Consider the following 144,179-nt stretch of genomic DNA (forward strand, 5'->3'; position numbering starts at 1 on the left):
TCTCCCTCCACTGTCTTTCTCCATTGTCTCCCTCCATTGTCTTGCCACTCTGTCTCTCTGCTCTCTCTCTCTCTCCAGTCTCTCTCCACTGTCTATCTCCACTCTTTCTCCACTCTCTCTCCACTCTCTCTCCACTCTCTCTCTCTCCACTTCTCTCCACTCTCTCTCTCTCTACTTTCTCTCTCTCTTTCCACTCTCTCTCCACTCTCTCTCCACTCGCTCTCTCTCTCCACTCTCTCTCTCCACTCTCTCTCCACTCTCACTCTCTCCACTCTCTCCACTCTCTCTCTCTCTCTACTTTCTCTCTCTCTCTCTCTCTCTCTCCACTCTCTCTCCACTCGCTCTCTCTCCCTCCACTCTCTCTCTCCACTCTCTCTCCACTCTCACTCTCTCCACTCTCTCTCTCTCCACTTCTCTCCACTCTCTCTCTCTCTACTTTCTCTCTCTCTCTCTCTCTCCACTCTCTCTCCACTCGCTCTCTCTCTCTCCACTCTCTCTCTCCACTCTCTCTCCACTCTCTCTCTCTTGTCTCTCTCTCTCTCTTTCTCTCTCTCTACTCTCTTCTCTCTCTCTCTACTCTCTTCTCTCTCTCTCTACTCTCTCTCCACTCTCTCTCCACCATCTCTCTCTTCACTCTCTCTCTTCACTCTCTCTCTTCACTCTCTCTCCACTGTCTATCTCCACTCTCTCTCACTCTCTCCACTGTCTGTCCACACTCTCTCCGTTGTCTCTCTCTCCACTGTCTCTCCACTCTCTCTCTACTCTCTCTCCACTCTTTCTCTCTACTCTCTCTCCACTCTCTCTCCACTCTCTCCCTCCACTCTCGCCCTCTACTCTCTCTCCACTCTCTCTCCACTCTCTCTCTACTCTCTTCTCTCTCTCTCTCTACTCTGTCTCCACTCTCTCTCCAATCTGTCCACTCTCTCTTCCCTCTCTCTCTCCATTCTCTCTCTCCACTCTCTCTCTCTACTCTCTCTCTACTCTCTCTCTCTCCACTGTCTCTCTCCACTCTCTCTACTCTCTCTCTGCACTGTCTTTCTCCGCTCTCTCTCTCTCCACTGTCTATCTCCACTCTGTCTCACTCTCTCCACTGTCTGTCCACACTCTCTCCGTTGTCTCTCTCTCCACTGTCTCTCCACTCTCTCTCTACTCTCTCTCCACTCTTTCTCTCTACTCTCTCTCCACTCTCTCTCCACTCTCTCCCTCCACTCTCGCCCTCTACTCTCTCTCCACTCTCTCTCCACTCTCTCTCTACTCTCTTCTATCTCTCTCTCTACTCTGTCTCCACTCTCTCTCCAATCTGTCCACTCTCTCTTCCCTCTCTCTCTCCATTCTCTCTCTCCACTCTCTCTCTCTACTCTCTCTCTACTCTCTCTCTCTCCACTGTCTCTCTCCACTCTCTCTACTCTCTCTCTGCACTGTCTTTCTCCGCTCTCTCTCTCTCCACTGTCTATCTCCACTCTCTCTCCACTCCCTCTCTCTCCACTGTCTCTCCCCACTCTCTCTCACTCTCTCTCACTCTCTCTCCACTCTCTCTCACTCTCTCTCCACTCTCTCTCTACTCTCTCTATCCGCTCTCTCTCCACTCTCTCTACTCTCTCTCTACTCTCTCTCTCTCCACTCTCTCTCTCTCCACTCTCTCTCCACTCTCTCTCGCTCACTCTCTCCACTCTCTCTCCACTCTCTCTCCACTCTCTCTCTACTCTCTTCTCTCTCTCTAAACTGTCTCCACTCTCTCTCCAATCTCTCCACTCTTTCTCTCCACTCTCTCTGAGGTTCCGTGACAATTGTAAGTGGTGTTTTCGATTCGCACGAATATGGTCGAGTCTGGTATCTATGAACCGCAAATGACGAGTTTAGTGGGTGTACGCAGTTTCGCTGTGTTAACCTAAACCGTTCGTCTGTTACGTGGGTTTTTTATCTGTACCCACGGGTTCCATCTTAGATATGGCATCCATTTTGTCTCTTGCCCTCAAGTAGCCAGCGAACGGACGTTGTCCGCTTCGCGACCCTGGGATTCCCAAGATATCTGCGGAAGACACATGTCCTTTGAAAATGTCTTTATGACGAGGGGGATGATACTGTAAGGCAGATGGCCCCGCTCGAGGCTCATCTCGCCGTGCCGGTTTATTGTCTCAGCCGTGCATCTCATTAGGCACGTCCCTTTGATGTCTGTAGCTCGTGTTTCCCGATACCTCCCCTTTTACACCCTTTTCTAATCTCCCCACTGTTTCCATCTTCCTCTGCACCTGTCCTTGTTCCTTCTTCGATCCGTTTTACTACTGATTGGAATGTACTAATGGTGGGAAGATGGGTTTTTACAGTTGGGAACCGCCAAATGTTTCCGCACTTATGTTCCGGACCTTGAATGTATCAAAGCGACCCCTCTTGGGGATAATTATGGGAACCGAGTTGTAAACCTTTGTGTACCATGTAAACCTATGGGAGAATTGTGTATAAAAGGAGCGATCCACAGAACCAATTTGAAGCAGTCTCCCCGAACTACACTTGTTGTACTTCCTGTGACTTCTGTGTTTCCCTGCAGTAAATAAACCTTGAATCTTTGACGCCGAAGGAAGTGTCCTGTGTCTCTGTGATTCGTACGCCGGAGCAGGTTACCCACGAAGGTTTCAGGTGTTGTCCCCTGGCACCGCTGGGTCTTAAATAACCCAGTCCTTCAGTTGGCGCCCAACGTGGGGCTGCATCAGTGGTACTGGTCCAAGCCCGACGATCGTGAGGAACTTCGTGTGAAATCTCCGAGGGAAGGTGCACTCCGCTTCATCGATCCTGTTGTCGAAACAAGTGGCCCGAAGACTTTTCCCGCGAAGATTCCCGCCTCCTGACGGCTGCGACGGACCGCTGCCCTGACTGTAGACCTGTTTTGGCGCCTGGCGTAGACCTTGGTATAGCGAGACGATTGACGGGCCTTCCTGGTGACGCCATCGATCTTTGAGTTAAGTATTTGTGGGTCGCTCCCAGAGTTCTTGGTTGTGGTTGCTTAGTTGTTGCATGGTTCCATTGCATTTGTGGTTCTTAGTACTTTGTTGTGATATTTGACGACTGCAGCCGCCAAAAACCGAGGGTTTTTGCTCTTTGCAGGGACTTGGTAAATCCCGTAACCCTTGACGTTTGTGAAACTCGGCTAGTGTGCAAGATGCCTGGTCGCAGTACTTTGTTTAGTTGTTTCAGACGTTGTGGTACGGATTCCCGACTGGAGGACTCGTGTCCGATACCTCCGGTTGGAACTCCAACTTATGAGCTGTACAGCAAACACGGGCTAGGCCCGATTACTTTTAATGACTATTGGATTCGCTACACTAAAAAGGACGGTGTCCTTAGCTGGCCACCTCATGGTAGCTTTGAGACCCCGATCTTAGATAATTTAGAGGCTAAATTGTTTGAGAAAAAGTCAAGGCCGGCCATGTTTGATGCCTTTCGGTTGTGGCGTAAAGAAGCCCGACAGAAAGAGATCAGACAGACTAAACGTAATCAGAGAGATGGTGTTGCTGCCATTGTAAAGAAAGCAGAGCAGTTTCAGCGTGATAAGGAGGTTAAGGAAAAGGAAGTGTTTGATAGGCTACAGCGTATGTCCATAGATAAATGCTATCCTGTTTTGCCAACGGAGTCGGATAAGAAGGAAGAATCAGTTGAGGATCCTCTAATGTCCTATCTTATGAAGTCGCCACCTCCGTATGTACAGGGTACCGCAGCTCCTGTGGTTCCCCCTGTACCTGCTCCTCCACCTATTCCTCAGCCTGTTCCTCAACCTGCACCCGTTCTTCCGACTGTTCCTGCTCCTTTGCCTACTGCTATTCCTACTGCTCCTCCACTTCCACATACTCCTGCTCCCGCTACTGCTCCTGCTCTGTTAACTCCTGTTGTTGCTTCTGTCTCTACTCCTTCTCTTGTTAGTCCCTTGTGCTATACTTCTCCATCTACTCGCAGTCGTACTTCTCCTGTTGCGGCTAGCTTCTTTCATTCTCTTGGACCTGTTTTTGGGTCTGCTGGTTCAGATGGTCCTCAGAGACGTAGTCAGCTTCCCGGTAACAGGGAGCGTGCTTCGCTATATAACATGGCGATGGGTTGGATGACGCATCCTCTTAGAAACCCTCCACGTGCTGTACTTGAGACGTTTTGTCAATTCAATGTACCGACACAAAGATACGTGTTCGAAGAAATGTGTAAGGTTCTGCGCGATCAGATATCGGCCGATGCACCTGACGAGGTGTTGACCACTTTGTCTGACCTACAGCTTCAGTTCTCGAATGGACTGATAGTGGATACCAACGTTCGACGTGCTGTTGAGCGGTTGTTATCTTTCCGTCCCACTCCTATACCTCAAGCCTTGTTTGTTGAGGATGTTGAGAGGCAGTTAGATGCGTCTGGTCAATTTCCTATGCGTGAAGTACCTCTAGTATGGATGCCAGCTATTCCTGGGGCTCAACCTCCGGTAGTGGCACACTTCCAGAGAGTATGGATACATCTCCCATGGAAACGATCAGAAGTGTTACAGGTGAAACAATCTTTGCCTGACCCTCGCAAAAATCCTGCAGGGTATTATAAGGAATTGTCGCAGCTCGTAGACGCTACGATAATGAATCTTGCTGATATCGATATGCTGTTTGGTAATGTCGTACCGCAACCAGTATGGGCTAAGATTCGTCAGGAAAATCATCCAAATGAATTGGGTGGTGATTGGGCTGCCCTTATAGCAGCGGATGGGTTGCAAACTGGTGGTGCTAAACCAGAGCAGTTGATCGCTGATCTCCCTCAAAGAATAATTACACTAATGAAAACTCTTATGCCAGCTATGAGGGTGAATTGGGACAAATTGTCAGCTTGTAGACAGAAGAAGGACGAGAGTGTCTCCGACTTCTTTACGAGATTTGAGGAGGCATTCATCGACCATAGTGGTCAGGATATGGGCACTGAGGGTGGTCAACGGTTGTTCGTGGACAAATTTGTCTCTAACTTATTGCCCGATTTGAGCAATAAATTGAAAAATTCTGAAAGTGCGTGGGCCGTTTCTACCTCGGCTCAAATATTGGCCACAGCACAGTATTATGAGAACAGAGAGAAAGAGGAGAATGACCGCGCTGATAAAAAGACGAAAGAACTTAAAACTAAAGTGTTGTTACAGCAAGCGTATCCCCCGCGTTCAAATCAGATTGCTTCGCAACCAAATAGATCACAGTCGCAATCTAATCAATCACAATCTCGAAATGACTCCTCTTCCCAAAGATCTTCGTTAGGGTACAATCAATGTGCCTATTGTAGACAGGAGGGTCATTTAAAATTCAATTGTCCTGTTCTAAACAATCGTAATAGTGGTAACTCATCTAGAGGGGGTCGTGGTGGTTCTCAGCAGACATCACGCGGTAGGGGTCGTGGTGCTCAAAATGACCGTTCAGATAACTCATCAAATTCCAATAATTGTTTTGATCAACGTGGATCATCGCAAGGACGATCTGCGCAATACAATGTAGACGATTATTACGTCGATCAGGGAACTGACGACAGTAATTACTAGGACAGCCATAGACAAGGAGAGGGAGTGGTATCAGTTCCGGTTGATCAGAGAGGGCCTTACGTCGCAGTTGCTACATCGTGCGTCGTTGAGCCTTTTCTGTTGGACACTGGTGCAGCGAAAAGTTCCATAATGCATTCGAAACTCCCTGGCGCACCTTTGTCTGGCTTAACAAATGTTTCCGTTGGATTCTCTGGCGCCCCCGTTAGCAATCCAGTTTCGCGCCCTTTGCCCCTTACAATTGGGCCTCGTGAGCTTCAAGCTCCGTTGATTTTGACTACTGGTTGTGGTGAAAATCTTTTGGGCCTGGATTTGCTTAAACGTTTGTATGCAACTTTGTATTGTTCTTCTGCGGGTGTAAAGCTTACGTTGGGAGAAAGGGTTGTCTCTCCTATGTACTTGTCTCTCGATAAGCTTCCACCGGAATTGAGTTCTCTTCCTGCATCTTTGTGGGCAACAGGTCCCAACGACGTGGGCCTGCTTGACATCTCCCCTTATGTTGTTCAGCTGAAATCTAATGTGCGATTGCCACGTATTCCCCAGTATCGTATTTCTCTTGATGGTGAACGAGCACTGTTAGCGATCATCTATGATCTGATCGAGAAAGACGTTATTGAAGAGACTCGGGGAAACGTGTGCAACAGCCCTGTACTGCCCATTCTAAAACGTACTGATCCTTCGAAACCACCTGTTTATCGTTTTGTTATCGATTTACGGGAAGTAAATAAAATTGTGATTCCTCAGTTTCCCGTTGTGCCTGACATCACGGTGCTACTGACTCCGATTCCAGCTTCTGCATCTTGGTTTTCGGTGATCGATTTGAAGAATGCGTTCTTCAGCATCCCGATCGCAGAAGAGAGTAGAGACCTTTTCGGTTTCTCTCTTGGTGGACGCAGCTTCCGGTTTAAACGCGCTCCTCAGGGCTACTGTGAGAGTCCATCGATTTACAGTCAGGCCTTGAAGGGTCAACTGGATGCGTTTACGTTGCCGGCTGGTGCGGCCTTAATCCAATATGTCGATGACTTATTGGTGGCTGCGGATACTCAGGATATTTGCAAAATTGCTACGGTGTCGTTGCTGCAACATCTCTGTGACTTACATCACAAGGTGTCACCTTCTAAACTCCAATATTGTTGTCAAGAAGTAACCTATCTAGGTCACTTATTGTCAAAGGAGGGAAGGCGGTTGACCCCGGAGAGAATTGCAGCAATTGCGCGAATGACTGTGCCAACAACCCAGAGAGATGTGCGTGCCTTTCTAGGTATCACGTCGTACTGCAGGCAATGGATTCCAAATTTTTCATTGCTAGCAAAACCATTGGTGGCTCTTACGTGCAAGGATGTTTCAACTCCTTTACCATGTACGGAAGAATGTCAGAAAAGTTTTTCTGAATTGCGTGATTCATTGTGTTCGGCCCCTGTGTTAGGTACTCCTGACTACAGTAAGCCGTTTACATTATATGTTCACGAGAGGGAAGGTTGTGCGTTGAGTGTCTTAACGCAACCTTTTGGTGGTAAGCAACGTCCATGTGCATATTTTTCCTCGACCTTGGACCCGGTAGCTAGAGCATTGCCGAGTTGTTTGAGAGCAACAGCGGCAGCCGCGGTGTTCATCCGACAATCAGCAGGATTGGTCATGGATAATATGCTTACGGTGATGGTTCCACATGCAGTCGACACTCTTTTAAACCGTACGAAAACTCAGCACTTGACGAGTGCGAGATTGTCTGGGTACAAGTTGAGGCTGCTGGCAAGTCATATTCAGATAAAACGTTGCAATGTTCTGAACCCGGCGACTTTGTTACCAATTAGCACAGAGTCAGATGAAATAGCAGAACACGACTGTTATTTGAGGACCGAAGAGGAAACAAAAGGTCGAGTGGACCTTAAAAACACTCCTTTGGAAGATCCAGATGGAACGTTGTATGTGGATGGTTCATGTTTTAAATTGCCGAATGGTGATGTGACTACTGCGTATGCTGTTGTAACGTTGAATACTGTTGTTGAAGCTGCAAGATTAAATCAGAATTCTGCCCAGGCTGCAGAACTGATCGCTCTCACTAGAGCGTGTGTGTTAGCGAAAGGGAAACGTGTGAATGTGTTTACCGACAGCCAATATGCATTTGGCGTCGCCCATAGTTTTGGACGGTTGTGGAGAGAGAGAGGTTTTATGACATCGCATGGTACGAAGATTCAGCATGGTCAGCTTGTGAATGATCTTTTGGATGCACTAACGTTGCCTAAGCAGGTAGCGATTGTTAAATGTAGTGCGCATCGTAAGGTGACGGATGATGTTGGACGTGGTAATGCGTTTGTGGATGAGACTGCTAAAGAGACTGCCTGGAACCTTAGCACTCGAATGTATGTGACGAGTTCGGTTAGGTGGCCTACAGAGTCGAGTATGTGTGAAGACACTATCGAGAGTGTGAAAGCAATTCAGAATGAGGCCACCGAGACTGAAAAGACGAAGTGGAAGGAAAGTACGGGAAAGTTGGATGCGAATGGTTGTTGGATTGATTTGTCGGAACATAAGAGATGGATGTTGCCGGATGCGTATGTGCTGGCTGTTGTGACAATGGCACATGGGTTAGCACATATTAGCGTGAAAGGTATTTGTAAGTTGTTGTCTCCTGTGTGGAAGAATGATGGTATCACGAAATGTGCTGAACGATTGGTTAAGAATTGTATGGTATGTATGTTGTACAATCCTGGTAAGGGGACCCCAACTCCTCCTGGTAGTTTTGCTCCCCCTTCATGTCCCTTTGAGGTGATTCAATTAGACTTCATCCATATGGAGCGATGCAATAACCTGAAATACGTTTTAGTTGTGGTTTGCGCGTTCTCCCGATGGATTGAAGCCTATCCTCTCAAAGACAACACTGTTTTGTCAACTGCGAAAATCCTACTGAAGGAATACTTTCCTCGGTACGGAATGCCTCGGATTGTATGGTCGGATAACGGAAGTGAGTTTGTGGGGAGTGTGATGAAGAGTGTGTGTAAGGGCCTTGGAATTAATCAAAAATTCCATAGCGCCAATCATCCCCAGTCAGCTGGTTTGGTTGAAGGGTATAATGGCACCCTTAAACTGAAGCTAGCGAAGATTCAGGCTACGACTGGTCTTTCGTGGCCTGACACTTTACCCTTAGCTTTACTGTCAACAAGGGCAACCGTACACTCCCGAGTAGGGTTTAGTCCCTATGAAATAGTGTTCGGTCGTCCTGCGAATGTTTGGGGGGTCCCTAGACCGGGTGTGTTCTGTAATCTTGAGTATCCAATGTTGATTGATTATCTTCATGATCTGACTGCTAAACTGAGGTTAATTCACCAACAGGTTTACGAAGCATTGCCGACGCAGACGGAGGGTCCAGGCCACCAGCTCCAGCCCGGAGACTGGGTGGTGACGCGTAACTTTGCGCGTAAGAAGAATTTGGAGCCAAGGTTCACTGGACCCTACCAGGTCCTCCTTGTCACGAGAACTGCTGTTCGTCTAGAGGGCCAGAAAAATTGGGTGCATGCCACCCATACGAAGAAAGTTCCTATACCGTTACCGGCAGACTCGTGGGTGAGGAGAGGCATTGCTTCAACTGAATCCGAAGGATTGCCGGCGTTTGTACCTTTTAGCGACGCACAACCTGTCGGAGAATCCTCAGTGCAGCAGAAAGACACCGTTGAACAACTGTCATCAAAAGACTCAAGACCAGAACATTCGACTGATCAACAGAACTCTGTTTCTTCAACGGATCCTTAGTTTGACGAACAGACACGTCCTGGGAAAACCCGATACTTTTTGCGATCCAGCACTAAGGACTAATAAAAGATTTCGTTCTGTCCCTTGACAACTGCATTATCCCGTTTTCCACGATCAGTCTGAACACCCGTATCATTGTAATTATTTTGTATATATATATATATATTGAGTTTCGTTCCACATGCGTTTTTGCTTCCACAGCTGAAAGACATTTTGCATATATAATTGTAAATAACGGCCGTAGGGCCGCGCGTGTACTTCCTTCTGGTTAGTAGGTCTTGACACTAGGTTAATGACCGTCGGTTCCTGGGAACTCCTAGGGATTGACTACTGCTACACAGAACGAAGTGCGTCAAGAAACGTTGCGGACGGTCATAGGGGATGGCGTTTTCAAAGCTGATGGACTTGGAAGAAGCTCAGGCACAAAGGTTCAAGTTACAACAACTTAGTCGTACCAAATGTTTTATGTTTCAAATATTCGTATTGCTTTTGACTGTTTCTGCACTATTGGCGGGTGAGGTGTATTACACGATGTCTTACTTCTCACCTTCTGCCATACCTACTCCTACTTCTGACCCTAAACTTACCTCCACTGCATCTCCCCATTCTTTCCATATCTTACCCGAACACGAGCAGGCTAGACGTGCAGAATTCCGCAATAATTCCTTTATTCAGCTCCTTCACCAGCACCAGTTAGTGGTTAACACTACTAATTGTTGGATGTGTGGGTTGATGCCACATACCACGGATAAGGGAATTCCATATCTGGTGTTACCGTATAGTTCCCAGGGGTCCGCTCGAGCATTTCAAACAATGTTTCGAAGCGCACTAGATTCTTACCCCAGTCGAGAGCCACGTTCTCCCTACTTTGGCCCTGGCTCGTATCACAAGCCTTTGTCTATAGAGATAGAAGACTTAGATAGAGATATCTATGAGCCGTCGCTCATCCCGGAGGAAGAGGTACAAGCCTATAGGGTCCTGAGTAAGGTCGAGTATAGTGCGCTCACGAGTGATAAACAGCTTAAAAGCTCGCCTCCGATATGGGTCGTACCCCACATTGGTAATTTTTGTCTAATGGGTTGTGGTCGAAGATCGAAAGCCCGACTTGGAGAGAGTGCTTGCACTGAAAATTACATTCTGCCGATGGTCTCGTCCCCTGTGTTTCTGGCTGCCAAGGGTACATACTTTGTCTGTCATGATCGTGCGTATGCATGGTTGCCCTCCGACTTTGTGGGCTCATGTTTTATCGCAAATTTGTTGCCTCCGACGTTCACTGTAGACGCAGACTATCACAAGACTAGAGTTGTGAGAGGCGTAATTAGCGAAGAGGACACTGCCGGTCAAGAGGCAGGAGACTTTTTCAAGGGTTTCCTCCCGTTTTGGGGGCCTATGGTTAATAGTAGGAACCTGAGACAGTTGACTCGAGTGGTGGAATCGACAGCTAATATTACTGCCAGTGCCCTTGGTAATATCACCACAGAACTTCAGGCGGATAGACTTATGACGTTACAAAACCGTATGGTTTTAGACGTGATTTTAGCAGATCGAGGTGGGGTATGTAAGGTGATCCATTCGAGCTGCTGTATTTTCATTCCAGATAACGCTCCGACTGTCTATCAAGCCATCTCAAAGTTGCATAAAATCTCTGAATCCATACACGTGGATGTAGGGGATTGGACGCTACTTGGGTGGTTTTGGGGCCTGATGTCGACTTGGGGTTGGAAGATTCTGATGATTATCGGAGTTGTTGTGGCGTTCCTGTTCACGTGTTGCCTTTGTGTGCAGTGTGGTCCTGCCTTATGTGGCCTCTGTGCTACAACGTGTATAAGACAGCCGCCTGTTACCAAAGGAGCTCGGTTGGACAGAGCTATGTTACAGCAACATCTAGATGGTCTGATGAATATCGAGTATGATTCCGACTAGTGCTTGCCTACATGAGGGCAGAAGGAGCGTCTGAGGTTCCGTGACAATTGTAAGTGGTGTTTTCGATTCGCACGAATATGGTCAAGTCTGGTATCTATGAACCGCAAATGACGAGTTTAGTGGGTGTACGCAGTTTCGCTGTGTTAACCTAAACCGTTCGTCTGTTACGTGGGTTTTTTATCTGTACCCACGGGTTCCATCTTAGATATGGCATCCATTTTGTCTCTTGCCCTCAAGTAGCCAGCGAACGGACGTTGTCCGCTTCGCGACCCTGGGATTCCCAAGATATCTGCGGAAGACACATGTCCTTTGAAAATGTCTTTATGACGAGGGGGATGATACTGTAAGGCAGATGGCCCCGCTCGAGGCTCATCTCGCCGTGCCGGTTTATTGTCTCAGCCGTGCATCTCATTAGGCACGTCCCTTTGATGTCTGTAGCTCGTGTTTCCCGATACCTCCCCTTTTACACCCTTTTCTAATCTCCCCACTGTTTCCATCTTCCTCTGCACCTGTCCTTGTTCCTTCTTCGATCCGTTTAACTACTGATTGGAATGTACTAATGGTGGGAAGATGGGTTTTTACAGTTGGGAACCGCCAAATGTTTCCGCACTTATGTTCCGGACCTTGAATGTATCAAAGCGACCCCTCTTGGGGATAATTATGGGAACCGAGTTGTAAACCTTTGTGTACCATGTAAACCTATGGGAGAATTGTGTATAAAAGGAGCGATCCACAGAACCAATTTGAAGCAGTCTCCCCGAACTACACTCGTTGTACTTCCTGTGACTTCTGTGTTTCCCTGCAGTAAATAAACCTTTAATCTTTGACGCCGAAGGAAGTGTCCCGTGTCTCTGTGATTCGTACGCCGGAGCAGGTTACCCACGAAGGTTTCAGGTGTTGTCCCCTGGCACCGCTGGGTCTTAAACAACCCAGTCCTTCATCTCTACACTCTCTCTCCACTCTCCCTCCAATCTCACTCCACTGTCTCTCTTCACTCTCTCTCTCTCCACTCACTCTCCACTCTCTCCACCTCCATTCTCTCTCCACTCTCTCTCCTCTCTCTCTCCACTCTCTCTCCACTCTCTCTCTCCACTCTCATTCCACTCTCTCTCTCTCCACTCTCTCTCTCTCCACTCTCTCTCTCTCTCTCCACTCTCTCTCTCCACTCTCTCTCTACTCTCTCTCCTTGTCGGAGTCCTGAGCAGTGCTCTGTGCTGCCTCCTGCTCTCTCTCTGGGGCCCCCACCCCGTCCATGTCAGGGTCCTGAGCAGTGCTCTGTGCTACCTCCTGCTCTCTCTCTGGGGCCCCCACCCCTGTCCTTGCCAGTGTCCTGAGCAGTGCTCTGGGCTGCCTCTCTCTCTTTGGGCCCCCAGGCCCCCCTGTCCTTGTCAGGGTCCTGAGCAGTGCTCTGTGCTGCCTCCTCTCTCTCTGGGGCCCCCAGCCCTCATCAGGGTTCTGAGCAGTGCTCTGTGCTGCCTCCTGCTCTCTCTCTGGGACCCCCCTCCTTGTCAGGGTCTGTCATTCAGTCTCTCTTGGTCAGTCAGTCTCTCTCAGTCAGTCAGTCTGTCAGTCAGTCTCTCTCTCTGTCAGTCTGTCAGTCAGTCGGCCTCTCTCTCTCTCTGTCAGTCTCTCTCTCTCTTTCTGTCACTCTGTCAGTCTCTCTCTCTCAGTCAGTTTCTCAGCCAGTCAGTCTCTTGGTCAGTCAGTATTCAGTCTCTGAGTCAGTCAGTCTCTACTCTCTCTCCACTCTCTCTCTACTCTCTCCCCACTCTCTCTCTCCTCTCTCTCCACTATCTCCCTACACTGTCTTTCTCCATTCTCTCCCTCCACTGTCTCTCCACTCTCTCTCTGCTCTCTCTCTCTCCACTCTCTCTCCACTGTCTATCTCCACTCTTTCCCCACTCTCTCTCGACTCTCTCTCTCTCCCTCTCTCTCTACTTTCTCTCTCTTTCCAATCTCTCTCCGCTCTCTCTCTCTCCACTTTCTCTCTCTACGTTCTCTCTCTACTCTCTCTCTCCACTCTATCTCTCCACTCTCTCTCTCCACTCTCTCTCTCTCTCCACTCTCTCTCCACTCTCTCTTTCTCTCCACTCTCTCTCCACTCTCGCTCTCTCTCCACTCTCTCTCCACTCTCTCTCTCTCTCTCTCTCCACTCTCTCTCTCTCCACTCTCTCTCTCTCCACTCTCTCTCTCCACTCTCTCTCGCCACTCTCTCTCCACTCTCTCTCTTCTCTCTCTCTCTACTCTCTTCTCTCTCTCTCTCTCCACTATCTTCTCTCTCTCTCTACTCGCTCTCAACTCTCTCTCTACAATCCCTCTCTCCATTCTCTCTCTCCATTCTCTCTTCCACTCTCTCTCCACTGTCTCGCTCCACTTTTTCTCTCACTCTCTCCACTGTCTCTCCACGCTCTCTCCGTGTCTCTCTCTCCACTGTCTCTCTCCACTGTCTCTCCACTCTCTCTCTACTCTCTCTCCACTCTTTCTCCACTCTCTCTCCACTCTCTCTCCACTCTCTCTCTCCACTCTCTCTCTACTCTCTTCTCTCTCTCTCTCTACTCTGTCTCCATTCTCTCCCTCTACTCTGTCTCCACTCTCTCCAATCTCTCCACTCTCTCCACTCTCTCTCCACTCTCGCCACTCTCTCTCTCCACTTTCTCTCTCTCCACTCTCTCTCACTCACTCTCTCCACTGTCTCCCCACTCTCTCTCCGCTCTCTCTCTCTCCACTGTCTATCTCCACTGTCTCTCTCCACTATCTCTCACTCTCTCTCACTCTCTCTCCACTCTCTCTCACTCTCTCTCCACTCTCTCTCACTCTCTCTCCACTCTCTCTCAACTCTCTCTATCCACTCTCTCTCCACTCTCTCTCTCTCTCTCTCTCTCTCTCTCCGCTCTCTCTCTCCACTCTCTCTCTCTCCACTCTCTCCTCCACTCTCACTCTCTCCACTCTCTCTCCACTCTCTCTCTACTCTCACTCTCTCCACTCTCTCCACGCTCTCCCTCTTCTCTCTCTCTACTCTCTTCTCTCTCTACTCTCTTCTCTACTCTCTCTCCACTCTCTCTTTCTCCAATCTCTCTACTCTCTCCACTCTCGCCACTCTCTCTCTCCACTCACTCTCCACTCTCTCTCTCTCTCCACTGTCTCTCTCCACTCTCTCTCGCTCACTCTCTCCACTGTCTATCCATGCTCTCTCCGCTCTCTCTCTCTCCACTGTTTCTCTCCACTCTCTCTCAACTCGCTCTCCACTATCTCTCTCCACTCTCTTTCCACTGTCTCTCTCCATTCTCTCTCACTCTCTCTCCACTCTCTCTCCACTCTCTCTCCACCTCCACTCTCTCTCTACTCTCTCTCCACTCTCTCTCTACTCTCTCGCTCTCCACTCTCTCTCTCCACTCTCTCTCCAGTCTCCACTCTCCACTCTCTCTATCTCCACTCTCTCCACTCTCTCTCTCTCCACTCTCTCTCCACTCTCACTCTCTCCACTTTCTCTCTCTTCTCTCTCTCTCTACTCTCTCCTCTCTTTCTCTACTCTCTTCTTTCTACTCTCTTCTCTCTACTCTCTCTCCACTCTCTCTTTCTACACTCTCTCTCTCCACTCTCTCCACTCTCTCTCTCCACTCTCTCTCTCTCCACTCTCTCTCTCCACTCTCTCTCCACTCTCTCTCCACTCTCACTCATTCCACTCTCTCTCTCATCTCTCTCTCTCTCTACTTTCTTCTCTCTCTTTCTACTCTCTTCTCTCTCTCTCTACTCTCTCTTCTCTCTCTCTCTACTCTCTCTCCACTCTCTCTCTCCACTCTCTCTCCACTCTCTTTCTCCACTCTCTCTCCAATGTCTCTCTCCACTCTCTCTTTCTCCACTGTCTGTCCACGCTCTCTCCGTTGTGTCTCTCTCCACTCTCTCTCTCCACTGTCTCTCCACTCTCTCTTTACTCTCTCTCCACTCTTTCTCTCTACTCTCCACTCTCTCTCCACTCTCTCCCTCCACTCTCGCCCTCCACTCTCTCTCCACTCTCTCTTCACTCTCTCTACTCTCTTCTTTCTCTCTCTCTACTTTGTCTCTACTCTCTCTCCAATCTCTCCACTCTCTCCACTGTCTCTCCACTCTCTCCACTCTCTCTCTCTCCACTCTCTCTCTCCACTGTCTCTCTCCACTCTCTCTCTCCACTCTCTCTCGCTCACTCTCTCCACTGTCTCTCCACTGTCTCTCCACTCTCTCTCTCCACTGTCTCTCCCTACTATCTCTCACTCTCTCCACTCTCTCTCCAATCTCTCTCTACTCTCACTCTCTCCACTCTCTCCACGCTCTCCCTCTTCTCTCTCTCTACTCTCTTCTCTCTCTACTCTCTTCTCTACTCTCTCTCCACTCTCTCTTTCTCCAATCTCTCCACTCTCTCCACTCTCGCCACTCTCTCTCTCCACTCACTCTCCACTCTCTCTCTCTCTCCACTGTCTCTCTCCACTCTCTCTCGCTCACTCTCTCCACTGTCTATCCATGCTCTCTCCGCTCTCTCTCTCTCCACTGTTTCTCTCCACTCTCTCTCAACTCTCTCTCCACTATCTCTCTCCACTCTCTTTCCACTGTCTCTCTCCATTCTCTCTCACTCTCTCTCCACTCTCTCTCCACTCTCTCTCCACCTCCACTCTCTCTCTACTCTCTCTCCACTCTCTCTCTACTCTCTCGCTCTCCACTCTCTCTCTCCACTCCCTCTCTCTCTCCACTCTCTCTCCAGTCTCCACTCTCCACTCTCTCTATCTCCACTCTCTCCACTCTCTCTCTCTCCACTCTCTCTCCACTCTCACTCTCTCCACTTTCTCTCTCTTCTCTCTCTCTCTACTCTCTCCTCTCTTTCTCTACTCTCTTCTTTCTACTCTCTTCTCTCTACTCTCTCTCCACTCTCTCTTTCTACACTCTCTCTCTCCACTCTCTCCACTCTCTCTCTCCACTCTCTCTCTTTCCACTCTCTCTCTCCACTCTCTCGCCACTCTCTCTCCACTCTCACTCATTCCACTCTCTCTCTCTTCTCTCTCTCTCTCTACTTTCTTCTCTCTCTTTCTACTCTCTTCTCTCTCTCTCTACTCTCTCTCCACTCTCTCTCTCCACTCTCTCTCCACTCTCTTTCTCCACTCTCTCTCCAATGTCTCTCTCCACTCTCTCTCTCTCGCTCTCTCCACTGTCTGTCCACGCTCTCTCCGTTGTCTCTCTCTCCACTCTCTCTCTCCACTGTCTCTCCACTCTCTCTTTACTCTCTCTCCACTCTTTCTCTCTACTCTCCACTCTCTCTCCACTCTCTCCCTCCACTCTCGCCCTCCACTCTCTCTCCACTCTCTCTTCACTCTCTCTACTCTCTTCTTTCTCTCTCTCTACTTTGTCTCTACTCTCTCTCCAATCTCTCCACTCTCTCCACTGTCTCTCCACTCTCGCCACTCTCTCTCTCCACTCTCTCTCTCTCCACTCTCTCTCTCCACTGTCTCTCTCCACTCTCTCTCTCCACTCTCTCTCGCTCACTCTCTCCACTGTCTCTCCACTGTCTCTCCACTCTCTCTCTCCACTGTCTCTCCCTACTATCTCTCACTCTGTCCACTCTCTCTCCACTCTCTATCCACCTCCACTCTCTCTCCACTCTCTCTATCCACTCTCTCTCCACTCTCTCTCTCTCCACTCTGTCTCCACTCTCTTCTTTCTCTCTCTCTACTCTGTCTCCACTCTCTCTCCAATCTCTCCACTGTCTCCACTCTCTCCACTCTCGCTCTCCACTCTCTCTCTCTCCACTCTCTCTCCATTCTCTCTCTACTCTCTCTCTCTCCACTGTCTCTCTCCACTCTCTCTCTCTCTCCACTCTCTCTCGCTCACTCTCTCCACTGTCTCTCCACTCTCGTTCCCCTCTCTCTGTCTTCACTGTCTTATCTCCACTCTCTCTCACTCTTTCCACTCTCTCTCCACTCTCTTTCCACCTCCATTCTCTCTCCACTCTCTTTCCAATCTCTCTCCACTCTCTCTCCACTTTCTCTATCCACTCTCTCCACTCTCTCTCTCTCTCTCTCTCTCAACTCTCTCTCTCTCTTCACTCTCTCTCTCCACTCTCTCTCTCTACACTCTCTCTCCTCTCTCTCTCCACTCTCACTCTCTCCACTCTCTCCATTCTCTCCCTCTTCTATCTCTACTCTCTTCTCTCTCTACTTTCTTCTCTACTCTCTCTCCACTCTCTTCTCTACTCTCTCCCCACTCTCTCTCTCTAAAATCTCTCCACTCTCTCCACTCTCGCCACTCTCTCTCTCCACTCACTCTCCAATCTCCCTCTCGCCACTGTCTCTCTCCCCTCTCTCTCGCTCACTCTCTCCACTGTCTATCCACGCTCTCTCTGCTCTCTCTCTCTCTCCACTGTCAATCTCCTTTCTCTCTCTACTCTCTCTCCACTGTCTCTCTCACTCTCTCTCCACTCTCTCTCCACCTCCACTCTCTGTCAACTCTCTCTCCACTATCTCTCTCTCTCTCCACTCTCTCTCTCTCTCTCTCTCCACTCTCTCTCTCCACTCCATCTCTCTCTCTCCACTGTCTCTTCACTCTCTACTCTCTCTATCTCCACTCTCTCCACTCTCTCTCTCTCTCCAGTCTCTCTCCACTCTCACTCTCTCCACTCTCTCTTCTCTCTCTCTCTCTCTTCTCTCTCTCTCTACTCTCTTCTTTCTACTCTCCTCTCTGTACTCTCTCTCCACTCTCTCTCTCTCCACTCTCTCTTCTCTCTCCACTCTCTCCCCACTCTCCACTCTCTCTCTCTACTCTCTTCTCTCTGTCTCTCTCTTCTCTCTCTCTCCACTCTCTCTCTACAATCTCTCCACTCTCTCCACTCTCTTTCCACTCTCGCCACTCTATCTCTCCTCTCTCCACTCTCTCTCCACTCCCTCTATCCACTCTCTCTCCACTCTCTCTCTCTCTCTCTCTCCACTCTCTCTCTCTCCACTCTCTCTCCCTCTTCACTCTCTCTCTCCACTCTCTCTCCACTCTCTCTCCACTCTCTCTCCACTCTCACTCTCTCCACTCTCTCCATTCTCTCCCTCTTCTATCTATATCTCTACTCTCTTCTCTCTCTACTCTCTTATCTACTCTCTCTCCACTCTCTCTCCCTAAAATCTCTACACTCTCTCCACTCTCGCCACTCTCTCTCTCCACTCTCTCGCTCTCGCTCACTCTCTCCACTGTCTATCCACGCTCTCTCCGCTCTCTCTCTCTCTCCACTGTCTATCTCATTCTCTCTCCACTCTCTCTCCACTGTCTCTCTCCACTCTTGCTCACTCTCTCTCCACTCTCTCTCCATTCTCTCTCCACTCTCTCTCTCTCTCTCCACTCTCTCTCCACTCTCTCTCCCCACTCCATCTCTCTCTCTCCACTGTCTCCTCACTCTCTACTCTCTTTATCTCCACTCTCTCCACTCTCTCTCTCTCTCCAGCCTCTCCCCACTCTCACTCTCTCCACTCTCTCTTCTCTCTCTCTCTCTCTCTTCTCTCTCTCTCTACTCTCTTCTTTCTACTCTCTTCTCTCTACTCTCTCCACTCTCTCTCTCTCCACTCTCTCTCCACTCTCCACTCTCTCTCTCTCTACTCTCTTCTCTCTGTCTCTCTCTTCTATCTCTCCACTCTCTCCACTCTCTCTCTACAATCTCCCCACTCTCTCCACTCTCACCACTCTATCTCTCCTCTCTCCACTCTCTCTCCACTCTCTCTATCCACTCTCTCTCCACTCTCTCTCTCGCTCTCTCTACTCTCTCTCGCTCCACTCTCTCTCTCTTCACTCTCTCTCTCCACACTCTCTCTCCACTCTCTCTCCACTCTCTCTCCACTCTCACTCTCTCCACTCTCTCCATTCTCTCCCTCTTCTATCTATATCTCTACTCTCTTCTCTCTCTACTCTCTTCTCTACTCTCTCTCCACTCTCTTCTCTGTACTCTCTCTCCACTCTCTCTCTCTCTCTCCACTCTCTCTCTCTCTCCACTCTCTCCCCACTCTCCACTCTCTCTCTCTACTCTCTTCTCTCTGTCTCTCTCTCTTCTCTCTCTCTCCACTCTCTCTCTCTACAATCTCTCCACTCTCTCCACTCTCTTTCCACTCTCGCCACTCTATCTCTCCTCTCTCCACTCTCTCTCCACTCCCTCTATCCACTCTCTCTCCACTCTCTCTCTCTCTCTCTCTCCACTCTCTCTCTCCACTCTCTCTCCCTCTTCACTCTCTCTCTCCACTCTCTCTCTCTCCACTCTCTCTCCACTCTCACTTTCTCCACTCTCTCCATTCTCTCCCTCTTCTATCTATATCTCTACTCTCTTCTCTCTCTACTCTCTTCTCTACTCTCTCTCCACTCTCTCTCCCTAAAATCTCTACACTCTCTCCACTCTCGCCACTCTCTCTCTCCACTCTCTCTCGCTCACTCTCTCCACTGTCTATCCATGCTCTCTCCGCTCTCTCTCTCTCTCCACTGTCTATCTCATTCTCTCTCCACTCTCTCTCCTCTGTCTCTCTCCACTCTTGCTCACTCTCTCTCCACCTCCACTCTCTCTCCATTCTCTCTCCACTCTCTCTCTCTCTCCACTCTCTCTCCCCACTCCATCTCTCTCTCTCCACTGTCTCTTCACTCTCTACTCTCTTTATCTCCACTCTCTCCACTCTCTCTCTCTCTCCAGTCTCTCCCCACTCTCACTCTCTCCACTCTCTCTTCTCTCTCTCCCTCTCTCTTCTCTCTCTCTCTACTCTCTTCTTTCTACTCTCTTCTCTCTACTCTCTCTCCACTCTCTCTCTCTCCACTCTCTCTCTCTCCACTCTCTCTCCACTCTCCACTCTCTCTCTCTCTACTCTCTTCTCTCTGTCTCTCTCTTCTATCTCTCCACTCTCTCTCTCCACTCTCTCTATCCACTCTCGCTCCACTCTCTCTCTCTCTTCACTCTCTCTCTCCACTCTCTCTCTCTCCACTCTCTCTCCACTCTCTCTCCACTCTCACTCTCTCCACTCTCTCCATTCTCTCCCTCTTCTATCTATATCTCTACTCTCTTCTCTCTCTACTCTCTTCTCTACTCTCTCTCCACTCTCTTCTCTACTCTCTCTCCACTCTCTCTCTCTCTAAAATCTCTCTACTCACCCTCTCTCCACTGTCTCTCTCCCCTCTCTCTCGCTCACTCTCTCCACTGTCTATCCACGCTCTCTCCGCTCTCTCTCTCTCTCCACTGTCTATCTCATTCTCTCTCCACTCTCCCTCCACTGTCTCTCTCCACTCTTGCTCACTCTCTCTCCACCTCCACTCTCTCTCCACTCTCTCTCCACTCTCTCTCTCTCTCCACTCTCTCTCTCTCCACTCTCTCTCTCCACTCCCTCTCTCTCTCCACTGTCTCTTCACTCTCTACTCTCTCTATCTCCACTCTCTCCACTCTCTCTCTCTCTCCAGTCTCTCTCCACTCTCACTATCTCCACTCTCTCTTCTCTCTCTCTCTCTCTTCTCTCTCTCTCTACTCTCTCTCTCTACTCTCTTCTTTCTACTCTCTTCTCTCTACTCTCTCTCCACTCTCTCTCTCTCCACTCTCTCTCTCCACTCTCTCTCCACTCTCCACTCTCTCTCTCTCTACTCTCTTGTCTCTGTCTCTCTCTTCTCTCTCTCTCCACTCTCTCTCTACAATCTCTCTACTCTCTCCACTCTCTCTCCACTCTCGCCACTCTATCTCTCCTCTCTCCACTCTCTCTCCACTCTCTCTATCCACTCTCTCTCCACTCTCTCTCTCTCTCTCTCTCTCTCCACTCTCTCTCTCCACTCTCTCTCTCTCTTCACTCTCTCTCTCCACTCTCTCGCTCCACTCTCTCTCCACTCTCTCTCCACTCTCACTCTCTCCACTCTCTCCATTCTCTCCCTCTTCTATCTATATCTCTACTCTCTTCTCTCTCTACTCTCTTCTCTACTCTCTCTCTACTCTCTTCTCTACTCTCTCTCCACTCTCTCTCTCTAAAATCTCTCCACTCACCCTCTCTCCACTGTCTCTCTCCCCTCTCTCTCGCTCACTCTCTCCACTGTCTATCCACGCTCTCTCCGCTCTCTCTCTCTCTCTCCACTGTCTATCTCATTCTCTCTCCACTCTCTCTCCACTGTCTCTCTCCACTCTTGCTCACTCTCTCTCCACCTCCACTCTCTCTCCACTCTCCTCCACTCTCTCTCTCTCCACTCTCTCTCTCTCTCCACTCTCTCTCTCCACTCCCTCTCTCTCTCCACTGTCTCTTCACTCTCCACTCTCTCTATCTCCACTCTCTCCACACTCTCTCTCTCTCCAGTCTCTCTCCACTCTCACTCTCCCCACTCTCTCTTCTCTCTCTCTCTCTCTTTCTCTCTCTCTCTACTCACTTCTTTCTACTCTCTTCTCTCTACTCTCTCTCCACTCTCTCTCTCCACTCTCTCTCTCTCCACTCTCTCTCTCTCTCCACTCTCTCTCCACTCTCCACTCTCTCTCTCTCTACTCTCTTCTCTCTGTCTCTCTCTTCTCTCTCTCTCCACTCTCTCTCTACAATCTCTCCACTCTCTCCACTCTCTCTCCACTCTCGCCACTCTATCTCTCCTCTCTCCACTCTCTCTCCACTCTCTCTATCCACTCTCTCTCCACTCTCTCTCTCTCTCTCTCTCCACTCTCTCTCTCTCCACTCTCTCTCTCTCTTCACTCTCTCTCTCCACTCTCTCTCTCTCTCCACTCTCTCCACTCTCTCTCCACTCTCACTCTCTCCACTCTCTCCATTCTCTCCCTCTTCTATCTATATCTCTACTCCTTCTCTCTCTACTCTCTTCTCTACTCTCTCTCCACTCTCTTCTCTACTCTCTCTCCACTCTCTCTCTCTAAAATCTCTCCACTCTCTCCACTCTCCCCACTCTCTCTCTCCACTCTCTCTCGCTCACTCTCTCCACTGTCTATCCACGCTCTCTCCGCTCTCTCTCTCTCTCCACTGTCTATCTCATTCTCTCTCCACTCTCTCTCCACTGTCTCTCTCCACTCTCGCTCACTCTCTCTCCACCTCCACTCTCTCTCCACTCTCTCTCCACTCTCTCTCCACTCTCTCTCTCTCTCTCTCTCTCTCTCTCTCCACTCTCTCTCTCCACTCCATCTCTCTCTCTCCACTCTCTCTCCACTCTCTTCTCTACTCTCTCTCCACTCTCTCTCTCTAAAATCTCTCCACTCTCTCCACTCTCCCCACTCTCTCTCTCCACTCTCTCTCGCTCACTCTCTCCACTGTCTATCCACGCTCTCTCCGCTCTCTCTCTCTCTCCACTGTCTATCTCATTCTCTCTCCACTCTCTCTCCACTGTCTCTCTCCACTCTCGCTCACTCTCTCTCCACCTCCACTCTCTCTCCACTCTCTCTCCACTCTCTCTCCACTCTCTCTCCACTCTCTCTCTCTCTCCACTCTCTCTCCACTCTCTCTCTCCACTCCATCTCTCTCTCTCCACTGTCTCTTCACTCTCTACTCTCTCTATCTCCACTCTCTCCACTCTCTCTCTCTCCACTCTCTCTCTCTCTCTCCACTCTCTTTCCACTCTCCACTCTCTCTCTCTACTCTCTTCTCTCTGTCTCTCTCTTCTCTCTCTCTCCACTCTCTCTCTACAATCTCTCCACTCTCTCCACTCTCTCTCCACTCTTGCCACTCTATCTCTCCTCTCGCCACTCTATCTCCACTCTCTCTATCCACTCTCTCTCCACTCTCTCTCCACTCTCGCCACTCTATCTCTCCTCTCTCCACTCTCTCTCCACTCTCTCTATCCACTCTCTCTCCACTCTCTCTCTCTACTCTCTCTCTCTCCACTCTCTCTCTCTTCACTCTCTCTCTCCACTCTCTCTCTCTCCACTCTCTCCACTCTCTCTCCACTCTCACTCTCTCCACTCTCTCCATTCTCTCCCTCTTCTATCTATATCTCTACTCTCTTCTCTCTCTACTCTCTTCTCTACTCTCTCTCCACTCTCTTCTCTACTCTCTCTCAACTCTCTCTCTCTAAAATCTCTACACTCTCTCCACTCTCCCCGCTCTCTCTCTCCACTCTCTCTCGCTCACTCTCTCCACTGTCTATCCACGCTCTCTCCGCTCTCTCTCTCTCTTCACTGTGTATCTCATTCTCTCTCCACTCTCTCTCCACTGTCTCTCTCCACTCTCGCTCACTCTCTCTCCACCTCCACTCTCTCTCCACTCTCTCTCTCTCTTTCCACTCTCTCTCCACTCTCTCTCTCCACTCCATCTCTCTCTCTCTCCACTGTCTCTTCACTCTCTACTCTCTCTATCTCCACTCTCTCCACTCTCTCTCTCTCCAGTCTCTCTCCACTCTCACTCTCTCTCTCTCTCTTCTCTCTCTCTCTCTCTCTCTCCACTCTCTCTCCACTCTCTCTCCACTGTCCACTCTCGCTCTCTCCACTCTCTCTCTCCACTCTCTCTCCACTCTCCACTCTCTCTCTCTCTCTACTCTCTTCTCTCTGCCTCTCTCTTCTCTCTCTCTCTCCACTCTCTCTCTACAATCTCTCCACTCTCTCCACTCTCTCTCCACTCTTGCCACTCTATCGCTCCTCTCTCCACTCTCTCTCCACTCTCTCTATCCACTCTCTCTCCACTCTCTCTCTCTCTCTCTCTCCACTCTCTCTCCACTCTCTCTCTCTCCACTCTCTCTCCACTCTCACTCTCTCCACTCTCTCCATTCTCTCCCTCTTCTATCTATATCTCTACTCTCTTCTCTCTCTACTCTCTTCTCTACTCTCTCTCCACTCTCTTCTCTACTCTCTCTCCACTCTCTCTCTGTAAAATCTCTCCACTCACCCTCTCTCCACTGTCTCTCTCCCCTCTCTCTCGCTCACTCTCTCCACTGTCTATCCACGCTCTCTCCGCTCTCTCTCTCTCCACTGTCTATCTCATTCTCTCTCCACTCTCTCTCCACTGTCTCTCTCCACTCTTGCTCACTCTCTCTCCACCTCCACTCTCTCTCCACTCTCTCTCCACTCTCTCTCTCTCTCCACTCTCTCTCTCTCTCTCCACTCTCTCTCTCCACTCCCTCTCTCTCTCCACTGTCTCTCCACTCTCTACTCTCTCTATCTCCACTCTCTCCACTCTCTCTCTCTCTCCAGTCTCTCTCCACTCTCACTCTCTCTTCTCTCTCTCTTCTCTCTCTCTCTCTCTACTCTCTTCTCTCTACTCTCTTCTCTCTACTCTCTCTCCACTCTCTCTCTCTCCACTCTCTCTCTCTCTCTACACTCTCCACTCTCTCTCTCTCTACTCTCTTCTCTCTGTCTCTCTCTTCTCTCTCTCTCCACTCTCTCTCTACAATCTCTCCACTCTCGCCACTCTATCTCTCCTCTCTCTCTCCACTCTCTCTCCACTGTCTCTCTCCACTCTCTCTCTCTCTCTCCACTCTCTCTCGCTCACTCTCTCCACTGTCTCTCCACGCTCTCTCCGCTCTCTCTCTTACTACTGTCTCTTTCCATAGTCTCTACTCTCTCTCTACTCTCTCGCCACTCTCTATCCTTTCTCTCTCTCTACTCTCTCTACTCTCTCTCCACTCTCTCTCCACTCTCTCTCCACTCTCTCCCCACTCTCTCCCTCCACTCTCTCCCTGCACTCTCTCTGCACTCTCTCTCTCCAATCTCTCTTAACTGTCTCCCTCCACTCTCTCTCTACTCTCTCTCCACTTTCTCTCTCTCCACTCTCTCCACCCTCTCTCTCTCCACCTTCTCTCTCCACTCTTTCTCTCTACTATCTCTCTCCACTGTCTCTCTCTACTGTCTCTCTCCACGCTCTCTCTTTCCACTCTCTCTCTCTCCACTCTCTCTCTCTCCACTCTCTCTCTCCCCACTCTCCCTCCACTCTCTCCCACAAAGTAGTGTGCGTTGTCATGGGCGTCCGCAGAAATGTTTCCGGGGGGCAAATGTTTTACTTCATTGCCATCCCCCTTGCACCTTTCTCCCCTCTGCCTTGCACCCTTCTCACCCTCTCCCTTGCACCCTTCTCCCCCTCCGCCTTGTACCCTTTTCTACCTTGCACCATTCTCCTCTCTGCCTTGCACCATTCTCCCCTCTGCCTTGCACCATTCTCCCCTCTGCCTTGCACCATTCTCCCCTCTGCCTTGCACCTTTCTCCCCTCTGCCTTGCACTCTTCTCCTGACGTAAATAATTAATTTACTCTCTTAATTTCTATGCAGGTAAGTACTTAATCAATAATCACTCAATCGGAATGAAAAAAGACAGAGTCCGTGGTGTTAGAGTTTCTTAGGGGTTTTATTCCTTAAAAAGGAATGGTCGTGACCAGGATATCATGTTCTGACCACCACAGGGGTGTCAGAAGGGATAGAGCAAACTTTATTGATATTACATAGCTTATATACTTAATTCACATCATAAGTAATAGTGCAAGAGGCGTAACAGCTGAGAGAAGACAAGATAACAGTATACACGTGGTACTAGTACGTAATTAAGAGGCGTGAACTAGGCGTGAACCAGAGGTGTGTGCTAGAAACGTCACTGATAGGTGACGCAAGTGGGTGGCGCCAAGGGGTGGTGCTAACAGAATTGTTGCAATGTCAGCAGAAATCGGAAGCTTGGATGCGCACGCAGCTGCATGACGTGTGATTGGAGGGGTGCAGGGGACTTGACATTTACACTGACGGAAAGAGACAGAAGTCTGGCATGTCAGATCAACTTGTACTTCTATCATATCTGATATCTGATGTTTAGGAACCATACTATCTGGGCAGAAAGGTCTCTAGGGCAGAAGCTATTCTATGCTAACTGTGGATGCGTGTATAAGCGCCTAAGTGTCTGCATGTGAAGCGTGGGGGCACGAGGCCTTCCATGGAAGCATGGTAACAGAGGCTATGAATTACTTGCATTGAGACAGGTCGGCCCTTTGGCTCTGCAGCTGGGGAGGATGTTTACTGGAGCTAGTAGGCAGGAATGCATTCTCGAGGAGCGGAACAGATAACTCGAAGGTTATAGTCAGTCTTGGCAGAAAGCAGGCTGAGCTGAGCGCGAGGGGCCGCGCTGAAAGTAAGTCAGAGTTCACGGGTACAGAGGTAGCCTGGGCAGAGGCTGTCAGAGTCAGGAGCCAAAAAAGAGGTTCGATGGCAGAAATTCAGGGCCTACTCGGCCAGGGCAGAAAAACATGTAAAGTGTACTACAAAAAGACGGTGGCATAGCATACTTAGGAACGGACTATATAATCCATTCATGGTGGATCTGAAAGAGGACAAGTTAACGTTGGACGCAAATGTATTTGCGTCTTTATAGCTGGCACAGGAGGGAAGTTACATGCACTTTAAGCTGGTACATGGAGTCGGTGGGGTACGCGCTAGGGAACATAACATGACCAAAAATGTATATTTCCTCATTCCCTCCTTGTTCCCTACGGACCCTTCATGATATATCGATCCTCATGAATCGATCAGTTTGTTCTTGTAACATCATTTGTTCTTCTTTCTTTCGTTTACGTTTTGAGAGAAAACTGGAATGTTCAATACATGACGTGGCACACAGTCCACAAATCGCTGGCCCACACTGCAGGCACAGGCAGCAACTGAATACTAGGACCAGGCCAATGCCTAGGAAGGATAGGATCTTCCATCCCCAAGCTGTTAACGTTGTCCAGAACCAACCGGACCAAGTCCAGGTGCCTGGATTCTGATGTATCTGATTTGCAATTTTATGGAGACGGGTGATAGCTTGATATACAGATGGTGCGTTTTGTGGTATGAAAACACAGCAACTTGACCCGATGACCTTACAGGCTCCACCTCTATCTGCCAAGATGACGTCAATAACAAGACGATTCTGAAGGACAACAACCCGCATGGCGGACTGCTCTTCTGTTAAGTTACCTAAGGCGGAGGCAGTTTCATTCACTACTGCTTCAAGTGTTCTAGTTAATCTGCGTATTAATTTACTATTCTGGACAGGTCCTAGGAAGAAAAAGAATCCTTTATTAAAGTCGGTGTACTGTTCCCATGCCGTTTCTGTGTAGTCGACAAGTGGGATATCTCTTCTGGGTCTATTCTTTACTAGATTGGTGTTTCTATGGTAGTCAGGTGGAGCTAGGAAAACAGGTGGCAGAAGGAATGCAATGTAACAGGTACCATCCCAATCTGGAGGTAGACGTATGTATGCGGTATGGCCACAAACAAAGTAAGAATGACTAATAGCCTTAAAGGACGATTTTCCATGATCGCTAAATTCGACCACAGTAGTGCATTTACTATGACCTAAGTGTACTGAACCTTTCTTCTTGATACATAATTCACCAGTGACTGGCAATACTGACATAATGGGTAGAACTGGTGCAGCTTCGGATTCAACAGTGAGAATCATGAGGCTAATTGTATAATTACCTAATCCATACACTTCATTTTCTAGATCAGTTCCTATTCTAGTGGGGAGTCCCTCCTTATCTGGGTAACAGACGTCTAGCAGGACTAAGTTCAGATTTCCCCAAACCCAGCCCCCATCGAAAACAGCAATATCAGGATCTAAGGAGTTAATTATTTTAAACCATGCTCCGCAGGAGCCATTGTGAGTGAATGGGTACGGAAAGAGGGGCAGAGCTCCCTTGTAATTCTGGTAGGGAGGGAGTCGGCCACATATCCAGCAATTTGTAGCATTGTTAGTTTGATGAGAGTGATGTAACATACTAATGAATGTATTGTTGCGCAGCGCAAGTCTGTAGGAAAGCTCGTGTGGAGGTAACTCACTAAAAGTGTGTTCAGCAGATACATTGTAAGCAGATTGTTCACGCTTGAAAATAGGGTAATAGATAGGCAAAACGATGCTGACAACAATAATTAAAATACTAAGAATAAACATGATTAATAGTGTCACTATACAGTGACTACGAAGTGATTTACAATATGTACGTTTCTTTGCTTCTCTCTCTCTCTCTCTATCTCGATCTAGGGGATACATGTCAGAAACTATTTAACCGATTCACCTAGGGGAGGACTTAAACAATTAAACTGTCTGACTTGCTAGATCGTAATTTCATGCGATAATTTTCTTGAGGAGTCTTTTCTCGTTCAGATTCTGTAAAGTCTTTTTGTTCGACACAGTCTTTGGTGGGGGTGGACGAGTCTCGATCAGGTTTCAGTCCAGAGAATTTCTTCACATGACTCGAGTGAACCCACCCCTTTCTCCCTTCTATTTTCACGGCCGTCCTTGTTGTGAGAAGAACGGTCTTCGGGGACTTCCAGCGGGGCTCCAGCGGACTCTTTCTGTCGAAGTTGCGGACGAGCACAATATCGCCAGGACGGACGTCGTGCGGCTTTACATCAGTGTTGTCAGGGAAGGCTGCGGCAACCTGTGAACGACATGATTGGAGTGCAGACATCAAGGAGGCAAGGTAATCTGTCAACATATTACAATCAACATCAGTAATCTTTTTCGGAATGGGCGTCCCCCACATATTCGGTGGTCTGCCAAAGACCACCTCGTATGGGGATAGCCCTGATCTCGAATGGGCAACCATTCTCATGTAGAATAGTGCCACTGGCAGGGCGACTATCCAGTCGACCCCTTTCTCCTGACATATTTTGGCAAGGCGGATCTTTAGTGTCTGGTTATGCCTCTCTACAAGGCCTGCGGCTTCTGGATGTCGGACACAATGGAACTTCCACTGGTATCCCAGTAATAAAGAAACTTCTTTCATTAATGCAGATGAGAATGGCTGACCGTTATCTGAGTACACGACACGAGGCAAGCCGTATCGTGGGAAGAATTCACGAACCAGCTGTTTGGCAGTAGTCGGAGCAGTGTAATCTGGGACTGGGTATGCTTCGGTCCAGCGGGACAGAGCACAGACAACTACGAGAACATATTTAAATCCTCGACAACGGTCCATCTGGATATAATCCATCTGGAGGACTTCAAAAGGGTGATCGGGAGGATGAAATCCACCTTGCTCTACAGGGACACTTTTTCCTGGATTGAACTGACAACAGATCATGCAAGTACGCACTTTCTGTTTTGCGGCTGCTCGTAAGTGTTTATTGTTCCAGAGATTTTGTAAACTGTCTAACATCGCTTTCTCTCCTAGATGTGCAGGGCTATGTGCTGTATTTATCATGACTTGAACCATAGAGTCAGGGAGAAACCATGTAGATTTTCCCTTCGTCACCCAACCTTGATCTGTCTGGATCCCTCCTTGTTCAATCCATTTCTTTATTTCTTCTGGGGTAGCATGTGTCTGAATGTCGATAACATCTAATGTGGGATCCCTGACTGTCATACAGTTTGTCGGATCTGTTGTCTTTGTCGTATCAGTTGTCTGAGTGTGAGTCAGTGCTGTATGTTTTGCTGTCTGATCTGCCAGGTCGTTACCCTGGGAAACAGAATCTGTGACTTTAGTGTGTGCTTTACACTTCATGACGGATATGGCTGAAGGCAGATGTATTGCTTCTAACAGTGCTTGAATGAGGGGACCGTGTTGTATCTTGGCACCATGAGAGGTCAGAAAACCTCGTTCTTGCCATAGCATGCCGAAGTCGTGTACAACTTCGAACGCATAACGGGAATCAGTGTATATGTTGACATTTCTGTTCTTAGCTAGAATACAGGCTCGGGTCAGAGCGATGAGCTCTGCCGCTTGAGCAGACAGTGTATCAATACGGTGTGTTTCTTTAACTTCAGTTTCAGTGGTCACGGCATACGCGGCCACTAATTCTCCTGTACTTGTTCTCATACATGAACCGTCCACATAAAGTGTCAGGTCTGGATTTGTCAATGGAACATCTGTTAAATCTCGTCGGGGCTTTGTTACTGCATTAATGATCTCTATGCAATCATGCGGAACTGGATCTGTCATAACTGTAGGTAACAGTGTTGCTGGGTTCAAGATACTGCAACGTCTGATTTCTATGTGTGGCTGGAATAGCGTTAATTCGTAACCTGTCAGTCGTGCTATAGTCAAGTGTTGAGTCTGGGTTCTGTTTAAAAGAACCTCTACGGAATGTGGAACTTGTACGGTTAACTGATGACCTAAAACAATTGAATCACTTTGTCTGATTGCTAGCGCTGTTGCTGCTACTGACTTTAAGCACGCAGGGAGTGCTTGTGCTACTGAATCCAATGTACTTGAAAAATAAGCGCAAGGCTTATGTGAACCTGCTTGATCTTGAGTGAGGACAGACAATGCTGTACCGTCACGTTCTGTAACAAAAGTGTAAACGGTTTGTTGTAACATGGTGTCGCTAAAACTGGTGCTTGGCATAATGCTTTCTTTAATTCCTCAAAGGCTTGTGTATGTTCCTGAGTCCAAGGGAGGGCAATCAACGTTGCTGCCTCCTGTGTCGTTAACTGGATGAGTGGTTTAGCTAGAAATGCATATTGAGGAATCCATTGTCTGCAGTACGAGGTGAGGCCTATGAAGGCCCGCACTTCCTTTTGTGTCTGTGGTCGTGGCATATTTACAATTAACTGAATGCGATCGGGAGTGAGCTGTCTCCCCACTTTGGACAGCAAGTGACCCAAGTACACAACTTGCTGAACACAGAATTGTAGCTTCGAAGGAGACACCTTGTGTCCCTTGTCGGCCAGGAAATGTAAAACTGTCAATGATGCTTGTTCACATTCGGGCTCACTTCGTGCGGTGATCAGCAGATCATCGACGTATTGCAGTAAAGCGGTGTTAACTGGCATTTGAATACAATCTAGTTGTCTTTTCAGTGCTTGGCTATAGATGCTGGGGCTTTCTGTGAATCCTTGAGGTGCGCGGGAAAATTTGAAACTTCGTCCATTTAAACTGAATCCGAAGAGATATTGGCTCTCCGGATCAATAGGCACACTGAAGAAAGCGTTCTTGAGATCAATTACAGTAAAGAACGTTGCTTCTGAATCAATAGCAGTCAATAGGGTGGAGATATCGGGAACCACAGGGTACTGTGGTACAATGCATTTATTCAGTTCTCGAAGATCAATCACCAGCCGATATACTGGCGGTGCATTGGGGTCTGTACGTTTAAGAATTGGAATGATAGGTGAATTACAGATATTGGAGTCGGTCTCTACGACCACTCCCTGGGCAATAAGCTCTTCAATGATTTTCAGTAAAGCCACTACAGCATCGGGTGGTAACTTGTATTGTCTGATTCTGGGTAGGACAACTCCTGTCTTGAGTGTAACACGATATGGAGTGATATGCATACAACCTACATCAGCTGGGCCTTTTGCCCATAGGTGATCTGGTACATTTTTCAATCTGACATCAAATTCTCGCAAAACATAATGACCCTTGAAATCCCGCAGAAAGAGTCTAACTCCCTCCGGGGAACAGCATATTATAGCTCCTAGAGCCTTCAGTGTTTTAATTCCTAACAGATTTTCTGGGCATGATTTCGTAAGTAACAAATCTGTAACTCGGGATAATGGACCCACAGCTAATGGTACTGGTTCCGATACTTCGTTTACAATAGGCTGTCCTGAAAAACCAAGGGAAACATTCTGTGAGCCTGAGAGGGGTGCCCCTGGGACTTCATTATGACTGATTGTAGTGCGACTTGCCCCTGTGTCAATTAAAAACTTTCTGTCTTTTCCCAATACGTGACTGTGTACATAAGGACCTTCTTGATCTACAGGAATTTCAATAAGAGGCAAACCACCTTCCCTCTCTAGGCTGTTTCATGTATATCGGGGGTAATCTGGATATGCAGATTGGGCATACTGGTACATCTGTTGTGAAACTTGCTGAGTCGCGGCAATGGGCTGTGGCTGCGGTACTGCTACTGTCTGTGCTGTGTGGGATGGAGCATGCATAGGCGGATTATTCTGCATTGGCTGTACATTTTGTGAGGTTTGTTGCTGGACCTGATCGTGTCTAGGCGGATGCGGTCTTTCTTTAGTTTTTCCTGTTGATATGTTATGTTTCAGGACTGGGCATTCATGTACATAGTGACCTGGCTGTTTACAGTAATTACATGTCCCTTTAACGGGAGCTGTAGAGTGATTTGTCTGGGCCCCACCCTTTTTCTGACCGTCGGCTGGGACCGTCTGAGCTACTAACATTTTCATCTTTGTGTCTTTCATACGTTTCTGTTCCTGATCTTGTTCTTCCCTAATTCTGTTCTGATGATACTGTAACATTTGTAACATCTGGGATGGCGTATTTGCCTGCCAAGTACTTTCAACTTTGTACACTCTATTTTTAACTAATGGTAGGGAATTCTCGACTAATTTTGATACAAAAAGGTGTGGATATGATTCGCTGCTAGGTTGTAGGCCACTATTTATAATGAAACATTTCTCGAATCTGGAATAGAAGTCACTAGTATCTTCATCTTGTTTCTGTTTACAGGACGAGATTGCGTCCCAATCTTCCTTTCTAGTTGTCAATAATCTTGGCAAAACCTGTACTATTAATCCGGGTAATGCTTTAGTCCTATCCCCAAGGCCTACCCCTGGGATCCGTTTGTTTTCTTCGTCTTCTATTTCTGCCCATGCTATCTTTGCCTCCCCCACTTCCCAATCTTTTTCCTTTAATTTCTCGTAAATGCCCGTAGGCAACAGTACCTTTAACATTTTCATAATATCATCATACGTGTAATCCCCCATGAGTAACATGTCTTTGAGTTCTCTGTGAAAACCTGCAGGGTCTTTATCGTGACACGGGACCAATTTCTTCATTTCTAACAGTTCTAACTTAGTCAGTGGTGTGTGAACATACACACGCTTCAGGACTTGATCCGTACCCATAACTGGGTGAACTTCTCGTAAGGGGTTCTGACTTTCAATGCCACTACCGCATTGCATATGGTACATTTTTCTTTCTGGAGGCGGGGGGGGAACATATTCAGAGCTTATGAAGGTGTTATATTTATGTCGTTGTTCTAGAATTATTTGTATTAACTTGGTACTGAAACCTCTCCATCTATCCCTGAGTAGTGCTTCTAATGTTTCGTGTAAGGGACCTGGGTCGGAATGGTGTTTCTGTACTTGATGAGGAGGTGTTGAATCATGTATACACCTGCTATTTTCTGCTCGTCTGGGGAAAGGTTCAAGAATGTCTGTGCTAACGTATCATCATGATATATGTCTGGGTTTTCGGCCCATAACACGGCTGACCGGGCTAGTTCCTGTTCATCCATAGAATTGAGTACGTGGTACCCCACTCGGTCTCGAAGCCTTTTATCAGTTTCCTGGAACTGATGTTCAGAAGAATTCGGGTTTGTTAAAGCAGAGAGAAAAACTCTCTTGTTTTCCGGACGGATGCCTTTCCTAAGGTAGTTTCCCTTACCTACATATGCTATAGTATCTGTAGTCCTTCCTTGTTCTGTAAGTTCTTCTTCCTCCTCGGAGGAAGCTTTGTCATTCCCTTTCTGGTGTGCCGTTATCACTGCCCTTCTAATTTTCTGGTACATACTGGCTATGCAAGCCCCCCTGTCATGTTTTCCTTCGGCTATATTTTGACCCCACTTGGTTAGTGCATCTAATTCACTTTGATCTGTCTCAGGCCTGTCTCGTTCTCTTATTAGACAATTTATGAAAAATCGTAATATCTGTGCTTGAATGTCAACTTTCTGTTTATCCATGGCATCCTTGACACTGTCAGGGTCTTTCCCTGTCTGAACAAACTCATATATTCTATCTAGCCGTTCCTTCATTCCTACATAGCATAGCAAGATATCAGTGGCAGATCTTAATCGTAGTGATGCCAATATCATTAGATCGTTTTTTCCGGGTACTGGATCATATCTACAAACTGACATGTTTTCCTTTAATGCGTCAAGGCGGGGGGACTGGAACGTGAAAGGATTCTGCGTGTCCCTTAAATTGAATCTGTGTGTTAATGGCGGGGTCCGAGGACCTGCAGTCGCACCTCCTGAGGCGGATGCTTGGGCATTATCTCTCTGCGGAGTCTGAATCTGAACTTGAATTTGTCGTTTAGTAGGATCAGGTAGGACTTGTTTCGGTAGTTCAATCTTGGGTGCGGGAAGTGGCGGAGCTGGCGGAACATGAGAGGTCTGTCGCGGTACTGGCGGAACATGATCTGGGGGCGTAGTGCCACCCCCATCCCTGTCAGTAGGCAGGGCACGAACAGGCAGATTGGTGTAAGCTGGTGCTACATCCTCTAGATAGGAATTTAAGAATATGTCTTTAGTAGTCTTATGCATTACTTTAGTTGGAACTAATGGTGGCGGTAAGTTTTTCGGTATTTCTGATAGGCCTTCAGATGTGCCCTCGGCCGCGAGATACATTCCGTTTACAAGATTGTTTCGGGCACGGTCTATTTGTTCTGTTTTTACTCGGATCCCTTCAATAACTAATTCATTTTCTTGGGCCTTTTCTGATTCTTTAAGTCTGTCCTCTCTACGGAGTGCTTTCTCAGCGCGCTTATGTGATTCCTTACGCCAGAATTCTATGGCGTCTTTCTGGGATTGTCTAGCTTTCTTTTTCCATAATGCTTCTTCTACCTTCATGATGCACTCGGCATCCCATGTTCCAGTAACAGGCCATCTGTGTCTTTCGTCTAGGTGCTTGGTGTAATCGGCCCATAAATCTAGATATAATATGGCATCTATGCCATGTTTGTGGTACATAAAGTTACCTGGAGTGTCCCTAGGGGGAATAGGAATTTCTTCCTCCAGTATCCCTTTCCTAGTTCCTATCTGCTTTAACTTGTTGAAAAACGGCATTTTGCTTACTTATTACTGAATGCTCAATCCTTATTCCTTAATACTCTTGACAGCTAGTTTATACGAGAAATACAATAATACACATTTAAACAGTCACATTCATACCACGACATTAATCACATAAAAACATTTAAAACATAGATGACTACCCCCCTATACTGGATGTACTGCTCAACAGTACAGATACACTGGTGTAACAGTGCAAAAATTCGGAATACTAGATATACTGCTAAACAGTACAGATACACTGCCTAAAAACAGTGCAGACCGGACTTGCGTACCCAAACCCGTCTAGATACGACCCAGCAATGGTACTCACCGGGAAGCACGGAAACAGAAGGCCTCGGAAAACTCGACTGGACCCGACTCGGTACTTCGGAAAACTTCGGAGAACTTCGGAAAACCTCGGAAAACTTCGGAAAACTTCGGAAAACCTGGTGGGCCTCTTGACACCTCGGACCTTGCTTCTTTCGGCTAGGCTCTGGTCGGGATCCTCCGCACTCCTCACCGCCTCGTCTGGGCACTGATCGCAGTCTTCGTCACCTCCTTGGGTCAGAGGGAGATGCAGGAAATCCTGCCGGTACGCGTAGGTTCCGTCTAACTGACGGCAGGGGACAGAGCTTGCAATGCGCCAACCGGCGCGTGAGGTGGGGGAGGGGTCCCTGTTCGGGCGCCAAAATGACGTAAATAATTAATTTACTCTCTTAATTTCTATGCAGGTAAGTACTTAATCAATAATCACTCAATCGGAATGAAAAAAGACAGAGTCCGTGGTGTTAGAGTTTCTTAGGGGTTTTATTCCTTAAAAAGGAATGGTCGTGACCAGGATATCATGTTCTGACCACCACAGGGGTGTCAGAAGGGATAGAGCAAACTTTATTGATATTACATAGCTTATATACTTAATTCACATCATAAGTAATAGTGCAAGAGGCGTAACAGCTGAGAGAAGACAAGATAACAGTATACACGTGGTACTAGTACGTAATTAAGAGGCGTGAACTAGGCGTGAACCAGAGGTGTGTGCTAGAAACGTCACTGATAGGTGACGCAAGTGGGTGGCGCCAAGGGGTGGTGCTAACAGAATTGTTGCAATGTCAGCAGAAATCGGAAGCTTGGATGCGCGCGCAGCTGCATGACGTGTGATTGGAGGGGTGCAGGGGACTTGACATTTACACTGACGGAAAGAGACAGAAGTCTGGCATGTCAGATCAACTTGTACTTCTATCATATCTGATATCTGATGTTTAGGAACCATACTATCTGGGCAGAAAGGTCTCTAAGGCAGAAGCTATTCTATGCTAACTGTGGATGCGTGTATAAGCGCCTAAGTGTCTGCATGTGAAGCGTGGGGGCACGAGGCCTTCCATGGAAGCATGGTAACAGAGGCTATGAATTACTTGCATTGAGACAGGTCGGCCCTTTGGCTCTGCAGCTGGGGAGGATGTTTACTGGAGCTAGTAGGCAGGAATGCATTCTCGAGGAGCGGAACAGATAACTCGAAGGTTATAGTCAGTCTTGGCAGAAAGCAGGCTGAGCTGAGCGCGAGGGGCCGCGCTGAAAGTAAGTCAGAGTTCACGGGTACAGAGGTAGCCTGGGCAGAGGCTGTCAGAGTCAGGAGCCAAAAAAGAGGTTCGATGGCAGAAATTCAGGGCCTACTCGGCCAGGGCAGAAAAACATGTAAAGTGTACTACAAAAAGACGGTGGCATAGCATACTTAGGAACGGACTATATAATCCATTCATGGTGGATCTGAAAGAGGACAAGTTAACGTTGGACGCAAATGTATTTGCGTCGTTATAGCTGGCACAGGAGGGAAGTTACATGCACTTTAAGCTGGTACATGGAGTCGGTGGGGTACGCGCTAGGGAACATAACATGACCAAAAATTTATATTTCCTCACTCCTCTGCCTTGTACCCTTCTCCTCTCTGCCTTGCACCCTTCTACTCTCTACCTTGCACGCTTTCCCTCTCTTTCTTGCACCCTTTTCCCTTCTGCCTTGTACCCTTCTCGGCCCCCCTTGCCCCTCCTGCGGATGCCCACATGGTGCTTCTAACTAGAGTGCTTACCTGAAGGCACCAGTTTTCTGCCTCATCCCTTCTCATATGAGCTTTGCCCTGGAGAATGCTCTCTCTGGGGGCCCCCACTCCCACCCTTGTCAGGGTCCCGAACAGTGCTCTGTGCTGCCTTTTGCTCTCTCTCTGGGCCCCAGCCCCCCTCCTTGTCAGGGTCCTGAGCAGTGCTCTGTGCTGCCTCCTGCTCTCTCTCTCTGTGGCCCCACCCCCGTCCTTGTCAGGGTCCTAAACAGTGCTCTGTGCTGCCTCCTGCTCTCTGGGGCCCCCACCCCCCTATCCTTGTCAGGGTCCTGAGCAGTGCTCTGTGCTGCCACCTGCTCTCTCTCTGGGGCTCCCACCCCGTCCTTGCCAGGGTCCTGAGCAGTGCTCTGTGCTGCCTCCTGCTCTCTAGGGCCCCCACCCGCCCTGTCCTTGTCAGGGTCCTGAGCAGTGCTCTCTGCTGTCTCCTTTCTCTCTGGGGCCCCCAGCCCCATCCTTGTCAGGGTCCCAAGCAATGCTCTGTGCTGCATCCTCTCTCTCTGGGGCCCCCAGCCCCCGCCAGGGTCCTGAGCAGTGCTCTGTGCTGCCTCCTGCTCTCTCTCTGCCCCCCTCCTTGTCAGGGTCCTGAGCAGTGCTCTGTGATGCCTCCTGCTCTCTGGGCCCCCTCCCGTCCTTGTCAGGGTCCTGAGCAGTGCTCTGTGCTGCCTCCTGCTCTCTCTGGGGCCCCCACCCCCGTCCTTGTCAGGGTCCCGAGCAGTGCTCTGTGCTGCCTCCTCTCTCTCTGGGGCCCCCAGCCCCGCCTCTCCATCCTTGTCAGGGTCCTGAGCAGTGCTCTGTGCTTTCTCCTCTCTGTCTGGGGCCCCCACCATGTCTTGTCAGGGTCCCGAGCAGTGTTCTGTGCTGCCTACTTTCTCTCTGGGGCCCCCAGCCCCTCCTCCGTCCTTGTCAGGGTCCTGAGCAGTGCTCTGTGCTGCCTCCTTTCTCTCTGGGGTCCCCAGCCTCAGTCCTTATCAGGGTCCCGAGCAGTGCTCTGTACTGCCTCTTCTCTCTCTGGGGCCCCCACCCCATCCTTGTCAGGGTCCTGAGCAGTGCTCTGTGCTGCCTCCTGCTCTCTCTCTGCCCCCTCCTTGTCAGGGTCCCAAACAGGTATCTGTGTTGCCTCCTGCTCTCTCTCTGCCCCCCTTCTTTCAGGGTCCTGAGCAGTGCTCTGTGCTGTCTCCTGCTCTCTCTCTGGGGCCCCCACCCCATCCTTGTCAGGGTCCTGAGCAGTGTTCTGTGCTGCCTCCTCTCTCTCTGGGGCCCCCAGTCCCCCTCCGTCCTTATCATGATCCTGAGCAGGGCTCTGTGCCACCTCCTCTCTCTCTGGGGCCCCCAGCCTCCGTCCTTGTCAGGGTCCCGAGCAGTGTTCTGTGCTGCCTTCTCTCTCTCTGGGGCCCCAGCCCCCCTCCGTCCTTGTCAGGATCCTGAGCAGGGCTCTGTGCCGCCTCCTCTCTCTCTGGGGACCCCAGTCCCCTTCCGTCCTTGTCAGGGTCCTGAGCAGTGCTCTGTGCTGCCTCCTCTCTCTCTGGGGACACCAACCCTCTTCCATCCTTGTCAGGGTCCTGAGCAGTGCTCTGTGCTGCCTCCTCTCTCTCTGGGGCCCCCACCCCCGTCCTTGTCAGGGTCCCGAGCAGTGCTCTGTGCTGCCACCTGCTCTCTGCGGCCCCCACCCCCGTCCTTGTCAGGGTCCCAAGCAGTGTTCTGTGCTGCCTCCTCTCTCTCTGGAGCCCCCAGCCCCCCTCCGTCCTTGTCAGGATCCTGAGCAGGGCTCTGTGCCGCCTCCTCTCTCTCTGGGGCCCCCAGCCTCCGTCCTTGTCAGGGTCCCGAGCAGTGCTTTTTGCTGCCTCCTCTCTCTCTGGGGCCCCCAGCCCCCGTCTTTGTCAGGGTCCCGAGCAGTGCTCTGTGCTGCTTCCTGCTCTTTCTCTGGGACCCCCTCCTTGTCAGAGTCCAGAGCAGTGCTCTGTGCTGCTTCCTGCTCGCTCTCTAGGGCCCCCACCCCCGTCCTTGTAAGGGTCCTGAGCAGTGCTCTGTGCTGCGTCCTGCTCTCTCACTGCCCCCCCCACCTCCTTGTCAGGGTCCTGAGCAGTGCTCTGTGCTGCCTCCTGCTCTCTGGGCCCACCCCCATCCTTGTCCCTGGCTCTTCTCAGAGGAACAGAGCCCTGTGGGGAATGCGGTCTCTGGGCCCAACCCCCATCCTCTTTCTGGGCCTGGCACGGAGCCAAGCAGCCATTTACAACACCTGCCGTAACAGTGTGGTCCGAACCACAAATGCATTCTTTTACCACCCAAGTCATTAAAATGACTTGCCTTAGAGAAAGCACTGGACATTGGAATAGGATCATTTACTATTACAACTCCAGTCTGCGCATCAGTAGGGAAAATGTTGGACTTAAAGTCCAAGATCAGTAATACAAAGCGTACCTTAAGGCAAGCCATTGTAACGGCTTGTGTGGTAAATGAATGCATTGTAAAGAAACATTTGGGTCAGTAAATAGCTTTTTGTGCCTTTTTCCCTTTCTGTGCCCTTGCCGCTGCTCGTCTCCCATGGCCCAATCCCTTCCATTGCCGTTTTCCCACTTTCCAGCTGTCCAGCCCTAACCAAACACTACTTAATGGCGGCTGCTGCACAGTGAAGGAGCAATCTTACTGACCTTGTCAGTAAATTGCTTCTCTTGCTGCACAGCTCCGCCTGGTAGTTGTTTCCCCCTGACCATTTGAGGTCCTAAGTTTGAGGCCCTCCTCCACCCACAGGCACCCACCTGTGCCTCATCCCTGGTGGTCTAGTAGGGAGCATCTCTGCTCTCTGCCCTCTGATTTTCTCGTTTCTTCCTTTGTGCTCCTCTGCTCTTTTTTACCTTCATTTTTATCTATTATTGCTTCTTTTCACTCTCTCTAATTTCTCCTCTTGTTTTCAACATTTTCCCCTTTCGATGCCCTCGAAGCTGCAAGTCCCCTGCGGCCCATGCCCTCCTCCAGCACAGGTTTTGCACTTTGTGCCTCCCAGCTGCCCAACACTCCCCTGACACTACTTAATGGCGGCTGCTGCATGGCTGTGTAGCAAGTGTACCAAAGACTACTTCGTCTTTGCCTGGACAGCACCCAGCGACATAGACCATGGTTCTCGGACCATCCACCACTACGACTCCAGCACCCTCCATGCACTTAACCCCAATTGTCCACCTCTTGCCACCTTGTATCACTGAAGAACACCCAAGGTTGGTTCACCTGCTGCAACAGCATCTTCTCCTCCCTCCTCCCTCTGCCCTCCGTGCACCAGATCCACTGACTGCACAGCCTTCAAGAACCGGATCCGACCACCTCAGATGCATCCTATTCAACACCCGCTCCCTCATGAGACACAGCATGGAGATCTGGGACCTGCTCGACTCTATCTCCCCTGATGTTGCCTTCTTTATGTAAACCTGGATGAACCCCACCTCAGCCTCGGACATCACAACCTTCATCCCAACAGCTACAAAATCATCCACAAAGACCCCATCAACAGACAGGGAGGAGGCATCACCATCATACACAAAAACACCCTCTGCTTCACAACCAGCTATGATGACTGCATGGAGCCCCTCCACTTCCAGATCAAGACCAACCGAACGCCACCCTCTGCTGCACCCCCATCTACAGACCTCCCAGACCCCGTCACCCTTCAGCAAAGCCAAAGCCGACTTCATCTCACAACACGCTCTCCCCTCTACGGGCCACATCTTCCTCCAAGACCTCAATTTCCACCTGGACAACCTCGAAAACCACAACATCTCATTCTTACTGGAGAGCCTCGCCATCATCGGACTCAAACAACTGGTCCCAACTCCAACCCACTCAGCAAGACACATGCTCAACCCCATCTTCTTCGCAAGCAACAACATCTCTATCAGCCACACCTCCAAGGTCACACTGGACTGACTACCACTGCATCCACTTCTCCCTCACCAAACCCACTATAGGCCACCATACCCACCCCAATTCTCACAGAAGATGGAACACGGTTACTGAAGATCAGCTCACCACCTCCCTCAGCAAAACCCCACCACCAACATCCAAGGGCGTCAACACCTCAGCCCTCAACCTCCACTGCCTGTTTGCCGACTGTGGCAATATACAGACTCCCTTCAGGAAACCCTCCAGCAAGAAGCCCTCCAAAAAAGCCAGCTAGTTCTCCCCACCCTTCAAGAGTCCAGGCACACCTGCAGACAGCTCTTGAAAAGATGGAGGAGCAGCAAGGTTATGGAAGACCACGCAGCCCTCAAACCCACCATCACTGCACACCACCACCTCATCAGAACAACAAAGAAAGCAGCCATACAGGAACACATCAATGCCAACACACACAACAGCAAAGAACTCTTCGCCATGGTCAAAGAATTCGCCAAACCCAGCAAGAAGACTGCAGACATTCCCCCTCTCAAGACCTGTGCGACAATCTCGCCACCTTCTTCCACCGCACGATCAAGGAGCTTGCACCCAAGACCCACCCAACACACCCGCAACCACGCACCCAACAGCTCCAGACCCCAGCAGACCTTGCCAACATGGACCACCCTCACCTCTGACGACACCCTCAGGATCATGAAGAGCATCCACTCCGGAGACCCCTCTGATTCCTGCCCTTACCACATCTTCAACAGAGCTGGTACCTCCATCGCACCCAAACTCTGCTGCACCATTAACTGCTCCATTGAGTCTGCCACCTTCCCGGAAGACTGGAGGCACGCAGAGATCAATCCCTGCTGAAGAAACCCTCTGCCTACCCAACAGACCTCAAGACCTTCAGACCCATCTCTCTGCTCCCCTACTCAGCCAAAGTTATCAAGAAACAGGTCAATGCTTGTTCATTAAAACAAACCACATCCTGGACCTTTCCCAATCGGCTTCAGAAACAACCACAGCACTGAGACCACTCTCCTCGACCCTACAGATGACCTATTTACCCTCCTTGACTGAGGCAAAACTACTGTCCTCATTCTCCTGAACCTCTCAGCTGCCTTCAACACCATCTCCCACCTCACCCTATGCGCAACACTCCACAATGCTGGCATCCACGACAAAGCCCTAAAATGGATCCGCTCTTTCCTCACCAGCCGAACACAGCGAGTCAGACTTCCACCATTCAACTCATAACCCATATAGATCAGCTGCGGAGTGCCTCAGGGACTTTCCCTGAGCCCCACCCTTTTCAACATCTACATGGTCCACTTGCAGACATGGTCAGAAGCCACAGACTCAATATCGTCTCCTATGCTGATGACACACAGCTGATTCTCTCCCTCACAGACGAACCCACAGCAGCGAAGAGCAACTTCCACAACGGGATGAAGGCAATCACCACTTGGAAGAAGGACAGCTGCCTCTAGCTTTACTCAGACAAGACCGATTTTAAGAGCTGCACAATGAGTTTTTAAACTTTTTGTATTTAGTGTGCATAGGTGAACTATCAGAATTCCATGTTTTGTTAGCATTGAAGTAATTCCACCCCTTTATTGTGACAGAGTACATTTAGAGGCTGATTCCGAATGAGTGGGCTAATTCTAACCTATGTGTAAACTCTTCTTTATGCATGGGTCAGAATTATGAGTTTGAAGGTATTTAATACAGCCAAGATTACTGGGTGTATTAAATAACTCGACCTTCTTTAAATGTTGGTAGGTCAAACCTACACAATCGTAACTGGGGAAAAGCATGCAGTATTTACTGTATCATGTGGATCTGGGTGCGTTAAACACCAAAATCTGCATGTTATTCCCCACAAACTCGTAACAGGTGTTATTTATCGCACATGCTGCCCCAACTGAAGCTCTGTACCAACATTATTTCCTTCTCTTTCTCCTTTTGGGATTTTTTTTACTAAGACTGGCTTCCCATCTGTGATCCTTTAACTTTCTTTGTGTTTAGGATTTTTCCGTAGAGCTGGAGACACCACAGGCTCATAAAAAAGTATAGGTGTCAACACCACCCCTTCTTAAGCTGTGAAAGTGGGGGCTTCACAATGCCAGTGGCCCCTCTGACTGGATGCAAGCCTCCTGCCTTGGTTGACAGACCCTGTTCAATGGAGCTGGTCGCACATTGACAGGTCTCACACACTGAAGCTTATTCTTACACACTAAGAGTGATTTTCACTTCATGGCGCACCATGACACATTAGGTCTTGGAGCACACTATTACTCATTAGGTGTGAGTCTGTTGCTTACCTGCTCAGTTTCTCTCATTTAATGATCCACACTTCATGGAGAACATTCTCATTTTTCGGTCGAGCATTCAAGACCTCTTGTATATACTTTAGTATATACTTATATGTGTATGTACTTTGTAGGCTCTGGAGATCAGCCCTAGGACTTGTCTGCTTCCACTTAGGGACTTTTTTTTCTGTTCAACTGCCTCTATATAACTGTCTTGATAGAAAAAGACCAGAAGAGGTCAGTAAAATACCAAAATTGCTTTCAGCTGAGGGACTTTCTTTAACCCCTTCGAAGCTAATGACGAGCTGGGCTCGTCATGGCGCTTACCTGCGTGCGCGGATAACAAGGCCAGCTCGTCATGAAATAAAGTAAAACAACAATTCCCAGCACAGGAGGGGAAAACGCCTAGCAGCCATGTGGTTAAAAAAATTTCTAGCAACTGCCTCTATTTAACTTTCTTGATAGAAAACGACCAGCAGAGGTCAGTAAAATACCAGAATCACTTTAGCATTCTCTAGATTCCAGTCCATAGAAATTGTTTTCCACAAGCACCCATAGACAATAATATTTGTTTTAAAATGTTGTATTTTCACAGATATAACTACCGAAGACCCTGATTTTATATTAAAAATAGAGATTTGGACTATACCATTTACCGCTGAAAGACAATATTTCTCTCCATGTGTTTCCATACCTGGCCTGTCACACACTTTGGTGCTTACTTTCCCTCCATGTTAAAGCACAGAAGATGTGTCAGCACCCAGGCTAATGTGCTGCATAGCTAAAAACACATAGGTTCCCAAAGGCGAGACCGATTGCATTTAAATGCTTGTTTACCATTCTCACTGTTACCATTGACTTTAATGAGGCCTGCACCAGAGATTTTATTCCAACCCAGGACCCTCAATTCTCACTTTTGACCTCGATCTATCCACGGAGGCAATGCCTAGAGGGCACAGGTGGTGTTTAGCGGTGGAACAGAATGAGTTCAAGCTACTAAAGAACCAGGGCAAGAATGGAAAAGACACCTGCTTGAAACAATCTGTAAATAGTACAAAAGGTTTCAAATACCCTGTTGAGAATGTGTTCATAACCGTGCTTTCTGTTAGTGCTTGATGGGTGTGAACCATAATAGGAGAGAGAGACAGACAGACAGACAGAAAGAGGAAGACTAAGAAGAAGAAACAGAGCAGGAACATTGGAAGCAGAGTGGAAAGAGTCAAGAAGGAACAGAGGAGGAATGAAAAATGAAAACGACAGTGAGAGGACAGAATTCAGTTGAAAAGTAAAGTTTATTTGGACTAAGTGGTCCTTAAACATTTAAAATCTTCACGAATACCACTCATAAAATCACCATTATTTAAAAAAACGAGTATCATCATAAAAATCATATAAATAAAATCATTCATCTTTCCCTCAATCCGTGGCGTGCACCGTATCATATGGTAAATCAGATATTTCTGTTCCATTCACATTTAAGCGTTTCTTTAACTTTTTGCATGAACGTCCCCATTGCGCACGCTAGATCTAAATTTCTCACTTCAACTAAAAGATCTACGGCTTGTATCCTATTGTTAATACCATACTTTTTAAAAATAGGTCATAAGATCTCTTTCCAAGTTTCTAAAAACTTCTGCCAATCCAATAAAATATGTAAAACATCACATGTTGTTCCCATGGTACAAACACAGTTCCCCTTGCTATCAATCATTGCCCTTTTTACCCCTTTGTTAGCGTATCAAGGGTTAACACCTAATCTCAGCCTTAGCACTTCTCTTCTTAGCCAGCGACAGGGTAATCTATCTATATATGGGAAGTATTGTTAATTTTGCCACGCGGTAGCCATACAGTGTACAGATATTTTCCCCAGGAGGTAATCTTGGTCCTGGGCTTGAGAGATTTCTTTCCCCAAGGAACAAGAGACAGACAGACAGACAGAAAGAGGAAGACTAAGAAGAAGAAACAGAGCAGGAACATTGGAAGGAGAGTGAAAAGAGTCGAGAAGGAACAAAGGAGGAATGAAAAAATGAAAAAGACAGCGAGAGGGCAGAGAATTGACGATGTAGCCAATACACCTTCAGTATGCATGTCACAAAACTGCCTGAGGCAAAGGTAGCAGGGCTGCTACAGAGTAAGTGGTTGGTATTGGGTGTAGCGTCATCTTGCGCTTTGCAAGGGAAACTTACACAGGCTTCTAGTACTCAGTTTTCACTAAGATCTATCTATAACTATCTCTACTTGGAAGTACGTGCCCACAGCTGTGTTTAATTGACTATATGTATTCTCAGACTGTTCAAACCAAAATATATGCTTATAAAATCTTACATGGAACTAGTTCTAACTATATAATGATTGGTGTAGTATTGATGGTGGCTGCTTCCTGTTTACTGGATCCAGGAAAATGGACCTCAGCACTCCCAGACTCAATGATCTGTACTGGTTTCCTCTCACAGCCACAATTCAATTCAAGGCTCTGTGCACTTGTTACGGTAAAGAGAGGGTGATGATCTCCAGAAAATCCCTAGCAATTTGAAGGCAAATATTTGAAAATAAAAAGTGTCAGAGTAAACACCAGGACTAAAGCCTGATCTCCCTCTGACTCGCATCTTGGCTAATCAGTGCCAAGCATCTTCCCCTTCTTCTGGATTTGTCCTCCTGTCCTCTCCTGGGAAGTTGTGGTAGCCAGGCGCTACAGTCGAGATGGGTTGAATTCTTGAATTAATCTCAGCCAAAATAAATTACCTTAGGTCCCATTGCAATCCATCATTTTGTTTGCCTACTATGTCACTCTAGGCAGAGATCAGCCATAATCTAATCAGCCTTGGTACTGCTCCAATAAGAACAGTCCAGTCTGAATTGACGGCTAGGTCCCCACCAGCTAAGAACAAAAGCAACTTCAGACTGGGCTTGGCCAACGTAGGCCTCATCAGTGAGGTGTGGCTTGATTCCTATGGCACAGTGAGAAGTGTCCCCTTGACTGGTTAATCCTTACTCCCTCCTCACATGCTCATCCTAGCCTAAAAAGGACAGTGTTGACACACCAAGCCAGACTTGTAAGAACATCATTTTATACCCATTGGTTGTATAGACCACTACTGTTTTCAAATTGTTCTCCCTGTGAACCATTTTTTACTTCCTAAATTAAGATCCACAATAAATTAAAGCCCAGAAATATTCAGTACTGATTTGCAAAGTACTATGAGAAAGATTGTAATGCAAAGACATGATGACACAATTAAAGGCATGTCTAGAAAGAGACCAGAACATATATGTTAATGTTTAATCATTTTATTTATTTATTTTATTTTAAAAGTTTTATAAAGCGCAAACATGACCTAAAACGGGTATCAGAGCGCTGTACAAAGGAAGGTAAATGGCAAGAGGTAAAACATGAGTACAGAACAAAATAGAATACAAGAAGTACCTAAGAAAAGCGGTAGCAAGCAATACATTACAAAGGACCTGTGAAGAGAAATATAACAAATTTTGAGTAAAAGGCATAAAAGACTTTCAAGCGGGCGATGGAAGGAGATTGCAATGGCATCAGGGCTATGTTGTTTCCAAGGGTTCTAAGCATAGAGAATTAAATAGGAGGAAACCCAGCTAGGGAGCATTCCCAGGGAACTATCAGGGATTGGGTTTTTAGGGTTTCAGCCAGAATCTGCTCCAGCATGATGAGCAGCATTTCATCTTTATTCCTTTGTTATTGAACTCCTATCAAAAGTTCCAATGTGCTTGTTATTTGAAATTCAGCCTATAGAGGATGTGAAAGGATAACATGTCTTTCAAGCGTGCCACTGCAAAACACACCTCTCCATCTAGCACTGTAACAAGGACTCCTGTATTTTTTACATATGTCAGTGGCATGAGTCCAGGACCTCCCAACGCGGGAGAATTGCCGATTAGTCCCTGGTCCGATTAAAACTGGTTTCTGCCACTTCAGAGGAAGGAACTCACCTGCCTGTATGTCTCCAATTTAGGGTCCTCTCCCAGTTCCCAGCTAGACATATGAAATCCTGGTGCATGAATGAAAAGCTTAGCCTGGGAAATCCATATATAGCCGAAACGCATCAGTATGTAGGTTATATTAACACATTCCTCAGCACACCTGCATTCTTGCATTGAACATGACCTGAACATTGTAATGTTTTCTCTCATTGAAATCATTAGCTTCTTAAACAACAAACTTCGAAAACAAAATTGATGCTAAATGAATTCCTGGTGGTGCCATTCGTGCAAGCTCAAAGATAGGTTGGGACTGATTCCTGCTGCACTCCTGATGCAGACTGCCTTATCGTGGTGCCTTGCTCCATTGCTCATCTATGGTTAAGCTAAAAAAAAAACACAGATATGGGGTATGGTTAAGACCCTGAAGTTATTTTTAAATACAGCACCCCATGAGGGTCAGGAAAAGGTGCAGCTGCACTGATCGCCCCGCCCTAAAGCCATCCCTTTGAGGACATTTCAGTGGCGTAACGCAAAATAATGGCGCCCCCTGCAGAATGTGATGAGGAGCCCCTGAGTCTCTCCTATCTCACAAATATTCATTGACCTTTGGCTGAATGGGGCCCACCTGAATGTTGGAGACCCCCTGAAGATCAGACCCACCTCGCGAAGGGACCTGCAGGGGCTTCTGTTATGCCCATGGGACATTTAGGGCGCCACCGTTCAGTTACTACCGTAAGCCAATGTGGAGCAGAAACTCATTAAAAATGTTTGGAAGACAATAATTAAATAGACCAGAATAAAAAGTCGATTGTAGTATATGGTAAATACCATTTTAGTGGACCTCTTGTTTAAATTATAGACCTAATTACAAGCAAAGGTGCTGTTTATGACACCTGGTAATTAACGATATCCTGGAGTTCGTTATTTTTCAGGCGCAATAAATAGCACCTATTATGAGTTATTGGGGAATAACATGCGGATTTTGGTGTTTAGAAAACTAAATCTGCACGGTCTGTAAATAGTGTACATATTTCAGCTGTTAAATCTCGGCAGGCTTGACCTGCTGAAATGTAATGAATGTTGGGTTTTTTTATGCATTCGACAATTATCGGAAGCGTTACATAAAACTGAACTAGTAATTCCGTCCCCTGCGTAAACAGGGGTTTACATACGGGATGGAATTAACCACCCAACTTGTATTGAGGGCCTTAGTATTGTGCTGTTAGATATCCTGGATATGCAAAACACAATTTGCCTAAACCACACTTACTTTAAACAGAAAAAATTTCTTTGGGGTTAGAAAAATATTTATTACATCTCGCCCCGGCAACCTTATTCAATGCCAATTATTTTATAATTTTTAGATTTTTCTTTCACATACATTAGCAGAAAAAAAGACAAACTGTACATTCAATTATTTACACTATTATACATAGTTCTAGCACACATGAAAACAAACAATGATACATCAAACATCCTACAAAGAAATCAATACATTACAAAGGAACAATATCACATACATAAAAAATCAATAAATGAGAAGAATCAAAGAAATGGGGAATATAGTCAAATGGATGACTCAATGAATGATGATGTCCTGACTAGCCAGTCCTAGTTTCTTATAAATAATACTCTATTTCACCAAAAACTGCCGACGCGTTTCGAGGCCAGGACTAGTGTCCCTGGTCTCTCATCAGGGCTTTTATTCTTTGTGTCTGAAAGATGCAAAGAAACAACGTTTTACTATCAGATGCATAGATAACCTCTACATTACAGTTGTGGTTTACAAAGGAGTAATAACTACATATCAGGCTCTTTTGGAGGGGAGGAGAAGGGGTGTGGATCTTGTTGTATAAATCCGGGGCACCAAGGGGATCATTCGGTGTTATGGCTAGGCAGTCAAGTCTGAAAAATCAGGGTTTAACCCCTTCCATGCTGGTGACGAACCCCAGCCGCCACGCTCTGCGGCGCTCGTGTGCTGATGACGGCTGGGGTTCGTCACGGCCCCGCCCTGTTCTTTTGTTTACCACACAGCGGCGGAAACGGCCCAGCATGGAAGGGGTTAAATTGATTAAACTTGTAGGATGTTTAAATACCTATCTAGTGAGAAAACGCCATCGTTATGATCAACATACCTCGCTGACCTTTCGTGTGCCGTCTACCGGCGTGATTAATCGTGAGGTGTAACCATCAATGGTGTTCCTGTAAGGAGCATGAAAGGCACGTTTAAATGAAGGAAACCGATCCCAATGCTCATTCTACAGTCGGAATGCTTTGGAAAACAGGGAAGCTGGTGCATACCTTGCCAGTGACTTCGTGTTTCTTAGATACAGTGTTTCTCCGACATTTGCGGTCCTATCGGATAAAGAAACGCTTTTGTAAAGTCTGGCAGGTAGAATACCAAAACAGGTGGTACATGTCTTAGCTGAAGCGTTACCTTCTCTTAACGCGCTCCAACAGCAACTGGGATCGTCGCGGTCTTAATCAAGATGGCCGACTTGCGTCCAAGCTTGTTATATTTAATCCAGACCCCAGTGCATTATGGACCTTGAAGTTATAAGCTGGTCACCAGACACTAATTGGTTGAAAAACGAGTTTCGAATTTAACCTATGTTAAGCGTACTTGTAGAAGCTGATATAGAAAAGGGTTTATTGCGCGCACAATTTTTCTTGGGGCATGTTGATGAAGTGCGGTGGCGCGTGTTGTATTTGTGGATTTGATACAGTTGGTGGCAAGCCCAGGCAGCCCTTGGTGATTTTATCAAAATTATTATTTGCAAAGACAAGAGGAACACGGCCTACTGCCCCAACCTGGCACGTCAGGCCTGACAGTCAAGTCACTCTAGAAACTGATCATGCTATCACAGTCGCGCTATTTCTGAGAGGTTGTTAAGCCCATTTTGCGTGCTGTTGAATTTCAGGATTAAATATGCCTCCTTTTGAAGCAAAATACGCTCGACATCATGGCATCTAATTGTGGAATTAACTGTACATAAGACAGACCACTTGAAGTCATGCTCGTCATGTCCCTTTTCACAAAAATGCTCGACCATGGGACCTGTCATCACTTTCTTTTTGATTCGGGAACTGTGCTGGCTGATTCTATGATTGATCTGCTGGCAGGTCTTACCGATATAAATCTTCCTATATGGGCACAGTATCGCGTAGACCACATTTTTGGTCCTACAATTAGAGAACTCTGTGTGTGACCATTTCACTCCTTGATGGGTGAATTCATTGCCTTCGATGGTATTTGGACAAGCAACACAGCTGCCGCACTTGTGGTGACCCTCAATAGGCCGTGTTCCTCTTGTCTTTGCAAATATTAATTTTGATAAAATCACCGAGGGCTGCCTGGGCTTGCCGGCAACTGTATCAAATCCACAAATACAACACGCGCCACCGCACTTCATCAACATGCCCCAAGCAACATCATGCGCGCAATAAACCCTTTTCTATATCAGCTTCTACAAGTACGCTTAACATAGGTTAAATTCGAAACTCGTTTTTCAACCAATTAGTGTCTGGTGACCAGCTTATAACTTCAAGGTCCATAATGCACTGGGGTCTGGATTAAATATAACAAGCTTGGACGCAAGTCGGACATCTTGATTGACATTGCGACGATCCCAGTTGCTGTTGGAGCGCGTTGAGAGAAGGTAACGCTTCAGCTAAGACGTGTACCACCTGTTTTGGTATTCTACCTGCCAGACTTTACAAAAGCATTTCTTTATCCGATAACACCGCGAATGTCAGAGAAACACTGTATCTAAGAAATACGAAGTCACTGGCAAGGTATGCACAAGCTTCCCTTTTTTCCAAAGGATTCCGACTGTAGAACGAGCATTGGGATCGGTTTCCTTCATTTAAACGTGCCTTTCATGCTCCTTACAGGAACACCATTGATGGTTACACCTCACGATTAATCATGCCGGTAGACGGCACACGAAAGATCCGCGAGGTATGTTGATCATAACGATGGCGTTTTCTCACTAGATAGGTATTTAAACATCCTACAAGTTTAATCAATTTAAACCCTGATTTTTCAGACTTGCTTGCCTAGCCATAACACCGAATGGTCCCCTTGGTGCCTCGGATTTATACAACAAGATCCACACCCCTTCTCCTCCCCTCCAAAAGATCCTGGTATGTAGTTATTACCCCTGTGTAAACAACAACGGTAGTGTAGAGGCTATCTATGCGTCTGATAGTAAAACGTTGTTTCTTTGCATCTTTCAGACACAAAGAATAAAAGCCCTGATGAGAGACCAGGGACACTAGTCCTGGCCTCGAAACGCGTCGGCAGTTTTTGGTGGAATAGAGTATTATTTATATGAAACTAGGACTGGCTAGTCCAGACATCATCATTCATTGAGTCATACATTTGACTATATTCCCCATTTCTTTGATTCTTCTCATTTATTGATTTTTTATGTATGTGATATTGTTTCTTTGTAATGTATTGATTTCTTTGTAGGATGTTTGATGTATCATTGTTTGTTTTTATATGTGCTAGAACTATGTACAATAGTGTAAATATTTGAATGTACAGTTTGTCTTTTTTTCTGCTAATGTATGTGAAAGAAAAATGTAAAAATTATAAAATAATTGGCATTGAATAAGGTTGCCGGGGCAAGATGTAATGAATACTTTTCTATCCCCCAAAGAAATGTTTTCTGTTGAAAGTAAGTGTGGTTTAGGCAAATTGTGTTTTGCATATTCAAAAAAGGTCTAGCCTTAATCACGTTCTTATGGACCTATCCCCTTAGGGTTTCAACGTTAGATATCTTGGGGCATATTGCCAAGGGGGGCGATAGGCAATTATCGCTGATTTAGCGGGCGTTTTCGGCCGCTAACCGGCGATAATTCTATCGCCCTATTAGCAAGCTGTCGCTAACTGATGTTAGCGACAGCTTTCAGGCGATAGCGAGCGGTTTGAGGCCCGCTTTGCATGACAGCGATGTTTATCGCTAATGACATGCAAAGTGGGTGTACCCAACCAGTTAGCGACTGAAAGCAGTCGCTAACGTCGCTATTGCGTATTAGCAAGGCAGGCGTAGCGTTGGAAATATTTGCGCTAAGCGCGAATATCTCCAAATACTAACAACTGCCCAGACCAGTTCTTAGCCATGTTATCCAATGGGAGGTGGATAACATGGCTAAGAGCATTTCATCGCTAATGCGTGAATATCGCTGTATTCTCAGCGATATTCACGCATTTCGCCGCTATCGCTGGATATTTTAGCACAATGGAGAAAAACGTTGCTAATAGCATGTTTTCTCCGCTAACATATCCAGCGATAGGCAGCGATTTAAAAAATCGACGCTCAACCTATTTAGCTGTAAATATCGCTACTTGTTAGTAATATGCCCCCTTGTGATTTCTCCCTCTGCCTAAAATGATCTAATCTTGAGATTTCAGTGTCTTGTGGCATGTACAAATCACCTAGCCTTTCGCCATGTGGTTATGATTTCCCTAGAACCCCTTGATGGCAAAAGTGTACCATATTGCACAGCTTCCCAGTATGAGTGGGACCTCATAGATCATTTTCCTCCACCCTTACAATGACACAAAATTGCATTACAATACTTTGGCAGATTTTGTTCCATTCAAAAAATACTCTCATTCATCTCCATATCTATACAGCCGCTATCTGAGGACTTTCTCGCCATTAAGTTGTAGAATAAAAGCATTTACTGGGGCGGGGGGGGGGGGCAGATAATTCCCAATATGTCAACGTATCAAGGCTGTTTTCTTGCATTTTATGGTAAACTGTATTTATCTACATGAGAACTTCTCGCCTTGTTGAAGTTACTATGTACAGCAAATGGTAATTTTGCAGAGGACCTTACACAGGAAACAGGGGTAGTTTAGGAGATGTTGGACACTATTGCTTGGTGGTGAGTTCTTCCTTATGAGATCCAAGCAGGCTTCTGATGGCTATGCAAGTGCATCCACGGACCCAGTTACTTAGGCCTGTGCTTTCAGGCCTAGTACTTACCCTTGAGAATATGAAACTGGTCCGCTGACTCGCAGAAACCTGGAGGCAAAATAAAAGGTGACATAGTTAATCCTAGAATTTAATTGAGATTCCAATCTTCAGCAAGAGGGATTTCAACATTGCTATAGCATTTCACCTTTAGGACAGGATATCTCAGGGAGCGGCACAAGCAGATTTCATTTCGCTATTGGCCAAGAGTGGATCAGAGGTCTGGCACCGCGACGCAGAACCCCCCAGTTTAATGGCAAGATATCCCAGAGGTTTGGCACTGACGAGTAACATTTTTTCATCTCAAGGACTCAACATCTAAGGGGATTTGTACAGCTCTACAGGGCCTGTCAGGTGCTGGTTGGAATGCCTCAGCACATGGTCATAGGGATACCAATGTGTAAGCACTCATGCATGGAAGGATGTGGGATTTGTACCAGGATGCAAAGCTTTTCAGAGACAGTGCTAGGTAATTGATGACGCCGGGAAATTGACACTACACCTTCGTCCTCTCTGGTTAACACATTCCTTTCTCCTCCAGGGTTATCACATAGATATCAACTATGTCAGGTATTGGTTTGGATGTAATGGAGGTGGTATAGTAAAATAGAGCTTTCCTAAGCAGCAGGGGGCCAGATAATGGCACATGGTTTAAAAACCTTTAATATCGACTGTCTAAGAGGAATGCCATGGGGCACATAGATCCAGCTGTTTTTATGTGGCCCAGTGTCCTTGCACCTGAAATTACCGGATGTAGGAACACGGAGCCCAGTTTTACTCTGTGTGAATCTGCAGCCAGGAAAACCATCTGCGGGTGTGTCTTAGTCATAGACCACAGGCACAGTCTGACTTCATTACAGCCTACTATAACGCTCCACCCTAGCAACCCACTAGCCTGCCCTGTCCCAGACTCACCCCCCCCTCCCCCCCTCCCCAGGTAACTCAAGTACCCCTGCAACTTGGAATGTGTAATAGCCTCATTCGTTATGGATACCTTTGAGGATTGTCACATGGATAAAAAAAGGTTCATATTCTTCGCATCGGGGATTTTGCAAAAGGACAAAGGGCATTGTTCCACGCTCGACCGTGAGAAACGTGAGTCACGCCGGTGATACATAGAAAGACCATTATTTATGGTTCTGATTGGCTCATAGGCTGAATTCATGTAAACCTTCCAGACTGTAACTCTGCCATGGTAACTTCTGGGTCAAAGTGCACTCTTCAAAATGTTTGTAACGTAGCATGCCATTACATAACCTACAACTCACGTATCTGATATATTCTCCTAACAGGGGTGTGCTCATATGTGCTTTGCTAGTTATATACATCAATAAACGGAATCAGGCTCCGGTATTCGATGGAAACCCCCAAAGTGCTTGGAAAGGCATCCCATGACTAATGAAAATGATGTAATGCCTTATCACTGGCGGATTGTGCAATGTATAAATGCCATTTAACCATAAAAACTTTAAACATATATATGGACTAAAGTACCCCCTGCCGTATAATATAAGGATATTGAAAGTCACAGAGGAGTTCCATAACCATATAAAGGAATGAGGCCGAAGGCTGAGTTCATTTATAAAGATACGGAACCTCAAAATGAACTGTAATATCGCTATCCTGTACAGCAGGGGGCATTTTATCCCATATAATACATGGTCACACCATTACCTTTCCCCCAAACCACTTAAAACGTTGGGGGTAGATTTACAATAACTGGCGCATCCCCAGGGATGCGCCAGTTATTGTGCGCCGCAGCTCCGCCACCCATGGTGCGTTGCATTTACAATGCGGCGCACCATGGGGCAAAAATGGCACTGATGCGTGACGCATCTGTGCCGTAAAAGTGGTGCATTGCTGGAGTTGTGTCGCAAGCGCGACACAGCTCCGGCAAGGCTCGGGGGTGCCCTATCTGTCCAATGCTGCGTCAAGCCTTACGCCTGCTTCAAGCAGGCGCAGGGTTTTGACGCAGCATTGGCCTAAAAGTGACTGAGTGAAATCTTGTAGATTTCACTCAGCCATTTTTGCGAGGCGCACCTGCCCCGGAACGCCCCCCCTGCGCCAGAACGCCCACATGTGGCGCAGGGCTTTACAACGTGACGCATCTGCCTAAATGCGTCACGTTGTAAATGGGTCGCAGGGATGCGCCACGTTTATGCCGCTCTTGCGTGACGCAAACATGGCGCAAGTCCAAAATAAATCTGCCCCATGGTGCATATCTCTTTCATACGAAAGAGAGAGAGAAACTCTTTGCACACATGAGTAAAAATAGAACCTTTAGCGCAAAATTAAACACATCGAAATCCTGTTCGATATTTGTTGTAAAAAGATATTAGAAATAGTTCAATACCAGTAAGTTTTTAAATATAAAAATAAGCTGCAGTAGCTTGGAACATGTAGAAACATGCAGAAAGATTCTAACTTTAATACAACTATCTACGTGGTGCAAAACACATTTCGTTTTTTTTTTTTACTGTAAGCTATAAAAATAGAGCATCAGAAAGAAAAGCAACATTTTGTGTTTGTTACTTTAAACAGCTGCTTCAATTATGCTCTCTGACCTCACCTGCCTTTCATCTCGGCTGCTGGCTCTGGCAGCAGGGCATTGTGATGTTAGAGCTCAACTGTAATAACGTATTACAGTCAAGTTCTGACGTCTTTTCATTATCATTAGCTACTGAGTGCGTCCCAAGTCGCCGATTATAAAGAAATTAGAGAGGTGAGTTTATACAGGGATTGCAGAATTTCTTGTATTATAAAATAGCTCTGCAGCTATTGCTAACGACTGCTTCAGTGGACATAGGGTTGCTCATTTTCTACTGTACTGCCTTTTAAACTTATTAAGCAAAAACTCTTATAGTTGGAGCACAAATGTGCCCTTCTTCCATTCCCTACGATCCTTCTACCAGACACCTCTGTTTTGCTCCACAGAACCTCACAAAGCAACTACATTCCTCATTTTAAATTATTAATTCTTACTTGTTAAAGTGTAACCAATGGAAAACTACTGGAGTCTATCATTCAATAAATGTGTTGCTCGACAGAAGCTAATGGATCAATCACAAATATGTATACTGCCAAATGAGAGCTTCCATTACATGCATGTACAGTGAAACAGTCTTTCAGTGTAGTGTTAGCACATGGTTTCATTATAACTCTTTATGCAGATGAGTTGCCACCTTCTTGTAAATGCATATACTCCTTAGGCCTAAACCATAAACGTCTCATTTCTGTAGTCATTTCTTCCACTGGTTTGAGTAACACCGTGCAGGTAAGGATGGGCTAACTGGCACTGCATCTACCCTCCTTCGCTAACAGGGCCGGTTCTACGATTTGCGAGGCCCTGGGCCAAAAGGAAATGTGCGAGGCCCCTCTAATTTACACAAATGACCCCTTGCAAGAAGACCATTCAGACACTGTGGGGGGCCCATTGGCCAGCATTTTAGCGCCCTCACAGTATTAATTTTCAGCCCACGAGCAATTCTCACACCTTCAGCCCGATAGATGTGAGAATCGCTTGTGGGCTAAAAGTTTAAACTGTGGGGGCGATAAAATGCTGGACAATGGGTCTCCCGCAGTGTCTCCCCCTAGGCCTCCAGACACCATCCCTGAGTGGCAAGGGAAGGGGACCCCCTCCCATGGACCCTAATTGTAAGGAGACACCTTTCTTTTGGTGTTTCGGCAGGGAAACAACGGGACACGCATCGGTGCGTGGCCCCATGCTGGTGGGCTGAGTGCGAGGCTCGTCACACGCCAGTGGGCTTTCGCAGCTCCCCTCAAATCTAAGCCAGCTGTTTTATTGACTATTGACAAGTACCAGGCATGTTTTCACTGCCGCACAACGTGTGGACCTCGCCATATGCATGGCAAACCAGCTTAGAAGTGCTCCATCGAGACATCACATTAGCTTTGCAGCCCTCCCTTGCAGACAACAAGTTAGTTTTGCCCCATCTCCAAGGCAGTAATAACGCTTTGCTTCTTCAGCCCCTGCAACATGACTTTGCCCCACTTTCCAAAGGCCGGGTGGGGATGTCGCCTGACCTCTCGACGGCAAAGTAGTTGTGCCCAGACATGCTTCACCCCATTCACGAGGGAGGAATAAATTCACGTAATCAACAGTCAACATTCCTGGCATGATGAAGTGCGCTCCTCCAGACACCGCATCTCGCTTCAGGAGGCAGCTTTGTACCTGCCTGGTGGCCTGGCCGCTTCATACTGAGGCTGTCTCATCATTTGGGAAGCAACAACCAAGCTTTATAAGTTCATTAAACTCAGCAGAGACAGTTTCCTTAAAGAAACGCTCGCATCACACTTGGAGCCGTTAACTTGCCAAATAACACCCCCCCACCCCCCCCCCAAAAAAAAGGGCTCTGTGTCCCCTATCCTCTTTCATGTCACTTAGGTGCCCATCTGTGGCCGGCGGAGGGGGCCCCCTGAGCGCGAGACCCTGGGCAGCTGCCCATACTGCCCATGGCTACAACCGGCCCTGATCGCTAACTCCAGTGCCCTTTTCGGCTTCTGGGTGTGCCATCCTCCCTGCGTGTGTCGAATTCGGGAACGGTTGACTTAATCAGTCTGCCACTTCCCAGCATCAGAGATTGAATGAGAGAGCAGATACAATGGCAGCATTGATGGGTGTTCCAGATGCCGTATCACTAATGTGCAAAACATGCACTTACTAGTATGTACTGGGGTTCCATTTCACATCAAATAAGTAATAAGGCATGAAGTAAACCAGGCGAGGAAAGAGCCAGCTATTAAACGTAACCTGTACATTGTAAGTGTGGGGAGAGGAGGAAGAGAAAAGACCCTATGAGATTATTGGTTGTTAGAATAAGAGAACCTCACTCATCTGTCTCAGGATGGTAGGCCTGGAGTGCACTGTCTGCATATGTCAAGTGGGAGTCAAAAATTGTGTCTGACACTAGGGACATTGTTCTTTTCTAGTCCCTCTTTCTATCCCCACTGTAGCAGTTGATCCTATCCTTGCTGATAGACCTGGCATCTTTGGCATTTTTTCCCGTCTTTTTGCTTCAGACCTGCTGTTTTACCACTGCTGATAAGTGCTAAAGTGCAAGTGCTCCCTGTATAAATTGTGAGTATGATTGGTTATCCATGATTGGCATATTTAATTTACTGGTAAGTCCCTAGTAAAGTGCACTGTTTGTGCCCAGGGCTTGTAGTTCAAATGGTACTAGTGGGCCTGCAGCACTGACAGTGGCAACCAGATGAGTAGGCCTGCAACCATGTCTTAGACCTGCCACTGCATTGTCTGTGTGGGCAGTTTTTAACTGCCATGTCTACCTGGCTCGTGTAATCACTTGCCAGGCCCAAACCTTCCCTTTTTCTACATATAAGGCAGCCCCAAGGAAGGCACAAGGTAGCCCCTTGGGAAGGGTGAAGTGTATGTGAAAGTTAGGACATGTCCTGGTGTGTTTTACACGTGCTAACAGTGAAAAACTGCCAATTTCGTTTTTCACTATTGCAAAGACTATCTCTCCCGTAGGTTATCATTGGAGCTGGCTTGTAACCTCTCACAAATGTAACTTCCAATTGGGAAGAGATGGAGATTTGGAGTTTGGGATTCCTGAACTCACATTTATAAAATACATCTTTTAGTGAAGTTGTTTTTTAAAATACGTGTTTGAAAATGCCACTTTTAGAAAGTGGGCATTTTCTTGCTTTACCATTCTGTGCCTCTGCCTGCCTGCCTGCCTGTGGAATCCACATCTGGTATAGACTGACATTTGGGCTGTCTGTAAATTCACTTTAGACGGTCACACAAAGGGAGCTGAGATGTACCATGCATATCCTGCTGGCCCATCACCAGGCTGACGAGTCTACCTCAGCTAGAGTGGTGGAAGTAGTTGTCACTGACACCTGAATAGGACAGTGCCTGTCCTCACACAAAGCTCTCTCCACCCCCCGTTGTGTGTCTGGAGCCAAGTCAGGAAAAGGCAGGGCCTTGTGCACTATAAAGACTTTCCTTTGACGTTTCCCTACTTCAAGGAAGAAACTAGTATAGGTAATGGAGCGGTGACACTATTACTTCATAGCACTTCTGGAATAAGAAGAGAATCTACAAAGTAGACGAGCTGAAAAGACGGTGGGAGCAGAACTTCCACTCTGCTTGTTGCTATGTTGTGCTGGCCTACTGCTTGCTGCTTCTGTCTTGGACAGTGAAAGGACTGGACTTTGCTTTCTGTATCCTGCTTCTAAGGTTCTCCACAGGCCTGTGTGTGCTTGCCTGCTATTAAGAGGTCTCAGGGCCATGAAAGACTTCATCTGCAGCCCTTGTACTCCTCTGCTGCAAGTTCTGACCTGCCAAGTGGTGCCAATTCCAGATGGCTTTGCTTCAAAGAAGAGAAGAAAATCCATGCATCGCCTTTCATTGCCTGTATTTCCTGAAGCAGCTCCGCCATGTGTTTGAAAAACCAATGCATCGGCGCTGTGCAGCTGAGGAATTGACGCAGCGCCTGCCGTGCAGATGAAAAGATCGCCACAGCCCTAGTCCTGAGCACCGTGTCTCTGATGTCTGAGACACTCACTCCAATAAGAACTATCATAAGATAGTAACCCTCTAACCTATCTTTCTTTTACAAGTGCCTCAAAAAAGCTCACATACGGGGCACACCATAAAATACTCTACTACACATAAAACAGAAGTTGCATTAGTCCAAATTTTATTTTGAAAGTTAGAACTTTTTTTGAAAAATATTTTTTATATATTTTTAGACATTAATGAGTTTGTGCACAGTTTCATGCTACAAATCAGAAAGACAAAAAGAAAGAGTACAATGTATACTGATCATGTGAAACAACACAGTTTGTACATTATTTACACACATCAATTATATAGAAAAATCCAGACTCACAAACATCCCCATACATACATGCCTCTTATACTTCTACATACGCATCACTTTCACTCACTACGAACATACTACGCACCCCAATACCACACTTCATACACAGATGGAACCATGGGGGTGAGAAACTCAACCCTCCGATGCCGTGCTGAGAACTGGGATGTGACACACAAGCTCACTCCGACTTCAATGCAGGCCCTGCTGCGTGACTGATAAAATCAACCCATCACCTGCCACATGGGTTGAGAATCAATGCAGTGCCTGTTTGGCTCCTACCGCATCGACCCAGCATGTCCAGCTTTTTGATGCATCGCGCCTGTGCACCAAGTTCTTTATCGTCATTGCCCAGCAGTAAGGAACCAAGGCCACATGTCCGGATTTCGAAGCATCACCTTCCTCCTTGCAGTAAGTAATCAACGCATCCCTTTCCCTGACAACAAGGAATTGATGCATCACCTCCTCTGGCAGTAAGGAATTGGCGCATCACTTCCTCTGAGAGTGAGGAATCGTCACATTGCTTTGTTTTCCAGCACTTCATTTCTCCTGCGCCTGTTTCCATCTTTTGATTTTGAGACATCCCAGGTACTTTGTGATAAAAATGACCCATCCATAGTTACCTATGAACTTAACTATTTTGAACCTTTTAAAAGTGATATCTTGAGTTGCGTCTGTTGGATGTTTGTCATTTTGTTCTTGTTTTATTCAGATAAAGATTGGTTATTTTTCTAAACTGGTGTGGTGTCCATTTGTAGTGTTCTTACTGTGTTATTGTGTGTGTTTTGCACACATGCTTTACACATTGCCTCTGAGATAAGCCTGACTGCATTGCCAAGCTACCAAGGGGGTGAGCAGGGGTTATTTTAGGTGTGTGACTCTTTTACCATGACTAGAATAAGGGTCCATACTTGGACAGGGTGCACACCTCTGCCAACTAGAGACCTCTATTTCTAACACTTGCTTTAAAACCTAGGTCAAATACTATTACTAAAAGTTTTATTTTTACTTAATTTTATTCATTTGGTAATATGCCTGCCTTATATCTGTCACCTGGACTACTTGACTCTTTTGGTGTCAGTACACACAGTGCGCTGCTGCCTCTGTGGTTGGGTTGGCACTTTAGTGCTAAATTTGTATTTAAAAAAAACTAAGTGCCAGGGCCGTTCTCAGGAGGCCACTGCAGCCTGAACTACCCACTGCCCCTGCCAGCACTGCCAACAGCCGTACCAATTGAACTACTAACCATCGCATTCCTACAATGACAAGACAATTCAGCCGTCTGTAGACCATCCAAAGCTATAATAATGGCATGAATGGCAGGTAATGTTCTTTTTCATTCTACATTGACTTATTAAACCCTGTTGCTTTTCTCCGCAGACAGCGCCATCATGTGGTGGACAATCACTAGAGCCGGTGCTGACAATTAAGTGCCTGTGTCGAGCACCCTGAATCACTGGCTCAAATTAAGCACTGCACTATGTAGATGCTTTATATGTAGTTCAATCAAAACTGTTAATTTAAATTGGTCTCTGGTCTTTTGCTTCAGATTCCTCCTTCTCTTGTTTCAGTGTGGACACTGCCATGGCTTTTAAAACGGAATCCTGAACTGAATCCAGGTCGACTGAAGAAGTTTAGTGAACCGCGGTTAAAAAAAAGTAAAATACATCTGATGACAAGTCTTTATAACTTGAGCCTTAGACTTTGCCTAGTTGGTAAATTCTAAAGATATCTTGAAGTGTCTGAGGAACTTCTAAGCTAGCCATATGTAGGCTGTTAGGTGTCTCGCCTACAGATGAACTTCAGCAAACCGTAACTGTCCTTATTTATTGGAAAAAATCAGTTGAGCAAAAGTTTTAGAAAGTCCTAGAGAAAACGCTTCTCCAATTTTCAGAGCCTTCCCTTGATCATATCCTATTGCTAAAATATTTTTTAAAGCCATCTTTCTTAGCTTAGTGGCAGACTGCACCTTATTTACTTGTTCCTTTCTTCCCTCTACCTTCACTACACCCCTCTCTGGTCTTTCTTTGCTGTCCACGATACAGAGCACTCTGGTCCTGGAATCCCTCTTTCCTTTTGGAGACTCCCTAAGACCACCACCAACATCTTAATACAATTATTAAGTTTGACTTTTGTTGAACACAAGGAAGCCTTTCAGGGCTGGCAGTCGTTATGATTATTATTATGATTAATATTATTAATATTATTATTATTGTTATTATTAGTAGTAGTAGTAGTAGTTGTAGTAGTAATAGTAGTAATAATGCTATCAAACATTTATGTTTGAAATACAACTTTACTATGTAGTCATGTGTAATTACCCTATGTGTTTGTTCATGTATGTTTTCGGAATTATATTTATCAGTTTTTACAGTTACAGTTGCCATTGAAATTTGTAGTCTCAACGGATGATCAATGCGTAACTCGAAAATTGCCTCATTCAAAGAGGAACCTATTCACATTTTTATTTTTGGCATCCAGTTCTCTGGCAATTACCGTAGAAAAAAGGGTTAAATAGGTGTTTTGTGAGAGGAACACTCCTGGGAGGGTGTTAATAAATAAAAGCAGGGCCTCGTTAAAATTGGGAGGCAAAAACCTGTAAATTGAGCACCCTCTAATTTGTGATTGGGCGGGGTTTGCAAACTAGGGGGTACGCAATTAGCAGCGGATTATAGTTTTACTACCTTGGAATGGGGAATAACCTGTTAATTGTATGTGTTATTGCCAGTTCCATATTGCACAAACAGCTCATGTTCATTATTTTCTCCCACGATTTGCATCAGGCTTGGCTTCCCGCAAACACCCATGACTTGTATACAAATTATAATGTCATTTTTGGCACAAACAGGAGTTTGAGCACAAAAGAGGATTCCGCGGTCCGCCTAGTCATGATCGGGGCCTAAAGGCATCGTTCAGAGTTTTGCAGAGCACTGGTATCATGTAGGTCAGCAGGTCCCACACTGAACCGAACCTGTGGTTCTCGCACCTCCTTCAGAGTTCCCAAAGTAGAGCCAGATGCGTTTCTGCTGTTCTAAATATGTTGTGAGGGCAGGCAAGAGAAATGTGGTGAGGACAGTGACTAGGTGATGGTTGCATGTAGCATCATGTGTTAGGTCATTGTTGTTCGTTTACAGCCTCACGTGGGCTTAACATGGGGTTTCTTATTCACTTTTTCTGCACTGCCAATTCTTCCAATGGTTCCTAGTAGGGAGGAAGTGACGTGCCGGAGGGACCTAACAGGGTCGTGCTTCACAAGTATTTATGGGCTCGTTCTCATATGGAGTAGGTCTTTTAGAAATAGCCGCCCTGTTGTCCACTCATTTCTGATACTCAGTGGTACGCATTTTGTCTGAAATTTCCAGATTCTCAGTACCTGGAACACAGCCTTTGTTTCTGTGGGATTTTGAATACCTTACTGAAGGGCACATATTTGTCGATACCTTTTGTAACATGATTGCCACATAACATTTAGCAGATGCCTGTTCCTTGGTTCTGACCAAGGGCACAAGGAGATCACACGGCATAAGTCCTCCGCGGCGTTTAGTTTGCATTGGCAGCTATTCCTGGCCTCTGGTCCCATCTGTGCTCTGGTTCTGCCAGAGGAAGGATATTTGCTTATGCTATTGTGAATTTCTGTAAATTCTTGTTGCCTTTTAGTCTTAGTAACTATGGATTTATATCCCAGTGGCCTCAACAACTATGAGTCACGGGCGGACTTTATCCGAAGGTGTCAGAGCGCTTCACAATAGGAACATTAATGATACATGAGTAGAAAATTACAAGTGTGCATAGTACAAGAGCAAACGTTACGTTACATGAGGAAAAAGTGATAATTGTGCAAGTAACAACAGTAAACAAGATACAAGATGAGGTAGCAAACGATACATTACAAGAGGAAAGGGTGACAAGTGGGCATGTTGCATAAGCGTACTGGATACAAATAGAGATATAATACTGCAATAAGTGGCAGTCACTCCAAACACTAGAACACACTGTGAGTTTCAATTTATTTGCCAGGTAGCAAGGAGAGAAGGAGTGCAAGGCTTTGTAGGTGATACAGGCAGTCTTGTAGATAGATCTTGCCTCGATGGGAAGCCAACGGAGGGAAGATAAAATGGGTGTGATGTGGTTGCTTCTTTTGGCCCCAAAAAAGAAACGAGCTGCAGAATGGAGAACAGATTTAAGGGGGGACAAGTGAGATTTGGAGAGGCCTGTAAGAAAAAAATTGCAGTAGTCCAATCTAGAGAGAACCAGCGATTGGACCAGGGTTTTTAGGTCTTGTTCCGGGAAGAAGTGCCCTGATCCCCGAAAGAAGGCGCAGTTGGTATCGAGCAGACTTTGCAATAGAATTGATGTGGCTTATTTCTTTGCCAAGTTAAGATCTGCAGACCAAAACAGCGGTTTCCACTGCACAAGTGCACATGCAGTTTTGGATTGCTCCCTCAGCGTCATCAATTACAGATGTGTTTTTAAATATTCTAGAGCACTCTCACTCCCCCAGCCCTGATTCCCTGGCTAATCCAACTTAAAATTAAATTTGCCCAGTGGATTCTTTGCTACTAGGCCTTTCCAGTTGCCTTCTCTCTATACGCTACTATTTCTATTACATTGGCACTGAGACATTCCTCTACTACACCATGGCACTTTGCACTTCGCGTCTTTATATTGATCCTTTATATTGGTCCCGATGAAGACCTTGATATCTGTAAAGGATTGAAACATCATCAACATTTCGTACTGACCCTTTTTGTATATAAGAATATTAGAAACTGATTGGACTGTATTGCTATTACTTAGATTGTTACATAAATAATACAGTCTTAAGTCACACGTATGACTCTTGCTTGCCTGAGCACACCGCCACGTTACGTTTGCTTCACTACCCACTATTATGAATGTCAAAGAAAGTTTATTTGTATTTTTAAATATTAATAGATTGTTTTATTCTTACTTTTGTTATCCAAGTCTGATTCTTTATTGCATAGGGGCGCCTGTTTCCTGAAAGCATTATTTACCCCAGGTCTCTATGTACCCGTGGGTCTCCCTTGTTTCTTGTAACATGTTCACATATGTACATCCAATAGGTAAGGTCAATCAGTCCTTTAATTTTTAACATATTTCTTCTGTTTTCCAATTAATCGTTTGATTGTCTTCACATACGTATGCAGGAAATATTTTTTAAAACATTGGACGCTTGCCAAAACTTTGCTCACCTGCCAAGGCCAGAGCTACTAGCTTTGCCAATGTCTGTCTCCTGTTTGTTACCATGCTAGCTGGCTGAAGTCTATGGTGATGTCACCTATCTTAGTGTTGGCATGGCCCATTTGCAATTCCACAGTCAGTAATGGTGGTGAGAGCTTCGTTTTTTGATAGCATGGGTGATACTGGGCGGCCGCAGATGATGTTGGCAGCGACTATCAAACATCTTTTCTTATTCTGCCTTGTGAAGATGCATAAGCAGTTGCAGTTGACGAGAGAAGTCTAGGATCAAGAGAGAAACTGCACAAACACGGGACAGAAGCCACATGCTCTCTTCTGCACTTTGGTTTCCCTGGAACTGCCTTTTCTATCCCTGGTCTCATGGTCCATGAAGGCAGAGGAGGCAAATAGAGGGTCAGGGTGTGGCAAGGAGACAACACTATGCTGCCAAGGGGATTAAAGTATTAAAGATGTAAGTTCTGCTATCTCTAGAACTTTGATGAATCGCTGTCAGTGACCACATCCAGTACTTAATTCTGGCCTGGACCTTCTAAACGTTGTAGACATATACTCAAGCCTAGAAGTGATAGTTGTTCCTCTGGGCAGCAAACAGAATAAGCCTGCAGACACTGAAGTACTTTAGGTAGGAACAACAGGAAATCAAGCTTCTCTAAAGAAAAACTTAGGACCATCCAAAATTCGACCGTTTCGAGGGATCAGTTCCATAGAAAGTGCTTTTAGCTGCAAACATAGGGCCAGATGGACGACCATGTTATTTTGCGAGTCGCAAATTGCGCTCACTAGCGAATCGCAATTTGCAGCTCGCAAAACGACATGTACAACAGTGTCAGAGACAGAGGGGTCGCAAATTGCATGCCTTATCAGTATTCATGAGGCACTCGCAATTTACAACACCATTGAGAATGGCTGGCCGCAATTGCAGTTGCAAAACATTCTTACATAGGGTAGCGAGTCGCAATTAGGAAAGGACGCCCTTGGAAGGCCCCTTCCTAATTGCGAGTCGCAAATCCTATTTAGCGAGTTGCAAATATATTGTGACTCGCTAAATGGGGTTTGTACATGGCCCATTAGATTTTTGCATGCGCAAACAGGTCGCAAAACTGTTTGCGCATTCAAAAACGGGTCAGACATCTGACCCTTAATTTTTTTGACACAGTACATTAAAGGGGCCATCAATTATAACAAGAAAACTGTTCTCTGTACAGTTATCTAAGGAACTGCTTGAGATCTGATACGTGTTGTGACATCATTGATTAAGAAATAAAGCCTACATTTTCTTCGAAAAATACACATTGGGAAGGAGAACTCAAGAATTCCAATCACCAGAGTGATTGGCATAGAGCTTCTACACCTCACCGCAAAAGCAGCTAGCTGTGCTGGTCCTCAAGGAGCTTGGTATACTTGGCATTAAACAGTAGATGTTTTTCCACACAATAACTACAAAAGCCCTGCAGTTCTCCAATCATGGAGAGAATAGTGCCCCAGCCCTGCCCTGCCTTTCATGCTTTGTCAGATCATTGGTCTGTTCCAACAGAGCCATGAACCCAGAGAAATTCAACTCAACTTGGGACTCACCGTATTTGGGAAAGTAGTAGATGAAGTCCTCTTCTATGCCCTGCTCTTTGGCGCGTTGTTCGTATTTCTCGATGATGGGGCTTGCAACGGTAGCGCTTCGTGCTGTTGGAATCGTCAAAGAATGACAAAATTAGGCTGGTCTTCGCAATGTTGGGAGTACTGAGACAGGGATGGTATCACAAGTTTACCTGAGCTATATACATCCTTTTCAGCTCCTTCTAGTCATATCTAGGCCTTCAAATGCGCTCAGTGACCAAGGTTGGTCCAAGAGCTTCAGATTGTGAGTATTTTCATATAAAATAACTTTTCATACAATGAGCTAAAAGTTGCTCAGACAGCGTTAACCTTGAACATCTGTTGTGGCTGCTCACTCATACTCCAACACGACCAACTATCAGGACGTTAGTTTGCATATCAGTGTATTGTGTGCATTCATGTACAAAATCTTTCAGATTATCCAAGATTACAAATCATAAAATGTGAGGCTTGTATCTATTGCAATTTTTGGTTTTTCATTGTGTCATAGTAATGTCAGGGTAGACAACATAAATGTATAGGTGCAGTGCTGACATCTTTAAGGACAGACACAATCACTTTGGAGCACACATAAGCCCACACACAGAAGAGTGTCATACTTACAGAGACCTTACGGAGGATCCGCGTTTTTGTCATTTGACTCCACCCAGGTTAAAGGAAAGTATGGAGGGAGGGGAGCAGTAGATGGGAGGGGAGGGAGAAGTTATCATTTCACTTACTGCTAAAAAAGGACCAGTGAATGGCGTAGATGAGTAGTTTGGATTCAGGGACTTCTTAAGGACTTTGGGGGCCCTGGGTCAAAAGTATTTTGTGAGCCCCTGTTCAGAACAGCTTTGAATTTATAATCCATTGGTAACTCTTTCATGCCCCCTTGGCCAGGTCTCTGACAGTGGACAGGCACACTAGTCCAAATTCTAAATGTGTTGAAATCTAATATTTAAAGATGGTGAGGTATGTTTTCAATATTGTAACACAGCAGCAGTTCACTAATATCACTGCAAATAATCTCTGGGACATATGAATATGTGAGGCCTTGCTTTGATCTTAAAGAATGAAATATAAACACAATTTTATCTGCAAAATGTTGGTTTCAAATACCTTTTTCCTTTCATTTATTGTGAATATGGGTGATGTGTGAGAGTCTATTACAATCTGTGTAAGAATTGCTCAGGGTCATTAGGGTGAGACTCTCTGCAGAGCCGAGCTGGCTCTATCAGGCGGCCCACTGAAAGGCAGGGGCCCTGGGCCAGAGCCCACTTAGCCCATCCCTTAAAACGTCTCTGTTTGGATTGCCAATTTTTAAATGAAAAACTATGAAGCAGAGACTAGGAAGGCAGACGCGAGACAGGGTAGGTACCCTGTGATGTGTTGTTGGTCCTTCCTATTCCTTATCTATGGCAGGTGAGGAGACAGAAAAAAAGACAGAGAGGCTAAACGATAACAATGCACACCCTGATTGGTCGTGGAGATCAGGAAGGAATGCTCTAGGAGGAGTCGACCAATCAGCTGTGATTCTGGTCTAGCGGCTAAGTAAGGTGGCAATCTCCATCTCTCTCCACAGACACCACCCCAGGAGTCTGAGTGAAGGCCGTGGCGACTTACTTGTCTCGCCACACTCGCTCCTGGACCTTGACTACAAAATCATAATTCATAGGAGGCCTACACTCAAAGGGCGTGCTGAAAGGTCAACGCGAGTCACCACACTGAAGAGGATAGGTGTCTGATCTCTAAGGGTGTATATTTGGGCTGTGCAGTGTTTAAGGATTGAAAAGTCAGCGATCTAACAAGTTCTATGTTGCTTTCCACATTACTTTTTGCCTGTGATGCCTTTTATTTTTGCTTCATTCGTGATGCTCGTTCTTTTTAATGACTTTTGTTGCTTTGGATGTTATCTATGTATTGTAGATTTTTGGGAAAACATACATGTGCTCTGATTATTTGGCATGTTGGATTTCTGATACTGATCATTCCACTAACGTTGCAAAACATTTTGGTTTTAATAATGTGGACCAATTGCTTATAAACAAAACCAGTTATTAATAAAGGAAATGTATGTTTTTTGTAATAAAAGTCGAATGCAGCTGTTTTCCAGCGATATGGGAACCTCCACCCGTTATGGAGAATAATCCTGATGACTTAACTGAGTTTTTTCTCTTTATGGAACATCTAGGTCGAATTATTTATTGATAATTGCTATTTAGCTTTGGCCTGTGTGAAAAGGGGATAGGTGATACATGTTTAGGTGTAGATGTTTCCCGAGTAGGGTTACGCTGCTTTTCCTGTGTAGAAACAGTGGCCCAACCCGAAATCAATTATTAGCTCAATGAATCAGTACTCACAGTTAATCATTTTTTGTGACTGAATGGGTGTTTACAGTTAATCACCTCTTGTAGATTTTATCAAACCACTTAGAAATGCATCCACCTTGGAAAAATTGATTTATTCAAAAAAGGAGTTTTAATGAATTACTCCAACACAGCGAGGAAATTTCATATATACATTAGTAAAATCTTTAAACAACGAACGGTAACAAAGAGAGCAGCGTGCTTCTATAAAGGTGCCGGAAAAACAGAAGGAAAAAGTGATTTTGATAGAAAGGGTGTAAGCCTCAACAGAATAGTGACATAGGGTTATTTATAAAATTGAAAAAAACAGTGCTGTACAAAAAACAGCAAGATTATGCAATAAGGCCACTGATTGCTTATTTCTCTTTTAGCATTTATACATTCTTTTACTGGCATGTATAATGTTTGAAAAAGATAGTGGTCCTATTTTTAGGAGTTTAGCGTCGACGTTTCGACCCGTCTGGTGGTACTAGGGTAGCTGGGGACCTCGACCTGCGGGTCTTCCTCAGGACGTGTGTGGCACAAAAAAACTCCGTACCGTGGTTAGTAAAGCTGTGGGCCTACAATGAATTACAAAAGGCAATATTCAGGTGGGTGCATGAGATAGTTACAGGTAAAAGAGGTACCTCGACCTCGATTACTTCCTTACCCAAAGATTTCTTTTTGTGGGATGATCAAGAACCTCCTACACCTGGATGGTCATAGACGACTGATTGGTCACAGTCCCACTCCTTCAGTGCCTAGGGAGGAGTATCGTGTGTCAATACCTCATATGATTAGGTATCCATTAAATTAATTTCTCAAGTATCATTTACAAAGGCTTACCGAATTATTGGTCGTTGGCCTTCCACCAAAGTTATTCAGTAGATGATATCAAGAGTAACATATAGGATTTAATCCGTTACTGTAAGGGAACATATAATGCATGTATTTAAAATGATGTCAATTGGTGTATTCGATCTGTTTATATGGAGAATAAAAAGGGATCGAATACACCAATTGACATCATTTTAAATACATGCATTATATGTTCCCTTACAGTAACGGATTAAATCCTATATGTTACTCTTGATATCATCTACTGAATAACTTTGGTGGAAGGCCAACGACCAATAATTCGGTAAGCCTTTGTAAATGATACTTGAGAAATTAATTTAATGGATACCTAATCATATGAGGTATTGACACACGATACTCCTCCCTAGGCACTGAAGGAGTGGGACTGTGACCAATCAGTCGTCTATGACCATCCAGGTGTAGGAGGTTCTTGATCATCCCACAAAAAGAAATCTTTGGGTAAGGAAGTAATCGAGGTCGAGGTACCTCTTTTACCTGTAACTATCTCATGCACCCACCTGAATATTGCCTTTTGTAATTCATTGTAGGCCCACAGCTTTACTAACCACGGTACGGAGTTTTTTTGTGCCACACACGTCCTGAGGAAGACCCGCAGGTCGAGGTCCCCAGCTACCCTAGTACCACCAGACGGGTCGAAACGTCGACGCTAAACTCCTAAAAATAGGACCACTATCTTTTTCAAACATTATACATGCCAGTAAAAGAATGTATAAATGCTAAAAGAGAAATAAGCAATCAGTGGCCTTATTGCATAATCTTGCTGTTTTTTGTACAGCACTGTTTTTTTCAATTTTATAAATAACCCTATGTCACTATTCTGTTGAGGCTTACACCCTTTCTATCAAAATCACTTTTTCCTTCTGTTTTTCCGGCACCTTTATAGAAGCACGCTGCTCTCTTTGTTACCGTTCGTTGTTTAAAGATTTTACTAATGTATATATGAAATTTCCTCGCTGTGTTGGAGTAATTCATTAAAACTCCTTTTTTGAATAAATCAATTTTTCCAAGGTGGATGCATTTCTAAGTGGTTTGATAAAATCTACAAGAGGTGATTAACTGTAAACACCCATTCAGTCACAAAAAATGATTAACTGTGAGTACTGATTCATTGAGCTAATAATTGATTTAGGGTTGGGCCACTGTTTCTATGCTAATATTGACTACCCAGGTCCAACAAAACCGCTTTGGGTTACCCCATTTTCTATAATGGCTTTTCCTGTGTAGGCAACATCCTGATAAAAAAACACAAACTATTCACGCAAACTACTTTTGTTGGCCAAAATAACGTTTATAAGTGAAGATGTTGATTTGAACTTAGTCTGCATGCCTTGCACAGCCATCTTCACCTTTCTCATTGTCCTCTATACTTACCATCCCCCTTCATGCTCACATATCGAACTTTCCCATATGTAGCAAAGTCAGAATTGTTTTCTACAATTCTTTTACATCAATCACATTCCCAACTGTGATGACCAAGACAGACGACGACAGACGCTGGACGCTAGGACCCTGTGGGTCACAGGGTGGTGACCAGGTCACCGGACACCACTTCCTGTCGGGGGACAGGAAAGGACATTATGCAGTAGGAAGAGGACGAGGACAGACGTGCCCTGACGGACTGACGATAAGCCGAAATAAAGAAGTACCTCTACACACACCCGATCTGTGTCCTGAGTAATTACTGCGTGCTGCGCGCCGTGTACACGACATCTGGCGACGAAGGACGGATCCGGTCCCTGCGTGCAGAAATCCAGAAATCGCGATTTAAAACCAGGAGCCAACCCTGGATCGCGTTGCGGCCAAAAGGAAGAGGGAAGGGTGAAGCGCCGTCCAGATATCAGCAGCGACGTGGGAGCCCACCCCGACCGCCGCAAAAGGAAAGAGCAACAAAGCCGGTAAGCGCTAGCAACAAGAGCGCGAAGTTTGAAGAGCTCAAAAGCCAGCGCGAGCTCTCGCGAGAGTCTCGGCGGCCATATTGGGGCCAGGCGTGAGAGCCAATCAAAAAGAAGAATAAGCGCGGCGGCCATTTTGAAGTCAGGCAGCGCCCGGATTGGCTAAGAAGTCTCGCGAGAGTCTCGGCGGCCATTTTGGAGTCAGGCGCGAGGGCCAATCAGGAAGCTGGAAAGTTGGGCGGCCATCTTAAAGTCAGGAAAAGATCGAAAAACAAGGAAAAAGCGCCGATTGCAAGGAAAAAAAAAAAGCACAGGCAAAGACAAGGAATAGAAGATAAAGGCTAAATAAAGAAAGAAAATAAAAGAAACACTTAAAGAAATCAAAAAAAAAGGGGACAACAGTGTCAACATAAAAGAAGAATAGTAAAGAAAGAATAAAGGAGATATTAAGAGAAATAACTAGAAATAAAAGAGTCTAAAGAAAATGTCAGACACAAAATCACAGAGTGCACAATTCCGCAGACCAGTGCCTTTCGTTGTATCGGAGCCACAAGTGGGCATCCGGTGGGAAAAGTGGATCATAAAATTTGAACGATACATGAAGGCGACTGACGTGGTAGATGAGAAAAAGTTAGATCTACTCTTAAACTTAGTGGGGGATGAGGTGGAGGACCTCCTCATAACACTACCACCGAGTGAATTAGAAACCTATGACAAATTAAAAAAGTGTCTGACGGCCAAGTTCGACCCGCAAAGAAACGTCGACTTTGAGAGATATTCTTTTCACATGGCATATCAGCAGCCAGAAGAGTCAAAGGAGGACACAAGGAACAAGCGGCGAAGAAACAAAGTTCCCAATGCTACAGGTGCGGCCTGGAATTCCCTCACAGAGGACCATGCCCAGCATTTGGTCAAACGTGCAGAAAATGCAACAGAAGCAACCATTTTGCAACTATGTGCCATGGTGGACAATTCAAAAGTGAACGTGGCAGGCCAGGAAAGCCAAGAACAACAACAACAAAACATGTAAGGCACATGGAAGCGACGGAGAGGAGCTCGTCGGGGGAATCGGGAGACGAAGAGGAAGAAACAACAAGAAAAGTAGAACGCCTATATCTCATGACCACGGATGAAGGGCATGAAGAAGAACATATCAGGCTAATAGACAGGAAGTCAATAAAGAAGACGGATTGGGTGACAATTGAAGTAGGGCCCCATCAAACAAAATTTGTACTGGACAGCGGAGCCACGTGCAACATCATGTGTGCCACAGAAAATGACAAGATGAAGAAGAAGCCGCCGCTACAACCATCAAGTGTAAGAGTATTTACATGGGGTGCACAAAATCCTGTAACCAACATGGGAAAATTCACGGACACCATGACGCACAAAGGCAAAACTGTTGTGGAAGAAATACATGTGTTACGAGGAGACAGTCCAGCACCATGTCTACTAAGCAACGTAACAGCAAAAGTAATGGGACTACTGAAAATGATGTATCACATGTCAGAAAAAGAGAGCATACTACAGGAATTCCCAAAGCTAACGGAAGGACTAGGAAAACTTAAAGGAAAACAAATAACACTACACATGAATGAGGCTGTCAGGCCAGTTGCACAGCACCACCGAAGGGTACCAATACAACTACAACCTCAAGTAGAGGAAGAAATAAAGGCCTTACTGGTGAGAGAGCGCAAATTTGAATAAAAAATATGCATGAGCCATATTTACAAGCACATCGTATAAACGTAGGAATGAAATGTATATCGTAACGTGAAGTTGACACTTATAGCATAAAGTTAACCAATGTAATTGAAGTAATATAGGAAATGTAACTGTATTCACTTTAGAACATATATTAGATTTAGAAGGCCCGTATACGTAGTGGGCGAATGTAGAAATGTGTAGAAATGCTTACGAAATGTAGAACGTGCAAAGTAGAATTCATGTACGTGTGTAACTTTAAATGGAGAAACGACGTGAAATGGAACATGAAGAAATGTGCAGAGAGCATACACGGCGATGTAACAAATAAGAATATAAAGTTATACTCTATGTAGTTTGTATTCTATGTACAATATATTCACTTATACGTAAAGGATTTGCTAAATACGAATATATATAAATGTGTGTTAAAGGTTATACTGTGTAGAAAGCTTCTTGTAAGAATGTTAGAAGGGTTTAGGTCATTTGTGATTTTAACCTGACTGACCAAGGGTTCACAGGAGTGTAGTCCGCTGTTTGTAATTTAGTGGGCTCACAGGAGTCGTGAATAGCCTTGCTGTGAACGTGCGAGCCAAGGAGTCTAGCGCTTGCTAGATTTAGGGTGACAACGCTGGACGAAGTTTATGGCCTAAACGTGATAAGAAGCGCTTGGAATTTGAGAGTTGTTTTGAGAAGTCCATTCACAGGACCAAGAAAGGTTATATACATAACTATAAAGATTAAAGTTCTGTTGAGGTTGTTGACTTGTGCTCAGAAGATGTCAATTGAAATATTGAATGAGGTCACCAACGAGAAGACGAAGATGGCGTCGAAGGAAGAAAGGTCAACTTAACGGACGACGCGAAGAGACGAAGCAAGGAAAAGGCTGGAAGATTACCTCATGGGGAAAGTCCGTGGTGGGCGTCGAAGGGGCGTTCCACCCACACTGTGATTGTGTATTTTAGGGACAGCACCCCGGGGTGAAGAGAGCAATTAGCCATTAGCGAAGGGAACAGCGAAGCGAATTGCTCAGAGGGAGCTCGGAGAGAAGGGCGAAGAGTAGATGACTTGAGCAGATGCGCTGAGAGAGATCAGAGCGCAAGAGAGCAGTAGGCCGAGGACCCTTAGAGAGCGGATGGGTAGGCAGAGAGGGTACTGCTTCTTGAACTTAAGTTACCTTTAGAGGCTAAGAGAGTTTGAACTTCTTTGGGAGTCAAACTGCTGACACCTTTTTAGGTTAAGAACTTGCGAAGTAGGGATGTCACTTAGTATAGAGTAGGGACAGATTTAACTTGATACTTTTCTCTTTCTGTAGATGACGCAAAGGAACCACTTCATATCGATGCTTTAATTGCTGATTCTGCAATTGATTTTGTATTCTCTTGTATACTTTTGAGATTTATCCTGAGAGGATTGTATTTGCATTCAAATTTGACTTTTATATAAAACTTTCAAAACTTTATCAGTTGTAAGTGGTTCTTCAGAGTGGCGTCAGTTTATGGGGTTTATCTAACCTATGCGGGGTTTGTCTTTTACTCAATGACAGGAAAAAACCGATCCAAAATTTTCGAATGAGATAAGTTATTAAATTGATCATAAATTGATATCAAAATCTCATTCCCCGCAGTTGGTAGCAGAGGATGGTTTTCTTCTTGAGGAAGACAACCTAGGTTAGGTTTAGTTTACCCCAAGGTCCCTAGTCATCGACGACCAGAAGAAGAATCGCAGCCGAAGACGGTGCTGACGGTGTGTCGAGAGAAAAGCAGCAGAGTCGGTCGAGAGTGAGTATAAGGGTCATGCGTTGTAAGATTGCGGTGTTTTATGTTGTTCCTGTGTTGTAATGTCAAGCGGAGTTGAATGCCTGTAGTGTGATTGAGGGAAGGTTGTGAGCGCGCGCAACCGGATGAAATCTTAAGCTCCAGGGAAGGACTTAAGTGGTTCGGGTGTATCGAACACCCAGAGTAATTTGTCTACCATTGAAAGGGGGTCATGAGGTACCATTGATCGCCCGACAGACCGATGATAGGGGGAGCGTAAGAGTGAGTGAATGAGTAGCGGACGCTGGTCGTACGTTTACTGTGTGTAAGTAACCTATCAGTTGAGGCGATCGTCCGACCGTCAGAGGGAAGACGTTTCGCCAGTTGAGGTAGCAATTACAGTTAGACTGTGGCCGTACAGTCAGAGAAAAGTGATCGCTTGGACGGAAGTAATCATTTTTCGGTGTATGAATGAAAACGCATGCGAAATCGTGAGACGAGTTGAGAAAGAAGGAGAACTGCTGCAGAGGGAACGAGTGACGTCAGCATAGAACCGCGCTGAGATTGGTTAGTTTGTCAGACGTCAGCGAAGAGTCGCGCTGAGATTGGTCGGTCAGCGTAGAGTCGCGCTGAGATAGGCCGATTACCGAGAGCCGCGTAGGGATTGGTTGGTTGTCATCGGGACATAAACAAGGAAGAGAAAGAGGAAAATAGTAGAGTAGCGAAAATGAAGTGTTTTAAGAATTTGAGAGCAATCTTTAGGAGGAATGGAAGAAACTTATATGCCGGAGAGGAAGCTCCACCGGAAGGCACACCAGCTTATTATATGGCAGTGAATGTAGGCTTACACTCGATACTATGGATCTCCGAGTGGAATAAGCTAACTGAAGGGAATAAGGAACTGACGTTTCCGAGATTCGGAACGTTTAAGCTAGACGTGTTGAACGAACTGAAAGCGGTAATGCTTGCAACAAGACCTCTACCAAGGCCAACACAGTTCGAAGCCCTTAGCGCATGGTTTAGAGCAGCACACGAAAAGAGCGTAAAGAGGCGCCAAGAAAGAGTGAGACGATCAGTAAAGGCGGTACAGGATGCCAAATGGGATGAGGAAGCTAAGAAATGGAGGGTGCAGAAGATAGAAGCAGACAAACTGTACCCGATGCTAGAAGTTACGGGAGAAAAGAAACCTCTAGAGGAAGATGAGGAAAGCGAGACAGAAGAGGATCTGATAGAGAGGCTATTAACAGATAGACCACCTCCGTACAGCGGAGGGGCCGCAAGTCCCATATTACAACAAGAGGACGGAGCTAGATGGGGGGAATATAAATCTATCCCAGTAACAGAGTGGGATGCCAAGAAAGATGAGGAAGTACCTCAATCTAGTTCCGAACAGAGAGTAGTGGGAAGACTAGTGGTCCAGAAGGTGCCAGAAACGCAACATGCGAGGTCCTACCAAATGCCAGACGCCCTACAAGTACCGGTTACCATAGGCCCTATTGTGTCAATCTACAACCCAGAAGGGGTCCAGCAGGAGGAACAGGCACGATGGGATAGGGAAAGGGCAGAGATGGAGAATAGGAATACCATGATGAATCCACAGAGACAGACACTAGCACCGATGAGTCGGAGTACCCCATTAGATGCCGCAACAGGTCCCTGGGTAGAACAGGGGGGTCAAAGAGGGCCAATGGACTTAAGGGGACCAAAACCGAAATCCCATAAGGAATTAAGGGAATACCTGAAAGAATGGGATACTGCCGAAGAGATTCGGAATAAAAGTTTAGAAACAGGAGCAGAGTGGAGAGACCAGGATAACCGGATCCTCTCTCATTGTGGAGCTGGCGAAAGCAGCCCGGAGTGGGAGAGAGGGAGCCAGGAAAGCAGAGGAAATAATTGTCCTACTATCAGTGGCAATAGGCAAATGTGCGATGACAGGAGTGCAGGGTGTGGCGAAGTGCCTCGCGTCACCTTTAGTGAGGGGGAACGAAGGACGCAGGAGTACCGAAATACTTTCAGATGCACTCACCATACCCCGGGTGAAACAGTGCAACATTGGAATCACGGGAACATGGAGAGTCGTGAAGGGTCTCGCCATGCATCCGGTGAACGCGAGCGAAGTCATAAGAATATAGGGAGTCGCGAAACGTCTCGCCATACTTCTGGTGATCAGGATCGAGATCGCGGGAGCATGGAGGGCCATGAAGGACCTTATCGTTTATTGAGCGACACCAGACAGCAAGCGAGTTACAGTGGTTTTGAACAGAACGGTGGATCCTATCTCGTATCTGGAGAAACCGAGCCGAAAAGGCGCAATGTAGGGATGGGGGATGGAGTAATGTTCCACCACACCCCACGGGAAGATGGAAAGGCTTGGGATCTAGAGAGGTGGGAACAAAGAGATGGAAGGAAAACTCCTCATAACTCACCCGTGTTTAGGCGTAGGGCGCATAGTGGAGGTGAGAGGGGTATGAGCGAACCACCTAGGACTGACATACTGAGAGCTGAAATAAAAGCAAGACGGATTGATGTAATGAGTTTGAAATCAGACTTAGATGAAATAATTGATGGCACAGTGGCAATAGAGAGATTAGAGTTGTACGCACCAGATGAAATATTGTTCTTATCCAAGGATGTTACTCGGAAAGCAAGGGCAGCTCATGAAAAACTATCCGAATTAGCAGAAAAGTATATGATAGACATGTCACGAACCAAAGCTTTACAGCCCAATCATAGGCTAAATTGCACAGATCTAGATTTGGATGAACGTAGAACGATTGGACTAAGAGTACACATAAGGGAACTAGTCATGTGTATCAGAATATGGAGAGATCTGGATAGATGGGAGGAAAAATGGTCTAAGAGGGGATCTGTCAGAAGAAGTACAATTGTGAAGTCCCAGGATACAGACCTAATGCGAATGGAAGCTTTCCCTTTGCGAGAAATCGCGAACGGAAACTACGTCCATGTACCTTGGAGTAGGGGGGATTTAGCGGCATTCACTAATTCTTTCCCCAAGTTAAGAGAAAACCCTGTAGAGTGGTACAAGCAGGTAGAGAGGTTCGTGAAGATCTCTAAGGTGCTGTGGATCGATTTGAACACATTGTTCGATATCGTAGTACCCGGAGATTTGTGGACGGCATGCAAGCTTAATGTTGAATGGCCTACTTGTGAACCCGATAGGGATGCCAGGACAAATGGTCCATCAGATAGAGTCATGGAAAAATATGAAAGAGTAATAACATGGCTAAAAGAGAAAGTGCCAGTGCAGGACATAGACTGGGTTAAGATAGATCGAACAACTCAGGAGCCCAAAGAGACAGTTCACGAGTTCTATGAGAGGCTATTGAAAGCATTTAAACAATACAGTGGGTTAGACGTAATGGATCCTAAGGACATAGGACAGTTTGTGTCGAAGTTTGTTTTAGGATTGAGACCAGACATAAGCCTGATGATACAGCAGCATTTGATCTGTTGGCAGAACAAACCTTTAGATGAGATTCTGAGGTATGCAAGGTACTGTAGCGATGAAATAGATTCGAAGGCAAAGAAACTCAAGGAAAAACTAATGCTGGTACAAATGCAAGCAGCTGGAAAGGGTGGACAGCGGCAACAGGGAACAGGAACGCAAGCGAAGAAACAGAATAATCCGAGCAGAGATGAGGAAGAAAGACCAAGACCGAGAATGGATATTGCGACACTGAAAAAGACAACGAGGTGTCATCAGTGTAACGAAGTGGGACATTGGCGACGCAAGTGTCCTTACAATGTTGAAACAGGGGAATTAGAACAAGAGGAGGAAGAGGTACAGAACAACGTGGTTAAGGGAGCCGCAGCCCCGAAGGGAAAGTTTATCAAAGGGGGGACTCAGACTCCTCGAGCCCCGTTTCCTCAACCACCTCGCATTACAAACGGAGGGAAAACCTATAGACAAATGCCATTGTTTGTAGGAGGAGAAGAATGCTACTACGTTGATCCTCTTACAGGACAACGAGTGAATAGGGAGGAAGATTGTACTCTAGGAGCAGCCCTGGAAGTAGATCAGAGAGGACCATATGTAGAGGCTGAAGTAGCTGGATGTCCTACAACCTTTTTGGTGGATACGGGGGCCACTCGATCCACGTTGAGATCAGCGGTAGTCCCAGGTCTGCCAATATCGGGAGAGACGATTCAGGTGGTAGGAGTCGCGAACAAGAGGATGACGAATCCTTTGACCGAACCAGTGTCAGTAAAAATAGGGAATTACAGTGACGAACATCAGTTTGTGATCTGTGATTCTAGCCCTGTGTGTTTGCTAGGAAGAGATCTGTTGTGTAAACTGAATTGCACAATACATTGTACACCTGAAGGAGTAGAAGTACAGACCAATGATGAGGATGCCGATTTTAAGGTTGTAAACTCGCAGGAGTGCGTGGAACTATATCCTATCTTAACACTGGAAGAGCTTCCACAGGATTTGAGGGAGAAAGTGTCAGCCGAGGTGTGGGATTTTACTGGAGAAGAAATAGGACTGATCAAAGGAGTAGAACCAGTAAAGATCTTGGTAAGACCCAATGCTGAGTATCCAAGAACTCCACAATACAAGTTGACTCCAGAGACGATTGCAGGAATAAAGCCTGTGATCGAATACATGATTAAACAGGGAATACTGAAGGAGATCGTGGGTAGTCCATGTAACTCCCCGATTATGGGTTTGCAGAAGCCTAGTGGAAAATACAGGATAGTGCAGGATCTTCGAAAGATTAATAATATTGTTGTCTCATGTTGTCCAGTGGTACCGAATCCATCAGTGATATTATTTCAGATACCGTTCCAAGCTGAATGGTTTACGGTGATAGATTTGTGCCAGGCTTTCTTTTCGATTCCTCTAGATGAAAAGAGTCAGTATCTTTTCGCTTTTAAGCTGGAAGATCGCGTCTTAACATGGTGTCGTATCCCTCAGGGGTATACAGAAAGCCCATCGATCTTTAACCAGCTATTAAAAAGGAATCTTGAAAGTCTAGTACTGCCCAAGAATTCGGTTCTAGTCCAGTACATAGACGACCTCCTAGTTGCGTCAGAAACTGAGGAAGCTTGCAGAGAAGACACCATAACCTTGTTAAATCACTTGGCCGAGAATGGACACAAGGTGTCTCCAAGTAAATTGCAGTATTGTAAGACTGAAGTGCAATACTTGGGCCATAGGATTGAAAAGGGAAAGCGGAAGGTGTCTCCAGACAGAATAGAGGCGATTATGAAAATGAACGCGCCTACAACACAAAGAGAAGTCAGGATGTTTCTAGGCATGGTCGGTTATTGTCGGCAGTGGATAGCCAACTTCTCACTGAAGGCAAAACCGTTATTACAACTGACGCACAAAGGAGTAAGTGATCCGGTACCATGGGACAAAGATTGTTTGATGGCGTTTTTGCAGTTGAGGGAGGACTTATGTCGTGCCCCGGCTTTAGGAATGCCTGATTACACAAAACCATTTTTGCTTTACTGCTGCGAAAGAGAGGGATGCGCGTTAGCAGTTTTGGCCCAGATACATGGAGATGCGCGTAGACCAGTGGCGTATTTTTCGGCTACATTAGATCCAGTAGCCGCAGCGTTGCCCGGATGTCTCAAATCCGTAGCTGCAACGGGTGTCAGCATTGAACGTTCTGAAAGCGTGGTAATGGGACATCAGTTAGTGGTGTACGTACCGCATTCTGTAGAATTGTTAATGACCAGGACTAAGACTCAGCATCTGACAAATAGCAGGCTCACACGCTATGAGCAAGTCATACTGGCTGCCGAGAATGTGACCCTAAAAAGATGCTCCGTCTTGAATCCTGCAACTTTGATGCCACTTCCAAATGAGATAGAGGATGAAACTTGTACAGATCATGATTGCCTTGATGTGACTGAACTATGCACCAAACCGAGACCCGATATTGTAGATGAGCCATTGACTGACCCCGATGAAATTTTCTTTGTCGATGGTTCATGTGTAAGAGACAATATCGGTCAGCTGAGAGCAGCTTATGCAGTTTGCACAATTACGAGAGTAATAGAAGCCGCTTGCCTGGAAGGAGTACACTCCGCTCAGGTAGCTGAAATTGTTGCTTTGACGCGTGCTTGTCTAGCAGGCGACAAACTTCGAGTCACCATATACACCGATAGCCAGTATGGTTTCGGGGTAGTTCATGATTACGGGCAGTTGTGGTCTCAAAGAGGTTACATGACCTCCTCGGGTTCTCCCATTAGGAATGGAGAATTCGTGAGACTATTGTTAGAGGCATTGCAAGGTCCAGCAGCCATTGCAGTTGTCAAATGTGCCGCGCATACAAAAAATGTAGATTTTGTGTCACAAGGTAACCGCTATGCGGATGAAGTCGCGCGTTACTGCGCAGAACAGGGATATTCTCGCACTGATGTAAAAGTGGGGGGAATCCAAGAAAGAACTGAATTGACAATGTTGTTGGATACTGTAGATACGTGGGATGAGCTAAGGAGTGTTCAGGAAAATGCACCAGAAGATGAGAAAAAGAGTTGGGAAACAGCTGGTTGTTCTAGAAGTGAGATGAATTTCTGGATATCTGCAGATGGGAGAGCAGTTTTACCAAATGAGCTTGTTAGTCCAATGGCAAGGAAATTGCATGGATCAGCACACATAGGTAGAGATGCTATGGTGAGAGTATTCAGACAAACGTGGTACAATCCAAAGTTTAGAGTAGCGGCAGAAGCAGTGTGTCAGCGATGTACGATTTGTCAGCAGCTAAACGTGGGAAAGAGAACACCAGTCACATTGAGTCATATTGGGAGGTCTGGGGGGCCTTTCAATAGAATGCAGCTTGACTTCATAGAAATGCCTAAATGCAATAGACTCAGATACGTTTTAGTGATTGTTTGCATATTTTCTAGATGGGTTGAGGCTTACCCTACACGTAGGTGCGATACACTTACAGTAGCAAAATTGTTACTTAGAGAGTTAATACCAAGGTTTGGGGTGCCATCCTCTTTGGAATCGGACAGAGGAACTCATTTTAACAGCGAAATAGTGAAGATGCTATGTTCAGCTTTGGGTATCGATCAGAAACTTCATTGCAGCTATCGACCAGAAGCTTCAGGGATTGTAGAGCAAATCAACAGTACAATCAAGTCCAGACTTGCCAAAGTGTGTTCCGCAACATCCCTGAGTTGGCCAGACGCACTTCCAGTGGTTCTTATGAGCATACGTAGCACACCAGATAGAAAAACAGGTCTCTCTCCACATGAAGTGCTAATGGGGAGAGCCATGAGATTGCCATCGGTTCCGACTGCAGCCCTAGTGAACATCACAGACGATTTGATCTTGGACTACTGTAAGGGACTATCTGATGCCGTTAATTCTGTGTCCCTCCAGGTCCAGGCTGCAGAGGTTCCATCAGCACAAGATTTGTGCCATGACCTGAGTCCAGGGGACTGGGTCCTGGTGAAAAAACACGTCAGGAAGAACTGCTTAGACGTGCGCTGGAGAGGACCGTTTCAAGTCATACTTGTGACGAATACTGCAGTAAAGTGTGCCTGCCAAACTGGATACATGCCTCACACACCCGAAGAGTGCCAACACCTCTAGAAGAAACAGCTCCTCTCTCGGATGAGAATCCAGCGGAAAGCGGAGAAGCCATAGAGGGAGAAAGCCAAGCTGTGGAGGTGAGCGAAGAGGCTGAGATTGAGACGGAACAGGTCGACGAAGGTCAGGACACCAGTGAGACCGAAGTCGCCTCAGGAGAAGAGAGTAATTGGGAGATTGAATCAGATACTGAACAAGCAGAGAGTGACCAAGAGACAAGTCCAAGAACAAGGAGCGGGAGGACAAGGAGTGACGAAGCTAGTTGGCCGGAGAGAAGGAGAAGGCCAAGCTTAAAAGCAGATCAAGAAAGAGCTCTTGTCCCGATCGCTGAAAAATCGGATCAGGAAGAGGAAACTACAGACTCAGGAACTGAGAGTCCAAGGAGATCGAGAAGGGTACGTGTGCCCTGCAGAAGGTACGCCACCCCAGAGTGGACTTATCTAGCAGATGTCTTGGGGACAAAAATCTGGGAGAGTGAAGAAAGTGAAAGTAATCGATCACGATCCATTTGTGGCAGTGGAGATATGGATGTTGACGCCTGGACTCGAGACTGAGGGGTTACTGACTTTCACACTTCCCATACCCCCATATTTGAGTCAAATTCAAGATCTAGTGCTAAATAGATTACAGTTTCCGACTTTTGGTCATCAAATTCCAGAGGAAGAAGAAAAAGTCATTCGTTTTGAATTATTGGAAATTGTTGTGAAAGCTGCAGGTGCGAGAATAATTGTTGATGCATAAAAGACTTTTGTATATAAGCTATAAAGAAGAAGATAACTTAGCGCCGAGTGGAAAGAAGAATAAAATTAGGGATTACATTTAGAGGACGGAGAAGGGTTAGGGTTGTCTGTTGCTAAAAGAGAAAAAGACATTGTTGCGAAAAAGAGACTTTGTTGATAAAGAGCACTTTACAGACTGAGAAAGCAAATAAAGCAAACAAAGACTGGAAAAGAAAAACTTTTTGCAAAAGAAGGAGCTGCGCTGTTTGATGACATGGAGAACGGCAACCCAAACCGAAAAGCTAGATGCATAGTAGGTACACTAATAGCAGTAGTAATTTTTCTCATAATTACAGTAGTGACAATATCATACATAATAGGAAATGAAAGTGATAAAGAAATAGCAGATGTAAAGCCTGTAACGACTTTGAGAACTGCTCTTTTGGAGAAGCAGGAGGAGAGCAATGTAATACGTGAAAAGGCGTTATTGGCAGATGAAGCTCGTAGATTACATGTAGACGAGTCACAGGGAAACTTTAGGTCAAACGCATATGCTAAATTATTGTACGAGTATATCGATGCCATGGAGGCCAAAGATTGCTATGTTTGTATGCAATTGCCGGCTTCTGTAGACGAAGGCATTAGATATCATCATCTCCCACTGACTTATGGGATAACATGTAGTTTACTGCTTAGTATATTTTATGGTAGAGAAGGATTTGAGTACTACTTTTCAAATTATGATTCGGTACTGCCTGAAGTTCCGAATTATAAACAAATGAATAAGTGGGACTATTACAAAAAGGAGGATAGACTAGCCAAATTCTTTCTTCCTTGGGATACACTAGATACTTCATATGCACGCAGAAATAATCTGACTTGCAAAGTGTCAGAGGTAGAGAAAAGGTTTATAGGACAAGTAGATGATAGATACAGAAGGCAGAAGATTCTAAAAATGTCAGGACAGTGGAAAACAGATTGGACCGAAGAAGAGAAGGCACATAAAAAGAAAGGTAGCAATGGTCCAATAGCTTTGGATAGAACGCAGAAAGGAAAGTTATGTTTAACTCGAAGCAAGACGTATTATGAGAGTGTATTTGTAGGTGAAGTAAATTGCGAACATGCTTTTAGATTAGAGTACTATACGAAAGACTTTATGAAAGGAATGCAAGCTATTCCGAATGTGTATTTTGTATGCGGAAGAAATGCCTATGTAAAACTACCTGACAATTGGTATGGTTCGTGTTACTTGGCAATTGTCTTCCCCAAAATATATCATGCAAAGGATTTAGCGATCATAGAAGGAAAGGCTTCGACGAGAGCGAAAAGGGAAGTAGGAGATGCGGAAGTAGTAGGAGATGTATTTGGAGCGATGTTTCCTATGTTAGGTTTAATTCTTAACGATGTTAAGATCAGGAGACTAGCTACAGTTGTAGATAGATTATCTGCAAGTACTGCAAGGTCATTAATGCTAGTAGAAGGCGAGATGCAGTCGATTAGAGCAATGGTTCTTCAGAACCGACTTGCTTTAGATGTACTGCTAGCAAAAGAAGGCGGAGTTTGTAAGGCTTTGAAGGTTCAGGAATGTTGTACTTATATTCCTGATAATTCAAAACCACTTGAGAAAGTCATACAGAACATTACACAGATTCATCAAGAGATCGAAGATTTATCAAAAATAAACGTTTGGGAAAAAGTCGGTTATGGAGTAGGAAAGGTTGGAAGTTGGTTTGCCAACCTTGGTAAAAGCATTGTGTGGTATATATTAAAACCTGTATTAATAGTATTAATTTGCATAATCACATTGTTAGGTTTAGTAAAATTGTATAAATGGTATAGGTCGAACCGGTTACAAAGATCCATGAGAGAGCAAGAAAGGAGATTGGCTGTGTTACAAGATCAACAGTATACAAGCTTAAGAGCCCTCGAAACGATGAAAAGAGGGAATATTGTAACTAGTTCTGTGTAGAGATATTATTCAAATTGCATTTAGTGATGACTCCTAGAAGTCATCAAAGGGGGGACTGAGAGAGCGCAAATTTGAATAAAAAATATGCATGAGCCATATTTACAAGCACATCGTATAAACGTAGGAATGAAATGTATATCGTAACGTGAAGTTGACACTTATAGCATAAAGTTAACCGATGTAATTGAAGTAATATAGGAAATGTAACTGTATTCCCTTTAGAACATATATTAGATTTAGAAGGCCCGTATACGTAGTGGGCGAATGTAGAAATGTGTAGAAATGCTTACGAAATGTAGAACGTGCAAAGTAGAATTCATGTACGTGTGTAACTTTAAATGGAGAAACGGCGTGAAATGGAACATGAAGAAATGTGCAGAGAGCATACACGGCGATGTAACAAATAAGAATATAAAGTTATACTCTATGTAGTTTGTATTCTATGTACAATATAGTCACTTATACGTAAAGGATTTGCTAAATACGAATATATATAAATGTGTGTTAAAGGTTATACTGTGTAGAAAGCTTCTTGTAAGAATGTTAGAAGGGTTTAGGTCATTTGTGATTTTAACCTGACTGACCAAGGGTTCACAGGAGTGTAGTCCGCTGTTTGTAATTTAGTGGGCTCACAGGAGTCGTGAATAGCCTTGCTGTGAACGTGCGAGCCAAGGAGTCTAGCGCTTGCTAGATTTAGGGTGACAACGCTGGACGAAGTTTATGGCCTAAACGTGATAAGAAGCGCTTGGAATTTGAGAGTTGTTTTGAGAAGTCCATTCACAGGACCAAGAAAGGTTATATACATAACTATAAAGATTAAAGTTCTGTTGAGGTTGTTGACTTGTGCTCAGAAGATGTCAATTGAAATATTGAATGAGGTCACCAACGAGAAGACGGAGATGGCGTCGAAGGAAGAAAGGTCAACTTAACGGACGACGCGAAGAGACGAAGCAAGGAAAAGGCTGGAAGATTACCTCATGGGGAAAGTCCGTGGTGGGCGTCGAAGGGGCGTTCCACCCACACTGTGATTGTGTATTTTAGGGACAGCACCCCGGGGTGAAGAGAGCAATTAGCCATTAGCGAAGGGAACAGCGAAGCGAATTGCTCAGAGGGAGCTCGGAGAGAAGGGCGAAGAGTAGATGACTTGAGCAGATGCGCTGAGAGAGATCAGAGCGCAAGAGAGCAGTAGGCCGAGGACCCTTAGAGAGCGGATGGGTAGGCAGAGAGGGTACTGCTTCTTGAACTTAAGTTACCTTTAGAGGCTAAGAGAGTTTGAACTTCTTTGGGAGTCAAACTGCTGACACCTTTTTAGGTTAAGAACTTGCGAAGTAGGGATGTCACTTAGTATAGAGTAGGGAAAGATTTAACTTGATACTTTTCTCTTTCTGTAGATGACGCAAAGGAACCACTTCATATCGATGCTTTAATTGCTGATTCTGCAATTGATTTTGTATTCTCTTGTATACTTTTGAGATTTATCCTGAGAGGATTGTATTTGCATTCAAATTTGACTTTTATATAAAACTTTCAAAACTTTATCAGTTGTAAGTGGTTCTTCAGAGTGGCGTCAGTTTATGGGGTTTATCTAACCTATGCGGGGTTTGTCTTTTACTCAATGACAGGAAAAAACCGATCCAAAATTTTCGAATGAGATAAGTTATTAAATTGATCATAAATTGATATCAAAATCTCATTCCCCGCACTGGCACAGGACATCATTGAGCCCGCAGAAGGACCAACGCCATGGGTGTCCCCAATAGTGGCTGTACCAAAGAAAGACACTACGCAGATAAGGATCTGTGTGGACATGAGAGTACCGAACACAGCCATCGAAAGAGAAAGGCACCCAGGGCCACATCTGGACGACATGATAAGCTGCCTGACAGGAATGAGAAAATTTTCCAAACTAGACCTGTGCAAGGGATATCATCAATTGGAGCTAGATGAGCAATCCAGATACATAACGACCTTCTCAACGCACCTCGGACTGTTTCGTTACAAAAGGCTGAGCTTTGGAATATCTTCAGCAGCAGAAATATTCCAAGAAACGATCAGGCAGATAATAAGACCGATAACGACCAGTCTAAACTACAGCGATGACATTCTGGTCTTTGGGAAGTCAGTCGGGGAGCATGACACGGCACTGAGGGAAGTATGCTCACGGCTAGTGGAGGTGGGCCTGACAGTAAACGAGAAGAAATGCGAGCTGGGAAGAGAAGAACTAGTGTTTTTTGGACACATATTCTCACGAAAAGGAATGAGGCCTGACAAGAGTAAGATAGACACGCTCGAAAAAACGAGTGAACCAAAAGACGTCGCCGACGTGCGCTCGTTTCTTGGCCTTGCCAGCTACTGCGCGAGGTACATAAAAGACTTCGCAACGGTGAGCACACCCGAGAGAGAACTGACAAAACAAGGGCACCCGTTCGAATGGACCACAGAGTGCACAAAGGCGTTTGAAGAAATAAGAGCATCAGTGACAGCAGTCGACCACTTAGCATACTTCGGCCCGAACCTGTGCACAGAACTAACAGTAGACGCCAGCCCGGTAGGCCTGGGCGCAATACTAGCACAACACAAACCTGGGAAAGATTCACCTCGACAAATAGTAGCATACGGAAGCAAAATCCTGTCCGATGTTGAGAGAGCCTACTCTCAACCAGAAAAGGAGAGCTTGGCGGTGGTATGGGCATGTGAGCACTACCACATGTTCATATATGGAAAGCCGTTCACAATAGTGACAGACCACCAAGCGCTAGTGACTATCTATGGCAACCCAAAAGCGAAAATACCACCAAGAATAGAAAGGTGGGGAATAAGGCTGATGGACTATAACTTCAAGATAATACACAAACCAGGCAAAGATCAAAACCCAGCCGACTACATGTCGCGACACCCGCTCCCGTATCGGAGTAATGGTACCACAATGGCAGAAGAATACCTAAATTTCATCGTGAAACAAAACACTCCAGCGTCAATAACAAGTGAAGAACTGGAGCAAGAGACACAAAGAGATCCGACAATGAAGACAATAGGAACGATAGTGAGGCTACAGAGATGGAGACACATCAATAGCAACACCGTCACAGAAGAAGGAGTTGACAAAGAAGAACTGTTGGCGTTCAAAAAGATAGGCGAAGAATTGTCGGAGACAGAGAATGGAGTCCTGATGAGAGGTTCAAGGATTGTAATACCACTTCGACTACGGAAGAGAACAATCAAGATAGCACATGAGTCACATAGAGGAATAGTAGCGACAAAGAAGATGTTGAGAGAAAGAGTGTGGTTCCCAGGACTAGACAGCATGGTAGAGGAAGAAGTGTCACAATGTCACACCTGTCAAGTAACTGGATCATCCAGTAAGCCCACACCGCTGAGGATGTCGGAACTGCCATTGGCAGTATGGACTGAACTAGCGGCAGACTTCTATGGGCCACTGGAGACTGGAAAATACCTGCTGGTAGTCATTGATGAATTTTCGAGATTCCCAGTAGTGAGGGAAGTGGCATCGACATCGGCAAATGCCACCTTACCAGTGCTGGACGACATATTTTCTGCCTGGGGCTCACCACAAACACTGAAAACAGACAATGGTCCTCCATTTTCAGGAGAAGAATTCCGCAGGTTCATGGACTACCTGGGGATCAAACACAGGAAAATAACCCCACTGTGGCCACAAGCCAACGGAATGGCAGAACGATTTATGGGGACCATCAAAAGGGCCATCCAGCGAGCAAAATTGCCACAGATCTCCATTGGACAAGCGCTGTGTCAAGTACTACGAGACTATAGGAACACCCCTCACAGCACCACGGGCAGATGCCCAGCAGAACTGGTGTTAGGAAGAACAAGCAAAACAAGGCTACCACAGAGAGAAGCCACAGTAGACACCAACAGACAAGAGATCGCAGGAAGAGACAACAAAGAGAAAAAGAAAATGAAAGAATATGCTGACAAAAAGAGACATGCAGCTGAACACCAACTAAAGGAAGGAGACGTAGTAATAGTGAAGCGAACACAGCAAAGAAAATCCGACAGCCCTTTTTCAAAGGATCCGCTGGTAGTAACTGGAGTAAACGGGTCAATGGTGACCGCGGTCTCAGACCATCGGAAGATAACAAGAAACAGCTCACACTTCAAGGAGTTCAAAATGGAAGAAGGAGAAAGAGCAATAACAACAGCGGAAGTGGAGGGAAGAGAGCAAGGAACAAACGGAGAAGTGACAACACACAAAGAAGAAGGTGGAGGACCAGAGCAGAGCGGAGAACAAAGACCAAGAAGAGAATGCAAAAAGACAAAGAGACTGCTAGAAGAAATGTAGAGACTCTCTCTCTCTCTCTCTCTCTCTCTCTCTCTCTCTCTCTCTCTCTCTCTCTCTCTCTCTCTCTCTCTCTCTCTCTCTCTCTCTCTCTCTCTCTCTCTCTCCCTCTCTCTCTCTCTCTCTCTCTCTCTCTCTCCCGCACCGTCTCACAGGCGTTCCACAGTGTGGATAAGTATTGCCAGGACTTGTGCAAGGACTTGTGCATGGGGAAAGTATTTGTTGTAACAAGGGGGGAGATGTGATGACCAAGACAGACGACGACAGACGCTGGACGCTAGGACCCTGTGGGTCACAGGGTGGTGACCAGGTCACCGGACACCACTTCCTGTCGGGGGACAGGAAAGGACATTATGCAGTAGGAAGAGGACGAGGACAGACTTGCCCTGACGGACTGACGATAAGCCGAAATAAAGAAGTACCTCTACACACACCCGATCTGTGTCCTGAGTAATTACTGCGTGCTGCGCGCCGTGTACATGACACCAACCATGAAAAATGATGCTCTCCTTCTTGGAGCATTTGGGAAGAACCATGGCCCCGATTACGAGTCTGGCAGTCCACATACTGCAAGACACTGCCACTGAAACATCTTATCTGGCTGGAAGTTGCGTGCTCCGATAGCGCAGCTCATGCCCTGGTCGCACGCTCTTTCTGAAGCCTTGGTGCAAACAGGCTCAAGGGAGCTGTGGAACTTAAAATGACCACACCTTCAGTTTGAAACAGCCCTGAATAGAAAGGTAACAAGCATTTACAATGCAATGGTCTCTGCATTGTTAAAGTTAGAGCTATTGGCATTGTTCATGACATTATTTTTATTTATTTTTTGGTTTTTAAAACATATAAATAAATGGCAGTGTCATTTACAATGCCAAAAGCTTAATCGCTCGCAAATGCGAGACCTATTGCATTTGCACCCACACAGACCTACACACACAAGGCCACCCACACAGGCATACAGAGCCACCCACACAGAGTCATTCACATGGAGCCACCCACACACAGTCATTCACATGGAACGACCCACACACACACAAAGCCACCCACACAGAGCCACCTACACACACACAGAGCCACCCTCACACAGACAAAGCCTCCAACACATAGAGCCGCCTACAAAAAAAGCTACCCACAGAGAGCCACACACACAAAGCCACACACACACACACACACACAACCACACACACACACAGAGCCACAGACACACAGACAGAGACACACACAGACAGAGACACACACACAGACAAAGCCACACACACACAGAGCCACACACACACACAGAGCCACACACACACACACACACAGAGCCACACACACAGAGCCACAAACACAGGGCCACACACAGAGCCACACACACACAGACAGAACCACCCACACACAGACAGAACCACCCACACAGACAGACAGAGACACACAGACAGACAGACAGACAGACAGACCCATACACACAGACAGAGCCACACACACAAACAGACAGAACCACACACAGACAGACAGAGCGACACACACAGAGCCACACACACAGACACACAGAGCCCAACACACAAAGAGCCCAACACACACAGAGCCCAACACACAGAGCCCAACAGACACACAGAGCCACACACACAGAGCCACACACACACACAGAGCCACACACACACACAGAGAGCCCCACACACACGCACAGAGAGCCACACACAGACACACACAAACACACACACAGACACACATACACAGAGCCCAACACACAGAGCCACACACACACACAGAGCCACACACACACACAGAGCCACACACACACAGAGCCACACACACAGAGCCACACACACACACACACACACACACAGAGCCACACACACACACAGAGAGCCCCACACACACGCACAGAGAGCCACACACAGACACTCACAAACACACACACAGACACACCCACACAGAGCCCAACACACAGAGCCACACACACAGAGCCACACACACACACACACACACACACACACACACACACGGAACAGAGGCCAGAAAAAACGGACAATGAGGGAACAGAGGCCAGAAAAACGATCACAACGAGGGAATAGAGGCCAGAAAAAACTATCACAACGAGGGAACAGAGGCCAGAAAAAACCTATCACAATGAGGGAACGGAGCATTGGTCTAGATATAGAGGATTTTCATTAATAACCTGGCCAAGGAGCCCCAAGGAATTAACGCCATGCAAATCATATTAAAAACGTCACTACTCCCATCACGCTTCACCCCAGAAGACAACGGTACAGATGCCCTCCTTCAAAAAACACCCAGTCTTGAGGGATTCCGGGCTGACGTCTTGAGGAGGGATGGTAAAATGCTATGCCTGGTGTTTTGGTTTTTAAAACATATAAATAAATGGCATTGGCATTTACAATGCCAATAGCTTAATCGCTCGCAAATGCGAGACCTATTGCATTTGCAACCACACAGATCTACACACACAAGGCCATCCACACAGGCATACAGAGCCACCCACACAGAGACATTCACATAGAGCCACCCACACACACACAGAGCCACCCACACAGAGCCACCTACACACACACAGGGCCACCCTCACACAGACAGAGCCTCCCACACATAGAGCCGCCTACAAAAAAAGCTACCCACAGAGAGCCACACACACACAGCCACACACACACACACAGAGCCACATACACACACAGAGCCACATGCACACAGAGCCACACACTCACAGAGCCACACACACACACACACAGAGCCACACACTCAGACAGACAGACCCATACACACAGACAGACAGAGCCACACACACATACAGACAGAACCACACACACAGACAGACAGAGCCACACACACAGACACACAGAGCCCAACACACACGGAGCCCAACACACACAGAGCCCAACACACAGAGCCCAACAGACACACAGAGCCACACACACAGAGCCACACACACACACACAGAGCCACACACACACACACACACACACACAGAGCCACACACAAACACACACACAGTGGAGCAGCCACAAAGGTCCTGAAGCTCACTGTGCCTCAGACGTCAACCTGTCCCAAACTGATGATGCTCAAGAAGGCCAAACAAAGTCTGGGCTTGTTTGCGCACCTGCTCAGTGGGATGTGGCCTAGCATGATGGATTATTCATATTGTAACTGGAGGAAGGTTGATTTGCACATGGTTGGTTTCCATATTTTGTGGTGCAGCGGGCAACAAAGTAGGGTTTACTGATGAGGCCCAGAGTTCTGTTTGAGATTAATTCAAGCATTCCACTTGTCACTTTTTTGTTTTCATTACTCATACATTGAGCATCTCCAGCAAGGACCTGATAGCAAAAGCTTATTTTGCATTTCAGTATTGCAAACACCCTCTACATTCAGACCATGCTTGGCATAGAAACAAACAGTGAATACATCTTCACATAGTTGACATTACCTTTTGGCACAAACCTTACTTACCATAGAGCTTGACGGTGATAGCCCGCTGTTTCTGGAAGTATAGCACGGCGTATGTGGAATAGTCTGTCTCACCTACTACCACATCAACATTACTTTTATAGCCTCGCACTGTAAGTATACAAACAAACATATTAAATTGAGAAATCAATGAATTACACATGAGAAAAAGAAAACTGAGATTTTGTATGCTACAAAAAAGTCTGGACTGACTATTTGGAAACAAAGGAAATTCCTGGTTACTAGGGATCAGGGACCTGCTTTTACTTTGCAGTGGGTAGAAGGCTTTCTAGCCCAAGTTTCCTAAAGGCATGATTTTCTGATTCGGCAAAGTAATGTTGGATGTTGTACTGATTTAGGCTTTGAATAATTGCAATATTTCTACTTTGTGACTTTCTCTTCAAAGTTGTCTGTAAAACCTTTGATTTTTTAGTCAACATAACTGGAATATTGTGCAGTAAAAAGATAGGTTCAGACACATTTTTTAACAGTTCCTTAGGGCCACGAACCACCATTCACAAACCATATAGAGTGGGTAAACGCACAGTCTGACATTCGAGCCTCACTCTCAGAAAATACAATGTCCCACTACTATTAAAACAAGCATTGGCAAATCCAATAGGTCTCGCCTACGCTAGAGCTATACGTTTTGGCAATGTGTTTTTTGCCATGTTGTACACCAGAGTGGCTGCTGCTCAACAAGGCTAAACGTTTGTGATGTAGGGTGGAGTAGGGAAGATTGTTGTGGGGTACATTGGGGTGGAGTAGAGTGGGGTAGATTGGAGTGAGGTGGGTGAGGTTAGGTAGATTTGAGTCGGGAGATTGGAGTTAGGTAGAGTGGAATGGGGTAGATGAGGATGGAGTGGGGTAGAATGGAGTGGATCAGGGAAGAGTGCAGTGAGGTAGACTGGGGTGGAGTGGGTAAGAATTGAGTGGGGTAGACTGGCAGAGAGTGGGGTAGATTGGGTAACATTTGAGTGGAGTGCAGTTGATTGGAGAGGAGTGGGGTAGATTGGAGTGGATTGTTTGGAGTAGGGTTGATTAGGGGTATATTGGCATATAGTGGTGTGAGGTGGATTGGGGAGAGTGGAGTGGAGTGAGGTAGATTGGAGTGGAGTGGAGTTGGGTAGATTGGGTGAAGTGATGTAGATTAGGAGGGTTGAATGGGGGTATATTGGAGTGGAGTGGGGTAGATTGAAGTGGGGTGCAGTACAGAGGAGTAGATTGGAGAGGGGTGGATTGGGGTGGAGTGAGGTAGGTTGGAGTCGGGTGGATTGGGGTAGAGTGGAGTCAGGTAGATTAGAGCGTAGTGGGGTAGATTGGCGTGGAGTGGGCTAGATTTGGGTAGATTTGAGTGTGGTAGATTGTGTTAGATTGGAGTGGAGTGTGGTAGATTGAAGTGGAGTGGGGCGGATTGGGTAGAGTGAAATTGGATGGATTGTGGTAGATTGGAGTGGAGTCAAGTGGTGTACATTGAGATGCAATGGAGTGGGGTAGATTGGCATGGAGTGGAATAGATTGGGTAAAGTGGAGTAGTGTAGATTGGGTTAGAGTGGAGTTTTGCAGATTGGGGGTAGAGTGGAGTGGGGTAGATTGGGGTAGAGTGGAGTAGATTGGGTGGATTGCAGTGGGGTAGACTGGAGTAGATTACAGTGGATTGAGGAAGATTAAAGTGGAGTGGGGAGAGTGGGGTACACTGGAGTGGGGTAGATTATAGTTGAATGGAGTGGTGTAGATTGGGTAGAGTCAAGTGGAGTGAGGTCGATTGAAGAGGGGTAGATTAGAGTAGGGTGGGGTGGGGTAGGTTAGAGTAGATTGTGGTAGACTAGAGTGGTGTGAAGTGTGGTAGATTGGAGTGATGTAGATTGGGGTAGAGTGGAGTGAGGTAGATTGGAGTGGGGTTGATTGGAGTGAGGTGTATTGGAGTGGGGTGGAATGAGATAGAGTGGAGCCAGGCAGATTAGTGTGGAGTTGGGTAGACGTGCTAGATGGGAGTGGAGTGGGCTAGATGTGAGTAAGGTAGATTGGAGTGGAGTGGTGTGGTGTAGATTGGGGTAGACTGGAGTGGAGTGGGTTAGATTGGAGTGGTTTGGAGTGGATTTGGGTAGAGTAGAGTGGCATAAGCTAGAGTGGAGTGGCGTGAAGTTGCGTAAAGTGGAGGTGCATGTCATAGAGGGGAGAGGCCTTTTGTAGAATGGAGTGGGATATCGTAGAGTGCAATGTCATAGAATGTAATTGTGTGAAGTTTAGTGAAAGGGCATATGCATGGTGTGGTAGCGGTCTGCCATTACAGATAACACATTTTCAATTGAAATGGCTATTACATTTTCACAGACATTCAGTTGTAATGCACACAAACGATAATGTGTGGAAATGTCATCACATAGTGTATTAATGAGTTTTGATCGTATTCAAACATTTGTTTCTACCACATATCAGAACTGTAAAAAGATTTACTTAATTAGTACTTTTCTTATTATTATTTATTTTGAAATATGAGCAAAGCTAAATTGTGTTGTGTGCTAGAAAAAAAGGAAGATTGCCACATAAATTCTCTCACTTTGAAGTCAGAGAAAGAAAAGAAACCACCAAGCTTCCTCAGAAGGTAGAGCCTGACATTTGACCTTTGTCTTTGAAGGCACTACAAATGTGACGAGATAAGAACGAGATTTAAAGGCCTGTTTACAGAAAAAGAGCTTGTGGAAGGATACAGCAAATAAACAAGCAATGATCCACCAGACAGACAAACTCATGCTAGACAGCCTAAAACAAATAAAGCCAGCAAATAGAAAGCCAGAAAATGTGAGTTGCAAGCCAAAAAGCAAATGTTCAGCAATGAGCGGAATGCATTCCCAGGGAAGCTTTCAGAATTCCACAAGCAGTTGTTAGCAAATCAGACAACTGGAATGTCTGGTACGCTTCAACCTAAAGTTAGCTCTCACACCACCCCAGGCCCCGAGGTAGGAAAAAAAGATGCTTATGGCCACTGAAAATATGTAAGCAGTTGTCTCAAGTTTGAAGAAGTATATGCCAATGTTAAACCTATCAACAGGGATTTCGCTATCCGGTCTTTACCACTCTGTCACTTAGTCACCCGCTATTAACTGGGAAGTGCCACAAGCATAGGAACTACAGATTTAATGTGCCATTAGAAGGGAGTCAGGCCTTCAGACCCACACAAGAGGAACAGTGACAGTCAGACAGCCCTATTCCTCCACAATTCTCTGAAATTGCCTTTATATTTTACAGTGTTTGATGGCATCATTGATAATTTGGCGGAGTGGAGCCCTGCTATGAATTGGAAGTGCTCGCACCCCACAAAACTCCCCGCTCGCTTAACAGCTTTAGAGATGGGTGTAGTTTCAGGGCTCTGGCAGCAGACCCTCAGCTGGCTTCATTGTTGTTGTTTGACCTGTGACTACCACATCACTATTGGTCAAGAGACATAAGAATCCCCTCCATTGCATAGGACAGTCCTTCTGATGTACATGTTTCCTGTTCGCGAACCAATAAAAAACTTGGATGTCCCAAATACAAATGAGCCCCACTTCCCAGCTCTCCAGCACACCATTTTCTAAAAACAAACCCTGTGTCAGGTTTTTTTTCTGAAAAACAAAAAAGTTGGCCAAGTGGGGCAAAAGAACATGATGCCGGCTCGGCTCATTTGCCTTCCTTCTGTGCAGTCGCTGCACACAAGGGTACGGAACATAGTTAAATTCATCTCAAGCATGAGTTAATATATGTATGCTATATAATATAAAAATCTAATCAGGATGAGAAAGCATTAAAATAAATTATTTTTCCTTATGTTTTATTGAGTTTCATGAAAATAACATGTAATGTCAATTTTTTCAGCAGTGATTAATCACCATCAGAATACTACCCTACTCAATTATTTCATGGTTTACTTTCGTCCTTTTACAGGTCAAAAGGCTCACAAGGGGATCCACATTATACATGTTGTTAATCAACAGGAAAGCATTACAATTAGAAGATGAACTGCAGACACAGTTTCACTGTGAGTGATGGCCTGAGTGGAATGGATCAAAAAGCTTAGCAGTAGAGAAAATAGTAGAACTTTCACCCCGAGTGTGCTGGGTATACTCAGACGTGAGTCCCAGGCTCTCCACACAACTGGAGTCAAGCTATCCAGGCCGATGAAGGCTGATAGCCAGAAACCGGTCCTTGGATGCTTGATTCCGGTCTGGGAAAGACATGGCTTGGTAGTTCGGACTGGACTGTTCCCATGAGGCACAGGGTCAGAGCTGATTTGCATATAGCCAGTGTCTAACCCAGGGTGGTGTGGAGTATAAAAAAAGATGGATTTAGGCCCAGATCCTTGTACTGGGGTGAATGTATGACATTGTTCTACATTCTGTCCATCAACTGTGTTTTTTGCAATTTTCACCCCGAGTGTGCTGGGTATACTCAGACGTGAGTCCCAGGCTCTCCACACCACTGGAGTCAAGCTATCCAGGCTGATGAAGGCTGATAGCCAGAAACCAGTCCTTGGATGCTTGATTCTGGTCTGGGAAAGACATGTCTTGGTAGTTCGGACTGGACTGTTCCCATGAGGCACAGGGTCAGAGCTGATTTGCATATAGCCAGTGTCTAACCCAGGGTGGTGTGGAGTGCAAAAAAACGATAGATTTAGGCCCAGATCCTTGTACTGGGGTGAATGTATGACATTGTTCTACATTCTGTCCATCAACTGTGTTTTTTGCAATTTTCACCCCGAGTGTGCTGGGTATACTCAGACGTGAGTCCCAGGCTCTCCACACCACTGGAGTCAAGCTATCCAGGCTGATGAAGGCTGATAGCCAGAAACCGGTCCTTGGATGCTTGATTCCGGTCTGGGAAAGACATGGCTTGGTAGTTCGGACTGGACTATTCCCATGAGGCACAGGGTCAGAGCTGATTTGTATTTAGCCAGTGTCTAACCCAGGGTGGTGTGGAGTGCAAAAAAACGATGGATTTAGGCCCAGATCCTTGTACTGGGGAGAATGTATGACATTGTTCTCATTCTGTCCATCAACTGTGTTTTTTGCAATTTTCACCCGAGTGTGCTGGGTATACTCAGATGTGAGTCCCAGGCTCTCCACACCACTGGAGTCAAGCTATCCAGGCTGATGAAGGCTGATAGCCAGAAACCGGTCCTTGGATGCTTGATTCTGGTCTGGGAAAGACATGGCTTGGTAGTTCGGACTGGACTGTTCCCATGAGGCACAGGGTCAGAGCTGATTTGCATATAGCCAGTGTCTAACCCAGGGTGGTGTGGAGTGCAAAAAAACTATGGATTTAGGCCCAGATCCTTGTACTGGGGTGAATGTATGACATTGTTCTACATTCTGTCCATCAACTGTGTTTTTTGCAATTTTCACCCCGAGTGTGCTGGGTATACTCAGACGTGAGTCCCAGGCTCTCCACACCACTGGAGTCAAGCTATCCAGGTTGATGAAGGCTGATAGCCAGAAACCGGTCCTTGGATGCTTGATTCCGGTCTGGGAAAGACATGGCTTGGTAGTTCGGCCTGGACTATTCCCATGAGGCACAGGGTCAGAGCTGATTTGCATTTAGCCAGTGTCTAACCCAGGGTGGTGTGGAGTGCAAAAAAACGATGGATTTAGGCCCAGATCCTTGTCCTGGGGTGAATGTATGACATTGTTCTCATTCTGTCCATCAACTGTGTTTTTTGCAATTTTCACCCGAGTGTGCTGGGTATACTCAGATGTGAGTCCCAGGCTCTCCACACCACTGGAGTCAAGCTATCCAGGCTGATGAAGGCTGATAGCCAGAAACCGGTCCTTGGATGCTTGATTCCGGTCTGGGAAAGACATGGCTTGGTAGTTCGGACTGGACTGTTCCCATGAAGCACAGGGTCAGAGCTGATTTGCATATAGCCAGTGTCTAACCCAGGGTGGTGTGGAGTGCAAAAAAACGATGGATTTAGGCCCAGATCCTTGTACTGGGGTGAATTTATGACATTGTTCTACATTCTGTCCATCAACTGTGTTTTTTGCAATTTTCACCCCGAGTGTGCTGGGTATACTCAGACGTGAGTCCCAGGCTCTCCACACCACTGGAGTCAAGCTATCCAGGCTGATGAAGGCTGATAGCCAGAAACCGGTCCTTGGATGCTGGATTCCGGTCTGGGAAAGACATGGCTTGGTAGTTCGGACTGGACTGTTCCCATGAGGCACAGGGTCAGAGCTGGTTTGTATATAGCCAGTGTCTAACCCAGGGTGGTGTGGAGTGCAAAAAAACGATGGATTTAGGCCCAGATCCTTGTACTGGGGTGAATGTATGACATTGTTCTACATTCTGTCCATCAACTGTGTTTTTTGCAATTTAAGCAAACATAGGGCAAGAGAAGCCTTGTGCCCAAACTGAGATTTAAATATTGAGGCATTGCATTTTAATATAAGAGTGTAATGGAATGGAAATACATTTCTATTATCCTTATGAGATTCGTTCTCATGTTTGGCAGAAGCTAAATTCAGATATCTTCTGCTTCAGCATGGGATAGTACCTGGATGCAACACATTTTTAATATTTGAAGCAGAGTGTGATGACAGGACAAAAGGTCTTAAACATCTCTTTGATGAATACACCATATGCTGTGTTTGTGATGGCATTTGGGTGGGTGTTTGTGTGTGTTCATGGATTTGTGTGTGTTTAGGCAGGTGTTCATTCAATAGTAATTGTGAAAATTGGAGAGCAGTCAACTCTCAGCAATATGAGATAATCGTACGTTTTTTACAGTTTTATTATATTCACTGATGTTGCAGTAGCATGTCCTGGTTATCATGCATGTGCGTAGGGTAGCTACTGCCCTTGTATTTTCTACTTTTAAAGATGTGAATTACAACACAGCATCTTAAACAATGATCACAGAAGCAAATTTTCAGGCAAGGATGCGAATGCCAAAATACTGTACCCACCTTTCAGGGAATATCTCCCGGGAGCACCAGTTTGCTGGTACTTATGTCGGATATCCCAGCAGATCCCATCCCTAAGGTATAAAGAAAACACAGTTGAGTTTGATTTTTTTAGCCAACAGCAGATTTATCACAAATCAACCAAGTACATTTCTGGACTTTCACAAGCAATGAGACTATCAAAGAGAAACCTGATGCTCCATGATGTATTTGATGTGGAAAGTATGATAATGCAGAACTACTTCTGGGCTGTAATACTGACAGTGCCCCAGAGGAGCCACGTTTGTCGAATTTTCACACCGCCGGGATACTGAAGGTTGCACAGATGCATGTGCCGCCCATTCTGTAATGCAGAGAGCGTGGGACTAACTTAAGAGGGCCTTCCCTCATTTGGATGAAGGCGTGTCCCCATGTTATGAAGTCGGTCTCCTGGACTCGTATGGAACTTCAGAATCAAGACAGGAGAGTCTATATTAGATCGAATTACCTGTTATACACAGTAAAAATAGACATGTTATGATCAGTGGAGAGGGTAATTTGGAAATGATTAAATCAGGGGAGTTAGCATCACTTACTCCATCACCTCTGCTTCCTTCCCTGAAGAATGGAAACACGTAGTAGTCAAACCTCTTCTCAAGAAGCCATCTGCCGTACCAGCAAACTCAAGAGCTATCATCCCTTCTCTCTGCTCCTCTTCCCTGCCAAATTCCTCGAGAATGCCAAAAACCACCATCTCATTCAACACCTAGGGAACAACAATCTTTTGGACACCTCCCAATCCAGATTCTGCTCCAACCACAGCACTGAAACCACCTTGACTGACGAGAAATGGCGGCCCTGATCCTCCTCGACCTCTCTGCTGCATTTGACACCATATCCCACCATAACCTTATCAAGAGGCTTCACCACATTGGAATCCAGGAAGACACCCTCAAATGGATCGCCTCCTTCCTCACAGTCAGAACCAAGAGAATCCACCTACCCCCTTTTACCTCATAACCTAAGAACATCATCTGCGGGGTCCCTCAAGGCTCGTTCCTTAGCCCTGCACTGTTCAACACCTACATGACCCCTTAGCCAACGTCATCAAAACTCATGGACTAAACATCATATCCTACGCCAAAAACACCGAGCTCATCCTCTCACTATCAGAAAACCCATCCACCACAATGACCAACTTTCGCAGATGCATGACAAGCATCGCCAACTGGATGACGGCCAACTGCCTAAAATTCAACACAGACAAAACTGAAGTACTAATCTTCAGGAACAACTCCTCCCCATGGAATGACCCTTGATGGCCTTCCAAACTAAGATCCTCTCCAACAGACTATGCCCGTAACCTTGGCATCATCATGGACATCAAACTCACCATGTTAAATCAGGCCAACGCAGTCTTCTTCGCCTGCTTCCTCACCCTTTGTATGCTTCATAAGATCTTCAAATAGTTCCCCGTAAACGCCAGACAAACTGTCATTCAAGTCTCAGTCACCAGCCAGCTTTACTACCTCAACGCACTCTACATAGGAATCACATCACACCACCAGAAAAAACTGCAGACCATACAGAACTCAGCCGCCAGACTCATCCTCGACCTCCCCAAGCGGACCCACATCACCCGTCATCTAAAGAAGCTCCATTGGCTCCCCATTCAAAGAGATGTCAATTCAAGATGCTGCTCCACACCTACAAAGCCCTACACAATCAAGGACCAGTATATATCAAACACCCCCTAACCTTTCACCATCCCTCCAGACACCTGCACTCTGCCTCCCTCGCCCTCTCCCGCCCTCTCTGAAGCAATAGTGGAGAGCGCTCTTTCTCCTACCTTGCTGTGAAGTCCTAGAATGACCTCCCCCTTCACCTTTGCACCTCATCCTCTGCTGGGATTCAGGAAAGGACTCAAGACCTGGCTGTTCAACTAACCGCCCACCAGCAGCAGGGTTCTTAACGCCTGGATACCCTCTCAGATGATTAGCTATGCTTACAAGCCCTGATTGATTGATTGATTGACTTGAGATTTACCTTTACCTTTAGTTTAGTTATGATTCCCTATTAGATCCTTGTCCCCCATTTTTTCAAAAGTGATCAACGACTGTCCTACCCACTTAACTGAATTTCTTAATTCCTCTATTTTATCTGCTATTATTCCCAAAATTTGGAAATTAGTATTGTTATCCATTTTCAAAAACAAAAACTTCTGCCAACCCACAGTACCCTCTAACTATTGCTTCATTTCATTACTACCTTACCTATCAAATTCCACCAGAGAAGCAGATAACACTCATCTTGCAGCTTCCACTGAAAACCACTCTTTCTTGGACCCATCACATTTTGGCTACCAGACACATCACAGTGCAAGACTTTCCTCCTGGCTGTAAGGAATGATCTCCAAATGATTCTCAACTAAGGAGGTCACACAGCCTATATGCTTCTACTCCGACACGTCTCACACTTATTGCTGCTGCTGTCATCAATGGCACTGCACTAAGCTGGTTTTCCTCCTTTCTGACCAACTGTAGTTAGTCGAGTACTCTCTCCTCTTATCAATTTTCCCTATTGTGGAGAGTACCACAAGACTCTTCAATGAGCCCTGGACATTTCAATATCTAGGCCTCCCATGTAGCAACCTCTACACCCGTGGTAAAATGTTATCTGAAAATCAAAGTAATTGGCCACTCAATATTAGGAGGGCATGTTTTTATTAGTTAGGCATAAAGACTGGAACACCATTCCACTTTAGATTTCTTTTCAAAGCACCCACCTCCTAATCGATAGATTTCAGAAATCAATTATCTTTATGTCTTCACCTTCCTCTCCATTTTTCTCTGCTGCGCTAGTGCCAGGAGTCCCATGACACCACATCGGGGTTATCGCACACTCCGTAGAACTCAATCATCATCATCATCATCATATTCAACCCACCCAATGAACACCCTCTTGGACTTCAATGCTATAGCTGGAAACCCTCGCAAAAATAGGGGTGATGTAGTCGCAAGTCTATTCAAATACTCAGATATTGAGATATTATATATATATATATATATATATATATATATATATATATATATATATATATATATATATATATATATATATATATATATATATATATATATATATATATATATATATATATATATATGGGCCAAAAGGCCCATAGGAATGAATGGGGAGTATTCCTTATTTGCGATTAGCAATTTGCTAATCGCAAATAAGATAGCGATTTGAAGGGTGCCAGGGGTGTCCAAAGGACACCCTGTAGCACCCCTCAAATGCACATTTGAACAGGTGTTGCGCACACACATGTCCAAAGGACATGTGTGTGTGTAACATGCAAAAGGAAAAAATGCACTAAAGTGCTTTTTACTCTTTTTTCGCAATTTACCACCAAGTCAGACTTGGTGGTAAATTGCGACCAAATATTGCGATTTCGCAATTTCTAAATGGTTGATGAATTGCATTTAAGGAATCTCTATTAGAGATTCCTTAAATCCAATTCCTTGCAAATATGCGATTTCGGTAAAAGCGATTTTTGCATTTGGGATGATGAATCCCAAATGCAAAAATCGCACTCGCAAAGGGCCAGATTCTCAGAATCTGGCCCTTTGCGAGCGCAATTACCTTTGATGAATCAGGCTGATTATTTCATCCATTTTTTAGACTATGGGGTTTCACTATTTTACACACAGAGATCACATTCACTACAGAGTTCCATATAACCAGGGTTCCCAACAGGTCCCCCGTGTAAGTACCTTTACTCTTGTAAATCATGTGTGCTGGATTGCACCATTTTGTGTTTCCTTCATGTTCATCAGGTGTCCCTTTCATTCTATGGTTCCGAGGAGACCGCATATCCTATAGAGGGTTGAAATGTCGTCGACAGTGGCAAATAAACCTTAGAACTCGTCCCTGTGATTGATAAGAGGGTTGACTGATACACATATGGGGGAACAGCCATGACAACACAGGGATTACCCCGCAATGCCATTACAACGCAGGGATTACAACGACTTTCGCTGGAGGGCGCTGTTGGATAGGGAATAGTTTAATTTTCTATCCAACACCTTCCCTACTGTCAACATGGGCTGGAGTTGGAATAGAAAATTAAACTATTCCACTATCCAGCGCCCGCCAGCGAAAGTCGTTGTAACGACTTTCGTTGTAATCCCCGCGTTGTAATGGCATGCGGGGTAAAAGCCCACGTTTAATGCCATACAACCCACATATGTATACCCGTATAGGTCGTTTGTTGAATTGGAAGCCTCTGTCTTTTCCTTTTTCTTCTTTGTATACTGAGTTTACTGTACTATTTGTTGTTTGTGTAGTTTTTGTTCCGTTTCACTTGGAACACTGCAATTTATATGTGTTTGACAAATATATATTGATGGTAAGGAAAACAACTGGATATATGAGACTCCTTTGTTTGTCTCTCTCTATTTACATCCTACCACTGTCTATTTTGTGCGAGTGTGTCTTTGTTTTACTAGGATTACATGTATAATTCCAACGAGAACCTCCTTTGTTGATATTATTCAAGACCCTGGTTCTTACTGAGTAGGGTTGCTTTTCTCTTTAGTGAGAATGTTTAAGAACACAAGACATCTTGAAGAGCCGTTTAATAGTATCCCAGTTTGATATGGTCGGCACAGGGAGGCATGCGCGAGGATAATCTTCCTCTTCAAAATTAAAAGATCAGTCCAGGAAATGTGTAACAGCCATGGCACCACTGAGCAATTCAGCAAGGAAATGCAATGTCTTAAACAGATGAGCCACTAACTTGGTGTTTGAACTATCTGGCATGAAAGGAGGGTTTGTCTTTAATTGGACATTAAACTCATTTCGAGGGGATATTCTGAAAGCTATGGACATTACTTTAAAGACATCAAGGTGAGCTAAGGTCTAATGTACATAGTGATCTGCAATAGAACCCAAACTAATGCTTATCGAGACTGGGGGACGCACACTCGATTAATTCAGTCATTGAGCAGAGGCTCTATAATATCTTCCATAGTAGACTGTGGAAAACACATATTTGATTTCAGGGGTGCCAATACAGAGGAGGAGTGAGGGGCAGCAGATAAAGGTGAGATGCAGCGGGCCCATGAATCATCTAGGCTGCAGTAACTCTGAACCTGCTGCACTAATGATAGCCACGCCCTGTGCTAAAGGAAGCCTGTTTCTTAGGATTTGCTACTCGTTAAGATTTTTTGGGCCAGCAGTTTGTGCCAGTCTAGAATTTTTGGACGGTGGAAATTATAACTTACGACACTCATTTTTCAATTTTGACAGATTTTTACAGGTGAATATTAACGGAAAATAAAAGACCCTAATTAACAAGGGAATCCAAAGTCTGCTCTTATAAAGGTACCCCTGTGCACTGATGCAGATTTACTATTTTCCGACTTTACATGCTTGCCCTGTATTATGTCTGCAAAGCTAAGCCAATCCCTGCTTTCCAGGAACACCACCTGCGCAATCAGGTAAAGGCATTGCTATTTCTTCAGTGCAGGGTTGAATGATTGTATGTGTTGGAAAGGCAGTCCCTCTGTCCAATTGCACATTTCTTTTCTCCAGATCGAAAACATTTGTATCTGTGGATAAACTACTTTGCCGACACCCTTACGAATTTTGGGGGTTATCTTACCCTTAACACCTTCAGGGTGGTCAGGAAAAGGTAAGTCCTAAGCAGGAGCACATTTCTGGCCTTTCCCAAAGTCAGAAATAATTGGGATAAGTTTGTTATAGCCAAAAAACTAAAATATCTGTTCACACTCTCAAACTGATACGGAAAACTACGCCTAGTAATACCAACTTACTCCGTGTAGTATGGAAGTTACGCCTACCAATCACACACAGTTGATGCGCACATAAAGCAGAATCAAATGGATGTACTCCTGCGAGATCTGGTACTACAGCACTAAAGTCTACGCTAAAACATTATAAGAGTATAGTGTTTATTACATATGTCTCCTTATAGTGCCTATTATGTAGGACATCCAAGTAGGACTGTATATTTGGTGCTTAATACAAACATATTTCTTGCATCTTTATTTTTTAACTGTACTACAAAATAAAAAATAGACATCAATTAAGAAGAAATAAATATGGATAAATACCAAAAACTTCGGGGCACTAAATGTAACCAGGCACTTACAACTTCCTGAAGGTGCTGATGGGCAACGATGTGGCATCCTTGGGGTCTGGAGATACCACAATTGTGGTTGCTTCCACCCGAAAGTTGTTTTCTTTCAGATACTCACACTTGGAGGCCACTCCGATCAGGAACCACTTGCCTGCAAACTAGAGCACAAACATTTTAATCAACAGTGATTAAATGCTGGTTCTGCTGATATCTCCTAGATTTGACAAAAAAGAAACAATTTTACTGTATTGGTCTCCTTCGGTGTACTTAATGGTGGGTTTTTTGTTTCTTTTTTCTTTTCAAAGATCTTAATTTTCAATGGGAAATCTTTTGCCCACTCCTGCCCCAAACCACCTGAAAATTTGTAATTTTTCACACTGAACAAAACTTAGTGTATGGCTCGCATACAGACAAAACATGTGTTTGGGAGTATGTGTTAGGCTTGGCAAACGTTTGTCACCTCCCCACAAGTTCTGGGAAAGTATGACAACCACACCAAGGGGTATATTCACAAGAACGTGTGATAACTTCTGCAAGAGTAGCGTAACGCAACTTTCAACATCGCTGCCTATCGCGGGAACATAACCCTGTGTCAATGTGAAATTCACAACGCGGATGTAGCATGCGATAGACACCAGATAACGTGTCAAATGTCCGCATGAAAATCAACGCCACACCTGAAAAATGCAATACGGGAAGGCTAAAAAACATGCAATGAGGTCAATCGCAGTAAAAAAAGGAGCAAAAACCAGCCACAGGCCTGCAGATCCCATGTGTCTGTCAGGACAATGCACCATAAAAACCACAGAAACAACACACCAGAAACAAGCCAAAGCACGTAGCAACATGGATGCGCCCTGACCCAGCATAGAGGCCAACTCGAACCCCACAACCCCCACAGACCACCAGCAAGGAACAACGGGGTCGAGGAAAGCCAAGGAGAAGAGGGAGAGGAAGACGAGGTGCAGACCACAGGAAAACAAGACCAGCGTCACAGAGGTGACAGAAGACTACCAGCAACGGACCCACAAGCAGACCACCTGGAACGCAGTCAGAGTGCCGAGGAGGCCAATAGGCGCCGGCATGACGAGACAACCTAAACCAGGCACAAAGTCGCTGTAAACAGGAAGGCAGCAGGGCAACAGGAAGTGCCACAGGAGAAGCTGGGGGAAACCCAGGCCACAGTGTGGAGACGGTGCAAGGAGTAGGGAGTACGGACAGAGCTCGAGAGGTCCTGACACAACATCAACAGGGAGTGCAACGATCAGAGCCTGGAGTGACGGGGGGAGATGGGCACAATGGCACATATGCACAACGAGGTGTAGCACACTGCGCACCCACAATTACCCAGGATCATGTCCCAGATCCCTTTGGCACACTGCAGCACACACACATAGCAAGAACAGCACACCCACATTCACCACAACGTGGTACATTGTGGATAGCCGACACTGAAGAACAGAGGACAACTGGCTCCACACATGCACACAAACATGCCTACTACATCTGACAGAGCTGGAAACTGTGAAATCGAAATGTATGAGTATGACCTCACATCCGTCATGTAGTCAAAATGTACACTGTCCTGCAGAAGAATCCAGCACCTCCCAAACAGTCACAATGTATATTGCCATACAGTCTGCATGCAAACCAGCACAATGCGCCAACAATCATGTCAACACAATGTCAACATGCATCTCCCCTTCACATTGCAGAGGGGCACACAACACCTTCAGCAGAGCACAGAATACAACACATCTGTGATGCCGGAGAGGACCACCACACCATCGACACCGAAGCACTACAACAGCCCATGGATATTCCATGCAACCCACCACCAGGACCCGGCCAGCCAAGCTACTCAGAGGAGAACACTGAGCCTGCAACAGACCACACAGCAGGAAGCACCCGCAAACACAGCTGGCTCATGACACTTTACCCACCCACAACTGACACCCCAACGCCATGTGTCAGTACGCCAAAAAGAGGTGGCCCAACAGTGTGGGTGGGGGCCAAACCCATGGAATTCGAACTAGAAGAACACATACATAGGTGTCCATCACCCTTCAGGGACCACCCACACCCCACTAAGGAGACCCACACTGCCATAGAGACACATGCAGATGCACATTCACAGAACAGAACCACGCCCAGGGGCGCTCAAATAGCAGTCACACACCCATGTTGGCTCTGTGTACGATGGCCCTGGCCACTCTCCCCTTACGAATTGAGTGGGTGACGACAAAGATACATGTCCAAGCTCCAACCCACTGCCTGCGGTGACATGTCTGCATCCGATGTACACAGCACAATGTAATGTCATAGGGCCTGTAACAAGACCACAGGGACCCACGCATATATCATGATGAGTTGGCTATGGGCACAAGTGCCCAGCCCCTTTTTTGGCAGGGCTACATGTACAGTGACGCCTGTGCTGGATGTGTGTGGGGTGAGTGTAAGCCATTCCGCACGGAATGTCTGGTGCTGGCAACCACTTGAACATTGGACAACAGTGCAACGGAAACAGAAAACAGATGCATAACCGAGTCAACTGCTGAGCAACATGGAGTGAGCCGGAGAAAGTCCAGAGGACAGCCAACATGCAAACAGAAATGTCTGTGAGTTGCAGTGCACTGGGGATGGGACACTAGAGATGAGCGCGCTCATGTGAAGAAAAAGTCTTGGATTGTGCCCCTTAGATATATTCCTGATGATCAGGGCCCCCACACTGCTTGAGGTGACATAGCTGTGCAACCACTCCACAGCACAAAACTCAATCAGCAACGAAAATTGGCCTGCGGTGCATTGAGTCAATGGCCCCTGGAGTGCTGAGCAGGGTATCCGGCCGAATATGGCATCCACGACAGGTCTGAGCAACTCCGTAAGTCTGTCAGGACCACCATTTTGACTCTGGCAGACCGAACTGCCTGGCCAGGTCCTCCCTGGACCGGAAACAAGCATCCTGGGACCGGTTTCAGGGTATGTCACCCTTCTTCAGCCAGGCTAGCTTGAATCCAGTGGCACAGTGAGCAAGGGACCCACGTCTGGGCATACCCATCCCACTTAGGGCGAAAAGTGTTACAGCAAAAAAATGATAGACGGAATGCTGACAATGCAAACATTCTTCCCCAGTCAAAAGATTTGACAGTTAGGGCTGGACTGTTCCCATTGGACACATGGTCAAAACTGATTTGCATATGGCTGGGTTCAAACTGGAATGGCATGGTGAGCAAAAACAAATATGGATTTAGGCCCAGATCTCTGTACTGGGGTGAATGTATGACATTGTTCTGCATTCTGTCCATCAATTGTTCTTTTTGCATTTGTCACCCCTAGTGAGACGGTGGGTCCTGTGCTCTCCATGCCACTGGAGTCAAACTATCCTGGCTGATGAAGGGTGAAACCCTGAAACCGGTCCTAGGATGCTTGTTTCCAGTCCAGGGAGGACCTGGCCTGGCAGTTAGGGCTGGACTGTTCCCATTAGGCGCAGGGTCAAGACTGATTTGCATATGGCTGGGTTCAAACTGGAATGGCATAGTGTGATGGATTTAGGCCCAGATCTCTGTACTGAGGTGAATGTAGGACATTGTTCTGCATTCTGTCAATTGTTCTTTTTGCATATGTGACAGACACAGCACAAGTCTGTGACTTCCCCACACATTTCGGGGAATTAGATAACTGTCAGAGCAATTGTATTTTAATAACGTATGAAGTTTAGGGAAATGTGTAACAGGTACAGAAAATGTTTCTGAATTCCCCACAAAAATTGGGGAAGTATGTGACAGGCACAGTACTTGTTTGTGAATCCACCACAAAGTTTGTGGATGTATGGGATAGGCACAGCACTTGTTTGTAAAATACCGATAAACTTTGGGTTTGTGTAAAATGCAGATAAAATGTTTGTGAATTCCCCAAAAAACTGTTAAAGTGAGTGGCAAGCCTAGCAGATGTTTGTGAATTGGAACTGTGTGGGTGCTCGCATTTTATACACCACTCCTCCATGAGGCATTCTTTGGGACTCCTCTTTTAGGGTGGCTTACAAGGTTTATGGTGATACAGATGATAATGAATTACGGCTCTTTAGAGATATGGTGTTACCTCATATTAAGTATTTTTTTTAACTCGCTTGTTTCTCACTTGCCGTTGCCAGAGTTACCACCAATATTGAGATGCTATGCTGCGGTGCAATATTACCACATGTACAATATGGCTCTATGTCTGTTGAGTGCTATAATGTACAGTAATTCAATTTGTTTGCACCCATGTATCGCATTTTTAGGGGCACTCTAAATTTCGAAGTAGAGGTCATTTACAAATACACATTCTTCGCACAGTTTCTGCGGTTGCAACTCACTCTGCCCTTAATATTCTCAGATTTTGATTTATCCGAATCTGAAAATTCTGATGCAGAGATGCCAGTTTCCTTCAACAGTTGGTACATAGATGCAGAAATGTTCCCGTGAATTAGGTACAAAGACATGCGCAGAATAATGTACACTCAAATTAGCATTACTCTTGTGTTTAATCACCAGGATAATAAGGATTTGCAATGCAATAAGTCTCGCATTTAAGTGAGTTTAAGCTATTGGCATTGTAAATGACAATACCTATAGCTTCATCTCGCGTAAATGCGAGACCTATTGCATTGCAAATGTTTCTTTAAGTTTAAAACTGAGCGTGGCGCCGCTTCAAGGACATCGCGCTCGGTTTCTTTCTTTTTTCTTACTTTAACACTGATCGTGGTGTACTTGAAGCAGGCGCTGTAATATACGTGATCAGTGTTGAAGTAAAAAAAAAAGAAAGCAACCGAGGGGCATATTATCTAGAAATAGCGATATTTATCGCTAAGCAGGGTTAGCGGGAATAATTTTATCGCCGCGCTACAACGATTTTTATCGCTGAGATACCTTGCTGTTATCAAGGTTTATCTCAGAAACGATCAAAATCATTTGAAATGAGTGAATATCGCTGTCAATACAGCGATATTCAGGCATTACCGTGACAATGCTCTTAGCCATGTTATCCACCTCTCTTTGGATAACATGGCTAAGAACTGGTCAGGGCAGGCGTTAGCTTTTGGAGATATTCGCGCTTAGCGCGAATATTTCCAAAACTAAGCCATTGTTGGTAATAGGAGATAGCGATATTAGCGACTGTTTCCAGTCGCCAACATTTTGGAATACCCACTTTGTATGTCATTAGCGATAATTATCGCTGACATGCAAATCGGCCCCAAGATGATTGCTATCTCCTACTAGCTGTCGCTAACTGGTGTTAGCGACAGCTAGGTAATAGGGCGATACAATTATCGCCGCTGTAGCGGGAAAAAGTCCAGCGACAGCGGCGAAAATGGCCCTTGGTAATATGGCCCCAAGCACTGTGTCCTAGAAGCAGCGCCGTGCTCAGTTTTAAAGTTAAAAAATAAATAAACAAACAGAGCACAGTGTCCCTGAAGGGGGCACCGTGCTCACTCTGAAAGTAAGAAAACAAAATTAAACAGAGCGTGGTGTCCCAACAGTGGACGCCGCGCTCAACATGAAAGTTATATAAAATTCAAATTTTAAATGATCACGGTATCCCTAAAGTGGGCGCTGCGCTCATTATGCAAATACTCAAAAAGCACCCGCCATTGTACCCATCAGTGACAATAATAACACAAATAGCGCTCACTTACTAGTTAAAGCAGTCCGTGTAACGTGCCAAGTAAAAGGTCCAGTCCTTATAGGCGGTAACAAATGGTGACAAGGCAGTAACAAGGAGGGACTAACAAGCCTCATAATGAATCAGAAGCCGGCATTTACCAAGGATATTGACACCAGCCAATGAAAAATATGGGAGGAGAGTGGGCAAGGCTTCCACAGCATACTCTACTACAGCATCCCTCACAGAGCGAGCAGCGAATGCGCGCTGCCACTAGGCTCGACCTAAAAAGCTGGGTTGGCTTCCTTGTGATACAGCCTGTAAAACTGGGTTACCTACAGATCTCAGCAGTAAGCACACAGCTCCCTGAGCTAACTAACTGGACCATAAAACTTAAAAAACACTGATAAAATGGGCCTCTACTCCTACCTTGCACCCTTCTTGGTCACCTTTCTCCAAAAGGGGAGGATAACATCAGTGACAATGAGGGTGTCTGCAACGTGAAGAAAACACAGCTCCAGGATAAGTCACTTTCTACAAGAACTCTCGCTAAGGAGAGCACAGAACAATATGGGTGCATGGTTGCATGAATTAGAAGTGGGGGAGCCTGGATCAGGCCTGGTTTGAGCCTCATGTCCTACTCTGCATGAGGTCAGCTGGAGTCAGCGAGTCGAGCCAAGGATTCCTAGTCTCTGCTTACCGCTTCCCCCTGCGCATTCACGTCGTTCTCAAAGCCCCTCTGGATGCAGTCCTGGAGGGGCTGGTCAGAGCTGCTTGTTTCTACAATGAAAATGCAAAAAACTCATGACCCTGGCCTGCAAGTGGGTAGCCAGAATATTAAGACTCATACATTTAAACACACCAAGTAAGCAAAGCAAGCAAACCCACCTCTACTTCCTCCTTCCATCCTTTATCCATCAGTCTTTTTACGCTTTCGTCCATTCATCCATGCATCTGTCAGTCCCTTCACCTATCCACCCATTCACCCATCTGCCCATCACTTCCCATTTACATCCACACATCCAATCCATGCACTCATCCATCATTTCACCCTTTAATGTATCTTTTCGCTCTACTCCATCTGTCGATTCTTCAACCTTTCATCCATTTATCATTTCACCTGTCAATCCTTTCACTTCTCCGTGCATTCTTCCCCTTCCACCTATCCATCCTTTTACTCCCACCCCTCACCCTTCCATCCGTTCTTTCCCCCTTCCATCATACCCCTCACCTTTTCTTTCTTATTTCCTTTCACTGCTCCTTCCTTTCTTACACCCTTCCTTTCTCCTTCCATTATTTGTTCCCTCTTTCCATATACCTATATTTTGTCTCTCATTCTTCTTTTTCTTTCTTCACTCTCTGTCTCATGTATAATTTCTTATTCTTTTTGTGTTTCCCTATTTTCATCCTTCCATCATTTCTTTTTCTCTGCTTCCTTTGCTGTGCATGTCGGCCCATCACCCACTCACCTGTCATGGTATTCACTAATTACCGTTATATTTGTATCCAGTTCACCAGCTTAGTGGGCCTAGTGGCAACCAATGCTTGAGCTGCTTAAGTGAGGGGCGGGTCACTACTCCACGGCGGGCCAGCCCCACCCCAGATGCATCTGGGGGGACTACTTGTCGAATGGTGTGATTGTGCGCAGAGGGAGGGGTGGCAGAAAGGAAGGACTTCGGAAAAGGGGGCTGGTAACTGAGTTTAGAACATGAAGACAGAAAGTTAGAACAAGAAAGACAGAAGGGGAAACAAAGAAAGAGTGGAAGAAAGGCAGAGGATAATGGAGAGTTAATGGACTATCAAGCCTGGAAGAAAGTGAGAGATGGCGAAAAAAATAAATAAAGGGAGAGATGGAAGAGGGGAAAGGTGGCGGAGCGAAAGGAGAGAAAAAAGTAGGACCTGAAGGATACGGATGAGAGAGTGAGAGAGAAAAAGAGACTGAGGGAGGAATAAATGAGGGTGGAGAAACAGCTAGCAAGAGACAGAAGGAGAGAGAAAGGGAACTATGAGATAGTGAGATGTGGCGAGAATTAGAGAAAGTGAGAGAGCCATGAGCCAAAGACTTTCTTGCCTGCTCTGCTCATGTTTTGGGTCTAAAAGCCAAACTGGACCTCTGGCTCACCTGTGCCTCATCTCTTCCCATGAATTATGAATACCTAATATTTCTCCAAAACTTTGTTGCATATGGACCTTCCGGAATAATATTGACTTTGGCCTAAGCCCTCGCCCACCCCAATGTATATTAGACACTGTACTGCAACATATGCCTTATATATCTAACAAATGAACTGTTGTATAATCTCTATTTTTCTTTGTACAGTGCTCTGACACCCCTTGCGGGGTAACAGCCCACACTTTATAAAAACCTCAAATAAATAAAATGCATTGGAAATTAAATGTGGGTATTGGAAAGGTGTAAACCTAGCTAGAGATCAGTAGAGCAGGGCGGAAGCCCTGAGTGCCACCGATGGTCACTTACAGTGAAGCAGGATGTGAGGATGCCCGTGGAAGGGGATCCTACTGAGTGGAACAGCACCGGTACCCCTGATCATTAGCCCCTTCTGGAAGCTGCTTGTGCTCAGCGTATTTGCTGATGAGTTTATGTTCATGTGCCACTGAGACTTCTTCCCATGCAACGACATGAAGGAGAACAGACACGGTTCTGAAAATAAGGTAGTCCTGGGTTATTGGCTCTCATATCGACTAGAGCGAACCAGAAACATATTCTCCGTGGGCCACTCAGCCTATTTTCATGCTGCTTCTCTCTGCCGCAGTAGGGTAAATGGAAGGCACCCTAGGAATTCCTATTGGTTGCCATGCCATCACGTACTACTGCTTCACTACTCTCTTAGGTAGTATGCTACATCAGTATGCTTATGTGGCGCCGCCGGGTGGCTGCCGGAGGGTGGGGGCGGAGGGGGGGGGGGGGGTGGAGGGATGCACCACATTCATTCTTGATTAGAACATTGTTTATGAAGGGGAAATGGGCGTAAAACCATTGGCGTAATAAAGCCCCCCGCGGTGAGGGGGCCCTGGCTCCAAGGGCCCCCCTCAGCACAGTGCCCTGGCATGAGTGAGTCCAGGGGTGGCCCTCCATGCAGTTTGCGGGGGGGGGGTGGGGAGGGGGCGCAAGTTTCGTTACGCTATAGCGTAAATCGTCACTTCGCCTAGGGCGCCAGCGCTGCTTCTTCTAGCCTCGCATCAGGATGGCGCAGAGGCTCCTCAGCTCTGTGCATCTGGCATCGAAAATCAGCAATTTCAGTTTCCCCCGTCCAGTCTCCCGGGAGCTGGCTTTCCCGGGACCCGCAAGTGTTACTCTTACCTGGGCAGGGCTGAAGTTTTCCTTGGGTTGGACTTTCTCGATCGGGTTTTCGGGTTTTTTGGGGTTCTTGGCCCCCCGCTTCTGGCCACATGACCCCGAGATCTGAAGAAGGAGCAGGAGTAGAGCGCCTGTGGAAGGCCGCATGCTCCCGGGGCTTCGAGGCGACGGGCGCCTGTTATCCGTGCCTGCTTTGCTGTCTGTCTTTGCTTCAGTGTCCGATGCTGCTCTCTGGGCCTGGACTTTGTCCTGGGCTGGCCTTGTGCCTGATGTCACTCTGCATACCTGCACTGTCACCTGTCCTCCTGTATGCGCCTGCTATGTGCTTGATGCTGCTGTGTGCCTGTGTCCGGTGCTGCTTCTTGTGTCTGAGGCCTGTGCTGTGTCCTGTACTGGGGTGTTCTTGTGCATTGCGCGATCTGGATGCGTGTGGCTGTTCTACCACCACTTCTGCTTTAACTGCCCTCTCTGGGCCTGGTGATGAGATGTGTACTGGTCCTTATGCGGGTAGTACTGTGTCCTGTGCTCACCTACAGAGCTGCCCTATGCCAGAAGCTGCTACGTGTTTCTGTAGTATGGTGTAATGTCTCCTGTCCTACTCTAGGGAAATGTACTGTGTCCTGTGCTGATCTATGCTCCTGTGCTGCGACCCGTGCTACTCTATGTTTCTATGTAGTGTACTGCCGGAGTTCCTTTAGATGTTGTAACGTGCCCCCTGCTGCTCTGTGTTCATGTTTTGTGTCCTGCCGTGGTTCCTCCAGGGATGCACTGTGCCCTCTGCTGCTCTGTGTTCCTGTATTGTGTCTTGCCCTGGTTCCTCCAGGGATGCACTGTGCCCTCTGCTGCTCTGTGTTCATGTATTATGTCCCGCTCTGGTTCCTTCAGGGTGCATTGTGCCCTCTGCTGCAAGTGTTCCTTTATTGTGTCCTGCCCTGGTTCCTCCATGGATGCACTGTGCCCTCTGCTGATCTGTGTACCTGTATTGTGTCATGTCCTGGCGCCTTGAGGGACTGTTCTGTGCCCTCTGCTGCTCTGTGTTCCTGTATTGTGTCCTGCCCTAGTTCCTTCAGGGTGCATTGTGCCCTCTGCTGCTCTGTGTTACTGTAGTGTGTCCTGCCCTGGTTCCTCCAGGGATGCACTGTGCCCTCTGCTGCTCTGTGTTCCCATATTGTGTCCTGCCCTGATTCCTTCAGGGATGCACTGTGCCCTCTTCTGCTCTGTGTTCCTGTATTGTGTCCTGCCCTGGTTCCTCCAGGGATGCACTGTGCCCTCTTCTGCTCTGTGTTCCCATATTGTGTCCTGCCCTGATTCCTTCAGGGATGCACTGTGCCCTCTTCTGCTCTGTGTTCCCATATTGTGTCCTGCCCTGATTCCTTCAGGGATGCACTGTGCCCTCTTCTGCTCTGTGTTCCTGTACGGTGTCCTCCCCTGGTTCCTCCAGGGATGCACTGTGCCCTCTGCTGCTCTGTGTTACTGTAGTGTGTCCTGCCCTGGTTCCTCCAGGGATGCACTGTGCCCTCTTCTGCTCTGTGTTCCTGTATGGTGTCCTCCCCTGGTTCCTCCAGGGATGCACTGTGCCCTCTGCTGCTCTGTGTTACTGTAGTGTGTCCTGCCCTGGTTCCTCCAGGGATGCACTGTGCCCTCTGCTGCTCTCTGTCCCTGTATTGTGTCCTGCCTGGGTTCCTCCAGGGATGCACTGTGCCCTCTGCTGCTTTCTGTCCCTGTATCGTGTCTTGTCCTGGTTCCTCCAGGGATGTACTGTGCACTCTGCTGTTCTGTGGTCCTGTATTGTGTCCTGCCTGGGTTCCTCCAGGGATGTACTGTGCACTCTGCTGTTCTAAATGCATGCACGAGGAAGGTCAGCGACCCCAGGATAGTTTGCTCTGTGGCTTCAAGGCCTCCTGGGTGGAGCAGTTTGGTTGGATATTGGGCAATGTTGCTGACTTTACTGGAAGCCCAAAGAATGGCTCGGTGATAAGAGGGGTTGATCTCTTCGTGTTTGTGTTGCTCAATGTTTGTTCAGAGGTGCCACCAACCAACAGGCATCTGTGACCACGAAAGCAAAACCTCTGAAGCAACCGCCTGGAGTTGAGTGTTATCAGTGACCAAATACAGAGGCCCCGGGGCAGTCCGAGTCTGTGTATGCAGGGCAAGCATGGCTGGCAGACCTGCCTATCAGCCCAAACACGCGGCAGCTTAGCAAACAAACTCGAAACAGACCTCGCAGGGCTCGGCGCAAACCCTGCTGCTGTGGGGTTCCCCGAATGTTTTATTTAAATTCACAGTTTCACATAGCGCGGTATCAGAGCGCTTTACAGGAGCACCACTTGCATTACAGGCTGACACATTCATTTTAGGCACGGGGAGATTAAGCGATTTTCCCAGAATCACAGGATGCTTAATCCTCCCGCTAGGCTCGAACCTGGTGCCCGATCGTGGATACCGGGCAAGGGCCGCCCACTGTCCCCCTCACCCTGCGTTATCACAAAAGCAGTGTTAGTAAGAAGTGATCTTATGGCCGACCTTGGCTCTATTCCCCCTTTAGAATCCGGCTGAAAGATCACACGAAGGATGTACTATGTTACAACGCATACCATTACAACTACCTACTGTTACAACGCGACCATTACAACGCATACCATTACAACGCATAGCGCTTTGAGGTGCTGGATAGTGGTAAGTATAATTTACTATTCTAACTCCAGTCCCCGTGGACCCTAGGGAAGGTGTTGGATAGTAAATTATACTTATTCCCTATCCTAGAGCGCCCCCCAGCGCAATGCGTTGTAATGGTATGCGTTGTAAAAGTCGCGTTGTAACAGTAGTGCGTTGTAACAAATGCGTTGTAACAGGTGTATACCGTAAACCCCTCTTGTTGTACATGATCTTGGCTTGTTTTCCAGGCCTCCCCGATAGATGGGTAGCCCCTTGCCTCCCCCGGACAGATTTATAATACATAGAAGACGCATTGAGGCAAACCCCAGGTGGATGCCCCGATCGGTCCCCATTTCCATCCAGCTCGACAGACTAGAGCATGCTCTGCGCCCTCCCTGGCCGTAGAACCTGACAACAGCCACTTCCTCTCCACTGCCTCACTAACTGTTATGATTATGTACCTGTAGACAGGTACGATGTTGCCTTGTGATTAAATTGTACATATTTGTTCCTCATATTCCCACAGGGGAGGGTAAAACATGGGCATCTTCCCACATGCTATCTTGGCAATGGTGTGCGAGCAAAATCAGCAGAGATCCATACAATCGCAACCACCTATAGGCTGGTATGGATGCAGGACGGTGACAAAGACGATTGTAATCCAGTGTAATGTAGAATGACAAGCAATTTGTGCATTGGACTTGTGTGTAATGTGCAAGGGTGATTTAAGGCAGGTTTTTTTCGCACAGTTTGCGACCTTTTAGGTCGAGCCTGGGCAGCGCATGCGCTTGGTCTGCGAGGCATGCTGTATTCAGTTAGAGACTTGAAGCTCCTCCCATGCTACACCCATATTTTTCATTGACTTGTGTCATTGTCCACTATAAACTGTGGCTGTTCATTAGTGAATAGGCTTGGTAGGCCCTCCTTAGTACCGCCTTGTCTCATTTTGTTACCGCCCATGACGACACCCCCTGTTACGAATGTTGTTACTCGGTATGCTTTAATTAATTACAGCCTCCAAGCACTATTTTTTCAATGAGCAATAGGCCTCACATTTGAGAGAGTTTAAGCTATTGGCATTGTAAATCACAATGCCTTTTATTTATCTGTTTAAAAGGCATTGTCATTGACAATTAGGATGACCAACCATCTGTGAATTTCAGACTGCCCGTAATTTGGGCCTCTTGTCCTTTGTCCATGAGGATTTCTTCCACGGGCGCCTTTTCTTCATAATTTCAGACATTGGAGGGAGCTGCCCCCTGCAAGCAGCCTGAGAGGTCTGTAAGTCTCACCCCAGGAGCCAGCTTGTGCTCCTGTTGTGATCAGTGGCCTGCAGCATCCCCTCCCCGACCTGGCACAGGCTGCTGTCAGCTCATTATCATTCTGTATGTCGGCCTAATTATCACATGCAGAATGATAATGGGCCTCTCTATGCAGTGACAGCATTTGCTGGGCCTCCTCCTGCCTGAGCCCAGGGTATGGCAAACTGTTTTTGTTTATGGGCTCCGGTCACCTCACCAGGGGCCAAGCTCTGGGGAGGTGGCAGTTTCATTTTGGCGCATGTTACCCAGGTGTGTAAGCAACAACATGAAAGGGAGGTTCCCAAAAATCAAGCGGACCAATAGGTTCCGAAATTAACAATTGCCCACAGAAAAGCTGATAATCTTTTAAATTATTTTATTTTCATTTTTACTTATAAAAAAATCATTATTTCAGTGAATCACACAACATATATAATTAATATAGCTTAAGCCCAGAACTCAAAGGAACATTAAAAACATTTCTGCAGACTCATTCATCCAAGCACAAAATCGCAGTCATACTCATACAACAAAACATTCATCTAAGTACCAACAACTAAGCAAAAAACACCCAGACTCTCATCAGTCAGACAGAAAAAAGCGCTGACACGCGTTTCGGAAATGCCACAGTGGGGAACTCCTTCATCTGGGCGCCAGTCATTTAGTTTATTACGGCCATCCAGTTCCTTCAAGAATTTCAAAGTGAATAGAAGAATCCCAATTTCAAAACTTTCTGGGCAAACAGCATCCTAGTACAGCATATTTGTGGGCAAAGACAGAATGAATCAAAACCACATCCAATTAAATAAGGAAGGGGGAGAAAACGGTCTTAGTTAATACATGGAGTCAAACAAAAGCTGCAGGAGAGAAACATTCAGTCAACATGCAACCAACAAAACAACTTACAAATAAAGGAAAAAGAGGAATACCTCTAAGAGAGTAGCATACAGGAAATGAATACAATTCCTGGTCATGAGAGCATAACAGATCTTACAGTAAAGAATCTCCTGGGCCCATAAATAAGCTAGTCACGAAAGCTATAAAGGATCTAGATGCGATACATACCAATAACAAAGGACTAGGCAGAGTCCAACTAGAGACCGATGGTCACAGTGGAGGAAGTAATTTGCGAACATAGGTAGATCTCTGGAAACGTATATAAATAAATAAACAAACAGAGGAAAGAGAAAAGGGGACAGAATAAACAAAGATAACACATATATCCTCTAAAACATATAGGCCAACATAGTTACATATATATCCTCAAAATAATTATAAGGAGTTGGACATAGTTCTTATGTTACATTATAGTATCATGTGAAGAGTATATATCAAGGGTAACGCTAAGGCCAAGATTACTTTTGTACACACACCTCTATTTCATTTTTACATAAATATCCAATTTTACTAGAGACCTGGTTTTATTATCTGGAGTCAAATGCTAACCTGGGTAGATAGATGAATAGAAATGTAGGAAGACGAGAGAACCCAGCGGTCCCGGTCTCAAGAATCAAATTCCCAAGAATTATATACGTATGTAGCGATATCCTTGAAAGATACAATAAACATAGTTTCTCATAGGGCTGAACTTTAAAGAACAAGAGATCAAAAAATATTTATGGACAACCTAAACATAATAGGCATAAAAAACATTGTAGTGTCGAAGGGACTGCAAATTCGAAAAAAGGCCACTCGCCGAGGCTCACCTATATTAAATCTCAAAATCTGGGGACAGCAACAGGTTACAGTTCTAATATCCGCCATAAACCAGGGACAGGAATATAAGATCCTCCAGAATATTACAAAATTTGCCCAATAAATCACCGGTACAAGAACCTAGATGGTAGGCACAAATATTTACCTATAGTTTCTCGGTTGTTCGATTTAAAGTGTAACATGAAACCTGCTTGTTCAGTTCCTTTATCTAGCACAGGAGCGTGCAGGTATATTTAGAAAAACTTTCCTAATGGGAGAAAAGGAAAAACGTCTTAGTGCAGCAGAAGGGGAAGATTGGCACCCAGCAGAATCTATACCGCTACATACTGGGAAGATATTTTAATATACGACCAATCAATAAAGGATACACGAATCTAGGGGAACAGCAAGAAATAATTACCTATAGTCTCTTGATAGTTCGAAATACGGTGTAGCACGAAAGTGGCCGCTTCAATAGTTTAGTCTAAAAAAACAGCGAGCAGGCATCTTTTGAACCTTCCTAGGGAGAGGTGAAAAAGGCGTCTTAGCACAACGAACAGGTAACGGGAAAATAGGCACCCTGAAAGGTATATACCGCTACATAGGGACAGACTTACCCACTGCTAGCCTTTTAAACTGTCACACAAGCAGTTATAATGAAACAAATACAATTGTCCTTCATGATTTATTTCTTTTTCTCCAATAGTGCACATTTTCTGCTTTTGTGCTGTTATTAGTTTCATGTTTACCCTGGCCCACCGAGCCCCCTTAGCTTTTATACATCACAGCCCCTTGGGATGATTGATCAGATGTTTTTTTTTCAATGGGGGAGAGGGGGCATGTAAGATCTGTGAAGCCTTCAGCTTTGATCTTATTCTTATATTTTTTTTAATATGCAAATGCAGGTGTTTAAGTTTCACTCGCACACACAACAGATGCAGTGCAATGTTCTCTCAACTTAATATAGAATTATTTTGACTTGTGCTTGTGTTGGTTATTTATTTACTTATGTAATCTTGTGTGACCCCCTCTGATGTGTCTGTAAAACGTACCTTTTGTTCAGAATTTTTGTACTTAATTCTGACCTTCTGTCCTGAATTTTGACCCTTTGTCCTGCAGTTTTACACTCACTGTCTTGAATTTGCACCCATGCCAGTTTGTCACCCTATTTACAATGCCAATAGCTCAAACTATCGTAAATGCGAACCCTATTGCATTGCAAATGCTTGTTGTAATCATGCTTGTAGTGCAAACTACTGTCTGTGCCCAAAATGGGATTAATTGTTGTACTGTAATCGAGGGCTAAAACCATTAGTAAGGCCAAACTGATGCATACTTTAATGTTTATAGGCAAGCAGAAAATTCACACAGCTACTGAATGGAAAGCTTCGTTTAGAACAACGCCTAAATCACAAATGCCTTTACAATGAAAAAGTCTTTACCACAAATGTTTTTACAGCTATTTTCTATACCACGAGTATGACTTATTCACTGATGCATTTACCATGAAAAAAAAGCCTTGAGATATTAATATAAGTTTAAATATATACGTGTGTGTAAAAAGAAATATATATATATATATATATATATATATATATATATATATATATATATATATATATATATATATATATATATATATATATATATATATATGTTTAGGGTGGGTGTGGGTTTTTGGGTGGTAAGGGTATTTTTATGGTATAGGGTGGGCATGGGTTTTTGGGTGGCAAGGGTATTTTTAGAGTTTAGTGTGGGTATGGAGTATTTGGGTGGCAAGGGTATTTTTAGGGGTTAGGCTGGGTATGGGATATTTGGGTGGCAGGAGTATTTTCAGGGTTTAGGATGGTTATGGGTTCTTGGGTGGGAATGATATGTTCAAGGTTTAGGGTGGGTATGAGTTTCTGGGTGGGAAGGGTATGTTTAGGATTTAGGGGCTGTGGGTTAATAATGTTATATATATATTCACCAAATTTCAAATCAGTCACAGCGCACTCAACGGTTTCACATGCTTCAAATTATTTGAGGCAGATGCGTTTTTCAATGCATATTGTGCAAATCTTTAATATTTTCCCCATTTTTAAACATCCCTGTTCGTTTCCTATTGGACAGGAATAAAGCGGTAAGTGATGACTGACTACAATAATGCCACTTTCTTTTGATTTTTGTATCCGCATGTCAGCATTGTAAATCAATAGTCTCTAAGCGAGTGTGGCTGCATGCTTGTAGAAGTACATTATCGTAATGACGGTCACTCTATAGAAACAAGCATGCATGCCTCTTTGCATACCACGCTGAATCCCACTCACCACATGGGGCCTGAATTGAAAACAGTTCCTCGCCCTGCCGTGCTCCAATTCACACAGGGGTGTAGCCACAGTTGCCAGTTTGATAACTAAGATCCTTGCATTGTGGTAACGACGATGACTTAGTGTCGATGGATAAATCCTCCTTTGCGATCTGTGGGGGTTCTGACAGTATCCTCATGATTTTCTACCAAATTGCCACTCTACTGCAGACTTGAGGGCGGGATCAGCTGTCCTGACTATGGCCGTCACACATTTATTATTTACTAAATTCCAAACAGGAATGGGTTTTGGGTGGTAAGGGTATGTTTAGGATTTAGGGGTTGTGGGTTAATAATGCTATAATGCATAAATATATATATATGTGTGTATATATATATTTATATATATATATATGTATGTATGTGTGTGTGTGTGTGTGTGTGTGTGTGTATATATATATATATATATATATATATATATATAGATATATATAGATATATATATATTCCACACACTGTTACCAATGTCAAACTCCTTTCATCCAAAGCGAGTCAAAACAATGGAGCCGCGGCCACAAGTATTTTAGTGCAAGTTTATTCAGGCACGATGTCATACGCGTTTCGGAGTTTCAATCACTCCTTCTTCACGGGCCCGTGAAGAAGGAGTGATTGAAACTATATATATATATATATATATTTAAACATTACTCACTAGCCCATGTATTCACTAAGATACACTTAATCAGTCAGTTATACAACAATTTTACAAAAACAATCATCCATTTAGATACTTATATAACCATTTGTTCTTCCATCGAACTTGAGATGTGCATATATAAAACATATTTCATTTTCAGAAAAACACACATTCACTGGAAGATGTCATCAGTGATGTAATCAGTGATGTCTTTTGAGATGTCATCAGTGATGTCATGAGTGATGTCACTGACCATGTCATGAGTGATGTAATATGTGACATCATCAGCAATGCATTGCGGGTGCGTGAGCTATAGTTAGCTGAACTAACTATAACAGGGGGATTTCAATGGTTTTGTACGAGTGAAATGTCCAGCTAACTATAACGCCCCTGAAACCTATGTTTTTTTCAGTGAATTTCTAAGGTTTTTTAAATGTTAATTCCAAACTATAACGTGCCTGAAACCTATGGTTTTTTCAGTGAATTTCAAAGGTTTTTTAAATGCTAATTTGTAACTGTAACATGCCTGAAACCTGGGTTTTTTTTCACTTTAGTTCAAAGGTTATTTAAATACTAGTTTCTAACTATGCCTACAGAGGTAGGACACGTAAAGAAAGAAGAAAAAACACACAGAATGAAGAAAAAGAAATGCAGAAAGAAGCAACAGAAGTCCTCAAAGACAAAGAAAAGTGCATGAAGAAGGAAGACATGCAGAAAGAACAAACAGAGGAGCAGAAAGAGGCCTTGTTGCAAAATCATCCTGTACCCTCAACTTTTTCAGAAGGGTACTGGTGGTAACTGACTCTGACTAACCAGTCCTAGAGCCAGTGCTATGCTAAAAGACACTTAGAATACAGTTAAAACACCTACATACACTAGGGAACACTATGTGTTGGGGTACCCCTATTATTAGCATTACCTCCTCTGTAAGCCCCTAGTATACAATAGGGCAGGGGGATTAAAACTACTTCTTAAAACGCGCCACAGGGCGCGTTTGCACACTGGTGAAGGGGGGGCTGAGCTGACATGTGCAAACAAGCCATGTGGCTGTTTTAATTTGGTGGATAAAGTCCCCTAAAATCCTGAGTGTCCCTTGGGTACAAGTAGCCCACCAGGTACCTCCAGTTAGCGCCACAGAGCTGCGTTGCAGAGAGGTGTAAAAAGGGGCACGGCCTGGACCACCTCTCTACAACGCAGTGCAGTGGCGCTTACTGGAAGCACCTTATGGGCTAGTTGTCCCCCAGGGGTCCTCTGGATTGAAGGGGAATTATTTCCCCAACTTAAAACACACCACAGGGCGTGTTTGCACACGTCACCTCAGGCTCCGCCCCCTTCCTACGCCCCTGTGTAAACGCACCCTGTGTCCGTTTTAAGTTTGGAGATTAAGTCCCCTTGAATCCTGAGGGTCCCTAGGGTCAAACTAGCCCACTAGGTACCAGTTGCAGAGAGGTGTAAAAAGGGACGTGGCCTCTGAACACCTCTCTGCAACGCAGCTCCCTCGCGCATACTTTAGGTACCTGGTGGGCTAGTTGTCCCCCAGGGACCCTCAGGACTGAAGAGGAATTTATTCCTCAACTTAAAATGTACTGCAGGGCGCGTTTGCACAATGGGGAAGGAAGGGGGTGGGGCCTGAAGTAACATGTCTGCAAACACGCCCTGTGGTGCATTTTAAGTTAGAAAATTAATTCCTCCTCAATCCTGAGGGTCCCTAGGGGCCAACTAGCCCATCAGGTACCTCCAGTATGCGCCAGAGAGCTGCGTTGCAGAGAGAAGTTCAGAGGCCACGCCCCTTTTACAACAGTCTGCAACACAGCTCCTTGGCTCTTACTGAAGGTACCTGGTGGGCTAGTTGGCCCTCAGGGACCCTCAGGATTGAAGAGGAAGTAATTCCTCAACATAAAATGCACCACAGGGCGTGTTTGCACACATATCACCTCAGGCCCCGCCCCCTCCCTTCACCACTGTGCAAACGCGCCCCGTGGCACTTTTTAAGTTGGGGAATTAACTCCCCTTGAATCCTGAGGGTCCCCTTGAATCCTGAGGGTCCCTGGGGTGCAACTAGCCCACCTCCATTAAGCGCCACAGAGCTGCTTTGCAGAGAGGTGTAAAAAGGGGCGTGGCCTCAGATCACCTCTCTGCAACGCAGCCCCCTGGCGCATACGGGAGGTTCCTGATGGGCTAGTTGGCCCCCAGGGACCTCCATTATTCAAGGGGAATTCGTTCCCCATCTGCAAACGCGCCAGGGGGTACGTTTGTATAGTGCTGCAGCGATGGGGTGGGGCCTCCGCGCGATGCCGGTTCTTTTTTTCCATTTTTTTTTAAAGATGGGGGCTGTGTGGCCCCCCTTCTTTTCCTATTTTTTTGGCCCTAGGGACACCATCCCCCTGGGCCTGACTCTTTTTTTTTAATTAATAATTTGGAAGGTGGCCGCATGGCCCCCCTCCCAAGGCCTTGATCGGCCCGGGGGACTCCAACCCCGGGTCATGGCCTGTATTTAAAAAAAAAAACTTCAGGAGGGGGGCTGCATTGCCCCCCTCCTCAGGCTACTTATGGCCCAGGTGACCCCATTTTAAAAAATTAAATAAAATTCTTGTATTTTGGGGAGGGGGGCGCGTGGCCCCCCTCCCGGGCCACTTATGGCCCTGGGGACCCCATCCCCTGGGGCCTGGCCTCTAGTTGGGGATCTTGGGAGGTCCCCAATTACCCCACGGTCCCACCTGGCTCCCCGCCTCCTGCGGGAGCCGGCATTGCTTTTCCACATGGGGAGCTGCTAAGATGCAGCTCCCCGTGTGGAAAAGCAATTTGGTTTGCATTTTGAAAGGGAGAGCAGGTTTCCCTGCTCTCTCTTTCAAAATGCAAACCAAGTTTGCTATGGCAGGGCGGGAGCCACGAGGCTCCCGCCCTGCCATAGCAAACTACAGTGTCCCGGGGGTGGGCACCCCGGGACACTGCAGGAGACGGCCCTGGGGGGTGGCATTCCCCGGGGTCATCACAGGCTACAGGAGGGGAGCCGCATGGCCCCCCTCCCAACAATTGCAAAGCCGGGCAGGTGGTTGTCCCCGGGGCTTGGGGGTCCGTAACGGACCCCCTCATTTAAATATTTAGAGCCTCGGGGATGCCAGATTAACGTGGCGGAAACAGAACAAAAAAGCTGCACCAACTTGAGTCCCGCAACATCATTAGACTTAAGACCAAGACGCCGAGAGGGATGAATAATGATGAAGAACTGTCTGTACACCTAGAGTAAATATTCATGTGTCTAACAACTGGACACTGATGGACTTTTTTGATCTTTGATATTTTAAACTCAAAACTAGGGTACTAGTCCCTGCGCCTAACTAAAGTTTTTCCTTTTCTTCTCCCCCTTTTAGGTATCGGACTCGAAGGCTGCGCTTGTGCAGTCTCGCTCCGAGACTTTATGTCTACAGTATGGGGGCTTGAACCCGCCCCTCTTCTCCATTGGCTGGCTTCCTAAACGGAGGCCAGCCATTGGAGAAGAGGGGCTTCACTCCGTTGAAGACGGGATTCGGGGGGGGGGTTTAATTCTTTCTGTTTTCTTTCTCTCCTCTTCCCATTGACTGGAATTTTACCTTCCAGCCAATGGGAAGAGGAGAGAAAGAAAACCATGCCCGAATCCAAAAATGACGCTGGTTTCTCCGAGGCATTTCTGCCTCGCCTCGGAGAAACATGGTGGATGGAGGTGTCCTGGTGCCCCCAGCTGGTCACCGCCGTGGTTTTGTTTGAGTCACTGGGGAGTGATTGCTCTCCCTCCTCCCTAGTGTCTCTCTCCCCCTCCCTTTTCGCACTGTGAGCCGGTCATGCACGGCACCACTCCATCACTGACCCGGCAGCAGAAGCAGGCTCCAGTCACCCGTCCGGCCTCAGAGTCCCTCCAACTGCCGCCTCGGCCATGGAAGAGCGGCCCCCCACTGAGTCCCCATTCAATTTCCTCCAGCGACGGCTTCCTTGACACCGGGGAGCTGGCCCAACTGCCGCCGCCTGTGCTCCGGGAGCCACAGGATGAGGAGGACGAGAACCCGGCCGAGAGAAGGCCCTGGGAGGAGGATGACTTCGGGGACAATGAGGTGCTGAACCTAACGGGCGGGGCCGGCGACTACTCGCACCCGCCCTTCACTGTCACGTGTAGTTTTTTTCCAAATAACAACTGGGACTTTTTGGTTTATACAATAATAGGTGTTATCGAACACTTTACGTAACGGACCGGCCGAAATCAGAACGTGAAGCCCCCTGGTAAGTATGTCTTCACTCGTTAAGGAGCATTCAGTGATAGACGTGGGGTGGCATGAGATCGCTTTTATCTGTGAGGTTTAAGATACTTTGTGGACAGTCTTTTTATTTCTATTTGAAAACTTATTGTCCTCAAAGCACCGGAACCGCGCAAGATCTTTTCGACTGAGGCAGCTGTAGCCTTTTTTAGCGAGATGTCAGAACCCCGTACTCCGATTAGTTTCCCATAACTAACATGGCCGCCGGTTGTTCCAAATGTTAGTGCGTGCCTAGAGCCTTTCGGAGCTGCGGAGAAGCCTGACTCTCTATACGGGCCAGAGTACGAGGAGGAAGAGGTGGAGATTCCGCTGACCGCTCCGGCGCCTAACCAGTAAGCACCGATTCGGGGGTATGGCCGATCTCCCGGTGCATTTGACCCTTATGCGGCCAGGCCTGTGATCAGGAACATGCCCGGCAGAGTTGCAGGACCATATGGGCTTTTTGTGGACAACTTAAACATCTTATTACAGTATCAGCTGGCTTCTCAGAAGTGTTGGTGAGAAGAGGGAGTACTGCCCTCTGTGTCAAAGGTTTGGCCCGATCCTGCCTGAACTTAGGACAGAGATCTCGTTAAGTCCCAAAACTGTGCCTTGTTTAATGTTTGCGGGAACGTGTGGTGTATATGCGGCCTCTCCAGTGAGCTGTCACTGTCAGATCTCATCGCGCGCTCTGGGGTGGAGAGCAGTGATTGATGGTGCACTCTGAGACAGAGAAGCTGTATGTAGTGTCCTAGTGAACAGACAGCAGGTGTCCAAATGCCGAACAACGTCGTCTTTGCCGTACAGTTGTGTAGCGAGCTTTATGATGTACATACATTTCATTAGTGAAGATGCTTACTAAGTTGCACAGTGCTTTGGAAAACATTCAGTGGTCTCTCATTTCTGTGAAACTATTTTCCAGGGCGATAATACTCGGGACACTGTTAACAAGATTGTTTGTTTATACTAATCAAATTCGCGAAGGTTGATGTTCTCAGGATGGAAACATGTTGTTCTTATTCTATGGTCTGTGGCAAGTGTACAGGAATTATAGGCAATACCGTTGCTCTTGTTAGAGAGGTGCAGAGAGTGAGATGTTAAAAGCTGTGAACTTTTGCTGAGCATTGAAAGGGCCTGAGTACCGCACAACTTCGCCAAACGTTCTCGAGCACTTAAAATTAGTCCTAACCATTTCCATTTCATTATTGAATTTTATCTATACTAACACAGCATCGTATAATTCACATCTTATCTTCCAACTTAATGTCGCTCACCACCACACCCAAAAAGTGTGATAAGCAATGGAATGCACCATTACTGAATTATAGGATTTATTTCAACCCATCGACTCCTATTAAAAATACCAAGCAAAACTTTTCCTTGGTACCGCCCATCAATATTTTAGTGCTAAGAAGTGAGTCACCTTGTAGCCCACAATATATTGACCAGAGATCATGCAGACACATCATTTTCCCTTATCTGTGTGTGTGGCTGTGTGTATGTGGCTCTGTCTGCGTGTGTGTGGCTCTGTGTGTGTGTGTGGCTCTGTCTGTGGGTGGCTCTGTCTGTGTCTGTGTGTGTGTGTGTGTGTGTGGCTCTGTCTGTGTGTGTGTGTGGCTCTGTCTGTGTGTGTGTGGCTCTATCTGTGTGTGTGGCGCTGTCTGTGTGGTTGTGGCTCTGGCTGTGTGTGTGTGGCTCTGTGTGTGTGTGTGTGTGGCTCTGTCTGTGTGTGTGTGTGGCTCTGTCTGTGTGTGTGTGTGTGTGTGGCTTTGTCTGTGTGTGTGGCTCTGTCTGTGTGTGTGTGGCTCTGTGTGTGTGTGGCTCTGTGTGTGTGTGGCTCTGTCTGTGAGTGTGTGTGGCTCTGTGTGTGTGTGGCTCTGTGTGTTTGTGTGTGTGTCTGTGTGTCTCTGTGTGTGTGCGTGTGGCTCTGTGTGTGTGGCTCTGTGTGTGTGTGGCTCTCTGTGTGTGTGTTGGGCTCTGCATGTGTGTTGGACTCTGTGTGTGTGTTGGGCTCTGTGTGTGTGTTGGGCTCTGTGTGTGTGTGGGGCTCTGTGTGTGGGGGGGGCTCTGTGTGTGAGGGGGGCTCTGTGTGTGTGTGGGGGGGGGGCTCTGTGTGTGTGTGTGTGGCTCTGTGTGTGTGGCTCTGTGTGTGTGGCTCTGTGTGTGGGGCTCTGTCTGTCTGTGTGTGTGTGTGTGTGTCAGTGTGTGTGTGTGGCTATGTATGTGTGGGGCTCTGTGTGTGTGGGGTTCTGTGTGTGTGGGGCTCTGTGTGTATGGGGCTCTGTGTTTGTGTGGCTCTGTGTGTGGGGCACTGTGTGTGGGGCTCTGTCTGTGTGTTGGGCTCTGTCTGTCTGTGTGTTGGGCTCTGTGTGTTGGGCTCTGTCTGTCTGTGTATTGGGCTCTGTGTGTTGGGCTCTGTTTGTTGGGCTCTGTGTGTTGGGCTCTTTGTGTGTGTGGCTCTGTCTGTCTGTGTGTGTGTGGCTCTGTCTGTCTGTGTGTGTGTGTGTGCCTCTGTGTGTGTGGCTCTGTCTGTCTGTGTGTTTGTGTGTGTGTGGCTCTGTGTGTGTGTGGCTCTGTCTGTGTGTGTGGCTCTGTCTGTGTGTGTGGCTCTGTCTGTGTGTGTGTGTGTGTGGCTCTGTGTGGGTGGCTCTGTCTGTGTGTGTGTGTGTGGGTGGCTCTGTGTGGGTGGCTCTGTCTGTGTGTGTGTGTGGGTGGCTCTGTGTGCATGTGGGTGGCTCTATTTGGGTGGCTCTGCATGTGTGCGGCTGTCACTATGTGAATGACTCTGTGTGGGTGGCTCTGTATGTGTGTGTGGGTGGCTCTGTGTGGGTGCAAATGCAATAGGTCTCGCATTTGCAAGCAATTAAGCTATTGGCATTGTAAATGACAATGCCATTTATTTATGTTTTAAAAACAAAAACATAAATAAAAATAATGTCATGAGCAATGCCAATAGCTCTAACTTTAACAATGCTGAGACCATTGCATTGTAAATGCTTGTTTCCTTTCTTCTCCAATTTTTCCCCTCCCCCCTTCTTTTCCCCTCCCTCCTTCCCTTCCCTCCGTGTAACCTTTTTTTCATGTTAAACTGTAACATGAAAGAACTGACCGTATACCTAGAGTAAATATTCAATCATTTAACGACAGCACATGGACAGACTCTCTATAATAGGGCAAGGTACTAGTCCTTCCCCATGATAAAGTCGCTCCAGTCCCTTCATACCCTTTTTCCTTTCCCTTCTTCCCTCCCTTCCTCTATGTCCCCCTCTCTCCTCTATCTCCCCCTTTTTTCTCATTTCTTCTTTCCTCTTTCTTGTAAAAATCTTTGTGAAAACTTGGAACTGGGAACAACAATGGTATTTCCTTCAACATTTCTTATTGCCACTAATATTTAATGGTTATTTATGTACTATACAAAGAAACTAGGTACCATATATTATTGAATATGGCATTAGTAGGATGTTAATTACTCTGCCTGATACTACATCAGCACCTCCGTTATAATTAATTGTCTTGTGAATAACAGTAGAAATTATTCCTTTCTTGTGAATATTGTAAATATACATGTTTACATGCACTACAACTCCCATAAAGCCACATTAAGGCCAAATGGGTGTATATATAGTGCAATAAATAAAGGACTCCTTGACCGTGAGCAAGACCGTAAGAGGGCTGAAATGTGTTGGTTGAGCCGTGCAAATAAACGCAACTTCAAAATCTCTTCCTGAGTGCTGCGTCAATGGTTTTGTGAAGTGGAACTTTGGGGCCAGGCTCCGGCCCTAACACAGAGCACCCGCACACGAAAGTGCACCAGAAATCAGGATCACTGTGTGGATATATATATATATATATATATATATATATATATATATATATATATATATATATATATATATATATATATATATATATATATATATATATATATATATCCAAACTGAGTCTCCCAAAGAATACAAGATCCCCCGGAAAACAAATGAAGCCGCCACTCCAGTCACTCGATTTGTGTGAGACGACTAATTTATTCTTAAATCCTCTGCAGCATTATTCACAGCACAAAAAAACAACGCGTTTCGTTAGCTCCCCACTAACTTGATCACGGTTGTTTCAAACACTGTTTGCTGGTTGTGTTTTAAAATGGGAGTTCCCGCCCACCTAGGTCACATGATTACACCAATCTGTTTACTATCACAGTGGTATTCTGGGATCTGTAGTTTACATTTCAAATACATGTAAGCATCACACAATTTATCACAAGCTTTAAACCCATTCCTTACGTTATGGTTCCCTCATTCCCTGCTATACTGAGTTTTGACACCCTTAAATGTTTATTTCTATGTAAATGAGGTATTTCCTCCATAAACAATTTTTAAACAAAAACAACGAAAAAAGTCTTTCGAATGCAGGGTCATGCTCCCAAGTCTTATTCCTTAGACATATTTGGAGCCCTCTAGTGGGCTGACATTACTGAGGGATTGTAAAGTTTTTCAGAGTGTTTGTGGGTCTCTATGTTTTATTTCAAATGTCCCAGATACTCCATTGTTCTTGACCTATACCGTGGACTTTTGGGATGGAAAAATTATGGAGATTATTTCGAGAAGTAGTCTTAGTTTTTTTCAGATATGTACATAAAGTTCTTCCGACTGATTCAGTCCGAAAGGGGTCATTGTTCGGAGTTCAAAATGTGACGTGACTCCTTTTGGCGTAAAAGTTTTTCACGATGTCCACCTCTGTCTGACAGTGACATCGTTTCCAATCCCAGGAATTTTAGCAATCGCCAATTTCCGTCATGATATGTCTCCATGTGTTTGGCCACTGCATTTCCTCTGTCCTTGTTTATGGTGGCCCTTACATGTTCCAAGATTCGCTTTTTCAGCTCACAGATTGTACTTCCTATATACCGTAATTGACAAGGACATTCAATCATATAGACGGTATACTGGCTTTTGCAGGTGATTAATTCCTTTATCTTCCAGATCTTTTGGTTTGCCATCGTGACTTGTTTGGTTGGTTTGGCTATCTCGCAGACTTTGCAATTATAGCATTTGGTAAATCCAATGGTTTTGAGCCATGATGTTTTTTTCTTGTTGACAAAGTGGCTATGAATCAATTGGTCTTTCAAGTTTTTTACTCTTCTATATGTTACCACAGGATGATCTCCCATTTTTTGGCTTATAGTCGGGTCAAGTTTTAGTATTTTCCAATTCTTTTTGAGAATTTGGATTACTTGTTTGGACTCCTTGCTGTAATCCATTATGAGTCTGATTGGTTTTTCCATTGTACTCTCTTTTATTTGTGGCTTCAGACAGTCTGCCCTTGGTTTCTCATTTGCTCTCTCCCAACATTTTTTAGTCAAGTTTTTCCCATACTTTCTTTTCCGGAATCTATTCATTGTTATTGCGCTGTGTTTTTCCCATTCTGTGCTCTCACTACAGATGCGTTTAATTCGAAGAAATTCTCCGTAGGCAGGTTGATGGAAACTCGTAGCTTCAAGGGTGGAGTTTGTAGCTGTTACCTTTCTATGCAATGTTGTCTCCACTTTGTTATTTCTTACGTATACCTCTGTGTCTAGGAAAGATAGGCGTTCCCTGCTTTTTGTATAGGTGAATTTCAATCCCGGTATACTGTTATTCAAAAGCTCAAAATATTCATCAAACTCCTTCTCGCTTCCGTCCCACACTATAAACAAGTCATCAATGAATCTTTTCCATTGTATAATGTGTCGGGTGAATCTCGAGTTTTGGGAGTTCCAGGCTATCTCCTCCTCCCACCATCCCATAGCTATGCAAGCATAGCTTGGGCTGAATGAGAAGCCCATCGCCGCGCCGTTGCGCTGACGATAGAGTTGTTCGCCAAAGAGGAAGATGCTATTTGTTAGCATCAGGGTGATCATTTCATACAACATTTCATTATGTTCCTTGTAGTGTATGTTGCGTTGTTTTAGAAAATATTTACACGCCTCTAAGCCCAAGTCATTGTCAATGTTCGTGTACAACGCGATGACATCCATTGATATCAGAAGATAATTTTCTTGCCATTTTAGATTGGATAATGTGCATAAAAAGTCTGTTGTATCCTTGAGGTATGATTTCAAATCCTCTACATAGGGTCTCAGAAAAAAAACAATGAACATAATGAAATGTTGTATGAAATGATCACCCTGATGCTAATAAATAACATCTTCCTCTTTGGCGAACAACTCTATCGTCAGCGCAACGGCGCGGCGATGGGCTTCTCATTCAGCCCAAGCTATGCTTGCATAGCTATGGGATGGTGGGAGGAGGAGATAGCCTGGAACTCCCAAAACTCGAGATTCACCCGACACATTATACAATGGAAAAGATTCATTGATGACTTGTTTATAGTGTGGGACGGAAGCGAGAAGGAGTTTGATGAATATTTTGAGCTTTTGAATAACAGTATACCGGGATTGAAATTCACCTATACAAAAAGCAGGGAACGCCTATCTTTCCTAGACACAGAGGTATACGTAAGAAAAGTGGAGACAACATTGCATAGAAAGGTAACAGCTACAAACTCCACCCTTGAAGCTACGAGTTTCCATCAACCTGCCTTGATCTCAAGTATACCCTACGGAGAATTTCTTTGAATTAAACGCATCTGTAGTGAGAGCACAGAATGGGAAAAACACAGCGCAATAACAATGAATAGATTCCGGAAAAGAAAGTATGGGAAAAACTTGACTAAAAAATGTTGGGAGAGAGCAAATGAGAAATCAAGGGCAGACTGTCTGAAGCCACAAATAAAAGAGAGTACAATGGAAGAACCAATCAGACTCATAATGGATTACAGCAAGGAGTCCAAACAAGTAATCCAAATTCTCAAAAAGAATTGGAAAATACTAAAACTTGACCCGACTATAAGCCAAAAAATGGGAGATCATCCTGTGGTAACATATAGAAGAGTAAAAAACTTGAAAGACCAATTGATTCATAGCCACTTTGTCAACAAGAAAAAAACATCATGGCTCAAAACCATTGGATTTACCAAATGCTATAATTGCAAAGTCTGCGAGATAGCCAAACCCACCAAACAAGTCACGATGGCAAACCAAAAGATCTGGAAGATAAAGGAATTAATCACCTGCAAAAGCCAGTATACCGTCTATATGATTGAATGTCCTTGTCAATTACGGTATATAGGAAGTACAATCTGTGAGCTGAAAAAGTGAATCTTGGAACATGTAAGGGCCATCATAAACAAGGACAGAGGAAATGCAGTGGCCAAACACATGGAGACATATCATGACGGAAATTGGCGATTGCTAAAATTCCTGGGATTGGAAACGATGTCACTGTCAGACAGAGGTGGACATCGTGAAAAACTTTTACGCCAAAAGGAGTCACGTCACATTTTGAACTTTCGAACAATTACCCCTTTCGGACTGAATCAGTCGGAAGAACTTTATGTACATATCTGAAAAAAACTAAGACTACTTCTCGAAATAATCTCCATAATTTTTCCATCCCAAAAGTCCACGGTATAGGTCAAGAACAATGGAGTATCTGGGACATTTGAAATAAAACATAGAGACCTACAAACACTCTGAAAAACTTTACAATCCCTCAGTAATGTCAGCCCACTAGAGGGCTCCAAATATGTCTAAGGAATAAGACTTGGGAGCATGACCCTGCATTCGAAAGACTTTTTTCGTTGTTTTTGTTTAAAAATTGTTTATGGAGGAAATACCTCATTTACATAGAAATAAACATTTAAGGGTGTCAAAACTCAGTATAGCAGGGAAAGAGGGAACCATAACGTAAGGAATGGGTTTAAAGCTTGTGATAAATTGTGTGATGCTTACATGTATTTGAAATGTAAACTACAGATCCCAGAATACCACTGTGATAGTAAACAGATTGGTGTAATCATGTGACCTAGGTGGGCGGGAACTCCCATTTTAAAACACAACCAGCAAACAGTGTTTGAAACAACCGTGATCAAGTTAGTGGGGAGCTAACGAAACGCGTTGGTTTTTTGTGCTGTGAATAATGCTGCAGAGGATTTAAGAATAAATTAGTTGTCTCACACAAATCGAGTGACTGGAGTGGCGGCTTCATTTGTTTTCCGGGGGATCTTGTATTCTTTGGGAGACTCAGTTTGGATAATTAAGCGGTTTGGTTCCACCGCATGAAGCCACGCACCTGCAAGAAGCGCCAAACACGGAAGGAGACTTGAACCAACCTGGGTTGAATATATATATATATATATATATATATATATATATATATATATATATATATATATATATATATATATATATATATATATATATATATATATATGAGGTACGTGGTGCTCCCGCAAAATTTACCAACACAGCAGTTCAGCCGATCAGCAACACAGGAACCAGCAAGACCCATATATTGGTGCAAATATTTTTATTTTAGTTTTTAGCCCAGCACCAGTCCGCCATGACGCGTTTCGGCTAGAGATAGCCTTGATCACATGACAACGTCACGAGGGCTGATCACCCATTTAAAGTGCAGAAAGCCATCACGTGTGATAGAAACAGACAAAATTCTTTAAATGTTTCTAACCTTGCAAGTATATCATTACGGCATGAATGCCCGTATAACACAATTGTCACACAATAATCATCTTATATCTTTGGATAATACCATACAATATAAAACTTAAACAATATTATTACGCTCAGGAAAATACATGTTAATACATAGAACTTTATATGGCAACGGCTATAAGAAACTTTTAAAACTACTATAAAAGTTAAAAGCCAAATAAATAGTTATATAAATATTAAAATATAACTAAAATTGTAGTCAATTCATTTACAAAATTTGATCTAATTGTGTTGTTCTATTGTCGAGGAATCAACACAACATATAATATAGCCCAAGTGGGCGAGTGCCAAAACCTGAGATGTAAACATTGTATTGTGCAAATATACTGTTTGTGCAACATTGACTGATGGCAATAAAGTGCTACCTAGTGCGTGAAAATAAAATAAATCAAAATTTTGAAAATTTGTGTTGGTCATGGAGGGAAGAAGGGATCAAGTTGTTTATACAGATTGTACGATCCACAGTTCAACATTAAAGGTGCAGTTTGAAAAGAACAACTCAGATCTACGGGTTCGTGGATGACATGCATAACAAGAATCGCAGAGATATTCAGAGATAGGTGTGGCAATCCTCCCCAATATTAAGGCCTTGCGGTGCCTTAGTGTCTAAAAGTATTATATAGCGAGTCTCAAGTTTTCGTAACAGTGACTCTCTATCACCGCCTCTCCTTTGGGGAGGAACACAATCTATCGCGAAATATCTTAGCAGGGATGCATCCTTTTCATGATTGCTTTCGAAGTGCCTAGCCACTGGGTTAGCTACATCTGCATGTATAATTGCTCGCAGATGCTGTAGTATCCGCTTATGCACTTGTGGCCTAGTGCTGCCTACATATCTTAGGCCACATGGGCACTCCAAAATGTAAACAGCATACTCTGACTTGCAGTTTAGCTTTTGTTTAATTTTAATTGGAAAGGGCGAAAGAGGGGTAGTAAGCTCCGTCTTACTAATGCCATGTCTACAGGCTTTACAAGTAGAGCATCTTAAAAAGCCTTTGCTGTCATTGAGCCATGACCCAGAAATCACTTCAGGGCTGCTAGACACTAGACTGTCCTTCATTGAGCGGGCTTTACGATAGGTAATGCTGGGGTTCTTATTGATGGAAGATCCGATAACCGGATCACAGGAGACCAAGAACCAGTTGTCTTTAACTATTTTATGGATACTTCTGTGCTGTTTATTGTGTGCCATAATTAGTCTCGTCTCTACATCAGTATTAACAAGAGCAGAACTAGTTTGTACACTACCTGACCCCAGGAGTGTAGTTCTGTCGATCTTGTTTGCTCTGTTAGTGGCATTATCTATGGTATCTACTTTGTAGCCTCGCTCTACAAATCGGGCCCTACAAGCAGATCGTGCCAGCCGGCATTCATCATCACTACTACATATCCTTCGAATACGAAGCATCTCCCCGTAGGGGATGCTGCGTATCAAATGTGCTGGATGGTGGCTCTCAGCGTGTAGCAGTGTGTTCCCTGCTGTGGGCTTACGATATAATCTAGTGTGTAAGCTATTCTCATGGACATATATTTCCACATCCAAGAATACAATGGATTGTCTGCTCAGGGTTCTCGTGAATTGTATATTTAGGTTGTTATTATTCAATTCTTCAATAAATTGAGTTACCCCTGCCTCAGGTCCATCCCATACAAAAACCAGGTCGTCTATGTATCTTAACCAAAGTTTTACTTTGGTATCCATGACGGCAGCAAACTGACTCCTCAGGACCTGCTCCTCCCAGTACCCCATATGTAGACAGGCGTAACTGGGAGAGAAGCAGGCCCCCATTGCCACCCCCCTGGTCTGTATGAATAGCTGGTTAGCAAAAAGAAAGATGTTATTCTCAAGACAGATATTAATCATATCAAACAACATTTTAGAATGGTCCTGGAAACAAGAATCTCTTTTCCCCAAAAAATGTTGTACGGCCCTCAAACCATCAATGTGGAATATGCTGGTATACAGCGAAGTTACATCCATGGATACTAGGACATAATTGGGGCACCATATGAAGTCTTGGATCTTTCTCAATAAGACGCTGGTGTCCAGAATAAAAGACAGCAGGCCCTTCACATAGTCCTTTAAGAAAAAATCAATATATCTGCTCATATTCTCCAATAAACTGTTACAAGCAGATATTATAGGCCTGCCAGGGGGTTGTTGTAAGTTTTTATGTACTTTGGGGATGAAATAAATCCCCGGCATAACCGGATAGTCTTTTTTGAGAAACTTATATTCATCCATCGTGATTAGGCCCTTGCTTCTCCATGCAGATAGTTTGAGGTATATTTCATTCCTAGATTTCAACGCTTCTTGCATGGAAATGCGACGATAGCATTCTCTATCGTTTAGTTGTTTGTGGGCTTCCTCTAGGTACATTTTGCGTGGCCAAAGGACCACGTTGCCCCCTTTGTCAGATTGTCTGATCACCAAATTTTTATTAGCTCTCAGCTTCTTGATCAAGGTGTGATATTCTCTGTCTCTGTGGTCATAGCGTTTGACTTGATTGACAGTCCTGATTTGCAGCTCCTTGAGTTGTGTAGCAACACGGTCGTGAAATATGTCTATATTGTCTTTAGGCATTAGGGGGCAGAATTTTGATTTCACCTTAAAGTTGGTTGCACAGGATGTAGGTAAGGGTTCACCCCCCAGCGCTGTTTGACTCTCAGTGTTGGGACCAAATTCCTCTTGTTGTAGTTCCAAAAATTCTTGTGTTAAGGCTGCTCCTAAAACAGTAGTATCGCCTTCACTACCTGATGAATTTATAGTGGGAGCTATTACTTCACTTATATTCACAGAATTGTCATTGGAACTAGTACGTGATGCAAAATATTTCCGTAACTTTAGCTTACGAACAAACTTGAATACATCAATCTTTGCAGTCGCATAATCAAAATTTTCTTTAGGACTGTACGACAACCCCAACGAGAGTATTGAAGTTTCTTTAGGTGTTAGGTTCACGTCCGATAAATTGATAACAGCTTGAGAGTTGAGATGGGGGACCTCTAAGGTAGCTACTGCTGTTGAGCTACTTGCGGTTTGTTCCACTGCTTCCTGGTGCGCTGTTTTTTCGGTTTGCCATTTACGTTTGCGGCGTTTGTTGCTGGCCCGCCTTTCTGCGCGTTTCCTGTTTTTGCGCTGGCGGCTGCCGCTTGTGCTCCAGAACGAAGGGTAAGCTTTCGGTCCTGATGGACCATTTCCATTTCTTGTCCCGGAGTGAACTTGCAAAACCCCAACATCTGTTGGCGCCTGATCTCCGAGTCTGACTCACTCTCATATTGTGAACTTTCACCCAAAACTGAGGATATTTCAGTCTGTCGTGTTGATGAGGTTGCACCTTTGTCAGAGTTTGTAGTGGGAGCAGTATTTAAAAGTTCTTTTCCATGTCGCTGTTTGATTTTATCATAACGCTTAGCAAACGTGAAGATTTGGCCATTCTCGTAATCCAGTCGGTCACGCTGGAATTTGTATGCCTTCCTCTTCTTAATTATATCTTCCTCACGCTTGAGTCTAACCGCCATTTCATCTCTGTATTTTGATATCTCAGCAGAGGGAGGAAATTTGTCAATTTCAGCGTTGATAGTATCTATTTCCTCAAGCAGTTTGACCCTATCACTTTCGGCATATTGGATTAGGATTCCCATCAAGCGTTTGGAATTCTCTAAGTTGCATTGCGCCCAGTCAGATAACATTTGGGGGTCCGGTTTTTCGTATGAGGGTGCTAATAGAATACGCAGACCCCTCGGCACGCGACCCACCTCTAGGTAGCCTGACAGCGATGTGTGCTCCCACCACTTAGATTGTTCGCTCTTGCTGCATTTTTCCAATCTTTTGAAGAGTTCTTTAATTCCTGAGCTCTGCTCCGGTGCAGCGTTAGAACTGGGATGAACAACGGACTCCCCAGCCGGGGGGTCCGTAAACATACCCTTAGACGCCTACATGCGCCCCCTTAACGTGTCTGCGGACATGGTACTACAGTGGGCAAAATTAGTACACAAGCACACTCAGAAACGTACCCTACCGACAATGCTGCGGAAAACGTTTCTGGAACTCCACACAGGGGATATTGCAGTCCGATGAAGCAGCCGCTCCTGGTACTCGCTCGGCGGGCTCAAGATGTCCAGACCAACCGACGCCAGTCCAAAGCCTCCGAACCACTTCCGGGTTTTCCTCACGAACGCGGCCAGCAAACGGATCCGATGAACCCTGGGGCGTGGCAGCTTCTCCGAACACGGAGCTTTCGAAAATTTTCCAGCAGGAAAGTCGCTTCTAGCTGCAGCTGGCCCAAAGCGTAGAGGGGTCTCGCAAAAGCCGGGGAAGCTTTCCCAGCTGAGATACGAGGTACGTGGTGCTCCCGCAAAATTTACCAACACAGCAGTTCAGCCGATCAGCAACACAGGAACGAGCAAGACCCATATATTGGTGCAAATATTTTTATTTTAGTTTTTAGCCCAGCACCAGTCCGCCATGACGCGTTTCGGCTAGAGATAGCCTTGATCACATGACAACGTCACGAGGGCTGATCACCCATTTAAAGTGCAGAAAGCCATCACGTGTGATAGAAATAGACAAAATTCTTTAAATGTTTCTAACCTTGCAAGTATATCATTACGGCATGAATGCCCGTATAACACAATTGTCACACAATAATCATCTTATATCTTTGGATAATACCATACAATATAAAACTTAAACAATATTATTACACTCAGGAAAATACATGTTAATACATAGAACTTTATATGGCAACGGCTATAAGAAACTTTTAAAACTACTATAAAAGTTAAAAGCCAAATAAATAGTTATATAAATATTAAAATATAACTAAAATTGTAGTCAATTCATTTACAAAATTTGATCTAATTGTGTTGTTCTATTGTCGAGGAATCAACACAACATATAATATATATATATATATATATATATATATATATATATATATATATATATCGCACAACATACCACAAACTCCAGTTGCTTTTGGGGACGTTTATTCTTTAGCACGCCAACACCCAAGCTGTCTCCTTGCCCACGGGTTACTCATGTTTTCAACTGTGATCCGGATGTTAGTCCTGTCTCTATTTATACTACATATAAAATATGTTAGTGGTATCCACCCCCTAACCCGTTAGCAACGAGGCAGCTGTATCCGAAATGCGTTGGTTGTTGGAGTGTTGGCATGTTGATGAATAAACTTTCACAAGAGAAACTGGAGTTTGTGGTATGTTGTGCTTAGGAGGGAGGTTGATTGAATTGGAGTGAGGTGTATTGGACTGGAGTTGGGTGGGGTGTGGATTGGATTGGAGTGTGGTGGGGTGTATTGACTAGAGTGGGGTGGATTGGATTGGAGTGGGGTGGATTGGATTGGAGTGGGGTGGATTGGATTGGATTGGTGACTTCTTCAAATGCTCAGAGAGATGGCTCCTAATGCTCTGAAGAAGCAAGCATGGGTTCCAAGAGGTTGTAACCAGATGCGTATCTACCAGTGGTGATGGTGGTGCATTTGCACAGGGGCCAGAGGAATTGGGGGAGATCCATCTCTGCTGCATCTGCTGCAGTTTGCATCCAGGGAGGGGGAGAGACTGGAAGAGGTGTTATACAGGCATCTTCTGGCAGACATTGGTGCAACCAAATCAGAACTCGAACAGTGTCCCAGACAGGCAGGTGCTATATTTACTGGGAGGCTGTAGGGGGAGGTCTCAGCTGCTATTGCTGAAGTCAGTGTGAACAAGGATGCACCCATTCTGCCCCTGAGCACTACCAGCTCATATAGCTACACCTGCGAGCCATGGAGTCTGAACTTTGCGCCCCAGCCACTCATGCAGCCGTGATGGAGGCAATAGCGCCATATCTAGGCATGGACAGGTTGCTGACAACTAAGGGTCCCCTCACCAGAGCGCTACCTTTCCAAAAACCTTAGTATTAGGGGGCCCAAGGAGCAGCAGTGGTAAAGTGCTAGAACCCCCTCCTCTGGGCCTCTCAGCCATTGGCTGAAACGTCTTCAGAAATCAAATTGCTGCATCGGCATGATAACAGGGATTAGATGGGTGCTTGATACTCCTAAGGTGTGAAAAGAACCAGGCCCCTGTGAGAAAGAAAAGCTGGGTGTCCTGCAGGGCTTACAACCACAGGATGAATCATTTCTCATCATTAATGGGCATTACTCACCCAGGATTGAGGAAAGAGAGAAGGTGTACATACAAATCAACAAACAATGGCAAAACCAATAGGTCTTGCCTACACAAGAGCTTTCCTTTGAATTGGCGTGGGGCAGATTGTTTTGGATTGGAGTGGGGTAGATTGTTTAGGATCGGAGTGGGGCTGATTGGAATGGGGAACATTCTTTTGGATTGGAGTGGGGCAGTTTTTTTTTGGCATGAAGTGTGGTAGATTGGAGTGGGGCAGATTGTTTTGGATTGGAGAGGGGTAGATTGGAGGGGGCAGATTGGAGTGGGATGGATTGGGGTGGGCAGATTGTTTTGAATTGGAGTGATGCAGATTGGAGTGGGGCAAATTGTTTTGGGTTGGAGTAGGCCAGATTGGAGAGGAGCTGACTGTTTTGGATTGGAGTGTGGCAGATTGGAGTAAGGCTGATTGTTTTAGCTTGGAGTGCAGCATATTGTTTTGAATTGGAGGGGGCCAGATTAGAGTGGGGTGGATTGGAGTGAGCAGATTGTTTTGGATTAGAGAGGGGAAGAGTGGAGTTTGGGTTGGAGTGGGCAGATTGATTGTAGTAGGGCAAATTGTTTTGGGTTGGAGTGGGGCAGACTGTTTTGGCTTGGAGTGGGGCAGATTGGAGTGCGAAAGATAAGAGTGGGGCAGATTGGAGTGGGGTGGGAGGATTGGAGTGTGGTGGATTGGATTGTGTGGTTTAAATTGATCTGGGGAGGACTGGATGAGTGGGGCGGATTGTTAAGGGGTGAAGTGGGGTGGATTGGCATGGATTGGAGTGGGATAGATTGGGGTGTACTGCACGAATATGTGTTAAAGCATAATTTCCAAAATTGCACATTAGTAAGAAACAATGTTGCTTTGCAATAGCATAACCCTCATCTTTTAAGAACAGCGCCCTCGATCAAAAACAAAAGAAAACATGATTGCAAGGTGAGAAAAGAAGACGTGGCAAACTAAAAAAAAAAGAACGTTAACTGTAGAAAATAAATCTTTGCAATGTTGTTTGTCCTAATGGGCATGTTTGTGCCAGTCATACACCTTTTGTTTGCGAGCATTACAAGTTAAAATGAACAAAATAGTACCTCACTCACGTCGGGAGCAGCAGACGGCAAT

General features: G+C 45.7%; 1 protein-coding gene across 1 annotated transcript; it reads right to left on the reverse strand.

Annotated features, from left to right (window-relative positions):
* Positions 1-46,402: 46,402 nt before the first annotated feature.
* On the reverse strand, positions 46,403-115,765 carry C8G (complement C8 gamma chain). The gene is made up of 7 exons (XM_086948057.1): positions 115,390-115,765; positions 106,440-106,585; positions 100,286-100,356; positions 93,348-93,455; positions 66,730-66,831; positions 53,081-53,119; positions 46,403-47,461 (listed from the first exon to the last, which is right to left on the reverse strand). Exons 1-7 carry the CDS (start codon positions 115,531-115,533, stop codon positions 47,457-47,459), a joined length of 615 nt encoding a protein of 204 aa, XP_086804183.1. The 5' UTR covers positions 115,534-115,765; the 3' UTR covers positions 46,403-47,456.
* Between the last annotated feature and the right edge of the window lie 28,414 nt (positions 115,766-144,179).

Source organism: Lissotriton vulgaris, unplaced genomic scaffold (assembly GCF_964263255.1).
Source record: "Lissotriton vulgaris unplaced genomic scaffold, aLisVul1.2 SCAFFOLD_1139, whole genome shotgun sequence".
Lineage (NCBI taxonomy): Eukaryota > Metazoa > Chordata > Amphibia > Caudata > Salamandridae > Lissotriton > Lissotriton vulgaris.

Bases quoted from the DNA above. Each gene is read 5' to 3' on its own strand.
- C8G (XM_086948057.1), bottom strand. From the start codon at position 115,533: ATGCGGCCTTCCACAGGCGCTCTACTCCTGCTCCTTCTTCAGATCTCG. The intron at 66,832-93,347 runs GTAAGTAAGGTT...CGATTCCAACAG, and splicing joins TATCACCGTCAAGCTCTATG to CACGAAGCGCTACCGTTGCA. The intron at 53,120-66,729 runs GTGAGTCCCAAG...TTTTGCCTCCAG, and splicing joins CTACTACTTTCCCAAATACG to GTTTCTGCGAGTCAGCGGAC.